The sequence below is a fragment of the Eulemur rufifrons genome, chromosome 2, assembly GCF_041146395.1.
Source record: "Eulemur rufifrons isolate Redbay chromosome 2, OSU_ERuf_1, whole genome shotgun sequence".
Classification (NCBI taxonomy): domain Eukaryota; kingdom Metazoa; phylum Chordata; class Mammalia; order Primates; family Lemuridae; genus Eulemur; species Eulemur rufifrons.
The window spans coordinates 17,141,626-17,279,332 of NC_090984.1; the positions used below are offsets into that span (position 1 = coordinate 17,141,626).

At 58.1% G+C, this 137,707-nt stretch overlaps 5 protein-coding genes across 16 annotated transcripts in view; all 5 read left to right on the plus strand.

The window, feature by feature from the left end:
• Positions 1-8,957: 8,957 nt before the first annotated feature.
• GNA11 (G protein subunit alpha 11) lies at positions 8,958-31,113 on the plus strand. The gene is made up of 7 exons (XM_069497643.1): positions 8,958-9,114; positions 22,610-22,794; positions 25,343-25,497; positions 26,701-26,829; positions 28,795-28,924; positions 29,297-29,450; positions 30,246-31,113. Exons 1-7 carry the CDS (start codon positions 8,979-8,981, stop codon positions 30,434-30,436), a joined length of 1,080 nt encoding a protein of 359 aa, XP_069353744.1. The 5' UTR covers positions 8,958-8,978; the 3' UTR covers positions 30,437-31,113.
• Positions 31,114-38,782: 7,669 nt separating this feature from the next.
• GNA15 (G protein subunit alpha 15) lies at positions 38,783-59,766 on the plus strand. Its single transcript, XM_069480721.1, has 7 exons — positions 38,783-38,927; positions 46,305-46,489; positions 49,721-49,875; positions 50,324-50,452; positions 53,513-53,642; positions 55,750-55,903; positions 58,880-59,766. The coding sequence occupies exons 1-7, from the start codon at positions 38,783-38,785 to the stop codon at positions 59,104-59,106; spliced, it is 1,125 nt and encodes a 374-aa protein (XP_069336822.1). The 3' UTR covers positions 59,107-59,766.
• A 6,416-nt stretch (positions 59,767-66,182) lies between these two features.
• Positions 66,183-67,359, plus strand: S1PR4 (sphingosine-1-phosphate receptor 4). Its single transcript, XM_069497651.1, has one exon. It carries the CDS (start codon positions 66,207-66,209, stop codon positions 67,356-67,358), a length of 1,152 nt encoding a protein of 383 aa, XP_069353752.1. The 5' UTR covers positions 66,183-66,206; the 3' UTR covers position 67,359.
• A 4,492-nt stretch (positions 67,360-71,851) lies between these two features.
• Positions 71,852-88,477, plus strand: NCLN (nicalin). Of its 2 annotated transcripts, none has more exons than XM_069480644.1 (15): positions 71,852-72,129; positions 76,303-76,493; positions 76,977-77,121; positions 78,726-78,820; positions 80,019-80,099; positions 81,816-81,919; positions 83,070-83,158; positions 83,268-83,407; positions 83,552-83,730; positions 84,921-85,008; positions 85,092-85,130; positions 85,201-85,364; positions 86,472-86,525; positions 86,644-86,722; positions 86,830-88,477. In XM_069480644.1, the coding sequence occupies exons 1-15, from the start codon at positions 71,946-71,948 to the stop codon at positions 86,887-86,889; spliced, it is 1,692 nt and encodes a 563-aa protein (XP_069336745.1). In that variant the 5' UTR covers positions 71,852-71,945; the 3' UTR covers positions 86,890-88,477. The 2 variants fall into 2 exon arrangements, with proteins under 2 accessions (XP_069336745.1, XP_069336755.1); XM_069480654.1 differs by having other exon boundaries at positions 85,204-85,364.
• Positions 88,478-96,615: 8,138 nt separating this feature from the next.
• CELF5 (CUGBP Elav-like family member 5) overlaps positions 96,616-137,707 on the plus strand; it is a 41,383-nt gene continuing 291 nt past the window's right edge. The window contains exons 1-13 of one of the 11 annotated variants that reach the window (XM_069497654.1): positions 96,730-96,874; positions 111,636-111,718; positions 124,156-124,210; positions 124,334-124,343; positions 125,902-126,044; positions 127,493-127,572; positions 129,368-129,514; positions 130,058-130,199; positions 130,283-130,429; positions 131,845-131,907; positions 132,352-132,357; positions 132,671-132,754; positions 135,397-135,480. In XM_069497654.1, the coding sequence (XP_069353755.1) occupies positions 96,730-96,874; positions 111,636-111,718; positions 124,156-124,210; positions 124,334-124,343; positions 125,902-126,044; positions 127,493-127,572; positions 129,368-129,514; positions 130,058-130,199; positions 130,283-130,429; positions 131,845-131,907; positions 132,352-132,357; positions 132,671-132,754; positions 135,397-135,480 (1,189 nt within the window). Of the gene's footprint in view, positions 96,875-111,635; positions 111,719-124,155; positions 124,211-124,333; positions 124,344-125,901; positions 126,045-127,492; positions 127,573-129,367; positions 129,515-130,057; positions 130,200-130,282; positions 130,430-131,844; positions 131,908-132,351; positions 132,358-132,670; positions 132,755-135,396; positions 135,541-137,707 lie in introns of all 11 variants that reach the window. The other 10 variants (XM_069497668.1, XM_069497655.1, XM_069497653.1 and 7 more) reach the window with 10 other exon arrangements.

Sequence of the window (137,707 nt, forward strand, 5' to 3'; positions counted from 1 at the left end):
TGCCCCTCTGCACCTCAAAGAATCAAAGACTCCTACCTGCTCCTCCAGCTGTCCCCAGAACTGCGTTGACGGCGTCATGGTGGGGAGGAAGCCTGACATGTAGATGGTGCGAGATCGCCAGCTGCTCCGCTCTCGTGGGCACGGGGTCCGGCTCCCCTGGGCCACCCACCCACCATTACCTTCCCTTCCCGCCTGGCCAGCGACCTCGCAACGTTGATTGCTGGTTGCAGATAAAACCGCAAACCGAAAGGCTGGGCAGCCACACCTTTCAGACGCCACTGGTGCCAGCAGGCTGGCTGCGGTGGGACGGTGGGCTGGTTCCCCTCCTTGGGTCCTCAGTTTCCCTCTCTGTAGAACGGGGCAGGGCTGGAGGAGCATTTCCTAAAGAACCAGAGAGTGAGGCGGGACGGACGCACCGTTGATTCTGGTTGGTCACTGGAGTTTATTCTATGAAGTCGCTGCAAACCCTGAGTTAGCGAATACTGAACTGTCACTCCTCGGGAGACACAGGTCAGGTTCCTGTGAGCCTCTGGTCACATTGTCATCAACTCATCAATACATAATGTTGTTTTCTGTGTGTCTCTGTTTAAAGACACCTGTTTCTGTTTTTATTTGTATTTTTATTTTTAGAGATGGGGGCCTCACTCTGTTACCCAGGCTGCAGTGCAGTGGTGTGTGTGATCTCACTGCAGGGACAGCTGGGATCTGGACCCAGGAATTAATTGTGGGTGCAGCCTCTGCCATTAACAGGACAGCCACTTTCTCCTCCACCCCGGCCAGCCCAAGAAGCTGCCACCAGAGGGCGCCTGTGAGCACCTGAGTCAGGGCCTGGCCCTCCTCTGGCCACAGCCCTCCATGGCTCCCACCTCCCTCGGGGTCAAAGCCCAAGTCCTCCCTGCAGCCCACCAGGCCCTGCACGACCTGCCCGGCCCCTCCCTGCCCTCCCCTCCTCCCTCTCTCCCCTCCTCACTCTGCTCCAGCCACACGGGCCTCCTCACTGTGCCTCCAACACGCCTGGCACGGTCCTGCCCCAGGGCCTTTGCACGGGTTATGTCTTCTGCCTGGAACTCTCTTCTTGTTGCGGTACCAGTGCCTCGCTCACCTTCTGAGAGAGGCCTTCCTTAATCTCGGAATTTAAAATCTCACTCTCTCCAGTGTTTGATAACACAATACTTAACAATAATTTATTGTATATTTCCAAAGATTTGAAATGTTCCCAACACAAGGAAATGATAAATGTTCGAGGTGATGGACACCCCAAATACCCTGATTTGATCATTACACGTTATATACATGTATCAAAATGTCACCTGTACCCCATAAATACGTACAATTATTATGTATCAATAAAAAAATGAAGAGATACAATTCCACTCCCGAAGCCCCTACCTAGCTTTCCTTCTCTTCCACGTGCGTCCCTATCTAACACCCAATGTGTTTTAATTATTTCTGTTTATTCATCATGTGTCTACCCTGACGTAGAATGTCAGCTCCTTAAGGGCAGGGATTTATTTTTTGGTTTTTATCGATGTATAACGGTCGTACATATTTTCTGGGTCTGTACGATGTTTTGCTACCCATACCTGGTGTGTAGTGATCCAATCAGGGTGATTGGAGTAACCATTCCTTCGAATGTTAATCTTTTCTTGGTGCTGGGAACATTACAATTCTTCTAGCTATTTAGAGATACACAATCAAATGTTATTAGCTGTAACTTCCTTAGTGTCCTAGCAAATACTAGCACTTAGCCCTTATATCGGCCTTTCTGTTCCCCTTAACCAACTTCTCCTCGTCCTCTCCCCGCTGCCCAGCCTGTGGCAGCCACCAGTCCAGTCCCTGCCTGCGCGAGATCCGCTCTTGCCGCTCCCACACGTGCGTGAGAACATACGACATTGGCCTTTCTGTGACCAGCTTATTTCACTTCCCATACTGTGCCGCAGTTCCATGCGTGTCGCCGCAAATGGCAGGGTTTCATTCTTCTTTATGGCTCAATAGCACTGCGTTGTGTACACACCGCATTTTCTTTATCCGTTCATGCGCTGACGGACATTTAGGGTGATTCCAAACCTTGGCTCTTGTGGCTCGTGCTGCGATAAACATGGGGGTGGCGATGTCTTATCTCTATCCTGACTTCCTTTCTGTTGAATGTATATCTAGTAGTAGGCTTGCTGGATCATATGGTAGTTCTATTAATACTTGCAGAGTTTTTTCTTTTTCGAGACAAGGTCTCGCCCTGTCACCTAGGCTGGAGTCCAGTGGCATCATCATAGCTCACTGCAGCCGCGAACTCCTGGGCTCTAGTGATCCTCCTGCCTCAGCCTCCCGAGTAGCTGGGACTACAGGTGCCCACTACCATGCCTGGCTAATTATTATTTATTTATTTGTTTAGAGATGGGGTCTTGCTATATTGCCCAGGCTGGTCTCAAACTACTGGGCTCAAGTCAACCTCCCACCTTGGCCTCCCAGAATGCTGGGATGACAGGTGTGAGCCACTGTGTCCGGCTGCCTCTGACTTTCTTTGCAGATCCAAGAAGGGGCAGGCGCTGACAGCCGTTTTCCACCCTGAGGCCTGGAGGGGGCTGGACGTGGGCATGGGGGAAGGAGCCTGCCCCGACTCCGGAGCTGGCCTTCTGGCCCCGGGCGTCCTTGCAACCTGCCTGCCCCAGCCTGGGCCCAGTCACCTTTGGTCTCGCTCTCAGCTCTGTGCCAGGAAGTGGGCTTGTTCCTCGGCCCCTGGACCCATAAAACTCAGCTCCTCAAGGTTCAGGAGGCCAAGGCCTCGAGGGAGGGAGGAGGGGGTGGGGCCGCTAGTGCCATCAAGGCGCGGGCAGCAAGGACTTTGTCATTCTGGGCCTGTGGGTGGGGAGGCCCGAGTCAGCGTTCAGCTCAGGGCTGGGCCCCAGGGCCAGTTCACCAAGTCTCTGTTGGCCTCAGTTTCCCCCCTGGAGGCTTTCCAGGTCCCCACCCTCCTCCTGGCACACAGCAGGCACAGCGTGAATGGATGAGGAGAACGACAGGACACCCCCTGTTGTTTCTGCTCCCCACAATGCCCAGGGCAGACCCGCAGCTGGGAGGGGTGTCACCGGTACTTTGGATAAATACTGGGGGAATGAATGAATGAATGAATGTACCCGTTCGCCCCTCTCCCCACACCTGCCGTCTCAACCCATCTGCACCTGTTTCTGCGTCCTTTGCAGACAGGAATCATTCATTCAGCACTTACTATGTAGCCCTACAAGTACCAACCCCGTCAACTTTTTTTTGACAGCTTAAGGCATGACACGCATGCAATGAACGATGCGTGTTCATTGTCACAGGTGTACACCTGTGCAGCCACCGAGATGGTGAACAAATGTCGGCATCACCCCCAGAACTTTCCCTCTCTGTCCCGACCCACCCTCATCCCCGGTCACCCACCCATGTACTTCCAATCACTATAGGTCTCTATACTTGGCATTTTCCAGAAAAAAAAAAAAAATCATTCATGTTATTGTGTATATGCATAGTTTGTTCCTTTTTTTTTTTTTTTTGAGACAGCGTCTTACTCTGTCACCCAGGCTGAAGAGCAGTGGCATCATCACAGCTCACTGCAACCTCCAACTCCTGGGCTCAAGTGATCCTCCTGCCTCAGCCTCCCGAGTCTCTGGGACTATAAGTGAGCACTACCATGCCCAGTTAAATTTTTTGTTTTTGGTATTTTTTGTAGAGATGGGATCTTGCTCTGTTGCCCAGGCTGGTCTCAAACTCCTGGCCTCAAGCAATCCTCCTGCCTCAGTCTACCAAATCGCTGGGATTACAGGTGTGAGCCACCACACCTGGTTAATTTCTTTTAGTCCTTTTTCTTAGCTGAATAATACTCCATGGATTGGATGGACCACCATTTGTTTATCCACTCACCTGGTGCTCGATAAATAACCAGCCATGAACGAACAGATCCCACTGATGGACATGTGGGCTGTTTCCAGTTTGGGGACGTTATGAATGAAGCTACTATGAACACTTACGTCCAGGTCTTTGTGTGGACAAGTGCTGTCTTCTCTCTTGGGTCCATGCCTTTGTTACCAATTTCCGCAGAACAAATCAGCGCAAACCTAGCGCCTTAACATGGTCAACATTCACGATCTCATGCAGTTTCTGGGGTTCAGGAACCTGGGCTAACGTAACTGGGTAGTTCTGACTCAGGGTTTCTCGTGAGGCTGCAGTTCGCTGGGGCTGTCTCATGCGAAGGCTCGACTGGAGCTGAACTCACGTGGCTGCTGTCGGGAGACGCTGGTTCCACACCACACAGCGTCACCAGCAGGACGGGGTAGACTTCCTTACAGAGTGGCTGGGCTCCAAGAACCAGAGAGAGGGAACCCCAGATGGAAGCCACGGTGACTTTGCGACCCGATCTCTGAAATGCTATCCCCTCGTATCTGCCACATTCTGTGATATTTGTTAGCGAGCCACTAACTTCAGCTCACATGCCACGAGGGGTGGATTGATCACCCAAGCCCACGAACGTGAGGAAGCGGGGCTGGGCTCGCTGTGTGCTGTCCTAGAGGCTTCTACCCCCGTCCCCTAGTATTTAAATATTTCAGCAAACATTACGCTTTTGCTACATGCTTCCTAGGAGGCTTCTCCTTTGCTATTTATTAATACAACAGCTCTCTGAGAAAGAACTAATGTTGTGCCCACTTTACAGGTAGGAAAACAGGCCCAGAGACGTCACGTCACCTGCCCACGGTGCACGCCAGCAGTCAACAACCCAAAGCGAGATTGGAACCTGAGTTTTCAGTCCCGAGTGCGGGGGAGGCTGCCAGGGAAAAGGAACAGTTGCAAAGGAGGAGAGGGAAGTGCAATTATTATTATTTTTTTCTCCAGACAAAGAGGAGAAGTACCCACGAGTGCCGGGGTTCCTTCACTGAGGTCGCAAACATTTATTGAGCACTTACTGTATACCAGGTACTGTTCTAGGCCCCAGGGACATGGTGGAAAACAAGATGGGACTGAGTTTCTCCCATGCACGAGGGGGTCGAGGATGTCACCCATAAATACCCAATCTAGTGCTCGGCTCATAGGTAACCCTCAATAAATGGAGCCATCCCATTTCAAATTGTGACGATGTCTCTGAAGGAAAAGAACAGAGCATTGTGACAAAGGCTACTGAGGAGTCTTTTAGCTTTGGGGGGCAGGAAGGATGAGGCCTGGAGAAGAGGGTGGCCCAGAAAGTGGGGGTGAGGTGGGCTTGTGGGGAAGCATTCCGGAGCGAGGCCACGTGGCTGCAGAGGGTCTGAGACGGGACCTTTTGCAGGTGCGATCGGGGCTCAGGTTTTGCCGTGTTGAGTGTGAAACTCCATGAGCCCCCTGCATGGAGAGGTCCAAGGGCAGGTGGACCCCGGGTCTGAAGCTCCGGGGAGGCCCCAGCCGGAGACAGGACTGTGGGTGTCATGGGTCGTAGACGGGTTTGAAGCCCTGGGAATGAATGCACCTTCCCAGGAGGTGTGCAGGTGGAACGGAGGGGGGGGGGGCGCGGCCAGGACCGGTGCTGGACTCGGGGGACCCAGTGGTGATCCTGACACCTGCTGTCCCTGCCCTCCCGGGACCCCTAGTCTGGTGGGATGACACAGAGAGTGAACAGGTGACGGATGAGCCATCACACCTGTTTCTGCTAAGCAGCGGTGGCGACAGGAAAGAAGGCCGTTAAAGATGTCAAGCAAATAATAACCAATTTATGCCTGCATACATTCGTTCGTTCAGTGCTTATTGAGCGCCTCCTGAATGTCAGGCTGGGTTCTAGATATTGTGGTGACCAAGACAAGGACACCCTATATCATGACAGGAGAGGTAGCCAGTGAGGAAAGAGACAGATGAAGATCATTTTGGACCAGACAGGGCTGCGAGGAGACACAGCAGCGTGTGGCAGCGGAGAGGCCTTGGGGTCTGGGTGCCGTTACTTAGGGCTGGTCGGGGAAGAGCCCCTGGAGGAGGGGGCATGTTGAGCCGAGACCTGAGGGATAAGGTTTCTGGTCACAGTTTCACTCCTGATGTTGGAAGCCCCGGAAGATGCGAGTTTCCAGGAGCTCATCTCCCCACACTCCCAGTCAACTCGTAAACGGAGACTTTGACCTTCCTTCACCCTCTTATCTCAAGACAGGGGAGCACAGCCCACGGAGGGGCAGCTCTGAAGCGGGGTGAAGGGCACCCGGAGTTTGGAATCTGGGTGGGGCCCGGTGGAGGGAGGAAGGTCAGGCCAGCTCAGGGCTGGGAGGGCTGCTGTGGTCAGGGAGGTCGTGTGCAAGGTGCCTCGGCTTCCTCCTCTGCAAAATGGGTGTCCAGCCCCAAGAACACTCCAGGCTCTTCTATTCTTCTTACATCATTCGAAAGACACCGACTGAGTCTGTACGGGGTGTTTGGGGCATATTCTAGCTCTCTCTCTGTAAGGGGCCAGACGGAAGATATTTTAGGGCAGTTGCAACTACTCAGCCCTGGTTGTGCATTAGGCATTTTAATAATATACAGACGGACTAATATGCAGATGAATGGGCGTGGCTACGTTCTCATAAAACCTTATTCATGGACATTGAAATTTGAGTTTCATATAATTTTCATGAGTCCAAGATGATTACTTTTTTTGAATTTTTTTTTTTTTTTATAAACCGGTTTTATTTTTTTATTTTTTTATTTTTTTGAGACAGAGTCTCACTCTGTTGCCCGGGCTAGAGTGAGTGCCGTGGCGTCAGCCTAGCTCACAGCAACCTCAGACTCCTGAGCTCAAGTGATCCTCCTGTCTCAGCCTCCCGAGTAGCTGGGACTACAGGCATGCACCACCATGCCCGGCTAATTTTTTCTATATATATTTTTAGCTGTCCATATAATTTCTTTCTATTTTTAGTAGAGATGGGGTCTCGCTCTTGCTCAGGCTGGTCTCGAACTCCTGAGCTCAAACGATCCGCCCACCTCGGCCTCCCAGAGTGCTAGGATTACAGGCGTGAGCCACCGCGCCCGGCCTAAACCGGTTTTAAAAATGTAAAAACCATTCTGAGCTCGTGGACCGTCTGTCTGTATGAAAGACACGAGCGGGGCCAGACTTGCCCCAGGGTGGTGGGTCAAATCTGCCAATCCCTGTTCTAGGTGAGCCATGCAGGCCTGGTTCCTGCCCTCAGGCAGCTCACGGTTAATTGGGGAAACTGAGTCTACAGACAGATGCCCGGAAAAATATATAATTTCAAGTTGTGCCTCAAGGGACGGCACCTGGTTTGGTCTGAGGCATCAGGAAAGGTGTCTCCAAGGAAGTGACATTTGAAGTGAGATGGAAAGAGGTGTACAGAGGTGAGGCAATGAGAACAGAGAGGCAAAAGGGTTTTAGGTGCGGCCCATCATGGGATGGGAACACACTTATGTTTTTACAAATCTTGGTGGCAGCTTCCATTTCACCTGCAAAAGAAGGATAACTATATCAGCAGGGTAGGGCCTTCAAAGGGGCTTACAGTAGTGCCTGGTCTACATTAGGTGCTCTATTAATGCTTGCTCCCATCCTGGAATACAGCAGGCACTCCATTAATGTCTGTTGTGTACCTGGTTTACACCAGGCACTCTGTTAATGCTTGCGTCCTGTATGGTATACAGCAGGTACTGCACTAATGCCTGGCCCATGCCTGGCATATAGCAGGCATTGCATTGATGCCTGGTCAGTGCCTGGTATATAGCAAGAACTCCATTAGTGCTTTTGCTATATTTGATATACAGCAGGCACTGTATTAATACTCATGCCCCAGGCTGGGTACAGTGGCTCACGCCTGTAATCCCAGCAGTTGTGAGGCAGGAAGATGGCTTGAGGCCAGGAGTTCAAGACCAGCCTGGGCAATATGGTGAGACCCTGTTTCTACAAAAAGTAATTTAAAAATATTAGTCGGGCACGGTGGTGCGTGCCTGTAGTTCCAGCTACTTGGGAGGCTGAGGCAGGAGGATGGCTTGAGCCCAGGAGTTCGAGGCTGCAGTGAGCTGTGATGATGCCCCGGCACTCCAGCCTGGGCGACAGAGTGAGACCTTGTGTCTAAAAACTTGTGCCGTGTAGGATATATGACAGGTGCTGCATTAATGCCTGGTCCATGCCTGTATGTAGCAGCACTGCATTAATACTTGCCCTGTCTGGTATATAGCAGGCGCTCCATTAATGGCTGGTCCATGTCTGGCATAGAGTAGGAGCTGCATTAATGGTTGTTTCATGCCTGGTATACAGCAGGAGCTCCGTTAATGCTTTCGCTATGTCTGGTATACAGCGGGCGCTGCATTAACGGCTGATATACAGTAGGCGGCCCATTAACGCTACTTAACATATGAGGGAAGGTTCGTTTGCAGTCAAGCGGCGGCTCCCCACGGGTTAGGAGACGGTGAGGATCGGCGCGCGCCTCTCCCTCCCTGGCCTGCCCGAGCGGGGCCGAGCGGGGCCGAACGGGGCCGAGGCGAGACCAGCGCAGCCGAGGCAGGCCGGCCAAGTCCGCCACATTCCCACAATCCCGGGCGGCCCCGCCCGGCTCCCGGCTGCGCGTCCCCCCTTCCCACGTCGGCGCAACCAAACCCGCGGGCGCCCCCGCCCCGCCCCACCCCGCCCCACCCCGCCCCTCCCGCGCGCACCGAAGCCCCGCCCAGGCCTCTAGTCCCGCCCCCAATGTGGGCGCGCGGGTCCATCGGCCCTTCCCATTGGCCGCGCCGCCTGCCCGTCGCGGGCCGTGCTGCCAGCCAGGCTAGGTTGTGCGGCGGTGTCGCTTGGTCGCGGCGGCTGCGGTTGGCGGCGGCGGCTGCGCGGGCTGAGGGCGGCGGGCGGGGGTCCGCGGCTGGCGCGGCGCGAGCGGGGACAGGCGGCTCGCGGGCGGCGGCGAGGGGGCGCCGGCCCGGGCGAGGGCCGAGGGCCGAGGCAGGCGGCGGCCGAGGCGGTCCGGCCGGGCCGGGGCGGGGGGCGGCGGCGGGGGCGGCCGGCGGCTGCCGCGGCCGGGACGATGACTCTGGAGTCCATGATGGCGTGTTGCCTGAGCGACGAGGTGAAGGAATCCAAGCGCATCAACGCCGAGATCGAGAAACAGCTGCGGCGGGACAAGCGCGACGCGCGGCGCGAGCTCAAGCTGCTGCTGCTCGGTGAGTGCGGCCGCCGGGCCTGGCGCGCGTCCCTCCGGGCCCGGGTCCTGCGGGGTCAGCCCTGCCTGTCCTGCGGGGTCCTGCTAGGTCAGCCCCTGCCTGCGCTGCAGGGTCCTGCAGGGTCAGCCCTCTTGTGCTGCGGGGTCCTGCGGGGGCAGCCCTGCCTGTGCTGCGGGGTCCTTTGGGGTCAGCCCCTGTGTGTGCTGCGGGGTCCTGCGGGGTCAGCCCCTGCCTGTGCTGCGGGGTCCTGCGGTGTCAGCCTTGTCTGTGTTGCCGGATCCTGCGGGGTCTGCCTCTTCCTGTGTGGCGGGGTCTTGCGGGGTCCACCCCCGCCTGTGCTGCGGGGTTCTGCGGGGCCCTGCAGGGTCAGCCCTGCCTGTGCTGCCCGGTCTTGCGGGGCCCTGCGGGGTCAGCCCATGCCTGTGCTGCTGGGTCCTGCGGGGTCAGCCCCTGCCTGTGCTGTCCATGTCGGGCCCAAGGGTCCCTCTGTGGTCAGCCTCTGTCTCTACTGTCCAGGTCAGGCCTCTGGGACCCTCCAGGGTCAGCCCCTGCCTGTGCTGTCCATGTTGGCCTCCGGGGTCAGCCCCTTTGGGGTCAGCCCCTGCCTCTACTGACCAGATTGAGCTTCCAGATCCCTCTGGGGTCAGCCCCTGATTTCCGCTGTCTATGTTGGGCCCCCAGGACCCTTCAGGATCTGCCCTGTGCCCCTGCTCAAGGGACGGCCCCTTCACGCACAGGGGCAGGCTCTCTGACCTTACCCCACCAGGTGTCCCCCTCACCCTAGTGTCTCTTCAGAGTCAGACCTTTGCGCTGTAATCCATAAGACCCACTCACCCCTCACCTCCCAGGGTCCTGCCCTGACTCTTTCTGCCCGGTGGAGCCTTGTTCCCTCCATGCAGAGCCTGTTTCCCTCCAAAGATTCCTCTGTCCCCCCCCACCATTCCCTTCAGGGCCGTCCCCACGTCTCCCCTCCCTCTCCAGTGGAACACACCCTGTGGGAGGGACAGTCTTTCCTCCCTTGGGGTTTCTGTTTAGCCGGAGGCCCACGCGGGGTTGACGCCTGAGGGAGCCTTTGCAAGTTGTCAGCACTGGCCGAGTCCTCAGCCTTTCCCCAGGCTGCTTTCCTTAGCTCCTCAGTGGGAGCCGGGGTCCGGCCCTCCTTGGGAGCAGCCCCCATGTCCTGGCTCCTCTTGCCCGGCCCGGAGCAAGTTCACATGTGAGCCTCCGTCTTCCCAAGGCACACCTGTTGCAAGGAGCTGGGCGGCAGAGTGTTGTTACCCTAAATAAGGGCCCTGCAGTGGTTTACAAAACAGAAGCCCTTGCACTGCCCCTCCCCTCCCCTCCTGAGCTCCTGGACTGGCTCCTGGCCTGCGGACAAGGTGGAAAATGAGGGGCTGTTCCAGAAGGGGTGCACCTGAGGAGGATCTGGTGTCAGTTCGCCTTTGGGAGGTGGCAGGTCATGGCGGGGAGCATGTTGCCTCTCCGCTTGTGACCCTCCCGGAGCCCTCCACGCCCCGGGTCAGAGAGGCGCCCGGGATGAAATGCCTTCCTGTCTTACTTCCAAACTTGTGTTCTGATTTACCCAAAGGCTCGAAAACAGGCCATCTTTCCAGGAGAGACAAGTAGGCAGAGTGGTAACCTCAAAGTTCGGGGAGATTTGGTGGTGGGGCCCGAGTGGTGGTACTTTGGAGGACAAGGTGGCCCTGGATGGCTTTTGCAGAGGGTGGTAGACTTTATTTTGGAGTGGTGTCATAAGGATATTACCAGATAGCTTTGCCCTGTGGCTCTGTGACCTCCAGACCCCCCTGCCACCTTCCCTGAGGCAACCCAGGCTTCTGTGCCTGCACTTTGGACTTGAGGGTGACACAGGTTTCAAAGACACGGATGGGCTCCTGCATCTGCTGCCATGGCTTGGAGCAGGTCTGAAAGTGACGTGGCCCATCCCATAAGCCTTTGTCTGGTGCCCACCTGTGGCCAGGTGGTGTTGGCTGCAGCAGTAATTGTGTCTGCAGTCCCACCCCTCCCCCACAGTGTGACCCTAGAAGTCACCCTCCACCCTATAAAATGGGGGTCGTGCACCTGTCTATGGAAGTTGTTGTGACGTTCAAGGCATGGCAGGGCAGGTCCAAGGTGAAGGCTTATAAGACCCAAGGAGAACAGGTTTAAATGCAACACAGAGGACCAGGGACCTGCCTTGGGATTGGAAGGGCTTCACAGAGGAGGTGACTGTGGTCTGAACCCTGAGGCATTGGGAGCCAGGGAACCCTGTGGGAGCGCGATGCAACAGACCCTCAGAAAACTTCCCATCTAAGCAAACTTGCATCCCAGGTGGAGGACTGCTTGCGGGGAGGTCCAGGGCTGGGGTGCCAGGGCGCAGGGGAGGGGACCTCTGCCCAGCTCCCACTTGCTGGTAGGACTCATTCCGTTTGCCCAGTAAGCCAGCCTGAGCGTGCGACTGTCCGTGTTTTGCAGGGAGCAGATTGAGAGTGGGACTGAGATTCTGGCCAGGGAGGCTGCAGCTGGGCTGCAGCAGGTGGTTAACGTGCCTGCCTTGGATGATGTACTTGGGTACCTCTGAGTGGAGGCCACCACGTCCGTCCCCTGTGCAGCAGGGCCAGGCGAGCTGGAGTTCGCTTTTCTCCGGAGTTCCTTCCTCCCCTGCCCCTTAGCAGTGGGGGCTCCAACCCGCTGGCCCCGCCACGGCTCCCATGCAGAGTTGTGAAGGTGGGGCCTGCTGTCACCCCGCTGGGCATCTGGGGCATGGGATTGTCTCGTTTCTGTGGGTGTTTCTGGCATCTTCCCTCTAGTCTCGGGAATCAGGTGGGGCATGTTCTGGGAAAATGTCTCGTCCACTCGGTGGTGTCTATGCTGTCTCCCTTGGGCTGCACGTGACCTCTGAGGTTGGTCAGCCTGGAGGGGACTTTTAATGCCTCCTATGAGGGGTGCGGGGAGTGGCCCCGAGGAAGTCCTAGAGCTGCACTCGGTGCCCTGGCTCCTGTGCTACCTCTGCCACTCTGTGTGAAAGTTTGCTTTCGTCCTCTGGGGTGGGGCCATCCTGGGCACTGCAGGGTGCTGAGCAGTGTCCCTGCCTCGACCCACCCCATGCAGGGAGAGCCCCTCCAGTGTGACAACCACAGATGTCCCCAGATATCACCCAGTGTCCCCTGCAGGCAAATTGCCCCCTGCAAGAATCCTTGCCACATGGCCGTATGTGACGCAGTATGCTCACACAGCAAAGCTGGTGGGCAGGCAGTGGAATTATTTTGCCAGAAATTTACTTGAGTGCTCATAGAGTGAATATTTTTGTTTGGACGGTCACGGCTGTGCCTCTGAGAATTCAATGCTCAGTGTACATGTGAACGTGTGCACATATATTCGGTTTTAGTCGCTGATACTCTAGGCTTGTCCTTATTGGCATTTGTGTCGATGATAGTGACAGCTGTCGATAGGACCCGGAGTGACGAGCACGTACTGTGTGTTTAGCGCACTGGCGGTTCCAGCCTCCTTGCAGGGCATGTCGCTGCCACCTTCTTGGGGTCCTTCCTGGGCATTGCGAGCTCTCCCGGGAGGACCCTGTGGGGCTGCAGTCCCAGCTAGGAGTTCCTGGAGCCGGTTTCCCGCAAGCCCGATGGGCCCTGCCTTCCCAGTGCAGCCCATGGCCGTGGTGTCTCTGTCTCGGCAGGAATCCACCAGGGAGGCCCCTCAGCCGCTCCTCACGGCAGGGTTAGAGCGGGGAGGTGGAGGGCTTCCGTGGGAATGCCTGTTGCCGGAGCCTGGGCTTGCTAGCAGGGCCCAGCCGGAGTGGCTCTGGGCTTTCTAAATAAAGCAGGCTGGTTGGTTCCGGAGGCTTCCTGTCCGGCCTGCACCAGCCTCACAGAGCAGTGACAGGCTGGGATCTGGCGTGGGGTGTGGCGGCCCCACGGGAAGGGCTGGGCGTGCCTCCCAGCGTCGGGCGGCGCGGAGCGTGGCCTCTGGCGCCTGGCAGGGTGGCTGTGCTGTGTCCCAGAAGACTGTGGGAGCAGGAAGCGTCCTTGGATGGCCTCGTCCAACCTTGATTCCCTGGGCTGGAGTCCGGGCTGGGGAGACACAGAGGCTCAGCCCAGGACATGTTCTTACCTCCTTAATGTTTACACTTAATTAATTGTTATTGATGCATTTTGCCGAAGGGTCTGCTTTCTCAGGGCGCAGCCCCGGAAGTGCTGCAGACATCTGTTGGCAGGCGTGCAGAATTGCTGTTGGGCCTCCTGCACCCTCAGTTTCCCCGTCTGCCCAGGAGGGTGCAGGGCCACACCTCCCCTGCGCCACGCGGCCTGCAGGGCCCGGCACCTGAACTGATTCCCTGGGAAAAAGACAGTTTGTGCCGTGACGAGTCGCGTCAAGTGCAATTGGGTTTCCCTTCCCGCCACGGCCGCGTCTCCATGGGCTCTGAGGTCCTCGGGGACTTGTCCTCCCCGTGCCTCCTGCTGGCCCTGCTGGCACTGCGGTGAGGGGGGAAGGGCTTCCCCGCCAACATGTAACCACAGAAGGTTTCACTTTCTGATTTTTGCGGTGGAGCCCTTCTCCTTCTGGGATGAGGACACTCAGCAGGACGTCCAGGCCCATGCCAAGAAGTCTGGACAGATCTTGGTGAGGTGGGAGGTGGCTTTCAGGCCTGCTTGTCGCTTCCCTGCAGCCAAGTGGGTCCCCTGCAGGGCAGTTGTTTCCCAACCGTGTACCAGGGCAGTGAGCCCTGGTGGCCTGCCGGCCAGGGCGACAGACAGCACAGGCGTGTCTGGGGCAGACACTGGACTGCTCACAGACCGGAGACGGGGGGAGGGTGTTTGTGCAGCCGCCACCAAACACGTGTGGTTCCTGCCCCAGCCCTGCCTTTGCCCCAGGAGCCTCCTGCCAGCCGCTGGGTCTGTCCTGCGTCGGGCACCTGGCGGCTCGCTGGGCTGTCTGGAACTGGCCGCCTGGATGCAGACCTGGGCTGGTCACCTGGGCCTGGCCACACCCCCCACCAGGGTGTCTCCTGCAGTCCCCTACTGCCGTCTGCCCCTGGGCCAGAAGACTCCCATCACTGGCTTCTCTGATGCTGGTGACCTCTGGTCCAGCAACACCCATGGCCGCCAGGTGCCCAAGCGCAGTGGACAGAACGTCCCCAGGGCCTGGGAACGTTGTGGTGTCAGGGTCAGGTGTGTGGGCTGGGGAGACAGGTTCAGAACCCACCACTGCCACTTGTAGCTGTGGGACTTCAGGTCCGTGCTTTAGTGTCCTCAGGGGGCAGTGGGGTCGAGGACCCAGCCATGGCCCACGTCCAGCCCCACGTGGCACCTGGTGCTCCTTGAGAACCTGTTCCCCGCAGAGTCCCTCCCTGGGGTCTGGGGTCAGCTCACTGGGCACCTTGAGCGGGTTTCCCAGGCTCTGTGCCCCAGATGTTTGGGGAGGGGTGTCCCGGGCACTGCAGGTGCTGAGCAGGATCCCTGCCTCCCCCTGCCCATGCCAGGAGCAGCCCCCAGTGTAGCGACCACAAACGTCCTCAGACATCACCCGGTGTCTGCTGGAGACAGAGCCGCTCCAGTTGAGGACCGCTGACCCATGTCTCTCATGAGCCCCCTACCTGTCTTGTGGCTATTGGTCAGCTCTGTGTCCTCTGTCCCCTGCCCCACTGCATGTGGCCCCGAGCCCTGCAGGCCTCAGAGGTGCTTGTTGAGTGACTGTCATTGGCTGCTTGAAGTAAGGCCACCCAGGACAGTGAGGGGAGTAACCTGGCACTCCTGACGCCCCACAAGCTTGCTGGTGAGCACGAGGGCTCACTGCTCAGCGGGGGGGGGAGGGGAGGAGCTCTATTTCCATGGGCAGGTGGGGCCCCTGGGACAATGGCTCGCTCCTTCCAGGTCCCTCCTGCAACCTGGGGTGCTCCGTGCCAGCCAGCGTGGGCGTGGGGGGCGGGGCGTGCTCTGGAGCGAGAACTTGGGCGGGTTGTTGTGTCTCTCCAAGCCTCAGTTTCCTCATCTGTCGAATGGGAGAGACTCCCCCTCCCCCCCATAGGACCGTGGGCAGAGCAGATGAGAGGCGCGTGCTCCGTGCAGGGTGGGCGCTCGCAAGCAGAGGAAGCTGCTTTGTCCTCCCGCCGCTGCTCTTCCTGCGGGCTCCCTCGCGCACCTTCTCCCTGAATGGCTGCCGGAACAACCCTGGGGGGCGCCCCCTCGGTGGCATCTACCCAGGGACCCTGGGCTCAGAAGGCGCCGGGCTGGTTCCGGAGGCAGGTGTCTGCCTGCGGTAGCTCCAGGGCTGGTGCCCCACACACCGTCCGCCTCCCACCTGCGGTTTCTCTTCTGTCCTGTGAAAATGGCTGTGACTTTGTAGGACTCTGGCAAGGGTCACTGGGGTGTGATGGAGGTGGAAGCACTTTGTCATTGCTGCTAGCGGTGTCCACACTGGCAGGCGGTGGTGTCCTCAGCCCCTGATTGGGATTTCCCCTGATTGGGACTTCCTCGTCCTGTGGGGTCTCGGGGGCGGCCTTCAGGCTGGCTGTTCTGTCCCTTTCCTGACCCCTAGGCCTGGTGTGGCCCTCGTGCCGTGGTGCTGGGTGAACACTGGGGGGGGGTGGACCCCAGCAAACAGCCCTTCCTCCCTCTGCACTGGTTGGCTCCACCCCGGGCCTGTTGGCCAGCAGAGCCCTCGTTGCAGGCCCCCCGTTTGAAGGAGAGGCGGGTCCGGCATGCGCCCTGGCTGGCCCTCCCCCACTGGCCATCTCATCCAGCCTCATGGGTGACAGTTATTGAGCTGGCAGGTAGGTCTGTCACTGTCCCTCAGGTGGACGCCCATGCGCCCATGGCTGGGTTAGACTGTGGGGTCTGGCTAGCTCTCAGGGGGCTTCGCTTCAGAGAGGGCTGTGGCAAGACCCCAGCATGTGGGGACGAGGGCTTGAAAAACATGAATGACACCAACCTAATCTGGTGGGGACAGCCACTGCCACCTTGGGTCAGTCTACACAGAGACCTCAGATGTGACAAGGCAGCGTGGCCCTGTGGCTGCTGAGAGGCAGTTAGTGTCTGTACCTTCGAGGCACCTGGGGAGGGGTCCCCCCCTCCCCCCAACCCTGCAGCAGACTTTGCCACCGGCACAGAGATAAGATTACGGTGCCGAGTCCAGAGGCCATCTTACCTCTGTCCCTGGCTGTCACAGCCCCTGTGGGGCAGTGAGTCTCGGGCCTCCTTCTTGTACCTTAGCAGTTCAGGCACCCATGGGTGCACTTCGGGGCTGACGCTGGCTGAGAAGCGCGTCTTCCTGCTGCCTGCGTGGGGGAGCAGGGCAGACGGGCGTCTTGGGCTGGCGGGAACAGCCAGTGAAGCCAGGAGACCCAAGTCTGTTCAGGCCCAGCAGTTAGCCGCTGTGTGACCTCATGAAGGTTGCTTGACCTTTCTGTGCCTCAGTTTCCCTAGGAGTCAAGCAGGCACTGTAGTGTTTACCTCCCGGAGCTGGCAAGAGGCTGTCTGTGAAGCTGGCCCCAGGCCTGGGCCTCACCCTCTGTCCTCAGTGGCAGGAGGTTCGCCCCCTCCCCTTCCCCCGCCTGCCTCGGGTCTTGCACCTGTTGGCACAGCTCGAGGTCAGCATGCTGTCTCCAGGCTGTGCTTCCAGGAGCTGAGATCACATGCACACGTGCACGCGTGCAGCCTGCACCAACCTGCCTTCTCACTGTCGCTGAGGAGCGGTTAGCAGAGTCCTGTGGGTGGGGCGAGCGGCCCTGGCTGTGCTCCCGGCTTGTGCTCCCGCCTGGGCCTCCCCATGGGCCTGGCCAGTTCCTGACCCACATCCCCCAGTCTCGGGCACTGCAGCCGGGACACAGCCTGGAGCCCTGGGCTTCTGGGCCCTGACTCACGTTCTGGTCCTAGATCTTGTCCCCACTCTGCTCCCAAGGCCATTGGTACCTCGAGTCTCTGAGCAGTGTCAGATGAGCCCTGCTTGTCCCTGCTCCAGACCTTGTCCCTTTCCTTCCCTTTTCCTCTCCTACATTTCGGGGACATTTGCCAGGAGCTGGGCACGGACGGATTCCTCCCAGGTGGCCTTCGTAGATCTTGGCCACTGGTTGAGACGGGGACAGTGGTTTTCTCATTCTCAACAGGCTTTCATTTCCCTTCCCTGGGAGTTAGTCCGTCTGCAGGAGCACCAGTCAGACTCAACCCTCCTGGCGTGTGCGCCCTACAGGTGCCAGCCCACCTGTCCCGTGCCCCCCTGGACCTGCCAGGCCATGAGGTGGGCACAGTGGTCTCGGGGGGCCAGGCACCTTGCTTGCGGTTGTGTGGGGACCTCCCTGAGACCCAAGCTGCCCAGGGGTGGGAGCCGTGGGCCCTGTTCTCAGAGGAGCCAGGGCTGGTGACAGAAGGCAAGTGGGCCTGGTGGACACAGGGAACGCAGGGCTCCAGAGGGAGCCGGCATCCGGTCCATTCAGAAAATGTTTTTGCGGCGTCTTCTGTGTGCCAAGCCTGGGTAGGGGCTGGGGACGTGGCGTGCGGGGCAGTCAGAGTCCCGCACTCAGGGAGCCACACGGCAGCGCGCAGATGTGCAGGGAGCGCCACACCCCGCAGCGGAGACAGCGCAGTGTCGTCCTGGAGAAGAGACCGCACCGTGGGAGTGCCGGGCACTTCCTGACACCAGGCATCTGGGCTTTGCAGCCGGAGTTCCCGCGGCTGGGGAGGGAGGCCGGTGGGGGTGGTTTCTATTTAATGTGGAGCTGAGCGAGGCACATAGCCGCGGGCGCCCACGACCACGGCTCCCGGAGAGTCTGAGCTCATCACGCTCCCGGCCGCAGCGGGAGGCAGGACACCTGCGGAAGTGGACTGCGTGTCCCCCGCTGGACCCGGAGCTGGGCGAGGTTCCCGGGGAGGGCTGGGGCAGGCTCCACACTGCCTCCTCGCCTGCGCAGGTGCGTGCGGCCGCCACCACGGGTGAGGCAGGGTGGCTACGCCACGCCCAGCCTGTCCCTGACCCCGGCCACCACCAGTAAGCCCTCCATCTCCAAAACGTTGTCAGCTTGGGCCGCAGCGACAGCAGCACAGCTGGTGGCTTGTGAGCAGTGCTGGAGGCCGGAAGTCCTGACCAGGCGCTGCAGGCTCCGAGGGCCGCTTCCTGGTTCTTTGACAGCGCTGCTCGAGGTTCCTCGTGTGGGACAGGGGGCAGGGAGCCCTTCGCGAGGGCTCTGGCCTGACCTTAGCACCTCCCCAGGGACTCCCCTCCTGAGGCCACTGCCTTGGGGTTGAGGGTTTCAGCATGAGAATTTGGGGGGACAGCAGTCATTCAGGAGTGTTCACAGTGGAGCCACCAGGGATGGAGCCCTTTCGTTTTCCCGGTCAGGACGGCCCCTGCAGATTGATCGTGGTGGTGCACGAGTCAGCGCCCCCCGTCTGCACTGCTGGGCAGGTTCCCTGGTAACTCCGTGGCCGTCTGTGTGGCTGTCCGGCTGTGGGATGGCCTCCGGCTGCTTCTGCTTTTGCCTGTTGTGAACAACGCTGCTGTGCTCTCCACGTTCAGGTGTGGGGGGACGCGGGTGTTTGAGGAATTTGTGGGTCCAGGGTGGCCTGGGCCCTGGGGTGTGCTGGGCAGGGGTGGGGCAGGATGCTGTGGACAGTCCGGAGCGAGGCCACATCTCGAGTGTGTCGCATGTTGCTTTGAGGGCTGGGCAGCCGGTGAGGATTTGGGAGGTGAGGGGTCTTATGGGGGGGTTGGCTGAGGCCAGGTCAGGCGGAGACATGGAGGACTGAGGCCTGAACTCTGGCTGTGCTGGGGGCGGGAGCGAGGCCTCCGCTGACCAGGATCCCAGGCCATCAGGCTCCAGGGTGGGACATGAGGTCCTGGGCAGGACCCAGGCACCTGGAGACCTGAGGTGTGGTGTGTGGGGACTGCCGCGTCCTAGCCCCACGGCACCGTGTGGCAGGATGTGGCAGCAGCTGAGCTGGCTCCCGGAGACGGGGTGACTTGGAAGGAAGGCTGGGCCAACGCACCTGAAAAGACACACCTGGGTCCCGGTGCTGGGCTCGGGTGCCACCCAGAGCCTCACGGTGGCCGGAAGCCCAGGGCCAGCTGGGCTTGGCTCTGCTTCCAGTGGCCAGGGGTTCTTGCTGGCCTCCTGTCTCCCACCACAGCCTCTCCTGGCCTTGGTGGGTAATGCTCCTTGCTTAGTCACCCAGGGTACACGGGACACAGGTGGCTTCCACACAGCTGGGGTGTTGTACATGGATTAACGTGCAGCTGCCCGGCTGTGCACGGCTGGATGTGTTCATGTGGGCATGTGTGTGCACGCATGTCCATAGGTGCTTGCATATATGTACATGTGTGCAAAGTGCATATCTGTGCCAAGTGTGCACATGTATGCTTGCATGCATGCACATGTGTATGCATGTGTGCGTGTGTGAATGCGTGTGTGTGCGTGAGTGCATGGGGGCCTTGCTGAGTCAGGGCTGTGGTTTTCATTTTTGCCTTCATTAGAAAAACCCAAAGCAGCAGGACCAGGCCAGGTCTGTTCTCGTCTGGGTAGTGATCTGTGGCTTTTAGATTCCTTCACGGCTGTCTTGGTCTTCCTAGCATCCTGTGAGGCTGCGAGCCTTGCTTCTCTGTTTTATAACTTAGGCGTTTGCAGCCAGCCCAAGGGACCTCGTGCTTTGGGTGCAGAGTTACCAAGGGGTGGCGCCCTCCGGCCGGAGCATGGGCCCGTCTGCTTCCTGCCGACCTGCTGGTCCCGCACCTGTTTGCTGTTTCCAGGTGGGCCGCCCTTCCACACAGACCGGCGGGCAGCCATCTCTTGTAACAGCATTTTGTTAAAAATAATGTCTTACCCAGGGGTGATTCTGCCACTGCAGGGGACACTGGGCGACATCTGGGGACATTTATGGTTGTCACAACTGGGGATGCTCCTGGCATGGAGTGGGTGGAGGCAGGGACGCTGCTAAGCGCCCTTCAGGGCCCAGGGTTCCTGATCCAGCCGCACTGTCAGTGGCGCTGAGGACCCCTGGTTTAGAGTCGCGTTTCCTCCCTGCCGCCGCCTGTCTCTGCAGAGCACGGTGAGGGGAGAGGGTACGTGGGTCACTTGGGAGACGGCGGCGTCGCAGGTGCACCACTTGCCCGCCCTGCGCCGGAATCGGTGGGCTTGGCCCCTTGTAGAGTCTGTGGCGAGGTGAGTTGAGGAAGGACAGGTGGGGGGAGGGGCCGATTACTACCTGATGGCAGAATGGAAGTCAGATTGTGTTTATTCCATGAAGGATTTGAGGTGGGTGAAGAAAGTTCTGGGAAGAGGCAGCTCTGCCAGGGCTCCCAATGTGTGGTGTGTGTGGTGTTCAGTGACACAGGCGTCCCCTGAGAGAGCTCACGGGTCAGCCACTGGGCGCCGTCAAGTGCCTCCTGAAGGCAGGACCGTGTGTGGCTGCCGTGGGGCGCACAGGACCATTCTCCGCTCCAGGCTGCCGGGGCCCTGCGCCAGGCACCTGTGCCAAGGCTTCTGCAGGCAGCACGGGGGAAAGTACGGGAAGGAGGGCTGTGTGCTGGCTGAGGGGATTTCTGGAGCAGAGGCCTGAGGGGAACTGAGCTGGAGTCGGCCACGCGGGCACCTTCGCGTGGCTGTGATTGGGACAGCATCACGCACACAGGGCGCAGGGCAGCAAGTGGTGACGGGGAGCCTGGAGAAGTGGTCTGGGGGCACGGCTTGGGGCTTGAGTTTGCAGACAACGGGGGCCTGACAGGTGGGGAGTTGAGGCAGCTTTTCTTAGAAGTCAGATGTTATCTATTGCTGTGTAATGAGGTCACCCCAGAACGTAGCAAGTTGAAATAATAGTCACTTATTATTTCGTGTAGTTTCTTTTCTTTTTTTTTTTTTGTTGAGACAGAGTCTCACTTTGTTGCCCAGGCTAGAGTGAGTGCCGTGGCGTCAGCTTAGCTCACAGCAACCTCAGACTCCTCGGCTTAAGCGATCCTACTGCCTCAGCCTCCCGAGTAGCTGGGACTACAGGCATGCGCCACTATGCCCGGCTAATTTTTTTTTTTCTATATAGATTTTTAGTTGTCCATATAATGTCTTTCTATTTTTAGTAGAGACGGGGTCTCGCTCTTGCTCAGGCTGGTCTCGAACTCCTGACCTCGAGCGATCCACCCGCCTCGGCCTCCCAGAGTGCTAGGATTACAGGCGTGAGCCACCACACCCGGCCTATTTCGTGTAGTTTCTGACGGTCAGGGGTCTGGGAGCACTTTGCTAGGTGGTCCTGGATTTGGGTCTCAGAGATTGTAGTGAAGGCAGGGTGTGGTGGCGCACACATGCAGTCCCAGCTACTCGGGGGGCTGGGGCAAGAGGATCGCTGGAGCCCAGGAGTCGGGGGCTACAGTGGGCTATGATGACAACTCTGCACTCCAGCCTGGGCAACAGAGCAAGACTCTGCCTCAAAAAAATTAAAAATAAAAAGAAATTAAGAAAGAAGAAATGGTGGTCAAGATACCTACAAGGGCTGCCTCATCTGAAGGCTTGGGTGGCGCTGGAGGAGCCGCTTCCTGAGTGGGTGCTTGTGTGGCTGCTGGTGGGAGCCTCAGTCCCCTCCCACGCAGGCCTCTCCACGCAGCTGCTCGAGCTTCCTTCCAACATGGCGGCCAGCTAGCTCAGCGCGAGGGATCCCAGAGAGCCAGGAGGAAGCTGCAGCGCCTTTATGACCTAGTCTTGGAGGTGACACAGTGTCGCTGCTGTCATATTCTCTTCATTGGAAGCAGGTCACTCAGTCCAGCCCAGGCTCAAGGGGAGAGGATTAGGAAGGGAGGAGCATCAGAGACTTGGGGACATGTTTGGGATATGTTGGTGGTTTCTCCAGCCTGACTTGCTCACCCTTCTGTTCTTCTGAGGCAGCAAGAGCCTCCATCTCTGAGAGAGGTGGTGGCATTAGCAAGGTGACAACGGACACAAGGAAAGCCCCGTGAGGTGGCCGTGTCACCCTTTCACTTGTACAGGAAGAAATGGAGATGGGGGGGGGTTCAGGGACGTGCTCCGGGCCACCCGTGGCGTGTGTGGTGGTCCTGGGTGACCCCAGGCCACAGCAGCAGGATAGAGAGGGGAGAGCCGCGTGGTGCCAGTGCCAGGGGCTGGCGTGGCTGTGGGCCACAGGGCAGGGCTCGGGAGCGGGAGGGTGGGGACCTGGTGCATTCGTCCTAGGAGGTCGCATTGAGCGCCCACTGTCTCCTCAGGCCCTGGCCCTCCTGGGGTGCTTGTCAAAGTGTGTGGTGTTGGGCGGGGCTGCATGTTCCGAGCAGGGGTACCGCCTGGGCTCTGATGTCGATACCAAACTCTCAGGCTCCAGGAAAACTTCTCGTGGGGACCAACGGGGCTCGGGTGGAAAGGGCCCCGCGGGGCTGAGGTCCGTGTTGGGAGAGCGTGTGCGGGACAGGGATGGCAGCAGGCCCCTTGGGCGGTGTGGCGGGGCTCGGGGCCCTGCGGAGGGTTCCGAGGCTCCCGGCTGCGTCCTCACTGCGCCCCCCCCGCCCCCAGGCACGGGTGAGAGCGGCAAGAGCACGTTCATCAAGCAGATGCGCATCATCCACGGAGCCGGCTACTCGGAGGAGGACAAGCGGGGCTTCACCAAGCTGGTCTACCAGAACATCTTCACCGCCATGCAGGCCATGATCCGCGCCATGGAGACGCTGAAGATCCTGTACAAGTACGAGCAGAACAAGGTGAGCCTGCGTCCTCTCCCATCGTGGGCATGCAGGTAGCCGCCTCCTCCTCCAGTGCCGGGTGGCGTCTGTGATGGGTGCTCTGAGTGGGGTCCCACGGCTTCCCTCCCCCAGCTGTGGGCGCCCCTGTGTTGCAGTGGGGGAAACTGAGGCCCACCCTCGGGAGTGAGCTCCCGTGTCCCCTCCGCAGCCCACCAGGCACTGTGTACCCCGCATCGGCCCTCACGGTGACCGTGGATTGGTGCTTCCCCTCCTGTGTTTCTAATGACACCATACCGAGGTATCATTCATTCCACGCAGTTCACCCTTTTACAGTGAGTGATTCAGCAGGTTTTGATGTACTCACGGTTGCGCAGCCATCACCACTAATTCTAGGCATTCCATTACCCCGAAAAGAAGCCCCGTCCCCATCAGCAGTCACTCCCCATCCCCTCCCCCAGCCCCTGATGACCACGTCCCGTCTCTGTGGGTCTGCCTATTCTGGACACTTCACATAAATGGAGTCTCACACTGTGTGTCCTTCTGTGTCTGGCGTCTCTCGCTGTGCATGATGTCCTCAAGGTCCATCCACGCTGTAGCCCGTGTCAGAGCCTCGTTCCGTTTGTGGCTTAGTGATGTCCCACGCGTGGAAAGTCCTGGTTGTGTGTGTCCGCTCTCCTGCTGGTGGACGCTGGGGTTGATTCCACTTTTGGCTGCTGGGAGCAGAGCTGCAGTGACTGTGGCACACACGTGTCCGTGTGGACGTGTGTCCGTTTTCCTCGGGTGCACCTGGGAGTGGGGTTGCTGGGGTCTGCCCTTCTGAGATATGCCAGGCTGTCACCCAGCAGCTGCCCTGGGCACAGCCTGCCAGCTGTGCCCCGCCAGCACCTGCTGGTGGCCTCCCTCGGTCCTTGCAGCTGAGGGACTGTGCACTTAGCTTTAGTAGATCTGTTTTCAGGGACCTATAACTCTCAACCCTGGAGATTTGGCCTGGGCTCCCACTTGGCATGGAACTCTGTAGTTATCCAAATATGGTTCGAATTAATCCATTTACTTTAGGGCTCGAGGTCAATCAGCCGGATTCTGACACGTCTCTGGTTTGGGCCTCCTGCCCTCACCCCAGCCCTGATCCTCAGCCCCCCCAGGCCTGGCGTTGAGCTGGGGGCCTGGCCGTGCTGGGTGCGAGGCAGCGTGCACGGGCCGTGTGGTCTCCTGCCCGCTGGGCCCTGGCTTGCTGCCCGCTCTGTTCTCTGTGACCTCTCTGGGAGTCCGGGTTCCTGTTTGGCCCCAGATGTCATCAGGGTCTGAAACCGGGGCCTGTGAACCTCAGTGCAGTTTTGCTGGCACGTGCCCGCTTGTTGGCACGTCGTCCGTGGCTAGTTGTGCTGCAAGGGTACAGCTGTGTGGTCGAGACAGTCCCTGTGGCCCGCAGAGCTGATCTGGAAGTATCCAGTCCGTGGGATTTTCTGGGAATGGCATTTTGTGTCCGAGTCCCCCAGGTGCCTGTTCCTGCCCAGATTGGAGGCCAGGGGCGTCGGGGTGGGAGCGGTGCTCAGAAGGGGATGATTGAGGTCTCCGTGGCCGGGGAGGCCAGGGGAGCCAGGCCAGGACTCCCTTGTCCCCTCCCCGATCCCCAGCCAAGCTGCGGCCGGCTGTGTCAGCCTGAGCGCCTTGAGGACGGGCACGCGGTGCAGCGGAGGAGGAACCAGCCGTCTCCCCAGTGTCTACCCCTGAGTAGTGTGTGTGCCTGTCTGCATGTCGTCCTTCTTCCTTTGTGACAGGGCAGATGGCGGCTGGGCCTCAGTATCCCTGCCTCGACTGCAAACCTGGGCTCTGATGCCCCCACTGCCCGGGGCCGTGTGAGGGTCCAGCCACTTCGCATGCGGGGTGTCGTGTATGTTGGGCACTGCTGTTTCGGGGCTGCTCACATCCTTAGTCCCGAGTGCGGCACCTGCCCCTAATGGCATTTAATACGTACTCGTTGGACAGAAGAGTGAAGCCACCTTGGGCAGGAAACCAGCCCTGGAGTCGCACGGTCTGGCCGTCGGTTGCCGGCTGGGCCACCAGGTAGCAGCGCTGCGGCGCGGACTCAGCTGCCTGCCTCCCACTGTCTGTGCCCGCGGCAGGTTCACCCCACACCTGGCGCTGCCACCCTCTGTTCTGCTGTCGGGGTTGGGGCCGAGGTCCCCTCTGCTGGGTCATCCTTCGTTTGGTCTCTGAGGAGCACACTTGTTCATGCCTGTGGCGGTTTCCAATCGCCTTGTCCCCCTGGCCCCACATTCGGGAAGTAGAAGGAGAAGCTGTCCTCACGGAGCTGCTTCACTGTGGATTTTGCTTTGGGGACCTTGTCGGGAGGAACTGTCCCTAGCAGTCGGCCTTGGCCTTTCTGACACACCTTCCCTCCCAGCGGGAGCCAGTGACTGCAACCGTGCAGTCGGCACAAAGGCCACTCGGGCTGAGACCTGGCCGCGGGCCTGGCATGTGTTTCCCATGGCCCTGGGCGCGTGGGGAGCAGCCCCGCCTGGCCAGACCCCCAGCGAGCTCTCGGCCCCTCCTCCCGCCCTCGCAGGCCAACGCGCTCCTGATCCGGGAGGTGGACGTGGAGAAGGTGACGACGTTTGAGCATCAGTACGTCAACGCCATCAAGACCCTGTGGAATGACCCCGGCATCCAGGAGTGCTACGACCGGAGGCGGGAGTACCAGCTCTCGGACTCCGCCAAGTAGTGAGTACTGCCCTCCTGCCTGTGGGGGACGCCCCAGCCGTCTTGCTGGACAGAGCAGGTGCCCGTGACAGGACATTCCAGCCTCTGTGCACCTGGCCCTGCCACCCCTCCCGGGGTCCTGAGCTCCCAGGCACCCCTGGTGTCGGAAGCCAGCATGTGGCTGGGGGGCGGCCAGACCCGTGGTCCTCTAGGAGGGCTGGTGGGATGAGGGGTGGACACAGCCCAGCCTGTCTCAGTCCTGCCCGCTGCATGTCCCCCAGGGCAACGTCACCACCAGTGAGCAGGGTTCTCTTGACATCCTGGCCTGGGATAAGGGGGTGACGTGTGCTTTAGTGGGTGACTGGGGCCGCGACTGCATGCTGAGGTCCAGTGGCAAGGCTGTCCCCTGCTGCCCATTTTCCCTGTGTTTCCTCCTCTGGGAGCTTGTGGCAGAGCCCGGGGGGGCCCGAGGAGACAGGATGACTGAGTGTCCTGTGGGGTCCTGGATGGGCCCCGGGGCAGGATAGGGCATGAAGGGAAACCGAGGAAGCCCGATTGAAGTGTGGGCCTCGGTTAACACATTGTGTAGATGCTGCTTCATTGATTGTGCACATACCACGCCCGTGTGCCATGCGAGCAGCGGGAACCCCGTGCCTGTGAGGACTGAGTATTTGTAACTTTCTGTAAATGTAAAACTACTCTTGGCCGGGCACAGTGGCCCACGCCTGTAATCCCAGCACCCTGGGAGGCCGAGGCGGGAGGATCGCTTCAGGCCAGAAGTTGGAGGCTGCAGTGAGCTTGATGACATCACTGCACTCCAGCCTGGGTGACAGAGCAGGACTCTGTCTCAGGGGGAAAAAAAAACTGTTCTAAAATAATATTAATAAGTTTATATAAAAGAAAGTCACCCCTCCAACCCACCCAGGCCTGTCTGTGGAAACCCCCCGAGCTGGGGACTGTCCGCCTTTGGGCAGCCCTAGTACAAGCTCCCAGAAACCAGCTGGCATCTGCGGCCCGGCAGCTTTTCTTGTTCTGGGTCGTTTCTGTTCCCCAAGACCCTGGGAACGAACCTGCTCCCTCTGGCCCGGGACAGGGGTTGGCAGCCCCCATCCCGACCCCGGGCCCACGCTTGCTCCGAGCACCCCCGGCTGCTTCAGACCCCCGTGCCTGGGTCCCTGCCCTCCCCGGCAGGCCGGCCTGACAGCCCTGCCCGCTGTGTCGTAGCTACCTGACGGACGTGGACCGCATTGCCACCTCGGGCTACCTGCCCAGCCAGCAGGACGTGCTGCGGGTGCGCGTGCCCACCACGGGCATCATCGAGTACCCTTTCGACCTGGAGAACATCATCTTCAGGTGCGTCCCCCGAACCCGGCTCCTGGGGCGGGCGGGGGTGGTGGCAGAAGGCTCACTGGTGTTCAGGGAGTGTGTGACCCAGGAGAGGAGATAAAATTCATCAGTAAGTGACTGTCATCCGGGCACATGCAGGAAAGGAGCAGTAGGGACTTGGGGGCCTGGCCACGGGCCCTCCCGGGAGGAGCCGTCCCTGAGGACACAGCCCCACCCGCGTGTTCTCCCCCCAACGTGAAGTCTCCAGCTGCGGGGTCACGGCTCGTCCAGAGCTGCTGAATGCCAGGGCCAAGTGCACGCGTGGCCTGGGGCTGCCGTGACAAAGCAGCACAGACTGGGTGACATAAACGATGGCACTTAGTATCCCAGTTCCGGAGGCTGGGAGTCTGAGGTCAAGCAGTGCGTAGGGCTGGGCCCTGCTGAGACTGTGAGGGAGGGTCTGTCCCAGGCCCCTCCCAGCTTCTGGTGGCGGCCAGAAGGAACATCTTAGTGTTCCTCGGCCTGTGGAAGCGTCACCCCGGCCTCTGCCTGCGTCTTCACGGGGGTTCTTCCGTGTGCCTGTCTGCTGTCTGTGTCCAGACCAGGACAGCAGTCGTGTCGGATTTGGGGCCGACCCTAGTCCAGCTCACGGCTCAGGGTGCCCCTCACCCTGCCTCAGCCTGGGCCTTCTGTGTCCTCTGTCAGGAATATCCCGTCCCCTCCCTGAGCCAGGCCGGTGTGTCACTTCCTTCCCAACGTCTTTCCCGGCCCCGAGTGCTGGGTGCAGGGCTGTATCGTGGGCCCCACGCCACTACCACTGTCGTCGCCCTAGGACTGAGCTCGTGGCCCAGGGCCCCAGCTGGAGGCATCAATGGGGACACGATTGCCCCAGTGCACGAGAGGAGGAGCCTGGCCCCTCGGGCGGAGACGAGGCGCTGGGGGCCTGGGTCTCAGCCCCGTGCTGGCTGTGGCGTGCTGGGGAGGCCTCGTGGTTCAAGAAGGCTGTGGCCCCTGGGCCATCGGCACTGATGGTCCCTCCCGACTGGCTGCGGCTGCTGCTGTGGCCTGGCATCTGGGCACCGGCCTTGGCTGGTCACTGCCGGGTCTCTTAGAGTCACCCGGCACGTCTACCATCCACCTGTGCTTGCCGGACTCTGCTCTGCAGACCCCGGCCGGGCAGATCCCACCACGCGCTGTGGCCCGGGCAGCCCTGCTGCTCTGCGCATGGGGCACCGTGGGTTTCTGTCCCGGCCCGGGGCCTGAGGGGCGCTCTCCCTCTCTGCCCTTGTGTTCTTTCAAGAAGAACGCAGAGTCTTCCCTCTTTGTAGAAAACTTGGGAGATTCACAGGTAGAAAGAAGAGAATCTCCCACTGTGAGCCTGTCTTCCCCATGCACCACCTCGGAGCTCATAAGCTTTTGCTCGCCCTGCGTTTCCGCACCTGAGATGATTCCTTGCCGTGTGGGACGGGAAATGCTGCGACCTCCTCTTCCCGCTGGGTGTACGGGTGACGGGTTGGCCCTCTGCAGCCGCCGGCCCTTCACAGCCGCGGCCCGTGGGTCCTGCGATCCATCCGTGGCTCTGAACAGAGCGACTCTGCGGTGCCCAGTTTTCCTCTAGTCCATGGTGCTGCGGCGAACAGCTGTGCCCGTCACCCTGTGGAGGGAGAGGTCTTCTGCCCTCAGGGGATGTCAGGCTCAGGATGGGGGTCCCAGGTGGCCTCCCAGGTCCTTGCTTCATGTCACCACCCAGAATCCACTGGGATTCTGTCCCTATACACCTGCCACTAACACCTGCTCCCTGGGGTCCGTGGTCTCAGGATTCCGTGGAGGGGCTGGAGAGGCAGGGAGGCCATGCCCCCCGCTCACGGAGGGAATTCTTGCCTGGCTCCCACTGACATCCAGCCGTCTCCGGCGGGAAGGGCTCGTTGGGTGCCGCCAGGGCTGTGGGCGGGCCGCCGTGGCTGAGTCCTCTGTGGTGCTCTGTCCTTTCAGGATGGTGGACGTTGGAGGACAGAGGTCGGAGCGAAGGAAGTGGATCCACTGCTTTGAGAACGTGACATCCATCATGTTTCTCGTAGCCCTCAGCGAATATGACCAAGTCCTCGTGGAGTCGGACAATGAGGTGGGCGAGCAGGGTGAACTTGGGGAGCCAGCCCTTCCTCTGCAGGGTCCCGCCCCTGCGTCAGGGATGTGCTGAGGCTGGGCCGGGCCCTGGTGGAGAGGTGCAGAGGTGGAGGGTGCAGGGGTGGAGTGTGTGAGTGGAGGGTGCAGGTGAAGGGTACAGGGGTGGCAGGTGCAGGTGCAGGGGTGGAGGGTACAGGGGTGGCAGGTGCAGGTGGAGGGTACAGGTGCAGGGGTGGAGGGTACAGGGGTGGCAGGTGCAGGTGGAGGGTGCAGGTGCAGGGGTGGAGGGGTGCCGGATAGAGGGCAGAAGGGTGCAGGGGTGCAGTGTCTGCGCCCGTGGACACCCTTTGAGGCTGCTGTCCTTCCACAGAACCGCATGGAGGAGAGCAAGGCGCTGTTCCGGACCATCATCACCTACCCCTGGTTCCAGAACTCCTCCGTCATCCTCTTCCTCAACAAGAAGGACCTGCTGGAGGACAAGATCCTCCACTCGCACCTGGTGGACTACTTCCCCGAGTTCGACGGTGCGGGGCGCTCCACGCGGGGTCAGGGGGCTCCCACGGGAGGGGCACACTGCCTCGCCCAGCTCCCGCCGGGCACCTGGAACCGGGCACTTCGACTTGTCCTCCCGTGATTCCCCTGCCCCCTGGGGTTGTGCTGGGACTGGGGTCTCCACACACTGGCCCCTCTGTGGGTCTGGGGACTTGGCCTGGGGAGGGTGTCACCTGGCCCTTACCGGTGTGGGTGTATTAGTGGTGTCGCCACTGAGGGCTGCTGTTGTGTCCACGTCTGGCCCCGGGCCCAGCGCTCCTCTGAGCCTGATCCTTCGAGTCTGACAGTGTCACCTTTGGGGGTGCCCTTGTTGGGAGCCTGTGTCCAGGCGCGTTATCGGGTCAGGCGGATGGCAGGTGGGGAGCAGCCCCCGCACTGGGGCCTGTCATCCGTGATCTCCGCAGCTCTGCCTGCAGCCTGAGCGCTGGAGAGGCTGGGCGGGCCCTGGGCGGCTGTTAGGGGAGGGGCGTGAGGGGACGGGGAAGGAGGTGGAAGCCCCAGCGACACCGCAGGGTGGGCAAGGCTGGGGGGCCGGGCTGGCGCGGGGGCGGGGTGGAGGCCAGGCGGGGACTGTAGTCAGATGGCCACGACAGGAGACCACAGCTCACCAGGACAGGGCGTCCTCGTGGCCAGTGCCCCGTTTTCAGAGCTGGGCCCACTGGCCAGTGGGCCCCCAGTAGGCGCCGGGCCGGGCCGGGTGGGGTGGGCCGAGGGCCGCGCTCACGCCTCGCTCACGCCTCGCTCAGCACAGCCCTCCCTGCCCGCAGGGCCCCAGCGGGACGCACAGGCCGCCCGGGAGTTCATCCTGAAGATGTTCGTGGACCTGAACCCCGACAGCGACAAGATCATCTACTCCCACTTCACCTGCGCCACCGACACGGAGAACATCCGCTTTGTGTTCGCGGCCGTGAAGGACACCATCCTGCAGCTGAACTTGAAGGAGTACAACCTGGTCTGACCCTGGGCGTGTGAGGCGACCCCTCTGCCGGCAGCCGCCCCTCCTGCGCGCCGCCCGCCCCGAGCCGGGCTCTGTCCACAGGAGGGGTGTTTTTTTTTTGTTTTTTTGTTTTTTTTTTTTTCATATTTTTAACAACTGGTTTTTATTTCACAGTATCAGGGGACGTACGTCTTTCTTTCTACACACCTCGCGCACCTTCGCACCTTTCCTCGGCGGCAAAGGCACCTTTTTCTGGCCATGATTCGTGGCTCGCTTTTTTCTAAAAAAAAGAAAATGAAAAAAAAGCCGAAACGGATGAAACATGTGTGCCCCGTGCTCCCTCGACTCCAGACCTCACCTGGCCTCACAGGTCACGCCCGCCCCGCTGCCCCGAGGCCCCATGGTGGCACCAGGCCACCCCGTGTTCACCCTCGGACACCGGGGTGTGTGTTCTGTCCCCCCCTTCTTTTCTCATTAGTCACGAGAGGCGTGGCGGGGACGCGGGGACTGACTTCCTGTCCTTGTTTTAAGTTATTGCTGTCCCGAGCGTCCCGCACCCTCACGACTGTACCCTGCTGTTGCTCACTGGACTCCAAGAAGAGGGGGTGGGGGGCTCCCCGGTTGCCCACCCTGGGAAGTGCCTAACCTTTTTTTTTTTCTTTTTTTCTTTTTTTTTCTTTTTTTTTTTTTTTTTTTTGAGGAAACATAGAGCATGCCTGGCTCCTCGGTCGAGTTGTCACGGGGCCAGGAGGGGTCCCCGTGCTGCAGCCGTGGGGTTTGGGGTCCTCCAGGCTGCCTTTCCAGGGCCAAAGTCCGGCCAGCTCGGGGCTCTCCTGGGGCCCTTGAGGGCCATGTGGCCACCTCCCTGGCTGGAGAGGGCCCCGTGGGAGCCCACACGGTCCCGTGTGGTCTGGGAGAAAGGCCACTGGGTGGGGGGCACCGCTGTTTGTTTTGTTCCATTTTGTGTCGTATGCAGTTTGGAAACCGTGAGGGTGGGGTGGGGACTTTTACAGAATATTCTCAGGTCTGTCCCCGAGAGGCAGGGAGGAGCGGACGCCAGCGGTTCCGTGCGTGGCCTCGTACCAAGCACTTGCTCCCGCTCCCGAGCCGCGTCCCCGGGAGGCGGGAAGCCAGCACTCGCACTTTGGCCTGTGGCTCGTGGAAGGCGGCGGCTGGCCCCCGGGCCCGGGTGGCTTCCAGGCCGGGCTGGCCACGGCCGCGCACTGAGCCACGCTCCCTGGTTCTCCCCGCGTGACTCTGGAGGCAGGGAATGGGGGGCTGTTTGCGGGGGAGAGGTGGCTTTTTCATCTGTTGTACACTGAACACTACAGCGTTTCCGTTTTGTTCTGTGGGTTTGGGGTTTTTTGCACAATCGTACCGGGAACAGATCGCCAGCGATGCCTTTGCCCCAACTGCGACGTTGGGACCCTGTGCGGCGGCTGCTGCTTTGGGCCGTTGACGCATTACAGAAACAACTCAAAAGTCGGCTGAGCCCAGCAAGCAGTTCTGGGCGCCCCTGTGTGCTTAGCCGCTCCCCGGGGGGCGTCGGCTGCAGTTGGGGCGGGGACAGGTGGGTGTGGGGCAGCCGCATTCCTGGTGGTCCGCCCTGCTGGGGCAGAGGGCGCCGCGGGGACCCCCAGCTTCCTCACGCCAGCTTCCCTCCTGTCCCTCCCCGAAGCCTCCTTTTTGTGCCACTTGCGTTTGTGCTGTAACCGCCCACAGCGGGGGCTGGGGCGGGCGGCCGTGCCCGGGGGTGGCCGCCGCGTCCATTGCTGGCAGTGGACCCGCCCCAGGGAGCTTGGGGTCCTCACAGAGTGGGCGTCTCGGCATCTCTGAAGGGTCCAGGTCACCAAACGGGACCTGGACTAGGCCTGAGGGCGGAGTCGCTCAGCACGCAGGCCTCGGGCAGCCCGAGCCGTCAGTGTTCGCCCTTCCGGAGAGGGGCCATGTGCCAAGGTCTCCAGAGCCCAGAGTGCCTGATCCCAGTGCAGAGGGAGGTGCCATGGCCTCGGGGCGGGGCTCGTGCCCCGGGAGAGTCCCGGACAGTCATTCCTGTGCCCGTGCCACCCTTGCCCACGTCCCGGCGGCCGGGGCCGGGGCAGCTGCCCCGTGTGGGTGTCTGCTCCTCCAAGACCGTCCCCTCTGTAAACGCTTTCTCGGGGTGCCAACCTCCTCCTCTGACTGTCACGTCCAGGTGGCAGCAGTCCCCAGCCACAGCGAGGCCTGCGCCCTGGGCACTCCCAGAGAGGTGTCCTAGTGCCAGTGTTCCCCAGAGGTGGCAACAGCCCGTGGGGCCAGCCTGGTGGACGTGACCCAGTGATACTTGTATATTACACAGTCCTGATTTCAGACAATTTAAACCTTAACCTATTTAAAAGAGAATATTCTATAAAAAGCTGTTTTTAGACCTTTGTCATTTGAAATGCATGTGTCGTGCTGGGGTGGGAGGGAGGGCGGGGCGTGCGGACCAGTTCTGCGCCGGCCTCCCCGGGCCCGCGGGCCTGACCCCGTCATCCAGAGATGCCTGACGGAAATCGCCTTTTCATATCTCTCCTGAAATGAATTCTGTTTTAAATTGGAATAAATTTTGTTCCTAAACGCTGCGGCCCCTTCCGGTTTGTTTCCTACTGCCAGTAGCGGGGGCTGGGTGAGGTGGGAGCCCTGGGGGTCCCGAGAGCATCACCTGCTGCCCCCCGTGGCTGCCTGGGCGCCCTCCACAAGGTGGCGCCGCGCCCTGGAGACCTGCTCAGGAGTCATCCTACGTGGGCCCCAACTGCAGGTTCATTTGGCTCACACCTGGCCAGAGAGTCTGCCTGAGATGTGCCACCTTGCTGGGGGCAGGGGTAGGGTGGGCGATGGTGGCCATGGTTGCTAGGCTGTTCAGGAAAGGGCTCTGAGAAGGTGGCATACGAGTAGGATCCCCGGAGATGTGAAGAAAGAGCCACACTGTTAACCAGGGAAGGTGTTCCAGGGGACGAGCACAGCCGTGCAAAGGCCCTGGGGCGGGATGCAGCCTGGCGTGTGGGAGGCACAGCGAGGAGGCCCATGTGGCTGTAGGGGAGGGGTGGGAGGGGATGGGGCAGGTCATGCCTGCCCTGGTGGGCTGCAGGGAGGACTTGGGCTTTGACCCTGAGGAAGGTGGGAGCCGTGGAAGGCTGTGGGGGCAGAGGAGGGACAGGCCCTGGCTCAGGTGCTCACAGGAGAGGAGCACAGGTGGGCGTGTCAGACTGTTGGGTGCTGAGGGCAGTGGGGCCCACGTGCGTGTTGCAGGCGGGCGTTGTGCCTCCAGCGTCCAGCAGGTGTCGCCCGAGGCGGCCCCTCTGCTGTCCTTCCTGCCCTGGCGCCCTGCTTGCTGGAAGTCACATCCACCCCAGGAGGGGGTTCCTCTCATGATCCCCGTTCTAAAAGGGAAACTGAGGCACAGAGGGTGAGCCCCTCAGCCAAGGCAGCCTGGCTCTGGCGGCAGCCCTGCCCTGGCCAGCGCCCACTGGACAACCCGTAGCGGGGAGCAAAGTGACGACCCAGGGACCTTGTTAAAAAATCCCGAGGAATTTCAAGACAGCAACAGCAGAGCGTGAAACCCACTGAGCTTGGGTCGAAGGCCCGGGGGGCTGGCCCAGTCCGGCCTTCCCCTTTCTCTGGGCTCCCCAAGTGCTCCAGCAGCGGTTTTCCAGGGGCGGACGCGTGCCTGAGATGGTGGTGACTCAGCCACAGGCCTCGTCGGGATCCAAACCCTCTCGACTTCCAGCCGGCGCCTCCCTCTCTCCCCGCACCCTGGGCCGGCTGTTTGCGGGGACACAGCGCAGAAGGAGACCAGCCCCTGGCCCGTGGGGATGCCTGGTGGGGGGAAGGTCAGGGCTGAAACCCCCAAGCCAAGATCAGGGGTGTGCATGGTGCTGGGGACGCCCCCAAACAGGCGTCCACCACTTCCGGTCCTTCAGCAGTGCTGTCCCGTCACGGGGGGTCCTAGATACGATTCAGCCCAGTCCCCCGGCTCAGCTGGGATCCCTGGAAGCAGGACTGGGGGCAGGAAATTGCATGATGGCAGGTCTTGAGGGTCCCTCTGCCAGGGGCTGCGGATGCCAGAGGGCAGGAGGCTGCAGTCGAGGCCCCTGCGGACCCCACGGGGACCCCACTGGCCCTCCCCAGCTGGCTCGGGACAGACAAGGCGGGAAGAGCAAGGGGGTCCTCACCATGTGCTGGTGCAGTCACCACAGTGCCACGTGACCGTCCCAGACCCAGGTGTGCTCTCGGCTGTGACGGGCACCTGTGTGTCACCAAGGCGGGAAGCCCATGAGGAGAAGCTGCCCCTGGGGCCCGTCTGGAACGAATTCTGCTGCAAAAGGAAAAACGTAACACTTTCTAAATGGTAAAATTAAACAGATCACAATATTTACCATTTTAACCATTTTTAAGTGCACAGTTCAGTGGCCTTAAGTACACTCACAGTGCTGTGCAACCGTCACCACCCTCCACTTCCAGAACTTTCTCATCTCCCCAACTGAAGCTCTGTCTCCGTGAAACACTCACTCCCCGCCCCCTCCCCAGCCCCGGCACCCACCGTCCTGCTGCCTGTCTCTGTGGCTCTGGCGACTCTAGGGACCTCCTGTGAGTGGAATCACACAGGATGTGTCCCTCTGTGCCTGGCGTCTCTCACTGAGCACGATGTCCTCAGGGTCCCTCCACGCTGTGGCCTGTGTCAGAGCCTCGTCCCGTCTCGTGGCTGCGTGATACTCCAGCGTGTGGATGGACCACGTCGTGTGTGTCCATCTGTCCGTCCATGGACACTTGAATTGCGTCCGTGTTTTAGTATCGCAGATGCTGCTGCCGTGCTGGGTGCACAGCATCTGCCTGCGTGCCTGCTCTCAACTGTTTGGGAGACGAAAACAGACAAGCCAGTGAAAGAAATGACAGAGTATTTCAATAGACATTCCACCCAAGAAGATAGAATGTTGGCAAACAAACGTGAAAAGACATTGGACCTCCTGAGTCATCAGGGAAATGCAATTTAAATCCATTTATGAGATACCATTATATATGGCTAAAAAAAATACCGACAATACCAAGTGTTGACAAGAAAGGAGAGCAACTGGAACAATGGCTCCTGTCTGTAATCTCAGTTACTTGGGAGGCTGAGGCAGGAGGATCTCTTGACCCCAGGAGTTTATGTCTAGCCTGGGCAACATAGCAAGATCTCACCTCTTAAAAATAAAAATGAAAATAAAAAAAAAGATAAAAACCATAGCAACAATGAGCCAATCTACGGTTAGGAGGGAGTTTTTCAGGTGATCGAACTACATTTTGTATCCTGTGCAGAGTGGTAACTTACACGCATTCACGACCATGCACCAAAGAAAGGGAATACGTCGCTACATAAATTAAGAAAATGAAAAACAAAATAAATCTGATGGCCGGGCGAGGTGGCTCACGCCTGTAATCCTAGCACTCTGGGAGGCCGAGGCGGGTGGATCTTTTGAGCTCAGGAGTTCGAGACCAGCCTGAGCAAGAGCGAGACCCCGTCTCTACTAAAAATAGAAAGAAATTATCTGTTTATTTTAAAATAAAAAAAAATAAAATAAATCTGATGACCAAAAAATGCACCCCCCGAACACAGAAATTAATACCGTAAGTCAGGAAAATAGTTATTGCTGAGGGGAAGGAGAAGGTTTCCACTGGGAAGGATCTTGGGGAGTTTCTAAAGGGCAGACGATGTCTTTAGTCCTCATGTGGGTGGATCCTGGCGTCACATTTTTTAGGTTATAATTTGTGTTTTATGCGTTTTCTTCCTAATAATTTATACACACACACGCTCACCCTGGTATTCCCAAATTATTTTAATAACTAATAACACAGGACACGTGTTCTGGATGGTGCCAGGCACGTGGAAAGGAAGTAGTTCTGCGGTTTGGGGAACTAAAGGAAGCCGTGTTTAGAAGCTGGGGAAGTGAGCAGAGGCTGGGCTCCCAGCCGGGTGGATCCGGGGAGCCGGGCCGTTTATTCTGAGGCCAGCGGGAGCCATGGGAGGTGTTAAAGTAGGGCCCTGCCACCCTGGCGCAGGCTGGAACTTGCTGGGGGTGCTGGGGTCCTGTCTGGAAGTGGACAGCAGCAGGGAGACGCCAGGAGGGGTGGCCCTCTGCTCTTGCCCCGGGAGTCCCGTGACTCAGCCTGGACTCCCAGTTTTGCTGGTTATTTCTGGTCTACGTGGCGACCTATTTCTGCGTTCCTGGCCCAGAGAGGGAGCGCCCCTCCTCACAGCCATCCGGTTGCGGGCAGGGTAGCACTCACTGGCCCCAGGGACCGGGCCCTCTATCACATTTCCCATCTGCCATTCGTTATAAATCAACAGCAAAGAAAACCGCATGTTCGCGCTGGGCTGGCCCGGGGGGCCCGCCGTCAACGGCCGCCACCAAGCACGGGTGTGGGGGAGGAGGGGAGACTGTCGTCGCCCATGGGCTGTGTGACCCCGGGCACCTCACTCACCCTCTCTGAGCTGTGCTACTGACCCATCTGTGAGAGGACCAAAGGCTATCGGGGTGGGGGAGGGAGTTGATCCAGAACTTTCTAGAATTTTCTAGAGCCTCTCAAGGCTCTGCACCCAAACATAGAGACAAACTCCCCTTTAGCTGTGTCTAGAAAGCAGCCATATTCCCCACCCCCCAGCTCACATGCAGGGCCCTGAGACCCTCGCACAGAATTTATCACCATCCAACAGGTTCACACATATATAAATGTTTAATCTTCATGATATATTTTATTTAAGCTAATGTGTCCAGATTACATCATCTCAACTTGGAATCAGATTTACTTTATTTTATATTATTATATTAATTTTTTTTTTTTTTTTTTTTTTTGAGACAGCTTCTCGCTCTGTCACCCAGGCTGGAGTGCAGTGGCATCATCACAGCTCACTGCAGCCTCCAACTCCTGGGCTCAAGTGATCCTCTTGCCTCAGCCTCCCAAAGCTCTGGGACTACAGGTGTGAGCCACCGCGCCCGGCATCAGATTCTTTTTTAAAAAATTTATTTTCTTGGCCGGGCGCAGTGGCTCATGCCTGTAATCCCAGCACTCTGGGAGGCCGAGGCGGGTGGATCGCTCAAGGTCAGGAGCTCGAGACCAGCCTGAGCAAGAGTGAGACCCCCGTCTCTACTAAAAAAAAATAGAAAGAAATTATCTGGCCAACTAAAATATATGTAGAAAAAATTAGCCGGGCATGGTGGCGCATGCCTGTAGTCTCAGCTATTCGGGAGGCTGAGGCAGTAGGATCGCTTAAGCCCAGGAGTTTGAGGTTGCTGTGAGCTAGGCTGACGCCATGGCACTCACTCTAGCCCAGGCAACAAAGCGAGACTCTGCCTCAAAAAAAAAAAAAGAAAAGTTAGCCGGGCATGGTGGTGCATGCCTGTAGTCCCAGCTACTCAGGAGGCTGAGGCAGGAGGATCGCTTGAGCCCAGGAGTTTGAGGTTGCTGTGGGCGAGGCTGACGCCACGGCACTCTAGCCCGGGCAACAGAGCGAGACTCTGTCTGAAAAAAAAAAAAAAATTATTGTCTTATCTGTTTCTCCAACTGGAGGGTTAGGCGGGGAGGTCAGGGATTTGTGTCCTTTGAGCCCCGTGCTTGGCACACAGTAGGTGCTCCATAAATGCTTGCAGAATGAAGGGCTGGCCCCTTCCCCAAAAGTGCCTGCTGCGGCATCTAAACTTGGGGGCCCCACTGGTGAGAGATGGTCCCCAGCTCTGTCTCCGCCCAGCCCCAGGCAAGTTGCTCTGTCCTCTGTGCCTAAGTTTCCTGATCTGTCAACCGGCAATGACAATAGTAAGTACAGGGTGAGGCGACACGCAGACAGACGCACTCAAAACGGTACGTGCCACCCGGCCTTGGCTCTGGCAGTAGCATGGAGATGCCAGTTCCTAATTGGCCCAGAGGCGGGGGGCAGCTGGGGGCTGGCCCAGGAGGCCAGGCGGAGAGGCCACCCCTTCTCCAGAATGAGGAAGGAGGCCCCGCCAGCCACCAGCACGCAGGACCAGTGTGTGGTGGGGTTTTCCCGCCGCCGCCCCGCCCTGCCCGGGCCCCCACCTCGCCTCCCCTGCGCCCTTGGCCGTGAACCTGTCAGGCCGGGTCTGGGCAGGCCGGGAGACAGGCGGAGCCCTGGGCCTCCCCACCTCCTGCCTCCTTGCGCCCCCGCCCTGTTCCCAGCACTCAGCCCTCTCCGCCCCGCCGAGCCAGGCTCCCAGGGTTTCGCAGGTACGGAAGTCCCAGGGGAGTGACCCCCCAGGAAGAAGGCGGCCCCCCCACCTTGCATGCCCCGGGGGTGGCCTGGGCAGTGGGGGGCCGGGGGCGATGCCGCCTGGTGTCCTCTGAGGCCCCCACACCATGGCCCGCTCGCTGACCTGGCGCTGCTGCCCCTGGTGCCTGTCGGAGGACGAGAAGGCTGCGGCCCGAGTGGACCAGGAGATAAACAGAATCCTTCTGGAACAGAAGAGGCAAGACCGGGGCGAGCTGAAGCTGCTGCTGCTGGGTGAGTCCAGGGCCGGTGGGCAAGGAGGAGGAGGAGGAGGAGGAGGAGGAGGAGAGGGAGGAAGTGGTGGAGAACCAGGCTGGGTCGGGTGTCCTCGCCACTCTGGGGACAGGGAGATCCCGGCAGCCCATTTTCTGGGTGAGCAGAATGAGGCTGCGAGAGGCCAAGTTCCTGGTCCCAGCCCTGAGCCAGGGTGGCTCGGCCAGACCTGCCCTACCTGCCTGTGTCATGGGACCGGAATGATGAGCTCAGGTGCAGCCGCCCAGGCCACCCGTCAGCCCGCAGGAGAGAGGCCGGTTCCAGTGCTCTCCCGTCCCTGCAGGGCCCGGGGCTCCCCCTCTGGTCTCTGTCTCCGTGGCACTGCTGGGGAGGCCTTGTCCAGGGTCTGTTTGGGGGCTGGGATTGGTTGATTGATTGGTTCATTCATTCATTCATTCGAGGTGTATTGAGTACATTGAGAGGGGGGCGGAGGCAGAGGCTCGGGTGGGAGGAGAGAGGCTCTGGCGTTGCTATCGGTGAGGATTTTAAGGCTCTGAGATTCTCAACTCTGAAACCTCAGGGTCTGGTGGCTCCTGTGTCTTGGTTTCCCAGCCACTGTCCCCTGATTGTGGTTCTGGCTGCCTAAGCCCAGGGACGCTGGCCTTGGGGGTCTCCTGGGATCCCTGAGCCCTGTGCTGGGGGCTAATGGTCCCAGATCTTCTGCCCTCGCGTGTGCCTGCCCCGTGAGGTCACCCTGTGGTGGTCCTTGTCATTCTGTCCTTGCTTTGCATTTCCCTTTTGCCTTTTTTTATTTTTATTTTTTGAGACAGGGTCTCACTCTGTCGCCCAGGCTGGAGTGCAGTGGCGTCATCATAGCTCACTGCAGCCTCCAACTCCTGGGTTCAAGCGATCCTCCTGCCTCAGCCTCCCGAGTAGCTGGGGACTATAGGTGCAGCCACCACACCTGGCTAGTTTTTCTTACTTTTTGCAAAGATGGGATCTTGCTATGTTGCCCAGGCTGGTCTCAAACTCCTGGCCTCCCAAAGTGCTTGGATTACAGGCGTGAGCCACCGTACCTGGCCCCTTTTTCCTTAAATATTTGGTAGCATCACCAGTAAAACCATCTGAGCTTGGAGGGTTTCTAGTTAAGAACTTAATGTCTTGAATAGATATCTCTATTCGATGTCTTTAATAGATTGGCTGCTATTATATTAATGTATGATATATTAATATGCCTTATTCATTATTTTCAATACATAGGGCAATTTATGCTGTCTACTTCTTCTTGAGTGAGCTTCAGTCCATTGTGTCTTTCAAATAATTTTGTCCATTTAGTCTTAGTTGTCAAAATTATTGGCATAAAATTGTTTGCAATGTCCCCGTGTTGCTGACTGTAGGATCCGTAGTGATGGCCCCTCTTTCATTCTCGATAATCTGTCATTTGTGTCTTTTCTCCTTTTTTCTTGATCCACCTGGCTAGGGGGTTGTCAGTTTTGGTGATCTTTCCTTGCACAACTCAGGTTCATTTGTCCCCACCCCAGGGCCTTTGCACTTGCCGTTCTCCCTGTCAAGAGCTCTCAGCATCACCCCAGCCTTTGTAGGGCTGGCCCTTCCGTACCATAGAGGTCTCAGCCCAAGTGTCACCTCAGAGAGAAGTTTTCTCCAGCTACCCTAGCTATGAAGACAGCTCTGTCATTCCCCGTCAGCCTCCTCTGATTTTTCTCTGTAGCCACCACTAGTGGATGTCCTTACCCACTCCTTGTCCCCAGCATCGGGGACAGGTGTACAATGAGCCTGACACACGGTGGATGTCCCATCGATGCTTTAGGGATGAGGGAGTGAATGAGTCCTGTTTCAGAGCAGATGTTCCCCGGATGTTGTGCCATATCTTCCTGCACCCGGGAACGCCCTTCACCCACACCCCGCTGAGCCCTGCTCAGCTAGCCCCACATCGGGACGCCCCTTCTACCGATGTGGGGTGGGGGAGACAGTCTATGTCCCCAAGTGCTGACGGTGGCACCTTGCGCTGTGGTTTAGGCCACCCTGTCCTAGCCCTGAGGGCTGCCTCTAAGCCTCCCTCTCTTCTTGGAAACAGGAATCGAATCCAAAAGTTCTTCCTTTCCTGGAGACGGCTGGTCCTTCTGAGGAACGGGACGGGGGGAGGGGTGGGTCTGTCCCTGACAGGAAGTAAACACCATGAGACAGAACAAAGGCACTACAAGAGGCAGCTGTGTCCTTAGCACTCTGAGACAGTCCTCCCAGGACCCCAGACGGGGAAACTGAGGCCGAGAGAGGGACAGCAACTTGCCCAAGGCCACACAGCTAGGATGGAACCTAGAATTCTGGTTCCACAGTCTGTGGCTCCTGACTGCCCTGGGCGTCTGCCCCGGGGGGAGAAAAGCCACAAGATCCCAGTAACAGGTGGGGAAACTGAGGCTCAGGGAGGCAGCAGAATTTGTCCGGCCAGAGCAAGACTTGGATGCTGAGCCTCTCGCCACCTGCTACAGCTGCCCGGGCCTGGCCCCGTCTCCCCGGGAGCCCCGTTTCCTGGGGAGGGTGGATCCCCTGCAGATGGCACGGCTCGGGCTGCCGTGTGGTGGCCAGGGCTTGGCACGGCTCACCCGGGGCCTGCCTGGCATCTGCCCAGTTCCACTTCCTCCTCCATGCTTGGGAGGGAGGAAGCTGCCACTTCCTGTCTGGGCTGTGCCGCCTTTGGGGGGGGTCCTACAGCAGCCCGCTGCCCCCGCTTCTGCCGGGAGCTGTGCGTGGCGGGGCGGGGGCCCTGGAGAGGCCCCAGAATTCCTCGTGACTCCAGGATGGCATCGGGCTGCAGAGAGGGGGCTTCCGGGGGAGTTTTTCAGACTTTTGAGTTATGACCCATTCATGAGTCACAACATCCATGTGGGTGGCAACCAGGACTATTTTTTTTTTTTTTTTGCTTTAATGAAACAGAAGAGAAGAGGGTAGAAATATCTGGGCATCACAGCAAAATAAAGTGAACTGTCACCTGGGGAGACTTCAGTTTGTTCTCTGCACTTCTGGGGGGACTTGGGACCTGAGAGTTGGAAGGCAACGGGGAGGGAGACATCGCTGGCCAGCCATCTCCACGCCGCCTCCCGCAGCACCCAAAGGAGCCATCTCGCTTCCCGGTGTCTGCGGGAATGTCACATGAACTGACACTTGGATGAGGGTTAAGTGGCTCAAATGGCTGCACCCCATTTTGTTGGGGAAGGACTCGTAGGGACCTGAGTTGACTCTCTTGGTCTTCCAATTGCTGGGGGACCCTAGGCAAGTTGCTTAACCTCTCTGATCCCCTGTGTCTCCTCTACCAATGGGAAGCAACAGGAATCTATGAGGATGGACTGAGGATACAGAGTCCCTCGGCTCAGGGCCTGGGAAATGGTGGAAGTTAGATGGTACTCACTGTGCTTATTATTAGTAGTAGTAGCAGTAGTATTCAGGCAGGGGAACTTCCAGGTTTAATAATTTAAAAGCCCATAGATTAGGAGGCTGAGCCAGGAGGATTGCTTGAGCCCAGGAGTTCCATAGCAGCCTGGGCAACATAGTGAGACCCCATCTAAAAAAAAAAAATTTTTTTTTTTTTGAGACAGAGTCTTGCTCTGTTGCCCAGGCTAGAGCGCCGAGGTATCAGCCTAGCTCACAGCAACCTCAAACTCCTGGGCTCAAGCAATCCTCCTGCCTCAGCCTCCCAAGTAGCTGGGACTACAGGCATGTGTCACCATGCCCAGCTAATTTATATATATATATTTTTTAGTTGTCCAGCTAATTTCTTTCTATTTTTAGTAGAGTCAGGGTCTCACTCTTGCTCAGGCTGGTCTCGAACTCCTGAGCTCAAACGATCCTCCCACCTCAGCCTCCCAGAGTGCTAGGATTACAGGCGTGAGCCACCGTGCCCAGCCTACAAAAAAAATTTTTTTAAAGTTAGCTGGGCGTGGTGGTCTGAGGCAGGAGGATCACTTGAGTCCGGGAGTTGGGGCTGCAGTGAGCTATGATGACGCCACTGCACTCCAGCCTGGGTGACAGAGCGAGACCCTGTCTCAAAACAACACAATAAAAATAAGATAAAAGCCCCATAGATTCTGGACTCAGAAAGAGCTGAGTTTGAATCCCAGCTCAGCCACTCAGCAGTGTCATGATCCAAAGCTATTCCCTCCCCCAAGCTGAGACTCAGTTTCCCCATATGAGAATGGGGCAGAGAGTCATCCCCCCAGTGTGGGGCTCCCTGGAGTCCAGCTCTGAGCAGCCCCTGAGCGCTCGGTCAAGTGTGAGTGAGCTCACGGCCTCTTCTTCCATCCCCAAATCGCCAAAGCTCTGAAATGTGGAAAGATCCCCCCGTTTCTGCACGGGAGCTCCCCGGGAATTTGCAGGAGGATGTTTGCTTATCTCACGGACTGTCCACATTCCTGAGTACTAGTGAGTTTGTCTGTCCCCATCCTCAAATGCCATAAATTCCAGAATCCGAGACAATACGACGGCCCTGTGTCGGAGAGTCTCAGATAGTGGACTGTAAGGTGTTTTTGTTTTGTTTTAAGGAAACTTCTTGTTTTGGAATAATTTCATTTTTAAAAAAAAATTTTTTAATTGTTTTTAGAGATGAGGTCTTGCTCTGATGCCCAGGCTGGAGTGCAGTGGTGCAATCATAGCTCACTGCAGCCTCCAACTCCTGGGCTCAAGCGATCCTCCTGCCTCAGCCTCCCGAGTAGCTGGGACCACAGGTGTGCACCACCACACCTGGCTAATTTTTAAATTCTTTTTGTATAGATGGGAGTCTTGCTCTGTTGCCCAGGCTGGTCTCTAACTCCTGGCCTCAAGCGATCCTCCCTCTTCGGTGCTGGGATGACAGGCGTGAGCCACCACCCCCGGCCTTGGAATAATTTTAGATGTACAGAAAAGTTGCAAAGATAGTGCTGGGTGTCCCCATCCACCCCTCACCGGCTCCCCGTCTCCACAGCATCTCAAATAACCACCGAGCGTTTGTCACAACGGGGCAGTTAACGTGGGGACGTGACTGTCCACGGCCCTTAACTCAATGCCACACTTTATCTGGATTTGATCAGTTTCACCTCTCCGGCCCGATCTCATGTCACATTTAGGGCTTTTGTCTTGTTTTGTCTTTCCTAACTTTTTTTTTGAAATAATTTCAGGCTTATAAAATAGTTGCACCCGGATTCTTTTGCAGATGTTAATATTTTACCAGATTTCTTTTATTCCCTCTCTGTCTGTATGTAGATAGATACACACATATTGATACACTATATATAAGCATGTATGTGTATACTTATCATTTATGTAATACATGATCATCTCTGTAATTTATTTACGATATATTTAATACACACGTATATATTTTTTTCTGAACCCTTTGTGAGTAAGTTGCAGGCCAGATACCTTTTTGCTCCTAAATGTTCAGTGGCTTTGAGTCCCGCCAAAAGCAAGAACGACAGGACCTCGATCAGACACGGCGCCCCCAGCCAGCCTGCAGGCTCGAGTCCCATTTTGCCGGTTTCCCCAAATTCCCCACGATCGTCCTAATTTACAGCAAGAGAAACGTCTTCTTCTTGACCTCCCAGCCCAACAGACTTGACCTTGGCGAGTCTAAGACTCATCCCAGACCTGCCCACTCAGCCCTCGGACGTGCAGAGGGCCCCGGGAGTGACATGGGAAGGCCCCCCCCTCCTGTCCTCCTCCCGCCGGCCACCTGGCCTCCCAGCCTCTCCTCCTGTTTCCTCTTTGTGGGCTCCGGCCAGGGCACCCCTTCCCTTTTTCTGGTGTTCCAGTTCCTTCCGCATGACCCCCACCCCCACCTCATCCCGGGAGGCAGAAGGAGGCCCATATCCCCTTCCCATCCCTGGACAAGCCAGTGTCCCCCGGGAGCCATGCGGGCTGACAGGGTGCTGGAGGAGCCTCCTGGCCCCCCACCTCGCCCCTGGCATATCTTGCCCATTTTACAGATGAGAAAACAAAGGCCCTAGACAGGGAGGGACTGTTGTGGGATCTCAGAGCTCAGACAGCAGGGAGCAGCGCCTGGTCCTGGAGCATCTAGTCGCAGGCTTTTGAGGATTCCGGTATTATGATGGACCTAGGGCCGGCTCCATGGGTGTGCGACCCAGGCCGTCCCACGGGCTCCAGGCTCGGAGGGCCTGAGGTTTCATTTGCGCCCGGCCCCAGAAATTCTGTGGCTGGTTCTGCTAGGGCCTCTGCCCACTGTGTCCAGTCCGTCAGTGACACCACGTCTGTTCTGTCTCCCAAATATGTCAGGTATGTCCACTTCTCTGCAACTCCACTGCGGCCGCCTGGACCAGCTCTGTCCCCTCCTCCTGGTCCCCTCCCCACTCCCTGCTCACCCCCCACAGCCTGTCCTCCCCTAAGCTGACACCAGAGGGTGCCTGTGAGCACCTGAGTCAGGGCCTGTCCCTCCTCTGCCCACAGCCCTCCATGGCTCCTACCCTCCTGGGGGGAGAAAAGTTCCAAGTCCTCCCAGCAGCCCACCAGGCCCTGCACAACCTGCCCCGTCCCCTCCCTGCCCCCCCTCCTCCCCGTCTCCCCACCTCACTCTGCTCCAGCCACACGGGCCTCCTGGCTGTGCCTCCAACACGCCAGGCCCATCCTGCCCCAGGGCCTTTGCACGGGCTGGGCCCTCTCAGCTCTTGCCCTGAGAGAGTGACCTTCCAGCCTTCAGGAGTCACTTCCTCTGAGAGGACTTCCTTGACTGCCCAGCTACTATAGTCGCCTAATTATTCTTTACCCAATTTCTCCATTTTATTTCTTCCATTGAAGTTTCTCTACCTGAAATTATTGTAGCAAACAATTATTGTTGTGGTGAATAATAATATTAATAGCAAAGGACACTTGGGCAGACCATGGCTCTGCCAGGGGCCAGTCTCTGTTGCAACCACCGGCTCTGCCGTCAGAGCACAAAAGCAGCCCTGGACACTGCGTGAACAGATGACCCCGGCCGTGTGCCAATAAAACTTTATCGATGCACACTGAATTTCATATCATTTTCACGTGTCAGGAAGTATTATCTGGACTCCTTCCAATCATTTAAAAATACAAGAACCGTAACCCTAAAAAGTATCAGGAAGGTAAAAACTTGCTGGGCCCTGTGACAGCAGGCGGGGCTGGCTTGAGTTGGCCCTTGGGGTGGAGTTTGAGCCCCCTGCTGTGAGCGCTTTGCAGTGAGTTCATTTGACCTTCACTGGGGTTTAGCAGGCAGGGCCTCCTGTGGTCCGCATTATACAGATGGGGAAACTGAGGCACGAAGTGGCAAAGTCACTGGCCTGGGGTCACAGAGCGAAGCCTAGGAGGCCCGGCACTGGGTTGGGGGTGTCCGAGCCCCTCGGAGGGCTGAGCGATTTGGTGGCCTCGTCTCCCCAGGCCCTGGCGAGAGCGGGAAAAGCACGTTCATCAAGCAGATGCGCATCATCCATGGCGCGGGCTACTCGGAGGAGGACCGCAAGGGCTTCCGGCCCCTCGTCTACCAGAACATCTTCGTGTCCATGCGGGCCATGATCGAGGCCATGGACCGCCTCCAGATCCCCTTCGGCCGGCCAGAGAGCAAGGTGAGCCTCCGGGCCTGCGGTGCAGTGCCCGGGGACCCCAGGGCAGGTCCGTGTCCCCTCAGTTGTCTGGGGAGGGAGCCCCGAGTCTCACCCCACCCTGCCGGGCAGCGCATCACCTTCCTAAAACCAGGAAGCTTCCGACGCGTCACAGCCAGTCCACGGACGTCAGGGCTGGTGGTAGCAGCTGACGCTTTCCAGACAGCACCTGGCATGTGCGGTGGGCTCGGCGCATCTCAGCGAGTGGTAGGATTATTTCATCTGCACGCTACCCCTTTCCAGTTCGTGCCATCGCCCCATTTATAGAGGAGAAAACAGAGGCTCAGAGAGGTGGCACGATTTGCTCAAGACACACAAGCCACAAATAGAAGTGCAAAGGCAAGTCCTCAGTATCCGACCCACCATGCTATACTGACTTTTTGAAAAAGATAACATTTAAAAAAAATTGAGATGTAACGCACACATGCAGGACAAGTCACAATGGACAAGCCCGGTGAATTGTCACAAGGCAAATGCACGCCCGTAGCCACCACCAGGGGCAAGAAGCAGAACGTGTCCTCAGAGGCCCCTTCCCTGAATTACTACCCGGCCACACACAAGGGTAACCACTATATATCCACATAGATCGGTTGCCTGGTTTTGAACTTCTGATAAATAGAATCCTACGGAATGTTCTCCTATGTCTGGCTTCTGGTGCTCAACACTGTGTTCGTCCATTTGTCTGTTGGTCTATTTATCTACCCTTGAGTGAATGTCACTTCACGTGACAATGGTAGGTTCTGAGTATAGTCTTGAAATTCACTAGTGTAAATACCCCCACTTTGTTCTCCAGGGTTGGCTGGGTGACTCTGGGTCCTTTGCCCTTCTGTATACATTTTAGTAATAACCTGTCACTTTTCTTTGTCTCACACATACTCACACACACCTTTCTGGGATTTTGGTTAGGACTGCATTGAATCTATAGATCAATTTGGGGAGAACTGACAGCTTAAAAATACTGAATCTTCCAATCCATGAACATGGTATATCTCTCCACATATTTAGGTCTTTAAATTTTTCTCTTAGCAGTGTTTTGTAGTCTTCAGTGTTGAGGTCTTTCACATCTATTGTTAGATTTATTCCTGGGTATTTGATATTTGTTTGATGCTATGGGTAAATGGTATTTATTTATTTTTTTTAATTTTCCACTAGTTAGCAGCTAGTACGTAGACACACAACTTATTGGCCTTGCATTCAGGGGCCTTGCTAAGTTCACTCATTTATTCTAATAGTCTACCTCTGCACTATTTTAGGTTTTCTGCATATACAGTCATGTCATTTGGGTATAATGGCAGTGTCATTGATTCCTTTCCAAACGTTATACCTTTCATTTCTTTTTCTTGCCTTATTGCACAGGCTAGGACCTCAGCACGGTGTTGATTAGAAGTAGTGGGAGTGACATCCTCATCTCACTCTCAGTCTCAGAATGAAAGTCTCTTGCCTTTTTAGAGCATCAAAGGACCCACACTCACTTCATTAAAATCACATGAAGATCTATTCGGGGTCTACATTGCATATAATTTTTATTGTGAATTTTTAAGAGGATGCTTCCTCTAATTTTTTAAAATGATTATTGCTTTTGATTGTCTATATTTTTTCAAAGCTTCGGAGGCAGTGTATTTCCAGGCTATTTATCAGTTTGCTAAGGCTTCCGTAATGCAGTACTGCGGCCTGGTGGCTCAGACGACAGAAATGTATTTTCTCAGAGTTCCGGGGTTGGAAGTCTGAGATCAAGGGGTCAGCAGGGCTGGTTTCTTCGAGGCCTCTCTCCTTGTCCAGTGGATGGCGTCTTCTCCCTGTGTCTTCAGGTGGTCGTCCCTCTGTGTGTGTGTGTCCTAATCTCCTCTTCTTATCAAGATGCCATTCAGATTGGATTAAAGCCCACCCTAATGACCTCGTTTTAATTTAATTCCTCTTTAAAGACTATCTCTAAATACAGTCACATTCGGAGGTGCTGGAGGTCGGGACTTCAGTGTGTGAATTCGGAGGGGATGGGGACACAGTTCAGCCCGTAACAGGCTGCCGACATTTTTATAGGTCCTTGGTCCTGCAGAGAGGTTATTCGGGGCGTTAGCCAGTCCCACCCACAGTCACCTGTTGGTCATACCCGGTACCGTTATCAGAGGAACGCGATGCCCTGTGCAGGATGCGGGCACTGCAAAGAGGCAGACGGGGGTGTGACAGCCTCAACTTCCTTTCTTCTTGGCCCCATTTGGGCCACTCTGGGCCTAGCCCCCCAGGCTGGTGCAGAAGGCCTGAGCCCTCGGAGGCTGCGGGGAAGAAAGTGCTGGGGCCACACTCTCCTGGGCCACCCCCGCCCCGCCCACCCCAACCATGGGCCTCCACAGTGGTGGCCTTCTGTGCCTGCCTGGCCCGATGCAGCGGGATGGCCGAGTTGGCCCCTAATGAGTCTTTGGTCGTGGGATCCCAGATTCTACCCAGGACCCCATACTCCTTTGGCACGTCCCCATCCAAAACCCATCCAGAGAATGGGGTTTGGGGCCAATGCTTCAGAAATGCACATATAACAGCCGCCCACCCAAACACACACGTGCACATGCACACATGCACACGCACACGCACACACATGCACACGCGTGCACACACAGGTGCGCACAAACCCACACACATGCACACCCACATACAAAAACACACAACACACGTACAGAGAGGCACGCGCGCGCACACACACACACACACACACACACACGGAATCCATCGCAGAGGTCTGGACAACGCCTGTGCCTGGGTAGATCAGAGGCTGCTCTGGGGGACGAAGGGGCCCCCCCGGGGGACTCGCACAGGGCAAGTTGCTTCATTGCCTCGGTTGCCTAATCTGTAAAAGGGGGGACGACCTTAGAGACGCACCTCCCGGGAGCCAGTGTGTGCGGAGCCAGCAGGGGCTGGGCGCTGGGGAGCTCTGGGTCCCTCTTGGTGCCGTTTTCATCCCAGCCCTGGCTGGGGCGAGCACATGTGCCACGGCCGCTCTCTTGTGCTGGGATCTGCGCCTCCCCTCTGGACATCAGTGCGGGACCGGATGGGGACAAATTGGAGATGTGTGGGGCGGCCAGGTCAGGAACAGAGGCAGGAGGGAGAGAATGTGTCTCGGGGGGGGACGAGGGGGCCGTGGAGGTGTCCGGGGAGGGCGGCCCTGCCCCGACAGGCTGGCCTGACGTCCTGTCCGTCCCTCCCCAGCACCACGCCAGCCTGGTCATGAGTCAGGACCCCTATAAGGTGACCACGTTCGAGAAGCGCTACGCGGTGGCCATGCAGTGGCTGTGGAGGGACGCCGGCATCCGGGCCTGCTACGAGCGCCGGCGCGAGTTCCACCTGCTGGACTCGGCAGTGTAGTGAGTCGCGTGGGCAGGGCCGGGCGTGGGGGCCAGGCTGAGCAGCCGCAGGACGGTCCCCGCTGTGGAGTGCTGTCCTTCCTGGGGGGACCCTGTTCCTGATGTCACGCCAGGGTGATTTGACAGCTGGGAGGCTGTTCCCAGGCTGTCACAGTTCCTGGGGAAGTTTCCCCTGGCTGACAAATCTCCAAGGTGACACCATTTCCCAGCAAGGCTGTTCGTGACGTCACACTTTCCTTGGGGTCCTGCTGCTCTGAGTGCAGCCGCTTCCGCTTGGCTCTCTGCCACCTCAGGGGGGAGCTCCGGGGCCCCCTGCAAACCCCAGAGACCTGGCCCCTCCCAGGGAGCTCTCCCGCCCCAGCAGGGTCCTCCCGCCCCAGCTGGGCCCTGCGTAGGTGTCTGCAAAGCAAGGGGTACAAGGCCGGGCTCAGGACTTCTCGCCCCACAGCTACCTGTCCCACCTGGAGCGCATCACGGAGGAGGGCTACGTCCCCACGGCGCAGGACGTGCTGCGCAGCCGCATGCCCACCACTGGCATCAATGAGTACTGCTTCTCTGTGCAGAAAACCAATCTCCGGTGAGTGAGTGCTCAGCCAGCCCTGGGCATGGGGGGCGAGGGGGGGGTGCCCACGGTGTGGGGGCTGTGGCAGGAGCGGTGGGGAAGGCTTCCTGTAGGAGGGGCAGAGGAGTAGGAGTTTCTTAGTCAGGACTGGGAACTGGAGGAGCCCAGAGTGAGACACTGCAGCTCCAGGAGGGGAGATCTTCCTGGAGGAGGGGGCATGGGTGTTGGGGTGTTGAAGGATGAATAGGAGTTCACTAGTCCCAATCCTTGAGGGACTGCTGGGGAGGAGGAAATAGAGATTGTGTGGTCAGGGCTAGGCTAGAGGGATGGATTTGGGGTAGGGGGAGCGCAGAGGGTCATTCCTGTAGTGGTTAATTTCAGGGTGGAAGGTGCCGGATGTAGGAAACTCAGGAAGAAGCAGGAGCCATGGGCCAGGCAGGAAGGGCTGGTAAGGGCCAGGATGGTGGGGCTGCAAGTGAGGGACAGTGCAAGAATTGTGTCTGGTGTGGACTGGGGGTGACGGGGTGAGACGGGGTGAGTGTGGGGTCAGAACAGAAAGTCTGAAAGGACTCCCGAGTCCCTCGTCGAGGTGATGGGGGCAGACGTTGGAACCAGTGGGCTGGGGGCGGTGAGACGATGAGGTGCTTCGGGGCAGGCTGAGTCTGAGGGCCGGGGGCAATTGGGGGGGGCGGTTGGCCAGATGCACACAGGCCCGAGTGGAAGACAGAGGTGTGGGCGGCCAGTGCAGCAAGGGGTCATCCGACACAGCGGTGGCTAGTGTCAAAGGTCAAAAAGAGGTCAAGAAGACTACAGTAAGAGAAAGGACACGGGTTGGCAGTTACGGGGTCGTCGGTGACCTTAGCAAGCTCCCTTCCCATGGGCTGGTGGCAGGGAGCTGAGGTGGGGTGCAAGGAGGTGCCCAGAGACAGGGACTGTGTTCAGCCCACCCCTGCCGGGTCCCTCCTTTCCCTGGGTCCCCCAAATGTACTGCTCTGGCCTCCACAATAGCCCTAACCAGGAAAGTTCAGAGTTGGTCTGTTCACCACGGGTCTCCTCCTCCAGGCAGAGATGCCACGAGGTTGGGGGCTCACTTCGATTCTCCTGCTTTGGTAGGGTCAGCCGGAGGTCAGAGGGGAAGCTGGCAAATGGGGTGGGTGGGTAGAGAGATGAGAGGGGAGGGCTGGTGGCTGGATGAGTGGGCGGGTGGCTGGCTGGCTGGGTGGGTGGATTAGTGAGTGGATGGGTGAATAAATAGATGGATGGGTGTGTGGGTGGATAGATAGGTGGATGGGTGGGTGGATGGATGGGTGGATAGATGGGTGGGTGAGTGGATGGATGGATGGGTGGATGGGTGGATGGGTGGATGGATGGGTGGGTGGGTGGGTGGATGGATAGGTGGATGGGTGGGTGAGTGGATGGGTGGATGGGTGGATGGGTGGATGGATAGGTGGATGGGTGGGTGAGTGGATGGGTGGATGGGTGGATGGGTGGATGGGTGGGTGAGTGGATGGATGGATGGGTGGATGGGTGGATGGATGGATGGGTGGATGGGTGGGTGAGTGGATGGATGGATGGGTGGATGAGTGGATGGATAGGTGGATGGGTGGGTGAGTGGATGGATGGATGGGTGGATGGGTGGATGGGTGGGTGAGTGGATGGGTGGATGGGTGGATGGGTGGGTGAGTGGATGGATGGATGGGTGGATGGGTGGGTGAGTGGATGGGTGGGTGGGTGGATGGGTGGATGGGTGGATGGATGGATGGGTGGGTGAGTGGATGGATGGATGGGTGGATGGGTGGATGGATGGATGGGTGGGTAGATGGGTAGATGTACGGATGGGTGGGTGGATGGGTAAACGTTGAGGAGTGAAGGCTGAGGCTGGGGCAGTGCCCGGGAAGGCTGTGCCGAGGAGGTGAATGTTCTCAGGCCAAGAAGAGAGGCCAGCGAATGGAATGAGTGCTCAGGGCACACTGAGACGCCAAGATGGGAGGTGACGCCTGAGGGTCCTCGGCTGTCTCAGTCTGCAGAGCCCCTCTGTCATGTTCTGGGTGTGCGGGTTTCACGGACTCTGAGGACACAAGAGAGGGATTGGCCTCAGGGACCGGGAGACACAGGCACCACCCACAGCCTGACTGCTGAGTCACTGTCCTCGGTTTCCCCTCTCGTACCATGGGGCAAGTCCCTTCTTGCTTGCGGCTTCTGGCCCGGGCCTGTCCAAAGCCTCTGCTCTGGCATTTCCTGAGTAACGGTTGCGTCCCCAGGGAAGTGACGCACACTGTTATCGGTGACCCACATTTCTCAGAAGAGAGAACAGGAAGGCAGGGCCGTGCTCAGGTTTTTGTTGTGGTGTGTGGGGCGGAGGCTGGTGCTCTGGGCTGCGGACGGAGGGGACAGCGTTTGCCCTGGGAGCAGCCTCACTCCGCTCTGTGCGGCCACTGGACACCCCACGGCCGGCCAGAACACCATAGCCCCATTTGACCGATTTCTGGCTACATTTGGCAGTTTCCCCTGGGTCCCCCAGCCTAAGCCAGGGCACACCCCAGATCTCTCTGACCTGCTACTCTCTCCCTCGGGTGTAGACAGCAGGGAGCCTGGAGGAGGAGAAGCCTGGGAAAGCCCCGGCTCCTCCCTGCCTCTCAGTCTCCTCGTCCATAAAATGGGTGTAAGATTCATCCTGACTTTCAGGGGTGACATTATAACCTACAAAAGGCATTGGCCCAGGGGTTGGCAGTGGTGTGATCATAGCTCACTGCAGCCTCCAACTCCTGGGCTCAAGTGATCCTCCTGCCTCAGCTTCCTAAGTAGCTGGGACTACAGGCATGCGCCACGCCCGGCTAATTTTTCTATTTTTTGTAGAGATAGGGTCTTCCTATGCTGCCCAGTCTGGTCTCAAACTCCTGGGCTCAAGTGATCCTCCCGCCTCAGCTCCCAAAGCACTGGGATCACAGGCGTGAGCCACCGCACCCTGCTGCTGTTACTGTTACTGATATTGGCATATCCCCGAGGTGACCAGGGTCTGGGGTGCCACGTGGCAGGGTCCTGAGCTCTGAATGGGGGCCTCCTGATTCCCGGCAGGATCGTGGACGTTGGGGGCCAGAAGTCAGAGCGCAAGAAGTGGATCCACTGCTTCGAGAATGTGATCGCCCTCATCTACCTGGCCTCGCTGAGCGAGTACGACCAGTGTCTGGAGGAGAACAACCAGGAGGTGAGAGGCCACTGTCTCGTCACCTCCCTCGCCCTGTCGGCTCCTCATCGGAGCAGGACGCTGTCGCAGAAGGCGGGGTGTCTTCGTTCTCCAGCAGAACTGAGTGTGCCTGGTGTGGCTTTGAGCTTGACCCAAACTGTTGTTACACCCCCAGAGGCGGACCCGCAGCGACACACACACACACACACACACACACACACACACGGAAATTCCTGTCCACACCAGGGAATACGCGGGCTGTTGTCCCACCCATTCGTAGGCACATCCGCGGGTGAGTGGCACCTACGTTCTCAGTCACACAAGCACACACGTGCATGAGGGGACACTGCGGCCCCGGGACACGGCCACCTGCACCCACACAAGCACAGCCGTCTCAGGGAAAAAGAAAATGGGTCTCCCCGGGCTGCCACGGCTTTTGTGATCGTGAACTTTTCTCCCAATTCTCTTATTTAACACCCAGGCACAGAGGTCGGGCACAGTGTCACCTGCGAGGCGTGGATTTTGTGGGTTCAAGTTCCGCACGAGACGCTTTTGAGCTCTGAGAGTCAGATGTTATAATTTTGACTTTCAGATTGAATCAGACAGAACGAATTTCAAGTCACTCTGACATAGCTTGTCCTTGAATCCGGCCACGCGAGATGAACTCGTTTCCTGGGGCTGTCGTACTAAATCTGCGCGGACCCGGTGGCTTAAACGACACATATTTATCCTCTCACACTTGCAGAGGCCGAAGTCCAAGGTCAAGGGGTGGGCAGGGCTGGGTCCCCCTGCGGCCGTGAGGGAGGGTCTGTCCCAGGCCTCCCCCAGCTCCTGGTGGTGGCCACATCCTTGGCGTCCCCTGGCATGTAGACGCATCACCCCGATCTCTGCCCCCATGTTCCTGGCGCTCTGCCTGTGTGCACGTCTGTGTCCAGATTCCCCGTTTGTAAGGCCCCCAGTCATGGGACCAGGGCCCCCCTACTCCAGTACAACCTCCTCTTAACTAATTCCATCCGCAATGACCTAAATTCCAAAGAAGGCGCCATTCCAAGGTCCCGGGGGCTGGGTCTTGAACACATGGATTTTGAGAGGACACAATTCAGCCTATAACACAGGACATTCAATACCTCACTGTATTTACATGTGACTAAACTACACACAGTTAGGAAAAGATTCTAGACATCCGGGTGCCCCCACTGACACAGACACGGGACTTCATGCCCTCGGACCCGCCTGCCTGGCCACGCACAGGCAAAGACGCGAACAGGTGTGCGCTGCATCTGGACATGCAGTGATGTGACGCTCTCAGGGCAAACATTCAACCCCCGCCGTGGTCCCCAGCCACGGCCCGGGTCGGCCACCCCGTGCTCAGCAAGGCGGCCGTGCAGACGCGGCAGGCTGCGCAGGCTGAGGCCGGGCGCCCTGGGAGTGGCTGCTGTCTCAAACGACCACAAACGCAGGTCGTTCAAACCACAGAAACTGATTCTCTCCCAGTCCTGAGGCCAGAAGTCTGAGTTCAAGGTGTGGGCAGGGCTGTGCTCCCTCTAGAGCCTTTTCTGGTCTGGCAGCCCCTGGCGTCCCTTGGCTTGCCACCGCATCACTGCAATCCCTGCCTCTGCCTTCATGGGGCCATTTTCCCTGTGTGTCTGGGTCCAAATTTCTCTCTTTTTTTGTTTTTTTAAATTTTCTAAGTAGACATAGGGGTCTTGCTGCGTTGCCCAGGCTGGTCTCAAACTCCTGGGCTCAAGCAATCCTCCCTCCTTGGCCTCCCAAAGTGCCGAGATTACAGGCATGAACCATCACGCCCACTCTAAATTTCCCTCTTCTCACAAGGACATCGGTCATTGGATTTAGGGCCTGCCCTGCTCTAGAATGGCCTCATCTTAACTAATTATATCTTCAAGGACTCGTTCTCCAAATAAGGTCACACTCTGAAGTTCCAGGTGGACATGAGTTTTGGGAGGACACTCTTCCCACCAGCGCATGCACAAAACCATGCCGGGCACACCCAGGCAGCTGGTCACACTGAAGTGTGGGCACACCCCGTCAGACCCAAGCCCACACAGGGGAGGATCTCCGGTCCGAGCCGGCCGATCAGAGCACTGACCCACTTCTTCCCCGGACGCAGAACCGAATGCAGGAGAGCCTGGCCTTGTTTGGCACCATCCTGGAGCTTCCCTGGTTCAAGAGCACATCCGTCATCCTCTTCCTCAACAAAACAGACATCCTAGAAGAGAAAATCCCCACCTCCCACCTGGCTACCTACTTCCCGAGTTTCCAAGGTGAGTGCTTCTAGAACTTTCTATACCCATTGCCTCCCAAAGCAGCTTCCAAGAGAGATGCAGACCAGGCCCTACCTCCAAGTGGAGTCACTGGAAGTTTCAAATAGGGTCAGAACTGTACACACCTTAAACATTTCATTTCGCACTTGTTGGCCAACCTTTGGGATTTGGGCCAAGATCTTTGGACTGTGGGTTTGCCCTGGAGACCTGTCCTCAGGCATGTCGGGAAGGTGTTATCTACCATTTCCAGCACCTGCCTAGGTTTTGAAAACTTTTCTTTTTCTAATCTTTCATAGTCATCTCAGCTATACCCAATTAGACAGCAATTTTTGTTTTTGAATCCATGACCGAGCTTTTGGCAATCTTTCTGAAGCACATGGCTTTGTTTTCATAGATAACAACAGGCCTCTTTCATGCAGCCCTTGCAGCTAAGAGGTTTGTGTCATGTTTCATTCAGCTGCGTATTGATCAAGACACGTACAACTGTCACAAAAAGGTCTGGGAACAAACCTTTAGCACATCCAGAGGGATCAAGGGCCAGGCCAACTAGAGCCAACGTAAAAGTTGGGTGGCTTAAAACAACAGAAATGGATTCCCTCCAAGTTCAGGAGGCCAGAAGTTCAAAATCAAGGTGTTGGTGGAGTCAGTTCTTTCTGGAGGCTCAGAGGGAAAATCCACTCCACACCTGTCTCCCAGCTTCTGGTGGTGGCCAACTACACGTGGCGTTTCCTGGCTTGTAGGCACATCAGTCCAACCTCTGCTTCATGGTCACATATCCGTCTTACTGCTGTGTCCTCTCTTCTCCTTATAAAGCCACCAGTCATTGGATTTAGGGCCCATACTCCAGTATAACCTCATTTTAACTTTACTAATTACATCTGCAAAGATTCTATTTCCAAATAAGGTCACAGTTTGAGGTTCCAGGTAGACATGAATTTTGGAGGTGTACTATTCACCCCAATACACAAGCAATCATAGTAGATGAAGCCCTTGGCCAGGCGCGGTGGCTCACACCTGTAATCCTAGCACTCTGGGAGGCCGAGGTGGTTGGATTGTTTGAGCTCAGGAGTTCGAGACCAGTCTGAGCAAGAGCGAGACCCCATCTCTACTAAAACTAGAGAGAAATTATATGGACAACTAAAAACATATATAGAAAAAAATTAGCTGGGCATAGTGGTGCATGCCTGTATTCCCAGCTACTCGGGAGGCTGAGGCAGGAGGATCGCTTGAGCCCAGGAGTTTGAGGTTGCTGTGAGTTAGGCTGATGCCATGGCACTCTAGCCTGGGCAACAGATTGAGACTCTGTCTCAAAAAAAAAAAAAAAAAAAAAGATGAAGCCCTTAATACATGCTTGCCACTGGGTTAATGGTCAGTAAACATAAGCTTTGGTGAAGTCACCAGGGTTTGACCCCTGGCCTTGTCACATCTTGGAGCCCATAAAACCAATTTTAGCCAATTTTATCCACAAGACTCAGGGTCTGAGAGACAGATGTCAAGTTCTTCCAGGATGGTGGTCTGGGACTGCCCCCCTTCCCAGATGCGCAATCCTGGGAATCAGCCCATGGCTTAGAGAATTTGGGAACAGGAAAGGTGGATAGTTTTTTTTTTGTTTTGTTTTTTTGAGGCAAGGTCTTGCTCTGTCTCCCAAGCCAGAATGCAGTGACATGATGTTAGCTCACTGCAGCCTCAAACTTCTGGGCTTAAGCGATCCTACCGGCTCTGTCTCCTGAGTAGCTGGGATTACAGGTGCTCACCACCACACCCAGCTGATTTTTAAATTTTCTGTAGAGAAGGGCTCTTACTATGTTGCTCAGGCTGGTCTCAAACTCCTGGCCTCAAGTGATCCTGCCACGTCAGCCTCCCAAGGTGCTGGGATTACAGGTGTAGGCCACTACACCTGACCAAGGTGGATAGTTTTGAGGGGATTTTTTTCCAGTCAGGTCAAAGAGAACCCCATGACTCATCTTTGTCTCCCTGTGGCCGGAGCACCCTTTGCCAACTGCTAGCTCTTGGCCCTTCCCTCCTCTGTACTAAATAATATTCGTGACAATAATAATAAACCAATAACAATAGCTAACACGTCTACCACACTGGTGGGAGCACTCTACATGGCTTGTTCAATCCTCCTTTAAAAACCCGATGCAGTAGGACTTATTCTTCTAAGCATTACAGAGATGGGGAAACTGAGGCACAGAGTGGTGCAGTCACTTGCCAACAGTCACACAGCCAGTGAGTGGCAGAGGCTCGATTTGAACCCAGACTGTCTGGACCCAGAGCCAGAACATCAGCCTTAAGGGCTGTGCTACTCAATTTGTTAACCGCCGAGTCCTTAACATAATATGAAACCCTACAAACAACTCTGTGAGGTCTGGGACTGTTCTGATCCCCGTTTTAAGAATGAGGAAACTGAGGCCTACAGAGGTTACAGGGATTAATATATTAGATAACTCAACTCCTGAGTAGCCAGAGACAAGCCGAGGGTTCTAGAAGCTCTTAATTCATGTTGTGCTTTCAGTACATATGTACTGAGCTCCCTGACATGCCTCATCAGTGCAGCCACCCAAGCTGACTGTGGGGACTCCCGTCCTCTTCCTCGGCCTGTTTCCCCATCTACCCAGTCCCAGGAGGTCTGTTTCTGCAGCTGCAGGCTCCCAACCAACCCCCAGCTCCAAGCCAAGCAGACAGAGGGTCTCTCTTTAAGACAGTTCTGCCCCAAATCCCAGAGCTGAGTCTCATTGGTCTGTTTCAGGTCACATGACTCTTCTGAGCTCCTCCTTGATGCTCCCATTGGCTGGGCCCGAGTCATGTGACCAGCCATGAAAACAAAACATGGCCTCAACCTACAGGAAAGATGGCGGGAGTGGTGGTCCCTGGGGCCTTTCCCGGTCTGGTTATGGGGAAGGGGGTATGCAAAGCCCCCCTAGGACCCAAGACAGAGGGTCTTGACCCGACTCCCCTCCCAACTCCTTTCCCCAGGCCCCAAGCAGGACGCAGAGGCAGCCAAGAGGTTCATCCTGGAGATGTACACCAGGATGTACTCCGGCTGCGCCGACGGCCCCGAGGGCAGCAAGAAGGGCCCGCGCTCCCGTCGCCTCTTCAGCCACTACACGTGCGCCACGGACACGCAGAACATCCGCAAGGTCTTCAAGGACGTGCGGGACTCGGTGCTCGCCCGCTACCTGGACGAGATCAACCTGCTGTGACCCAGGCCCCACCTGGGGCAGGCGGCACCTGCGGGCAGGTGGGCGGCAGGGGTGGCGGTAGCGAACCCCAAGGGCCGCCCGCCGCCGCCCCCTCTCTTCCCCGCCTCTCGCCAGTACAGCTCCCCACCCCATGCCGGTTCTCCTTCCCTTGCTTGACTCAGTTTACCTCCTTTGAAAGGGAGGGAGCAAAACGGCCATTTGGGATGCCAGGGTGGAGGAAAAGGGGAAGGAATGAAGGGATCGAGGACTTGGGTGGGTGGGTGTCTTTAAGGAGCCCCACCCCCGGGTATATCACCTGCTGGGCAGGGGTCCGGGACCCCTGTGGGTGATGCACACGCGGGGATTGGAGTGAGCCTCGGGCGCCTTCAGAGTGGACTCTGGCGCCCCCTGGTGGACAGCAGGAGGCTCTCCCTCCCGGAGGCGGGGCCCCGAGACCCCCACTATCCCCAGGACCCGGCTAGGGCCGGGACTCCACTTTGCCAGCGGGAAGAGTCCCGAGGCTCAAGGTGTGTCGCGCCCGCGTTTACAGACGAGGGAAACCGAGGCCCACAGGCATCCTTCTCCTTCCCAGACTGGGTGCTGGGCAGGCTGCATCTTAAATGCATGCAAAACGTTGTATTTATTCCCTCACCCTCAGCGGGGCCCCTTGCGGGGTGGACATTAAAGACATGACATCCTGGAGGCCTGTGATTTCTTAGGGGCTGTGTCGCCAGCGTCATCCTTCTACGCCCTAGGGACCAGCGGTTGTAGGGAGGGGTGGGTAGCAACATGGGGTAGGAAGGAAAAAAAAAGTTCTTGTTGTCCGCCCACCTGTGCTTGGCACCGTACCCAGAAGTATGGGGGGCTGTGCTATCTGTGAGCTCGGAGATGGAGTTTGACCTCTCCCCCTGGCTAGGGGGCACTTCTGAGCAGATCACTGGGTTGCTCCTCACCCAAAATTCCAGCTGTGGCCCCCACCCGGCTCTAATGAAGTCTCTCACCATCCTCAGGGCAGCCCCATGCGGTGCAAGCCGTTTCACCCCCATTTTACAGATGAGGAAACTGAGGCACAGAGAAATAGAATGACTTGACTAAGGTCACACACCTGGGAGGTAGCAGAGCCAAGAGCCTATTCATTTGCTTTTACTTAAAAAAAAAATAAGTAAATAAATCAGGTGCGCCTACAGTCCCAGTTGCTTGGGAGGCTGAGGCGGGAAGATGGCTTGAGCCCAGGAGTTCCAGGCCAGCCTGGACAACATAGCGAGACCCTGTAAAAACTTTTACTTTTTTAGAGCAGCTTTAAGTTTACAGAAAAATTGTGAAAATATTCCAGAGAGTTCCCATATACCCCACACCCAGTTTCCCCCATGAATAACATCTTAGGGTGGCACATCTGTTTACAATCAGTGAGCCAATATTGATATTTTATTGTTAACTATTCTTCATTCAAATTTCCTTAGTTTTTCCCTACTGCCCTTTTTCTGCCCCAGGACCCTACCCAGGCACCCTAGTCATATTGGATTAGGGTCCACCCTAATGGCCTCATCTGAACTTGATCACATCTGCAAAGACTCTATTTCCAGATAAGGCCCCATTCACAGGTACCAGGGTTTTACCTCGAAAATATCTTTTGTGGGGCGGGCAGCACATTTCAACCCATAACAGGTGTTTTGTAGAAAGGCCCCTCAATTGGGTTTGGTCTGATTAGAGTGGGTGACAGGTCTGGGGGAGGAAGAGGTCAGAGGTGAGGGCTCTCTTGTCACACCCTACCGAGGGTTAGTGCTGGCAACGTGACGTGTCACTGCCGGCGTGAACCTTGATCACCTGGCGCAGGGAACACAGGTAGTCATCCAGCACTTCTCAAAACCTTTTTATCATGGAAAGTTTCAAACCTAAGAAAGCTGGAAGACTAGTCAGACCTGCATTAAGACTTTCATGGGCTTCCTCTTCCATAAAAAAAATTAAAAATTAGTTTTTACAACTGTGTTACGACTGGATTTTATGAATGAAATCCATACCTAGCAGGGTGTGGTGGCTCACGCCTGTAATCCCAGCACTTTGGGAGGCCCAGGCAGGAGGATGGCTTGAGCCCAGGTGTTGAAGACCAGCCCGAGCACCATAGCAAGATACCATCTCTACAAAACTAAATTTTTTAAAAACAAAAATTTCAAAACAAAATATACAATTCAGTGGCTTTTAGTAGTATTCAAAGAGTTGTGCAACCATCACCACAATCAATTTTAGAACATTTTTGTCACTCCCAAAAGAAACCACAACCCCACAAGCAGTCCCTCCCCACCCCCTCCCCAGCCCTTGCCAACCACCAATCCACGTCCCATCTCTGTGGCTCTGCCTGTTCTGGACATTTCCTATAAATGGAGTCTCACACTGTGTGTCCTTCTGTGTCTGGCGTCTCTCACTGAGCACAATGTCCTCAAGGTCTGTCCACGCTGTGGCCTGTGTCAGAGCCTCGTCCCTCTTCATGGCTGAGTGATACTCCAGCGTGTGCATGGACCATGTTGTGTTGATCCATTTTCTGTCAGCGGACAGTGAGTGGTTACCACTAATGGGCCACTGTGAATGGTGCTGCCGTGAACATGGGTGTGCAAGTTTCTGAGTGGACATGTTTTCATTCCTCTTGAGTGTGTGCCCAGGAGTGGAATTGCTGGGTCACGTGGTAAGATCTCTTTCACTGTGACCCAGGTTTGGCCAGAAGCAGCTCCTTCAAGCTGGCTCCTGTGTCCTTTGACAGGTCCCCATCCTGTGAGCACTTCTCGACTCTCGGGAATGCCGAGATGTTCTGGGGATCATCTATGTTCTTCCTGCTCCACTGCTGGAATCACCATTTCTTCTGGGAGCCCTGGGTCCTTATTTTTAGTGGATTGAATGAGGACATAGATTTTTGTTTAAATCTCGAGTTCCCGCTGATACTTGCAATCTTTTTTTTTTTTTTGAGACAGAGTCTCACTCTGTTGCCTGGGCTACAGTGAGCGCCATTGCGTCAGCCCAGCTTGCAGCAGCCTCAAACTCCTGGGCTCAAGCGATCCTCCTGCCTCAGCCTCCCGAGTAGCTGGGACTACAGGCATGCACCACCATGCCCGGCTCATTTTTTCTGTATATATTTTTAGTTGTCCAGCTAATTTCTTTCTATTTTTAGTAGAGACGGGGTCTTGCTCTTGCTCAGGCTGGTCTCGAACTACTGAGCTCGAGCGATCCTCCCGCCTCGGCCTCCCAGAGTGCTGGGATTCCAGGCATGAGCCACCGTGCCCGGCCCGATACTTGCAATCTTGTCCCCCCCCCCACAGGGCTCTTTCTTGCCCTCTCCCATTTCATAGTTGCTCTTTTCTCTCTCCCACGGAAGACCCTACTTCCTACACAGACCTCTATATTTGCCACTTTGCGGAGTCCCGCCATACAAATGATAATTTCAAAATTGCTACCCTCGTACAACTCCCAGGGACGAATCTGCTGCACAAAGCCCAACATTTCTTTGCAGTTCTTTTTGTCTTCACAGTGAGTCATGTGTTCGAAAGTTCCACGGGCTGGTTCCTTTCCATCTCTGTGTGGTCACGTTTCTCATTTGAAATACAGTTGGGTTTGTTTCCCAGTGATATTCCATCCGAAAGCTTTTTTCTCCATCCTCGATGGTTCCATTTTATTTTTGAATATAGAAAGCACTAACGGGGCTTAAAAACTACACAAAGAGGAATATTCAGATCAGATCATTCCCTCCCGTTTTCCATACCCTCTAGGGAACCAATTTCAGTAGTTCCTGGCTTAGTTTTCCTGTGTTTGTTTGCAAAAACAAGCATTCTTTATTTCCAAAAAGGTAGTGTACTACATATACTCTTGTGTACTTTGCTGGGTTATATTCCCACGTAATAACATGTCCCGGAAGCCACTCCATAGCATTCACGGAGAGCCTCACTGTTCTTTTGCACGGCTGCGTAGTATTCCTCTCTGGGCTGCAGCAGAACGTAGACATTTGGGTGGCTTCTAATGTTTTGCATTTACAAACAGCACTTCAAGGCATAAATAACCCTGTGCACATGGCCTTGGTATTGTTAGAGCCCTGTGTTCAGGGCGGATTTCTAGAAGGGGGATTGTTCTTCTGCAGTGTGGGCATAATTGTGAGATTAAATAAGGTATAATGCACATACCACCTTTCCCCTAGGAGATGGGTGACTAATTCATTGGGGAAGGTCATTGTTGGACAGCTTCACCTCAAGTTAGGCTAAACTCAGGATTTGGGCTCCACCAGGGTCAGGGCATAGTTTGGGGTCAGAGCTGAGCCTGGGATCAGGGCTCAGTCTAGGATGGGGGCTCAGCCTGGATCAGGGCTCAGTCCAGAATCAGGCATAGTTACCAGGTTGGCACTTGGATTGGATGGGGCTCAGCCTGGATCAGGAATCAGTCTAAGATTTGGGTTTAGCCAGGGTCAGGGCATAGTTTTGGGTCAGAGCTGGGCCTGGGATCAGGGCTCAGTCTAGGATGGAGGCTGAGCCAGGGTTGCAGCATCTCTTCATGTAGGTGCCTGAGCCAGGTGGTCCTCGTGTGGCCACGACTAAGGCTCGGTTGCCTGCTTGGCAGGGTGGGTCGCGGCAGGACCTCTCTGCTTGTCCCCTCCTGGTCCCACACCCCAGCTGCCTGGTCCCGCTCCCCACAACCTCCTCACCCCACACCCCTCTTCAGAGCCCTTTCGCTTGGTCACCTCCAGTGACATGACGCAGCTGCCTCCCCAGCCAGCGCCTTGTGCCCAGCTTCTTTGCAGCTGCCCGGCCCCAGAGCAGAACAGGAAACAAGGGGGTTGACAGGGGCCTCAGCTGCTGGCTGCCTTCAGCCCCAGGCTCCTGCCCACCCTGCCCTGCATGGGGTACCCAGCTTCTAGGGGAAATACTATAGCCGTGTGGGACACCTGTGTCCCTCATGGGGTACCTGTGTCTTCATGGGATCCCTGTGTCCCTCATGGGATCCCTGTGTCCCTCATGGGGTACCTGTGTCCCTCATGGGGTACCTGTGTCTTCATGGCATCCCTGTGTCCCTCATGGGGTACCTGTGTCCCTCATGGGATCCCTGTGTCCCTCATGGCATCCCTGTGTCCCTCATGGGGTACCTGTGTCCCTTATGGGGTACCTGTGTCTTCATGGCATCCCTGTGTCCCTCATGGCATCCCTGTGTCCCTCATGGGGTACCTGTGTCTTCATGGGATCCCTGTGTCCCTCATGGGGTACCTGTGTCTTCATGGCATCCCTGTGTCCCTCATGGCATCCCTGTGTCCCTCATGGGGTACCTGTGTCTTCATGGCATCCCTGTGTCCCTCATGGCATCCCTGTGTCCCTCATGGGGTACCTGTGTCTTCATGGGATCCCTGTGTCCCTCATGGGGTACCTGTGTCTTCATGGCATCCCTGTGTCCCTCATGGCATCCCTGTGTCCCTCATGGGGTACCTGTGTCCCTTATGGGGTACCTGTGTCTTCATGGCATCCCTGTGTCTTCATGGCATCCCTGTGTCCCTCATGGGATCCCTGTGTCCCTCATGGCATCCCTGTGTCCCTCATGGGGTACCTGTGTCCCTTATGGGGTACCTGTGTCTTCATGGCATCCCTGTGTCTTCATGGCATCCCTGTGTCCCTCATGGGATCCCTGTGTCCCTCATGGCATCCCTGTGTCCCTCACGGGGTACCTGTGTCTTCATGGGATCCCTGTGTCCTTCATGGGATCCCTGTGTCCCTCATGGGGTACGTGTGTCCTTATGGGGTACCTGTGTCCCTCATGGGATCCCTGTGTCCCTCATGGCATCCCTGTGTCCCTCACGGGGTACCTGTGTCTTCATGGGATCCCTGTGTCCTTCATGGCATCCCTGTGTCCCTCATGGGGTACCTGTGTCTCTGTGGGATGGATACCTGTGCCCTCACGGCACACCTGTGACCCTTCCAGCACACCTGGCTGGCGGAATCGGTGTGGTCAGTCCTTCCCCAAGACCATGGGCATCACTGTCGGGAAGGCCAATGACCGCATGGGCCCGGGGTGGGGGAGGGGCAAGGCCGGTGGGCCTGGCTGGCCCCTCCCTGCTGCTCAGTGGGCCCAGGGGTGGCTGCGGTGGGAGGAGGGGCCCCTCAGAGACACACTCCTGGGCCACACTCACAGCTCTGGGCCGTGAAATAGTCTCCAAACCACCTCACACCCCAGAGCCTTCTGGTGGGGAAGGGTGGGGGTCCCAGGCGCTGGGGAGTGGGGGGCAGGGATGCCGTGGTGTCACCCACGGGTGATGTTCAGGGCCCAGGAGCCTGACCCCGGGACAGGGTGTGTCCCCCACCAAGACACCAGGACAGGGTGTGTCTCCCCCGCTCAGACCACAGCCATCTCAGGTTGAGTCACCCTGAGCCAGTGTCCCCAGGGTGGTGGGGGTGGGGCGAGCCCCCATTTCTCCCCAGAGAGTGAGGGGCCGCCCTGGGGGTCCAGCAGCTCTGCTCCTGGGAGAGGCAACAGCAGAGCCCAGGAAGGGAGTCCTGGCCCGAGACCCCCACGAGCCCCATCTGGGTGTCCTCCCGTGTGCAGGGCTCTGCCTTAACGGTTTCGCAGTGAGGTGCGGCCACCTCTCCAGGCCTCAGTTTCCCCTTCTGTAGAGGAGCATCTTGCAAGTCAGGCCCGGCCCTGTCGAGGGTGTGCGAGCACTTGAGAAACATTTATGGAGCACCTACTGTGTGCCAGGCACGCTTGGAGCAGCTGGGGAGGCCGCGGTGGAACAGACCCGTCCTGGAGGGGGAAGCTCGAGGGGGCAGGGGCATCGCCAGCCACGTCGGGGTGGCGGGGACAAGTGGGGGCCGTGTCCCCTCAGCGACTGACTGCTCTGGGGCTCCCTCCCCGCTCTGGCTTTCGAGGATCAAGGCCCCGGAAGGGGCAGCAGGGCAGGGGCAGGGGTGGGGGCTGGCAGCAGGGCGGCGCTCCCCAGGGGGCCGGTGGCAGCAGCCGTTGGGATGCCCCTCCCCGCCCTGGGCCTGGCCCCCACCCCGGGGGGTACCTTGAGCATAACAGGAAATTTCAAATAACAGGAAACCGAGGCCAGGCGAGGCAGGCAGCTCCACCCCGCCCGAGGCCTCAGTCTGCCCCTCGGGGAGGCCATGAACGCCACGGGGTCCCCAGTGGCCCCCGAGTCCTGTCAGCACCTGGCGGCCGGTGGCCACAGCCGGCTCATCGTCCTGCACTACAACCACTCGGGCCGGCTGGCGGGGCGCGGGGGCCCCGAGGAGGGCGGCCTGGGGGCCCTGCGCGGGCTGTCGGTGGCCGCCAGCTGCCTGGTGGTGGTGGAGAACCTGCTGGTGCTGGCGGCCATCGTGACCCACATGCGGTCGCGGCGCTGGGTCTACTACTGCCTGGTGAACATCACGCTCAGCGACCTGCTCACGGGCGCGGCCTACCTGGCCAACGTGCTGCTGTCGGGGAGCCGCACCTTCCGCCTGGCGCCCGCGCAGTGGTTCCTGCGGGAGGGCCTGCTCTTCACGGCGCTGGCCGCCTCCACCTTCAGCCTGCTGTTCACCGCCGGGGAGCGCTTCGCCACCATGGTGCGGCCGGTGGCCGAGAGCCGGGCCACCAAGACGGGCCGCGTGTACGGCTTCATCGGCCTGTGCTGGCTGCTGGCCGCGCTGCTGGGGCTGCTGCCGCTGCTGGGCTGGAACTGCGTGTGCGCCTTCGAGCGCTGCTCCAGCCTGCTGCCGCTCTACTCCAAGCGCTACATCCTCTTCTGCCTGGTGGTCTTCGCCTGCGTGCTGGCCGCCATCACCGGCCTGTACGGGGCCATCTTCCGCGTCGTGCAGGCCAACGGGCAGAAGGCCCCGCGCCCGGCCGCCCGCCGCAAGGCCCGCCGGCTGCTCGAGACGGTGCTGCTCATCCTGGCGGCCTTCGTGGTGTGCTGGGGGCCGCTCTTCGGCCTGCTGCTGGCCGACGTCTTCGGCTCCAACGTCTGGGCCCAGGAGTACCTGCGCGGCATGGACTGGATCCTGGCGCTGGCCGTGCTCAACTCCGCCGTCAACCCCGTCATCTACTCCTTCCGCAGCCGCGAGGTGTGTCGCGCCGTGCTCGGCTTCCTCTGCTGCGGGTGTCTCCGGCTGGGCCTGCGGGGCCCCGGGGACTGCCTGGCCAAGGCCACCGAGGCGCACTCGGGAACCTCCACCACCGACAGCTCGCTGCGGCCGCGGGACAGCTTCCGGGGCCGGTCGCTCAGCTTTCGGATGCGGGAGCCGCTGTCCAGCATCTCCAGCGTGCGGAGCCTCTGAGGACGCCGGGGGGTGGGCCCTGGGGTGCAGGGAGCGGGAGCAGAGGACGGCGTGGGCCCCGCGATCCTCCCCCTGCCGCAGCTGCCTGGGCCTGCTGACGCCAGGCGGGTTTCCCCTGGTCACCTTGGATAAGGAGGCCGCCACAGTGGGGGCCGGCGGGTTCACCGTGCCCGGGCTCCTGTGTGATTCCGGAGCAGTCCCAGGCCCTCTCTGGGCCTCGGTGGGGCAGACAGTGGGGTGGATGCCCTGGCAACATTGAAGCTCAATGATGGTGCGAGAAGTCGCAGCCTCTCTCTTGTCCCCGAGTCCTCGGGGGCCTGGCTCGGGGGCGAGGCCGGCAGCGTGCAAGTGTAGGTGTGTCTGTGCGCCAGGGCCGTGGCCATGAGCGAGGAGTGTGTGTGCGGACGGTGAGCAAGCGCGTCTGTGCATTGCAAGGAAGGGGGTGGGGCAGCCGATGGCAGTTGGCACCGGCCTCTTCTCGCTCACTTCCCCTTTGGGAAGGCAGGGCCCTGCCCCAGCTCCGACCTCTGCATCTGTCAGACCCTGTCTGGGGACCGGCAGAGGCGCGGTGGCCTCGCCCTCCTGGCCTAGGGGAGTGTCCGGCAGCTTCCCTGCAGCACTCACTGCCTCGCCCTTCCACATCTGTGAAATGGGCTAATCCGGCTCCTACGCACAAGGTTGCCGGGTCATGCTCGGCGCCGGCCACGGAACCTGATGCCCAGGTGTCCAACAGAACGTCTGGCGATGGTGGAAACGTTCTACGGCTGCACCACGTAGCACGGGAGATGCCAGCCCCACAGGGGTCCGGAGCGACCGAGAACTGAACTCCTAATTGTAGGTTCTATTTAATATGAATTTGTTTACATTTAAGTAGCCCACGGCTCAGTGTTGGTGCTGGTGCCAGTAGGAAGCCCTCTCCCTCCTTCCGGGGCCATGCCAGCCCCTCATCCCCTGCCTCTGTCCTGCCACGTGCCTGGGGGACAGGGGCCTGGGATCCACCCCGCCTGCCACATGGGCACGGGACATCTCTGCTTGAAGCCACTATTTCTCCGCCGCATGATGGTGGGGGGTGCGGTGAGTGGCGAGTATTTATCACACTGTACGATATCTTAGCCACTAGCCACGCAGGGCTGTTTAAAATTCATGAACAGTAAATGAAATTTTAAAATTCAGTTTGTCCGTGTTTTGGTTTGCTAGGGCGCCGAGACAGAGTCCCATGGACTTGGACAACAGGGGGTTACTCATCCTTGGTGTCCTTGGTGCACAGAAGCGTCACCCCGATCTCTGCCCCTGTCCTCAGGTGGCGCTCTCCCTATGTGTGTGTCTGTGCCCACATTCCCCCCATACGTGTAAGGACCCCAGTCATGGGATCAGGGCCCCCCTACTCCAGTATGATGATTCATCTTAACTGTTTCCATCTGCAATGACCCTATTTCCAAATAACCGTCCCAGTCTGAAGTCCTGGGGTGAGGACATGAACATATGGGTTTGAGAGGGGACAGGTTACCCCCTAACCTCGGTTACAAGAGCCACATTTCATGGAGTCGGCAGTGGCTCCCAGCTCCTGCTTTGGACGACGACATAGATGCCACTGTTTCCATCATCGCGGACGGTTCTCTTGGCTGGGACTGGCTCAGTCCCCAGTACTTGTCTGTGTGCACAAGAACTGTACGGTTCTTATGTCTTCTCCATTCCTGTTCTGTGCATCTGCGGCGGCAGCGGGCAGGGTGCGGTCTCGGTGGCATTTCTTGTGAGTGGAGGCTGTGCCAGCCCAAAGCTCTCCGCCCGCCTTCTGGGCCGATATGAGCCGACCCCCTCACCCCGTCTGCCCTGCGAGGTGTCATCATGTGGTTTGCTTTGGCTGAGCTGAACTACTTACAACTCCCTCCCGTCTGGGGATCTTCCCACTGGCCTTTGTTGCCCCCACCAGAGTGGCCTGGTTGGCACGCGTCTTCCCTCATTCTCCACTTGACGGCTGCCTGCTCATTCTGTGTGCTTTAGCGTTGGTGTCACCTCCTCCAGGAAGTCTTCCCTGATTTCTCTTCCTCCCTAGGTCTCCTCCAGAGTCCCACAGTGCCTTTGTGTCCCCCTCTTACAGTTCTGCCTCTGCTGAGTGTGGCTTTCCCTCATTCTTCACTCAACTGCCGCCTGCTCATCCTTTGGGTCTCAGCTATGGTGCCACCTCCTCCAGGAAGTCTCCCCTGATTGCCTCTTCTCCCAAGGCCGCCTCTGGGCTCCCACAGTTGCCTGCGCCTCCTTCATCCCAGTTCTGATCACCCCTGGTCATGGATCCATCTCCTCCTCTGGACTTGGAGCTCTGTGATGGTGGATATTGTATTGTGGCTTTGTCTGGGTAGTGGCTGTGTCCCCAGCACAGTGACCCAGAGCTCTGGGAGAACTGGGCACAGCTGCATTTGAGGCTTCAGAAACCTCTTTCCACTCCTCCTTCTCCACCCCAGCCAGCTCTCCTCCCTGGCAGTGGTGAAACAGTCTCCAGGAATCCTGACTGCTACTTATTGGATAGCCCAGGGGTCAACGGCGACACCCTCACTGGTGTCTGTAACCCACTAGAGCTCCCCAGCTCCCGCGTGCCCAGCTCTCTTGTCTGCAGAATGAGGATATCGACAGCTTCTGTTCTCCGTGATGTTGCAAGGAGTCCATAAGGTGAGGAATGTATACACCCTTGAACTATCATGCGTGCATTTTTAAGTGAACAAAAACTGCAAAGCCTTATGTCTCACTCAGTGCTAGGTGCTGTTCTAATCCCATTTGCATTAACCCATTTAATCCTCACAACAACTCTAGGAGACAGCTACCACCATTAATTCTGTTTTACAGATGGGAACACTGAGACCCAGAGAAGTTAGGTAACTTACCCAAGGTCACACAGCTAGGAAGTGGCAGAGCTGGGATTCAAACCCACGCAGGTAGCTTTTCTTTTCTTTTGTTTTCTTTTTTTTTTTTTTTTTTGAGTCAGGGTTTCCCTGTGGATCCCAGGCTGGTCTCAAACCCCTGGGCTCTAGCGACCCTCCTTCCTCAGCCTCCCAAGTTCAGGAGTATGCCACTGCACCCGGCTTAGATAAGCAGCTTCTTGTTCCCTGATACTTCCTTTCTGATGAATGAATGAATGAACAAATGAATGAATGTCAGTTCCTTCCCTCCTTGGAATACTCAGTCATGCAGAGAGGTGCCGGAGGCACTTTCCAGCAGGAACAGCAAATGCAAAGGCCCTGAGGCTGCGTGAGCTTGGTGCATTCTCATACTGCCAATGCTTATTGAGCACTTACTGTGTGCCTAGCTCTGAATCCGTTCATGTGGATTGACGTAACGAATCCTTACACACCGCTGGTGGGGCAGGGTGTTTCATTATGTATCTTCACAGTTGACAGCTGAGGAACCGGAGGCCCAGAGAGGTGAAGTGACTTTCCCTAAGTCACACAGCTGGGAAATGGAGGACTCAAGCCCATTCTCTTAATTGGCACAAATGCCAGGGCTCACTCGGGACAGAAAGGAGGCCCTGAGTCCTCAGACAACCGTCTGGAGCTGGGGATCTTCACTCCCCAGGGGCCGGACCATTGTCTTCCCATCTGTGCGAGGAGCTGTGAGTTGCTGATGCTCCTGGTGTACCTCCGCCCTGACACCTGCACCCTGAGGGCTGCTACGTGGGGAAATACAATATGGAATGCCCAGAAATTAAATTCCAATTTCCGAGGAACATCGAATACTTTTTTTTAGCATACGTATGCCCCAAATGTGATCAAGGATAAATATAACCGAGGATGCCACCCACCCTGTGTGCAGCCCAGGCTGCGACTACAAGTACCATAACGCACCGTGTCACAGCCTAGCACGACTTTTTATTCATTTTTCATTCATTCATCCCAAAACTGCATAGCCCACCTACAGTGTGCCAGGGCTTGTGCTCGGTGTCGGGGATACATCGATGCACACAGCAGGCAGAAGTCTTCGCCCTCGTGTTACTTAACATCTGCCTCCTTGGGAGTTTTAAGTGATTTTTTTAGTTTTTTCCTCCGAAACTTCTCTCAGGAAGACTACAGCTCCCATGATCCTTTGTATTTGTTCGAGGGGAATACAATTCCCAGGAGACCTAGCGCGCCAGAAGCCACTTCCTATTTCCTTCAGCTCCAACTTCCTTCCAGGTCGCAAGGTTACGTCCTGCTCCCCGCCTTTCATTCTCTTCTCCCCACGCAACCCACACCAAAGACTCAATATGAGAAAATTCTACTGCAGAATAGTTTTTTAAAGCCTCTGTGTTTTGTGACTTGTAGTTTATGTGAAACTTTCGCAGTGTTAGCCAGACAGCCCTTTGCGGGCGGGCCTACAACTCCCCGGGGGCTCCGCGCGCGTGCGCCGAGCGGACTGCAACTCCCATGAGGCAGCGCGGCCGGAGTGGGCTGTCCGTGGCGGTGCCCGCAGGACCCCGGGGCGGGCGCGGGCTGCCCGGCGCGGCGCCCGAAGGACCCCGGCGGCTACCCATGCCGAGGTGAGTCCGCTGGAGCCGCCGCCGCTGCTGCCGCCGCCGTCCGGTTCCCGCTGCCGCCCCGCGCGGCCCCGCCGCCGGCCAGGATGCTGGAGGAAGCGGGCGAGGTGCTGGAGAACATGCTGAAGGCGTCGTGCCTGCCACTCGGCTTCATCGTCTTCCTGCCCGCCGTGCTGCTGCTGGTGGCGCCGCCGCTGCCCGCGGCCGACGCGGCGCACGAGTTCACGGTGTACCGCATGCAGCAGTACGACCTGCAGGGCCAGCCCTACGGTGCGTGCGCCGCCGCGGCCCGGGCCCGGCCCCCGGCCCCCGACCCCCCGACCCCCCGACCCCGGGCTCCCGGCCCCATTCCCCAGGCCCCTCGACCCGCTGTTCCTCGCCCCGGCCCTCGCTCGGGTGTCCTGGACCCCGGCTCTCCCTGCCCGGGGCCCGATGAGTCCCCCGCGCTCGCCTCCGCAGCCCCGGCCCCTGCCACGGAACTCAAGCGCCCCCTGCTCCGGGACCCCCGGGATCCCGCTCTGCTATTCGTAGCCGAGCCAAAGTCGCGCCGCCTCTCTTCGTGTCTCCTTCCTGGGCCCCCTGGGCACTTGCGTCCAACCGGGCCAGTGCCCACTTGCCCTGACTGCCCTCCCCTCACCTCCAGCGCCCAGGACCCCGCCCGGTGCCTAGAGCTCCAACCTTCGGCTTAACCGCATTTGGAGTTAAACGTCCCTGCGCTGGTGTCTGCCACGCTGAGCTACCGACGCTGGGGTCTGGCCAGCCCCACCCCCTCCCGCGGACACTGGGTACCCCGCGCTCTGAGTCCGGTGCCCACACCCGGCCCCTCCGAGCTCGCTCTCTCTGACCACTGCCTCCCAATCAACGCTCCATCTCTTCCTAGGTTCTAGGCTCTCCCTGGTCCCAGCGTGTGAGCCACTTTTTCAGAATCCTGTAGTCGCCTCCCACCTCCCCAGTTCCATCCCCTGGCCTTGGGACTTTTCGGGGAGGGGGGTGCACTCTTGCCCTCCTTGGATGCGTCTCCACCCCCTCCACCTCAGCACCCCCGAGCACATATCATTCTATAGTACGTGCCCTTGTCTCTTCCTGATTTTAGCTGCACCTGCTGTTCCAGAACCTTCTGGTCCTGAGTTTTTTTTCCTTCCAGCCTGGCCCCTCAGGTCCCTGAAGGTCAAGCCTGAGCTCCCCATGAAGGAGCCCCTCTCCACACGTCCCCCAGGCCCCCTCAGTTCTGAGCCCCGGTTCTCTTGGACTAGCTCCTCTTGAAACAGCTCAGGCACAGCCCGAGTCCCTGGGACCCCCAGCCTCTGTCAGCCCCTTGGAGAGCCTGTCTCTGGGGATGTACCCAGACTTCCCCTTGGATCCCATTTCACCCCAAAGTTATGTTGTTTTCATTTAAAGCAGAGGTTGTCAACTCAGGGGACATCTGGTGATGTCTGGGGATGTTTGTGGTTGTCTTGACTGGGGGGAGCTCCTGGCATGGGGTGGGTGGGGGCAGGGACGCTGCCCAGCACCCTGCAGTGCCCAGGACGCCCCTCCCCAGAGAACAATCCAGCCCCAGTGTCCACAGTGTTGGGGGTGGAGGGTAGAGACCCTGGGTCAGAGTGGTGCTCTAACCCTAGGGCCCCTGGCTCTGGAGGGCGGGAGTGGGGGACCAGGAGCCCCTAATGCCATTTGGTGCTGGGGGAAGGGTCTTGACCAGCACTGGTCCATAGCACTCTTTGCCACGCAGACGTGTTTTCTGTCTTCCCCCTCTGACAGGGGAGCCACCAGCCACAGGGGGCTGCTGAGCCTGTGGGACGTGGCCTGTGCCACCGAGGAACATAATTCCTAGTGCCATTTAGTGGTGATAATTTCAAACAGCCACATAGCGGGCAGCTCGATTCCCGGGCTTTCATGGGTTTTCCAGAGGAGCCTGCAGCCTAGCAGGCCCAGCCCCTGGGATTTGAAACAACCCGTTTCTCCAGATCTGTCCGAGTCCTGTTGGTTCCAGCCCCCTGGGGTCACACTCCAGGCTCCCACGTGGCAGCTGGAATGGGTCCCTTCTCTCCCTAGAACCCCCCAGGGAAATGCCGGCAGACCGTGTTGAGCAAACAGCCTTGCTGACTTTCAGAGCTGCCTTGGTTTCCTCGTGGGACTTGTTTCTTCTCTCTTAGCCTCTGCGTTCAACCCCGTCACCTCCGGCCCTTTTCTCTTCCCTCCCTTCTGAGTCCTTTGCCCTGATCCTGGCGTCCCTTCCGCCCTCCTCCCTGGCCCCCAGCGTGCGTCACTCTCACTGAGAAACCCAGAGCCAGCTGCCCTGCACGGGGACTGGTGTGTCCCTGTGTCTGGCCTTCACCCGGCGGTCTGGGAGGACTGTGGGCTCCAGGGAGAGCACAGGGGCCCTCGCCGTTTCTCCTCTGCAGCCGTGAGGCGGAGGTCCAGCTCGCGGTGGTGTGTGGCTGCCCGGCTGGGCCTGCGTCTCCACACTGTGTCCCTGTCGCTGTTCTCCGGCAGCAGCCAAAGACATGGTGGCGTGGGTGGGCTCCCTGCCGAGGATGGGTCCTTGGGAAAGCCCAGGTATGCTGCCTTTGAGGACCGGCCTGCTAAGTCACTCTCGTCACGCTTGCGCAATCTCCCCGTGTCTTCAGCACCCTCTCCGCAGGGCGCCGCAACCGTGACTCGCTGGGGACACCTTTCCCAACTTCCCCTTTGCTCCTGTTGAGAAACTCGGGCCTGAGAGGTGCTCTGTGTTCAGGCAGGTGCCGGGCCTGGTGGGGCCTGGCTCCTCCCAGCAGGTGGACTCTGGCCCTCCTCCGGGAAGTGTGTTCTTGGGCGGGAAGTGTGTTCTTGGGCGTAGCTGGTGTCGCTGGTGTCGGTGTGGTGTCGGGTGGAAATTGTCACACTGCCTGGCTTTCCTGCTGTGTTTAGTGCCTCACTTGTATCCCATCCCAGGGACCCCATGGGGTGGGGACGTTCACACCCCCAAGGGCCCGGCTCTCCAGAGCTCCTTAATCTGACAGCCGTCTGCCTGTTGTAAATAAAGTTTTATTGGCACACGGTGGCAAGGTCGCACTGTGTTGCTGTCCGTCTCTGGCTGCTCTCACACTGAGACAGCAGAGCTGAGTGATCGTGACAGGGCCCGTGAGGCCGGCAAGGTGATGGAAAAGTCTGTCCACCTCTGTCCAGGCCTGGTCCTGCAACGGGGGCCGGCGCCTCCTGCCCCATACCCAGCACCCGCCTCTGTGGGGCCCGCGTGCGCAGCCTTCCTGACGCAGGGCCGAGGGCCGTGTCCACGCTGGCTCACGGACGCCCGCCCTGGCCCTTGCTCTTGGGGGAGACTGGAGCCGCCAAAGGCAGTCGAGCCACCGAAAGCCCCTGTGCCTGGGCCCCGGCGGGTGAGCCAGGGCATGGGGGCAGAGTGACACGGGGCTCGGATGGGGCTGGTCTCCATCCTAGAGGGCGTCCTGGGGGACCTGTGTCCACTTGCTGCTTCCCTCTGTGACCTCACCTCCCCGCTGAGAGCGAGTCCTGAACTCCGGCGAGCGGACACCCAGCCTCTGGCCCAGGGTGCAGTAGGCACCTATGGGTGGCCCCCACCTCCCCACCCCCAGAAGCGGTGACATTTGAGCCACCCCTGGGAGACCAAAGGGACAGGTGGGGCACAGGGGAGGGGCGTCCCCAGCATTCCGAGCCCCAAGGACTTCCTCAAGCTCTCTGCTGCCATCTGCCTGGCAGGCCCCCTGTGGGCAAGTGAGGTCAGACGGGAAGGGGAGCAGAGGCCCGGAGACCCCCACCCAGCGTCCCCACTAGGACGGGTGTCCCTTCCGTCCCTCCCCCCGTGCCCTTCCGGAACCACCACTCCAGCCCGTCAGATGGTCCTTTGGAGCCCGCCCTGTCCTATCTGCCACCTTCCCAGGCAACCCGTTCCTGGAAAGCAGAGACAGGGCCTGGCAGGTGTCCCCGAGTGCGTCACCTGGTCACCTGCGCTGGAGTTCCTCCAGCCCCCACCTTTGGGACAGGACAGGCGGGTCCCCGGGGACCCAGGGCCATGTCTGCATTGTCACTTTTGAGCGCTTCCTGTGTGGAGCTCACCAGAGGCCCCAGGGCCGCGCACCAGGGTTTGCTCGCTGGTTTTCACACGTCAGGTGGGTCTGAGCAGTGTATTATGTGCAGTAGACCCGTTGCTTGCTGTTGACATTTGGGCAATTTGATGTGACAGTCGGAGTTCCCAGCTTTCTGGGCGGCCACCCGCATCCCGGGCCATACCGAGAGCGCTAGCGGCTCCTTTTGCGGAGCTCTGTGCCCTCGGGGCCTTTCTGAGGCCTCTCGTGGTGGGTGGGGCTGGAGGCGGCTCGGCTGGGACCCCAGCTGTGTGTGCAGGTTTCTAAGATGGTCGGGCACGGAAGGGGGCTGCGCAGGTCCTGGCCTGGTGCCCGCTGAGAGACAAACCCCCTTCTCCCACAGGCACGCGGAATGCGGTGCTCAACACAGAGGCGCGCACCATGGACGCGGATGTGCTGAGCCGCCGCTGCGTCCTCATGCGGCTGCTGGACTTCTCCTACGAGCAGTACCAAAAGGCGCTGCGGCAGTCGGCAGGCGCCGTGGTCATCATCCTGCCGCGGGCCGTGGCGGCCGTGCCCCAGGACGTCGTCCGGGTGAGTGCCGGGCCCTCCCTGCCCACGTGCTCAGGGTTGGATTTGGAGTCAGCTGTTTGACTTTGGGCAGGTCGCCTCACCTCTCTGGGCCCTTTAGAAAGTGAGATGTTGTTCCTCTCCATTGACAGTCCTGCCCTGGGGGCAGATTCGTCTCCAGAGAACACCGGGCACCGTCTGGAGAAATTTGAGGAGGGGGAGCTCCTGGCATGGGTAGGTGGGGGCAGGGACGGCCCCACCGCAGAGAATAACCCAGCCCAGTGTCCACAGTGCCCGGGGAGATCCTGCCTCGAAAGAACAGGATCTGGTAGGATCCCACAAGAGCCCCGAGTGGAGGTGCTTTTGCAGATGAGAAGGAGTTGGGGAGGGGGCAGCTCACGCCACTGACTGAGCCACCTGCCTTCCCTCTAGGGCCAGCCACTGGCCCCGCCGATCTGCTTTCCCTGCCCAGGCTAGCAGCCCCCTAAACGTGTGTCTCCCCCACAGCAATTCATGGAGATCGAGCCTGAGATGTTGGCCATGGAGACCGTCGTCCCCGTGTACTTTGCCGTGGAGGACGAGGCCCTGCTCTCCATCTACGAGCAGACCCAGGCCGCCTCTGCCTCCCAGGGCTCCGCCTCTGCCGCCGAAGGTGGGCTCTCGGCCGCAGGGAGGGGGCCGAGGGTGTGGGGGGGGCCTCCCTGTCCCAGGGTTGTGGTCACCCTGTGCCGTCTCCACACGCAGAGCCAGTGTGTGGTGTCCTGTTGTGTAGTTAACGGTGGAGATTACTGGGCCCCGCCGTGGACTTGCGTCACTACCACCTGGGGCCGGGACCCAGGACCCTGTACTTTGCAGCCCTCTGTCCCCCACCAGGCCACTGGTTCCTGTGCACACGGAGGTTTGGGACCACTTGCTTAGAGGGAGGCATTTCCCACCCCAGCTGCTCACGGCTCGTGGGAAACAGCGGCGGGAGTTCGGTTCTCTGCCTGCCGAGTAAATCCTCAGTGTCACCTGGCTTTAGAACGTCAGCTGGACCAGCAACATTCTTCTCAGGGAAGAGGGACAAACATTTTTCTGCACCAGTGACCAGGGGACCTGGCGAGGAGCTCTGCGGTGTGACCTGTCGAGGGGGAGGCGGGGGCGGGTGTGCTGTTTCGAGGGAGCAGAGGGGCCTGCCCGCGCCGTGTCCACCTACGGACACAGCAGGCGTGAGGAGGAAGCAGATACCCAGGGTCAGCGAGGACGGGCCGGGGCAGGGGGTTTGTCCCACGGATAAACCCGCACGGCTCCTCAGGGAAGCGGTTTGGCAATATGTGTTGGAGCTGTAAGAAAAAGTTCCTTCCTCATGGCCAAATTATTGGCCATCTCTAGATCAGGAACTTTGGCCCAGGGGCCGCCTGTTATTATAAATAAAGTTTTGTTGGCACAGGGCCATGTCCATTCATTTGTGCATGGTCTGTGGGGCTTTTCCTGCCACAGTAGCAAAGTTACGTCCCTGAGCCTGTGACAGACCATCTGTCCCGCAAAACTGAAAGTATTAACTCTCCGGCCCTTTCCAGAAAAAGCTGCCAACCCCCGGTCTCATAGTCTTGACAGTGGCATTTTACGTGGCAATAGAAGAGCGAATTCTTGGAAAGCCCCAGATACCAGTTAGAGCAGCAGGAGGGAGGCATCTCGGCCATGGTGGAGTGTCACGCGGCGTTGGAAATGCTGAGGGGGAGTGCAGTGGCGTGGGGAAGGGCTCCTCTTACACCACTTAGAGGAAAAAACGAACTGTGAAGTCACACGTTACTGGTCATGATTGCTTTTGACTTTTTTGTTTTGAAATACATTAAGATCCACAAAACTTGTATTAAGAGAGTTCCCGGGGGACAGGCTTCCCCCAGCGACAGTGTCTTCTGTGCCTACGGTGGATCACTGTGTTTTTAAAATGCTTAAGGAACAGAAGCGCAGGTTGGACGAGGCTGAACTCTCTGGCGTTTGAGGGTGGCCTCTGCCGTACGTGAAAAGTGGGGGGCTCCTATTTAGTGCCCAAGAGTAAAAGGAGAAACGTCACAGCAGAACGTTCGGGGTGGACATGTGGCTCATGTTCGGTGAAGGCTGCCTTGGAACGCGCATGGGCGTTGGTGGCACCCATGCTCGTGTGGCCCAGTCCCGCACCCGCCACCTCGCCCTGCCCAGGCCCCGCGTCCTGGGTGCTGGGGGCGGGGGTCTGGCTCTGGCGCCCGGCTCGACTGACCCCGCCCTCCTCCCCAGTGCTGCTGCACACGGCCACCGCCAACGGCTTCCAGATGGTCACCAGCGGGGTCCAGAGCAAGGCCGTGAGCGACTGGCTGATCACCAGCGTGGAGGTGAGTGCCCCTGCCACTCCCCGCCACCCCCTGCCGCTCCCCGCCACCCCCTGCTGACCCCAGCCCAGCCAGGCCGCCTCCCTCTCGCCCGGGCACCTGGCTGCACACCGCCGGTCCCGCTAGACGGAGCCTCTGCGAGGGCACCGGATCAGCACCCGCCTTGCGGGAAACCTGCCCGGACTCCTCACAGTGGCCCGGCCCACTGTCCCCCTATTTCCCCGCTGTCAGGAGCTCAGGCCGGGTGTGCGAGTGGCCGGTTGAAGCCACTCGCCGCAGGTGAGGGCTTGAGCCTGCCAGGCTCACTGCGGGCTGTGAGCAGGAGCCCTGCCCCGGAGAGCCGGCTCCCCGAGCTGACTCCCCCAGAGTGGCCTACCTGTCGGGGGCTCTCACCTGTCGGGGCTCCAATGTGGGGGTCGTCCCCCCGTGGCGAGGACAGAAGGTTCCTGCAGTTTTGTGGTCCCAGGGCTGGGGTGAGGGCTCAGTAGCTCGGAGCGTAACCGGGTGGGTGGGAGCGTCAGGGTGGGGATGTGTCTTCAGGGCCCTTCGTCCCCCAGGAGAAGGCCTTGGCAGGGGCGCCGGGAGAGGACCCCGGCCTCAGATAAAGAGGTGGAGGAGGAAGGACCCCGGCTAGGTAGGGCTGAGACCTTGACCCTGGCTCCCCCAGAGGCTGCAGCGGGTTCCACGGGGGGCCGGCGTGGGCAGGCAGCTCCCCCAGGGCCTGCCAGGTGCCACTTTTGTAGCTGCCCGGGGTTGGGCCTGAGAAATCCCACACAGGTCTTCAACCAGGAGCCACTGTGCTCACCTGGCACCTGGGCTCCTGTGGGTCCCCGTCCTCAGGGACTCACACTGGGTTGTGCCAGGCCACTCGGCCACCCCGCAGGCAGGGGAGTTGCCTGATGTCTTTGCACCCCAGGACCCGGCACACACCTGAGGTCATGCGTCACCACCGCGTCTGTGGGCGCTGGTCCTGGATCCCTTCCTGTTCTGGCACCATTCTCTTAAAGTTATCAGCCTCGTGGACCGGAGTAGGGGTGGGGTCCCCCTCTCGGGGCTCTGCCTCACCCCCGGATCAGAGGCAGATGCGTTGTGGGTATTGGTGCTGAGGAAGATGCTAGAACTAGGGTCAAACAGGCCCCATGCTGTGGTCACGCCCTGCCCCGGGGGCAGCCTAGGCCACCCACAGGCTGTCTCTCCACAGGGCCGGCTGACAGGGCTGGGCGGAGAGGACCTTCCCACCATCGTCATCGTCGCCCACTACGACGCTTTCGGAGTAGCCCCGGTACGTACAGTACATGAGTCCCCCGAGCCCACCCCTCGGGGACTGGACTCAGCTCAGCCCAGTCCAGGGGCAGCACGTCCGTCAGGGGACGGCGGGCGGGGTCCGAGCAGTTCACCCACCCTGATGTCCATGTGCATTCGAGCCCCGGCAGGACCCCGCAGCGCCGTCATTGTGTCTCTGAGCTCGCGGGTCTCTCAGGTCCCAGGGCACGTAGGTGGCTGCGCCAGGAATTGAGACCAGGTCCCCAACACCCCCCCCCCCCCCCCCCCCCCCGGCTCAGCACATGGTTTCATGACAGCAAAGGGACCAGGCAGAGTCAGCAAAGGGAAAAGGTGTGGGGTGGGGCGGGGAGACCAGGCCCAGCTTCCAGAACCCTCTCCCCAGGGAGTCACGCAGGATGCGCTCGACCCCAGCAGCGAATGACGGCACCTGTGGGGTGTCGTCCCCAGGGAAGCTTGCAAGGACCCGGCGCCCAGGTGTCCGTGCGGACTGGTCACGCACCTGTCCCCACCCCTGCCGCCTGGCCCGTGCCGGGATGCCAGGAGTCCAGACTCAGAGGCCGGCAGGGCGGGTGCGGACCGCGGTGTTTACAGGGGCAGTTTAGGCCCAGCCGCCCGCGAAGCCGGCGAGGTGGGGCCGTCCAGGTTCCCAGATACCCGAGAGCAGCCTCGCCGGCACCTTCCCCTGCGCTGCGGCTCTGTCCTGCTCTGTGCCAGGCACGGCGGGGTCGGGGCTGCACCAGAATGAGAATCACTGGCTGCTACCGCCATGGGGACGTCCTGCTGTGAACAAAGTGGCCGGAACACCAGGGCGCTGGGCGCTGGGCGCTGGGCGGCGGGTGGGGCTGCCACTTGGCCGAGCCGCTGACTGCGCCGTGGCCGCCCCAGGGGGCTGAGGCCCCATCCCTGAGAACGCTGAGTCCCGCTGGGCCCGTTCGGGGTAGAACCGGGCTCAGTCTCTGCCTTCCTGAAAAGGAGCCGTTTTGATATTTTTGTCCCCATCATCTCTCATGTCAAGTTTTTTTAGATTTATTATTTGAGATATTCACCTAACGTAAAATTCAGTGTTTTTAGTCCATCCCCAGAGTAGTGCAGCTGTCGCTGCTGTCTGTTCCAGAGCTTCACCCCAAGATGAGGCGGCCCCGTTAGCCTCACCCCAGCCCCTCCCCAGCGAATCCACTCCCGTCTCTGGCTTTGCTTGACGTCCCCGTAGACAGTGCCGGTGCCGTGTGGCCTTCTGGGTCTGGCTGAAGTGGGACCTTGTCCCCGAGCTTCAGTGCCACCGCCGGACCCCTGTACGCACTGTGACCTGGGACAGTCCCCAGCCATCGCAGCAGCTGAGATTTTTTCTCTCCCTAAGAATCAGCTGTGCCCCTTTGAGAAAGTTGCTTTAGAACAAGAACAAGACAAGTTCGGGCAGGGGAGGCCGGGGTCAGACTGTGCCCGCCCCCCGCAGTGGAGGCGCAAGGGTGGGAGAGCTGGCCCCGAGGGAGGGGACACCGTGCAAGGCTGGGGCTGGGCGAACACGGCGCCTGGTGAACAAATCCACCAGCTGGGCCCTTGGCTCTGGCCCCGGTGCGGCTTGTCACTGGCTCAGGGGAGCACTATGGGGATCGAGAGGCCTGGGCTCTGCTGGGCCCTGCAGACGGGGGACACTGTCAGCCGGTTCTGAGCAGAGTGAGGGGCAGCCAGGGTGACCGTGGTCTCTGCCCTGCAGTGGCTGTCGCTGGGCGCGGACTCCAACGGGAGCGGTATCTCCGTGCTGCTGGAGCTGGCGCGCCTCTTCTCCAGGCTCTACACCTACAAGCGCACCCACGCGGCGTGAGTGCCGGCGGGCGGGGGATTCTGACCCCGGGGGTGGGCGTCCGGTCTGTCCAGGGCTCCCGGGTGCCGGGCAGCCGCCGCGCCCTCCCAGCTCCACCTCCTGGGAGCCCCACTGCGAGTCCCGGGACCCCGCTGGGAGGGTTTTCAGCCACGAGAACAGAGACAGGGTCTCCCCCAGGCACTGCAACCCTGGGGCTGGATCGTTCTCTGGGGTGGGGCGTCCTGGGCACTGTAGGTGCTGAGCGGTGTCCCTGCCCCTACCCAGGAGCACCCATCCATCCAGGCGGCCAAAAATGTCTCCCATGGGTGAGGCCCCCAGGATTCAGGGATTCCACTGACGCCCAAGAGACTCTGTGTCCCACGGTCCCCTGCCCTGCTGAGGTCCTAGGAGGCTGCAGACGTTTAAATCCACACCTGAGTGGGGAGGGACAGAGGAGGGGAGTCCCAGGGGCAGGGAGTCCCCTGGTCTGTGCCGTCTGCCCCACCAGGGTTTACTTGGTGTCCACTGTGAGCAGGGCTTAGACTCAGTTTGTTTCTAAATAATGTATCGTTCCCCTCCCTCGGCTGGTGGGACCCTCGTCCCTAGAGGCTGTGGATGAGAAAGCACCTATTTTACCACTTGTTAAGAACGGACTTGGTCCCCTGCCCCACCTTCATCTCCTCTGAACTTGGGCGTGACTACCGGTACTGGGCAGTCACTTTGTGACCGTGAGGAGGATGCCAAGAAAAATCCCAGCCGGGGTGGCCCTGACTTCTCTGGGCTCTGAGCTGAGGCCGGTGCCGCCCTGTCTCTGAGGGGCAGGTGTCCATCTGTGTTCATGCCTGGTTCACCCAGGGCTGATCCTGTCCCCAAGGGATGCTGAGTGACGTCTGGAGGCACTTTCGTTTGTTCTTTCTAGGGGAGCTCCTGGCATGGGCTGGGTGGAGGCAGGGACGCTGCTCAGCACCTGCAGTGCCCAGGACGGCCCCACAAAGAAAGATCCTGCCCAGTGTCCGCAGTGCCTGGCGGGGAGCCCCTGCCCCAGGGGTGGTCATGATCTCATACTTCCGCGGAGACCTTATCCCCGCCCCTCCTTGGGCCCACGACCTGGCCCGTCCCCACCCAGGGTGCTCGCCTGTCACAGCCAACCCGGTCCTCCCCTGCCAGGTACAACCTCCTGTTCTTTGCCTCTGGAGGGGGCAAGTTCAACTACCAGGGGACCAAACGCTGGCTGGAAGACAACCTGGACCACACAGGTGCGAGGTCGCCCGGGTCGGGGTGTGGGGGTCGGGGGCGGCACAGAGGGCCGGGGCCTCCCTGGTCCCCCGGCCCCCTCCCCAGCGCTCAGTGTCTGGCTCCCTGCAGACTCCAGCCTGCTCCAGGACAATGTGGCCTTCGTCCTGTGCCTGGACACGGTGGGCCGCGGGAACAGCCTGCACCTGCACGTGTCGAAGCCGCCGCGCGAGGGCACCCTGCAGCACGCCTTCCTGCGGGAGCTGGAGACGGTGGGTGCCGGGCGGGCAGGCTCCTCCTCACTGCCCACACCGGGGGGGCATGTGGGCAGTGGGCCCGTGGGCCCGGGCGGGGCCGGCTCCGCAGGAACTTGGGGAGCTCAGCTGGGACCCGCCCCTGACGCGCTGGGGCCACAGGTGGCCGCGCACCAGTTCCCCGAGGTGCGCTTCTCCATGGTGCACAAGAAGATCAACCTGGCGGAGGATGTGCTGGCCTGGGAGCACGAGCGCTTCGCCATCCGCCGGCTGCCGGCCTTCACCCTGTCCCACCTGCAGAGCCACCGCGACGGCCAGCGCAGCAGCATCATGGACGTGCGGTGAGACCGGCGCTGCCTTCCAGAACTGCCCTCCCGGGTGTCGGGGGTGGGGGGAGCAGTAGGTCATGACTCCAGGGGGCCACAGGGAAGGGAACAGACCCCCGAGGGCAGCAGGGGAGGGGCCAGTGCGTGGCTGTGGCGGGAAGCAGGGCCGCGCAGTTTTCAACCCTTGCTTGGGACAGAGAAGACGAAGTGTGTGGCCTGGGTCACAGCCCCCACGTGGGACGCCCAGGTCCCGTCACCTGTTGAATTAGGAGCAGGAAGCTCTTGCCACCCTCCTGCTGTGCCTGCACCATGCATGGTGTGCCAGGCGAGCCCCATCGGGGCAGGGACGGTGCCGTCCAGCCTGCGGGAGGCCCAGGGAGGTGCCCCTTGTGACCAGCTGGGGCCCTCGCCGAGGGGTGTCTTTCGGAACAGAGCCCCACAGCCCGGGGGCTGGGGCAGCAGGAATCTCTTCCCCATGTCCTGGAGGCCGGAATCTGGGGTCAGGTTGAGGGCAGGGCCGGCTCCCTCCAGCGGCTCGTGGGGAGGCTCGTGGGGAGGCTCCTTCCTGCCTCTTCCAGCCCCTGGGGGCTCCAGGCGTCCTTGGCTTGTGGCCGCATTGCTCCAGCCTCTGCCTCCGTCTCCACGTGGCCTCTTCCCCCGTGTCTCTGTGTCCGAGTTTCCCTCTTGTGAGGACACCAGCCATTGGATCGGCCCCCAACTCCTGCACAATCCCATTTCAACTAATTATGTCTGAAAAGACACTATTTCCAGAGAAGCCCCTGTTGGGAGATTCTCGGTTAATGTGAATCTGGGGGGCCACCATTCACCCCACTATCCCACGATGAGTTTGCCCCCGACAGCCCTGGGAGGCGGGTGCCGGTCACCCCCAGTTCCAGATGAGAAAACAGGTCCAGGTGGCGCAGTCACGTGGGAAGGCCAGGGTGGGAGCGCGCGGCTCGCACTGGGCTGGCTTCCGCGAGCTCGGTGGCTGGCCCAGCGGGGGCCGGGACATCCCTGTTAGGAGGGGCGGCGAGGACCCCCCTTTTAAAGAGGACTCGGGTGTGGAGAGGGCCCGCCCCTGCCCAGGAAGGCCGTCGCTGTTCTCATTTTTACCGTCTTCAGAGATTTTCATTTTCATTCTTCGCTTTTTGATGATTGTAAATGATTCCAATTCCAAGATGTTCTTTTTATCTTAAACCTCGAAGGTCCCGGGTGGATTCTAAAACCCTGACCCGCAACACGAGGATCATCGCGGAGGCCCTGACGCGTGTCATCTACAACCTGACGGAGAAGGTGAGCCCTCTGCCGCCAAGCGCCAGTCCTGCCCGCCGGGCGCCCCGGACTCAGGGCACGTCCCCTCCTCTCTCCCTCTGCAGGGGACCCCCCCGGACATGCCGGTGTTCACGGAGCAGATGGTAAGGGGCGCGAGGGGCCTGGGCGGGCGGGGGGGGGCCGGGCCTGTGACCGAGGCCGCCGTCCCTGCAGCAGATCCAGCAGGAGCAGCTGGACTCCGTCATGGACTGGCTGACCAACCAGCCCCGGGCGGCCCAGCTGGTGGACAAGGACAGCACGTTCCTGAGCACGCTGGAGCACTACCTGAGCCGCTACCTGAAGGACGTGCGGCAGCACCACGTGAAGGCGGACAAGCGGTGAGCGTGGCGGGCGGGGCCGCCCCGTCAGTGTGGGGCTCACGCACGGCTGGGCTCCCGGGCCGGGGGCATCGCCTCCACTGGGACCGCGACTTCCAGAATCTTCTGCTCACCCCCCGCCCTGCCCCAGAGAGTGCCAGAGGGAGCAAGTGAAAGTACAGGATGAAAGCCGGCAACCCCAGCTGCTCAGGAGGCTGAGGCAGGAGGATCGCCTGAGCCCAGGAGTGGGAGGCTGCAGTGAGCTGTGATGATGCCACTGCACTCCAGCCTGGGGACAGAGCAGGGCTTTGTCTCTAAAAAAATAAATACATAATGAAAATAATAAAAAAAAAAAATAGGAAGAAAAAGAGAACCGTGAGTGGAAAGTACAGGGCTCTCAGTTAGTCAGGTCTCGGGAGGAGCGGTCGGTATGTCCGGGCAGTGCTTGGACACGCTCCTCCTCGGGCGTGTGGTCTCCTGCTGTGCACACGCAGTGGATGTTCCGTGTGCTGTGTGGCGGCCCCAGACCCCCCCACGTTCTGCGGTTCTTTCACACTCTGGGCCTTTGGGTGACTCTGACCCCATAGTCCCCTGAATGTGGCTCAGTGCGGCCCCCTGGGTTTTGCCTTTTTTGTGTTGGAGGCCCTGAGCTCCTCCCCAGTTGGGCCAAGCGCACACCTCAAGGCCTCATGGTAGGAGACATGCCTGAGGTGCCCAGTGCCTGTGCGGGCTCCACACCTACTGTGGGTATGCACAGCTGTCCCGGGAGACAGGAGAAGAAACCGAGGCTCAGAGTGGACCACATCTGTGGAGCCAGGGTGTCTCAGTCCCAGGCTGTGGTTACCGTTGCTCTCTGGACATGCTTCCCAGACCTGTGAAATTCGTTCAGCCACCCTATTTTATTGTGAAAGAGTATATTTTAACACCCAGAAAAAGAGTGGGGAGGATGTGACCTAAGAGTAATTGCTGTCCTTCCCCACAAGGGACAGTTGGCAGCGGGGCTGGCGGGAGCTCCGGGTGGCCCCGGGGCTGCTGGCCTGTTCGTCACGGTTTCTGAGAAGGGGCTGTGAGGATGTGCCCGAGCCAGGGTGGCTCAGGCGAGTCCCTGAGGACATGCTCTCTCCCCAGGGACCCGGAGTTCGTCTTCTACGACCAGCTGAAGCAGGTGATGAATGCGTACAGGTGAGTGAGCCCCTCACCCTGGCTCCAGCGCAGGGGACACCGGCCCACAGGTGTCCAGGGGCAGCGAGGCAGCACCTGGGCCCTGCCGGCCGGCCACGAGGTCCCCATCTTCCCCCAGGGTCAAGCCGGCCATCTTTGACCTGCTCCTGGCCGTGTGCATTGGCGCCTACCTCGGGATGGCCTACACGGCCGTGCAGGTGAGTGGCAGCCCAGCCCCATTCCCAGCCTAGACGCAGGTGTCGCCGCTGCCCGCCCTCGGCTGGGCTCAGTCCTGCCGCACCCTCACCCCGCCCCACCCCTGCAGCACTTCAGCCTCCTCTACAAGACAGTTCAGAGGCTGCTCGTGAAGGCCAAGACACAGTGACGCCCCCGCAGCCCCCGCCTGTCTGCCTGCGCCCTCCTCGCCACTCCCTGCCCGCCGGCCACGCACGAGTGAGTGGACACTCTCCGCTGCCTCCGCCGCCCCGGCGGGACAGGGGCCCACGTCCCCCTCGCCGGCGAAACACAATTACAGAGGTCCTCCGCGTTGCTCTGTAGGACTGGGGGGTCTTTCTTTTTGTTTTGTCTTTGAACTTCCTTGGAGGAGAACTTGCTCAATGTCCCGGGGCCAGGCCACGGACTTGGGGACCAGCCGCGGAGGAGCCCCCAGCCCCGGAGCCGGGCTTCGCTCCGTGTGAGCAAACGTGCACCACTGCAGAGGACACGCCGGACACGCCCCGCCCGCCCACAGCCTCCGCTGTCCCTCCTGCCACGGCAACGACATGGGGGTGGCCCCGGACCTGCCCTCCCTGGCTCTGCACGCGCGCCGGTGACCCGGTGGCTTGGACGCAGCTGTTTGTCTCTCGGCCCTCTGGTCCGAGGGGCGGCACCAGCCTCTGGGTTCCCGGATTCCGGCCGCGCTCCCCGCACCCCGGCCTCCCGCTTCTCCAGCCACGACCTCGGGGTCTGACCACAGGCGAGTGTGGTGGTGACGGTTGTGGAGCCTGTCCCTGCCTGCCGGCCGCATGCCTGTCCTGTGAGGCGCCCGTGGCTGCACCCAGGCTGTGTCCTCCGCACCCCGTGTGGGGCTCCCAGCTGCCTGCCCTGTTCCCGGCGTGTCCTGGGCCCTCCACGCTTGCCCGTGACCACCGGCCAGCCGGCCTGCCCTGGGGATGGGGCACTGGGAGTGCCGGGGACTCAGGCGGCCCCCCGGGGAGAGAGGCGGCTCCTGCCCCCTCCCCGGACTGGCTCCCTGCCTTGGGCCTGGGTCTCCTGTCCCTGGAGAGGAGGATGCGTTCTAGGGGAGCTGGCGCCTCCGTGAGATCCTTGTGGCCCCCTGGGAGCCGTTGACTGAGCCCTTAACCCTTCAAACCAGGCACCAGGGCGGGCGTGAGCCCCTCCAGGGGGTCGGGGAGGGAGGCCGGAACTGACCTCAGGGAGACCAAGGTGTGTCTGTTCTTTAGCAATATAATCTGTGATGTGTTTGCCAAGGAGGCTCCGGGGGCTGCAGAGGAGCGGAGGGGTCCCGCGGGGGTCCCGCCGGCTGCCCGCTGAGTGTTTGAGCCTAGGGGCCCGGGCCGGCCCATCAGAGCCGGGGAGTCTGCCGGGTGGGGCCTGGGGCTCTGTGGCTTCGGCCACCAGTTCCTTGGCCCAGCACCGTAGGGGACCTGTGGCTCGAAGGGGCGAAAGGACGGCCCTCCACCCCGTCCACCGTGCCAGGCGCCCGCCTCCCCCAGAAACTGCTCACTGGGCCCCGTCAGCCCCGCTCACCGCTGGCACGTGCGCCCTGCGCCAGACACTGATTCAGGCCGCCGCCTCCATGTCACCGGGGACGGACGGGATGCACTCGAGTGCCACCGGGGGGCCTCTGTCTGGGTGTCACTGAGCCGCCCGGGCAGGTGATCGGGCCATCCGAGCTCAGGCTGTTGTGGGACGGCAGCCAGCCAGTGAGAAAATAAAGCCATATTGAATGATCGTCACTACGGCCCTGGCTGGGCCCTAGGACTCGGTCGTGCTGACTGGAGTGGGGTGGCGGGGAGGGGCCTGAGCCGCGAAGTGGGGTAACAGGTGCGCTCACTTCCTGGGGCCGCCACGGGACGAAGCCCCACGAACCAGGCAGGTTCAAACAACAAAGACCCTCGAGTGGTCCTGGGTGTCGTCAGGCCCTCAGCCCCTCCGGAGGCTCCTTCCTGCCTCTTCCACCTTCTGACTGTGCCTGTGTTGCTCCAGTCTCTGCCCCCGTCTCCACCGGGCTGCCCTGTCTCGAGAATCGGGGCCCACCCCGCAGCCTGGCCTTGCTAATGACCTCTGCCAAAGAAGGCTGCATCCTGGAGTTGTGTTGGATGTGAGTTTGGGGGATGCTGTCAACCCAGGATGGGAGGTCACCAGGCTGTGAAGGCTGCCCCCCTCCCCAGCCCCCATCGAGGCTCCAGGGAGGGTCCCGGCGGGGCATAGTCCCCGGTGCATTTGGGTCTCCCAGGGTCCATGGAGCAGATGGGGATCCGGAGCTTGTCCCCCACCAGGTTCTGCCTGGTACTTGAGGCCCCACCCAGCCTGCCCAGTTCTCTGACTCATTCAACAAATGCCAGTTGCGTTGCTGCTGAGATGCTGGGGATTTGGCACAGAAGAATCCCTGCCTTCGCAGACCTTGTGTTCTAGGGGGCAGGGGACAGCGAAGGAAAGCAGGGAGGGTGCAGGAGGCCTGGGGGAGCAGACGGGAGGACTGTGGGCAGAAGAGACAGTCTTTGATCTGAGACCTGAGTGATGAGCCAGCCCGGGAGAAACCCGGAGGGTGTTTCAGGTGGGGAAATAGCCTGTGCAAAGGCCCTGGGGCAGGACCACCTCTGGCGTGTTGGAGGCACAGGGAGGAGGCCGATGTGGCTGGAGCAGAGTGAGGACCGGGGAGAGAGGGCAGAGGGGAGGGAGAAGTGGGGACAGGGCAGGTCGTGCAGGGCCTGGTGGTCTGCAGGGAGGACTTGGATTTTACCCTGAGGGAGCCGGGAGCTGTGGAGGGCTGTGGGCAGAGGAGGGACAGGCCCTGACTCAGGTGCTCACAGGCGCCCTCTGGTTGCTGCTCTGGGGACAGATGGGTGAGGGTGGGGGCCAGGGACCCAGGTGGAGGGGGCTGGGCTGGACCAGGTGGAGGCAGAGGAGTCTGGGTTGTCCTGTCCTATGTGTTCCAAAGATGCTTCTGGAAACTGGTGTGTGGGGCCAGACCCTTGAAGCTTTCTGAGTGACTCACATGTACCCTGGGTCAAAGCTGCCTGTTCTCAAACTGGGTCCTCCTGGAATTGGAGGCAGGTCTTGGACCCAACACTCCGTCTACCCAAAACATGCAGTGGGAGCGGATTATTCAGTGCGGAGGGGACAGGTGGACCCAGAACCTCCGTGGAGCCAAGTTAAGGGCCTTCGTGGCCCAGGGGGGTGGGGGCTGTGCCTCCCTGGGCCAGATCGTCCCAACTTGGAGGGCTCTGGGATTCCAGGGCCTTGACCTTCTTGAGGCCCCACAGGATCAGCAGGAGCCCGGCGAGGCTGAGAGGGAGCAGTGGTGGCCTTTTCCTCTCCCCTCGGATGGAAGGCGGCCTTGGCCCCAGCGTGGACTCGGGCAAAACTCACGTTGCAGGGAAGAGCCTGCCCGGCATCTCCCTGCACTGGCTCGCAGGCATTTCTCTGTTACACGCCGCGTTCCTCGATCATAACCGAGCAAAGGGATGTCACCAACCAGCCCAGCCGGTGGAGATAACCTCCGCCAACGCGCGCTGGTATTTTTTCATCCTGTCTTCCCAGCGTGTCTGGGTATACGTGTGTGTGTCCGCGAAAGCTTGCTTTGGAAATAGGATGGCAGGATTCATTCCACTATATATAAAAATGTGAAAAGTATTTTTATGCATAAGCAGCACTTTCTAGGCATAACTGGTGCATATTTATTCATTTATTTATCTATTTACTTTAGGGACAGGGACTTGCTCTGTGGCCCAGGCTGGACTGCAGTGAACTCTGACCCCCAGGCTGTGTCCGGCGCCACTGCCTGTTTTTGTAAATAAATTTTATTGGCACGTGGCTGTGCCGTTCCTTTACCTGTCGTCTCTGAGGGCTTTCCCACCGCGGTGGCGGAGCCCTGAGCCGTTGGAAGCAACAGAGACCACGGAGCCCGCAAAACCTAAAATACGGAGCATCTGTGTAAACGTGACGTGGCCCATCCACACGGTGGAACATCACTCAGCCTTCAAAAGGAAGGAAATTCCAACACAGGCCACGGCGTGGAGGGACCTTGAGGACATCGTGCTCAGTGAGAGACGCCAGACACAGAAGGACACATCCTGTGTGATTCCGCTCACAGGAGGTCCCCAGAGTTATCAGAGCCACAGAGACAGGAAGTAGGATGGTGGGTGCCAGGGGCTGGGGAGGGGGCGGGGAGTGAGTGTTCCATGGGGACAGAGAGTCAGTTTGGGAAGATGAGAAAGTTCTGGAAGTGGAGGGTGGTGATGGTTGCATAGCAACGTGAATGTGCTTAATGCCGCTGAGCTGTGCACTTAGAAATGGTTAAAATGGTAAATTTTGTTATGGGCATTTGATCACAATTACAAAAGAAAAAAAACAGTACCAGTTCCCAGGGATCTGGCAAAATACAGAAAGGTGAGAAATGTAAGACACTGTGTCCTGGGACCTCTGCGTGCCTGGACTTGCCCCTCTGAGGAGCGGGACAACAGCAGTCCCTGCCGTGCGCGCGGCTGGCACAACGCCCGGCACATGCCGAACGATCCGTCAGTGTCACCATTAACCAGGCAGGCACGGGGCCCAGGGTGTGCTCGGGGTTCCCGGCGGGGCACAGGCGGTGTGACGCCCGCAGCGTGGGTGTGAGCCCGGCAGCCGGGGGGACCAGTCGGCTCTGAGAACCTCAGGATGGCGCCGGGCTCCCAAGGGAAAAGAACCAGCCGTGTTGGCGGCGGTGCCTACGTCCTCCATCTGACAGCCGCGACTGCTGAATCGGCCCTGTTTCCTTTCCTGTTTTGAAGTTTTAGACTTTTTCTTGATTCCAGAGCGATTCACGGTCAACGTGGGAAGAGGAGAAAAATGCAAAAGAAGACAGAAAAATCCACAGAGAAGGGAAGAGGGAAAAAAAAAAAAAGGCTCTCAAATCACTTTGAACCGTTGAGGTCCGTGCACTCGGTCACGAGGTATCTGCTGAGCCGCTCGGGGCACTGTCCCTGGGCGGGGCAGGTGGCCGTCCCTGCAGACAGGGTCATCCTCAGCAGAGGGGAGGGTGCGGAGAGCAGAGCAGTGACAGTGGGCACACAGGCTGGAGCTGCAGGGAGGACTTCCAGGAGGAGGTGACACCTCAGCTGGTCATGAGTAGCTACTGAGGTAGCAGTGCCCAGCAGGGGGATGGGGTGTCCCTGAGATGGGCATGCGGGGAGCGCCCCGCCAAGGGCATGGACTCTAGGGGACAGGCATTCTAGGACAGCGGTTCTCAACCAGGGGTGATCTGTTTCCCAGGGGACATTTGGCGATGGCTGGAGATGTTTCTGATGTGCTCCAGACATGCGGTGGGTGGAGGCAGGGACGCTGCTCAGCGCCGGCAGTGCCCAGGACAGCCCCGCCCCAGAGAATGATCTGGACCCACTTGTCAACAGTGCCGAGGGGGAGAAACCGTGGTCTGGATCCAGCCAATCTCATGGCAGAGTGAGGAGTGAGCAAGTGCAAAGGCCCTGGGGCGGGTGTATGAAGAAACATACGTCCCCAGTCTCTGCTTCCCCAACAGCAGCCCACAGCACGGGCCTCCTGCTGTCACACCAGTGGTGACCACACTTCCTCCGGCTGAAAATAAGTCACAGAACCGCCCCTGTGGTCTCCAAACCCTCCCAGGTGCACGGCCACCCCGTGCCCTGCCCTATCGAGGAGTAAATGCCAGGGATGGGTGTCCTTTGGGAGCAAAGTGCTGGATTTAAGCACCCAGAGAATAGACCCAAGCTCGACCAGGCTCTTGTTAGGGGGTGGAAGAAAAAGGAGGAAGGAGCTGGGAAAAAAAAAAAGGCATGTTTGCCTCACGGGAGGGCTGGCAGCTTTCTCTCTTGATTCTTGTTAACGCCTCTCCCCGCACGCTGGCGGCCCACAGGGCTCCTCGCATCCTGTGTGGGTCTCCATGGAGACGGAGCCTGACTCCGGCCTGGCGCCACCAGCCCGGGGAGGCCTTGAGCGCTGGGCCCAGCCATGGCACCTGGGACTGCACGGGGACATCGTGGGAGGACCCCTGACCTCTCACCCACCCTGATGTTCTGTCCCCATCGGGGGTGGCCAGGAGGCCGCCGTACACATGATGATAAACGGCCATTTACTGAGCACCAAGGATGTCTCAGACACGATGCCAAGCCCACGTTTGAGCTCTTTGAATCCACACCCGGGACTGTCGCCCTGTTCTTTCTCTTTTTATCCCACTTGGCAAATAAGGAAACTGAGGCTTAGCTGCCTGAAGAGGCGTGAGCAGGGATGGTGGGAGACACGTGGTTCAAATCCCAGCACTCTTGCTGTGTGACCATGCGTGAATGACTTAACCTCTCTGGGCCTCAGTCCTCCCCCCACAATAAAACAGGTGGACATTTCCTATAAATGGGGTCACACACTGTATGTCCTGTGTCTGGCATCTCTCACTGAGCACCATGTCCTCAAGGTCCCTCCACGCTGCAGCCTGTGTCAGAGCCTCGTCCCTTTTCCTGTAGTCTCTCCATATGGTGGGATGTTATTTATCTTGACGACTGAACTTTTTGGTTCCTTCCCTGTGAATTTCACATCCAAGGCAAGTGTCTAATCTGCATCACTCACGTCCCGGCCCTGACGGTTGCATTAATATTTCATGCATGTGGCTTAGTGCAGGGCGGGGTGTGGAGCTCCTCCCTGCAGCCATCCCTTCCGGCCCAGCAGGGACACCGTCCCCGGCCGCCCGCGGCCGTAGTCACTCATGTCCTTCTTGTTCCTCCATTTCTCCCACTGTTCCCTGCCCCAGGGCCTTTGCACTTGATGTGCCAGTCCCATCCTAACTGGAAAGTCATCCCCTCTGTTCAGCCTTCCCTGAATTTGCCTTCTAAAGCCTCTACTAGTTCCTTTGCTGCACTTGCACTAACATTAACCCTCACCCTAACCCTAAAAGTCTAAAAAGCTTTTGTTCATGTATTTGAACCCACCTCAGAGGTCTGTTGTGTGGATTGAACGAGCTACCACGTGCCGAGCACTTAGCGCAGAACCTGGCATGTGGGAAGAGCTATGCGGTTTGTCAATTTCAAGTCTCTATGGACCACATTAAAATAAAATACAATTTACAATGGGCGGGAATGCTGTGGAGAAAAAAAGGTAGGCTGAGAAAGGAGAAAATGGTGGCTGAGTGATTTTAGATAAGGTGGGAAGAGGAAGTGATGTGGGATTGATGTGAGCCATGTCCTGTCTGGGGAAAGGCTTTCCAGGCAGGGGGCACAGCCCGTGCAAAGGTCCTGGGGCAGGACGGTGCCTGGTGTGTCGGAGGCACAGTGAGGAGGCCCGTGTGGCTGGAGCAGAGTGAGGAGGGGGAGAGAGGGAGGAGGGGAGAGCAGGGAGGAGACAGGGAAGGTCGTGCAGGGCCTGGTGGGCCTTGGGAAGGACTTGAGCTTAAATTCTGGAACATCTGTGGGGAGTTTCAAGCAGAGCTGACCATGCACCCGTAAAGCACTTGGCCCAAGTGTATCAATATATTTCGAAATATTTTGAAGAGGATGCTCACAGAGCAAGTGTAATTTTAAAAAGTATAACTTCTGGTTGATATAAATACAATTGCTGTTTTTTCCTTTAAAAATTTTTTTCATTTTCTTTTTTTTTTCTTCAGTGGCTGCACATGACAAAGAATATTGGTATTTTTATTAAATAAGTTATAAACAGCTGGGCTCAGCGGCTCACGCCTGTAATCCCAGCACTCTGGGAGGCTGAGGTGGGAGGATCGCTTGAAGCCAGGAGTTCCAGGCCAGCCTGGACAATAGTGAGACCTCACCTCTACAAAAAATAAGAAAAAAGGCCGGGAGCGGTGGCTCACGCCTGTAATCCTAACACTCTGGGAGGCTGAGGCGGGTGGATCGCTCGAGGTCAGGAGTTTGAGACCAGCCTGAGCAAGAGCGAGACCCCGTCTCCACTAAAAATAGAAAGAAATTATCTGCCCAGCTAAAAATATATATAGAAAAAATTAGCCAGGCATGGTGGCACATGCCTGTAGTCCCAGCTACTCGGGAGGCTGAGGCAGTAGGATTGCTTGAGCCCAGGAGTTTGAGGTTGCTGTGAGCTAGGCTGACGCCATGGCACTCACTCTAGCCCGGGCAACAGACCAAGACTCTGTCTCAAAAAAAAAAAAAAGGAAAAGAAAAAAGAAAAAATTGGCTGGGCATCGTGGTGTGCACCTGTCGTCCCAGCTACTCGGGAGGCTGAGGCAGGAGCATCGCTTGAGCCCAGGAGTTGGAGGCTGCAGTGGGCTGTGATGATGCCACTGCATTCCAGCCTGGGTGACAGAGCAAGACCCTGTCTCAAGAAAAAAATCAACAAGTTATAAACTTAAACGTGCTCATCACAGTGCCCGGCACACAGCATTATCCAAGCATTCTTCCCCTTACCGATCTCAGCCCTGTTGTCGAGGAGGTGCGTGTTTACACAGCCGGCAACACTTAAATAAGCCCCTTGGAGAACTGTGAGCTACTTCTAGTATTTTTCCTGTTGTAATTAGTGGGATCCGGTGCTGCTGCTTGTCGCCGATTTTGTTATTATTATTGATGAGTTACCTACTTAGAGCGCCAGGGACACTGCCTGTAGGTGCGCACCCCGCAGAACTGGGAGGCTGAGGCGAGAGGATCGCTTGAGCCCAGGAGTTGGAGGCTGCAGTGAGCTGTGACCGCGGCCTCATTTTGGTATTTCTGCTGTGGTTCTGGGAGCCCGTGTTCCTTCTTGTTGCTGATGTTATTATTATCGATGAGTTACCTACTTACAGCACAAGGACACCTTTTATAGGTGCCCACCCCATGAAACCGGGAGCTCCTTCTGACACCTCTCCCGACCTTGTGGGAGCTGTGTTCCTTCCTGTTGCTGATATTATTATTATTACTATTACCATTCTTGATGAGTCACCTACGCGCCAAGGACACCTTCTATAGGTTTGCACCCCATGGGACAGGGCGCTCCTAGCACATCCCCCGGCGTTGTGGGAGCTGCGTTCTTTGTCACTACTTATCATCATCATTTTTTATTTTTTATTTTTTTATTTTTTGAGACAGAGTCTTGCTTTGTTGCCCGGGCTAGAGTGCCGCGGCGTCAGCCTAGCTCACAGCAACCTCAAACTCCTGGGCTCAAGCGATCCTCCTGCCTCAGCCTCCCGAGTAGCTGGGACTACAGGCATGCGCCACCATGCCCGGCTAATTTTTTCTCTATATATTTTAGTTGGCCAGATAATTTCTTTCTATTTTTAGTAGAGACGGTGTCTCGCTCTTGCTCAGGCTGGTCTCGAACTCCTGACCTTGAGCGATCCACCCGCCTCGGCCTCCCAGAGTGCTGGGATTACAGGCGTGAGCCACCGCGTCCGGCCCTTATCATCACTATTGATGGGTCCCCGCTTGGAGCGCCGGGATTCCCCCTTAGCACAACTCCGCGGACTGTCCCCACTCCTCGGGGCGTTGCAGGGCTAGAGCCTGTTTCCCAGCGCTTGACAGGTGCGGCAGCCACCAGGGGGCGCCAGCAGGAGAGGAGGAGGAGGAGGAGGAGGAGGAGGAGGAGGAGGAGGGGAGAGGGAGGGAGAGGAGGAGGAGTGGGCGGAGGGAGAGGAAGAGGGAGGCGCGGGAGGGGGAGGAGGGAGGGGAGGAGGGAGAGGAGAAGGAGTGGGCGGAGGAAGAGGGAGGCACGGGAGGAGGGGGAGGAGGGAGGGGAGGAGGAGGAGGTGCAGGAGAAGGAGGGAGGAGGGAGAGGAGCAGGAGGAGGCGGGAAGAGGGAGGCACGGGAGGAGGAGGGAGGAGGCGGAGTGGAGGAGGTGCGGGAGGAGGCGACGGGAGGAGGAGGGAGGAGGAGGGAGGGAGGGGAGGGAGGAGGAGGAGGCGCGGCCGCGAGCGCCTGGCGCGCCATGGCCCGGCTGACGGAGGGCGAGGCGCGCAGGCGGCAGCCCCAGCTCCTGCAGCCGCGGCCCTCGCCCGTGGGCGGCAGCGCGCCCGAGGGCCCCGGCGGGCGGCCCGACGGCATGAAGGACCTGGACGCCATCAAGCTGTTCGTGGGCCAGATCCCGCGCAACCTGGATGAGAAGGACCTCAAGCCGCTGTTCGAGCAGTTCGGCCGCATCTACGAGCTCACGGTGCTCAAGGACCCCTACACGGGCATGCACAAAGGTGGGCGCCCCCCCCACGGGCATGCTTAAAGGTGGGCACCCTCCCAATAGGGGCATGCACAAAGGTGGGCGCCCCCCACGGGCATGCACAAAGGTGGGCGCGCCCCCTCCCCACCTCCCGTCCCTGCGCTTCGCCCTCCGCCCCCCCACGTCCTGCCCCTCCCGCTCCGGGGGCGCCGTGACAGCTCCGAGCCTCCCCCCCCTGCTGCCTCCCCTCCGCGCCTCTCCTCTCCCTTTCTCTCCTCTCCCGTCTCCCTCGACCTCCCTGTTCTCCCCGCCACCTGCATCCTGCCCCTCTCTCCCCCCTCCCTCTCCCTCCTTCCCCCCCGGACCCCCACCCCGTCCTCCCTCACCCACTCTCTCCTGCCCCTGTGCCGCCGGGGCAGCCTCCTGGACCACCACCACCCCTCCCGGCACCCCTCCCCATTCATTCGGCCTCCCCCCACCCCCACCCCTGGCGAGGCCCGTCGGGGAAGTTTGCACCTCTGGACTCCATTGCTTTGGCCATTTGCACAAAGCCAGGTCAGCGGGGGCAGGGCCGGCCCGGCTGCCGGGGACACAGGGGACACAGATGCCCAGGACCCCAAGCTAATCGGTAACTACAAAGAAAGAGAGGGTGGGGGGCGCCAGCAATGGAGCCTGCTCTGGGGTGGGGGCTGGGGGTGGTTGAAATGTCCCCCCTCTCCCCGACTGCCCACCCCCTGGCCCTGCTCTGCTGGGGTCTGCACCCCCCCAACCCCTCCGTTCCTCTTCCCTGCCTGCTCCCTGCGTCCACCTTTGGCTGAAGTTGACAGTGGCGGAGGCTGCTAGCCCGGCATGGGGGTCTGGAGCCTGAGACAATGAGATTGGACCGTCCATCCGGGCAGAGCCCAAATCCCGGGCTGGGCAGGGTGGAGGAGGGAGGCGTGGGCGACCTCAGAGCCCAGCGGGAGAGGCCTGCCCGCCTGCCCGCCTGCCTGCCTCCCACCTGAGCGGCCCTCTGATGGCATCCCGGCAGGGAGGGGTGCCCAGCGGTCGTGTGTGTGTCCCGGCCCTTGGCTCAGATTGTGGGCCCAGCGCCTGATTTGGGCGGCTTTGACAGGCTTCCTGTCAGGTGTTGGGAACTCGGGGTGGGGACTTCAAAGGCTTTGTGCTGGACACCCCTGGGCCCCCATCCTCTTGCAAGACCCCAGAGAGGCCCTGGGGAAGGACCAGGGCCTGTGACCTATTTGGGGCCCACCGCGGTTGGTTGCGTGCATGGTAAGCATGAATACGTGTTTACTGAATGAATGAATGACAGGGCCAGGAAGGCCACAGGGAGGGTCCGGTGGGATGGAGCCCAGGCCTGTCACTTCAGCAGCCAGCCCCTCCAGCTGGTACCTTGAGGGGGAGGGAAGAACCCCTCTCTCCATCCCCTACCTCTTTTCAAAACCAACCATCACTCCCCCCCCAAAAAAAATTGGGCCTGAAAAATCTGACTCCTCCGTGTGGCCTGGGGGAGAGGGCCTGGGCAGAGGGGGCTCGCACGCAGCTGTGGGTCGCGCTCTGGGGTCTGTGGACGGCTGGAGGGCTTTCCCCACCGCCCTGCAGCCCTGGTATGTCTGAAGCGCCCATTTCTAGAAAGATTCAGGGGGAATCCGACAGCCCACGTGGCCCGGCACGCTGCATTGACAGGCCCTTGGCGAGCGGGTCAGAGAGGCAGCTGGGGTGCAGGCGGCCCCTCCCCCCGCTCACTGTTAAATCTCCTGTGGAAATCCCTGGCCAGGGAGAGGTGAGGGGTGAGGGCTGGCGCTGAGTGTTTCCCCGGACCTGAGCCTCAGTTTCCCTACTGTCCACGGAGCAGGGCCGGTGTCTGTGGAGTTGTTGGTCTCTGCTCGGAGAGTTGGGATTCTGAGGCACCGTGGGGTCTTCTCCATGGGCGATCTTTCCTTGGAGGGTGAGAATTATAAACATGGCGTCCCTGACAGCAGGCCACCACCCTCCACTTTTGAGGGGGCCTGGGTCTGTCTGTGTCCCCGAGACGCAGGGGCTGGGGGTAGCAAGGGAGGGGCTTCATGTCCTCTCGGGGCAGGGGACCCCTGCCCACTCGCACGGGCCTGGCTGGACTTTACCTGGCCTTCCCCTAAGGCTGCTTGGCAGGTGGGCGTGGAGGGGTGACCAGGAGGTGGGGGCGTCTCGAGGGCCAGTGTCTGTGACCCAGGCCTGTGACTGGGGCTCAGCTGTGTGGCTTCTGGCTAGTGGCTGCCCGTCTCTGGGCCTCAGCCAAAGGGAGGTAGAAGAATGAATGAGGAAATTAGGGTTCCAGGGAGGGGAGCCAGTCCAGGCACCTCCTGCCAACACGTGTCTTACTTGGCTTGGTTTCCGGGGAGCCGGCATGTTACGTGGAACCTGCAGCCCGTGGCGCCGGCCAAGGGCAGCGGGCCATGGGGCGCAGACCCCAGAAATCCCCCTAAAGGCAGCACGTGCCCCCATAGCCTCTGGGTTCCCCGGATGCTGGGGGTGTCCCATGAGGCTGGGCAAGAACCAGAGTGAAAACATTCCTTGAAGGTCTGCTGGCTCCAGGGACCCGGCACAGAGAGGCCACCCTGCGTCATCATTCACTCACGGGGTCGTCTCCCTCCCCGCCCCCCCATGGAAGGGATCGCTGCTGAGGTGTCAGAGCTCATTTCAGGGAAACTGAGGCCCAGAGAGGCACATATGAGGTGCCAGGACTGGCCAGAATGAGGCCCCCATCACCCACCTGTCCCCTCCCAGGCCAGGGGAAGCAGAAGTGTCTGTGTCTGTGTGACAAAGTGGTGACAGGTTCCGCCAAGCCGAGAGTGAGGCCCCTGCAAAGATGGTGTTAGCAGGGGAGGGGGCCGTGACAGCCCCTGACAGCCACAGCCAAGGGTGGCATAGGGTCAGTGCGATTCCTAGGGGCCGCGCTGAGGCCACCAGAGACCAGGAGGTCTGTCCCCAGCAATGGGGCGGGCATGGGACCGTTCTCCAAAAAAGGGCAGGCCCACCGCCCATCGGCCCTGGGCTTTTTTGTTTTTAAGAGAGAGACAGAGACAAAGGGATGCAGAGACAGGGAGGGGGGGTTGAAGAGAGATGGACAAGGGGTGGGACAGGGAAGCCACAGGCCCGCTCCCCTCCCCACAGTCCCCAGATCTGTGCCTCCTCCAGAGCGAGGGGGGCTCCCCAGGAAGGACCCCCACCCCAGGCCAGGGCTCAGGCCAGGAACTGGACGCTGGGGTTGGGGCTCCCACCGCCCCCACTGCAGTGCCCTGCCCCGAGACCCTCCCTCCACCCGAGGGGGCCTCGAGGTGCCCTGAGAGCCGGTGTCCCTCTCTCCCTCACTGGGACCGCGTGTTGATGCCCACCCTGCCCGGGATACGCGGTGGTGCAAGTCCAGGCCCCGCCACCGGCCCCCCATTTATGGCAATCGCATATGCATTTGCATGTTAATGACAATATTTGTCTTAAAGCGAGGTTGCACCCGGGACGGTGCAGGTTGGGGGGGCCATGGCGGGGGCCGGGTGGGGGCCCGCGGTTTCCATGGGAGCACCAGCTGCTGTCGCGGCTCCCGGGAGGAGGGGGAGGGAAGGCTGTGGCAGGCTGAGCTCTGAGGCGTGACATTCCGAGTGTGACGCCAGCCCCAGGGAGACAGCGGCAGTGGCGGGCGAGGCCTGGCATAGGGGGACTGAGGAGCAGTTGGCTCTCCTGGTGGTGGCTGTGGGGACAGCAGCAGGGGGCTGGGGCTGAGTCACCAAAGACCAGCTGGCTTAAGTGTGCACGGAAGCGACCCTCACCTGGGGCGCTGTGGCTTCCAGCTAGGCATGCCCCTCTCTGGGCCTCAGTTTCCCCAGCTGCCCATTCTTTATTTAACAGATTTTCATGCGGCCCCTGAGGCTGCACACCTGTGACTGTGACATCGTTTCTGCCCCCTCCTGTCCGTCCATCTGCCATTCAGGCAGAGAACATTTATTGAACGCCTACTGTATTCCAGCATTTGTGCAGAGCCGTCATGAGCAGGGATCCCTTATGGAATTCACAAGGGAGTGGGCTAGACATTAATCCCTCCATCCATGTGACAAGCCATTATTGAGCACTTGCTGTGTACCAGGCCCTGCTCTAGACCCTGGGACACAGAGTTGGGCAAAGCAGATCAAATCCGTTCCTCGCCCTGTACCTAGACGGCTCCTCCCCCCAGGGTTTTAGCGTGGAGGAGGGAGATGGCTGAGGAAACAGGTGTGAAGGCGTCGAGCTCAGGAATGTGATGGTGGAAACATGCACACGGGCAGTGACAACCCAGAGGAGGTCCTGCTCTTGCAGGAGTGGAGGCAGGGGGGCTTCCAGGAGGAGGCACTCCGGGTGGCAGAGCGGTTGAGAGCTTGCCATTGAGATGAATGTGGTTTCTCTGCGTCTTACCAGCTGTGTGGCCTCGGGCAGGTATCTTAACCTCTCTGAGCTTCAGTGGGGCCTCCTGTTTCAGAGGAAACGGAGCAGGGGAGAACTGAAATGGCAGTGGCGCTCTTGACATGGGGCCGAGCACACAGTATGTGCCTGGTTGGAGGGTGCTGGGCATGTTACGTGAGTGCACTGAGACCTGAAGGGTGCGAAGGTAGGGAAAGGTGTTCCTGACAGAGGGAACCATATATGCAAAGGCTCAGAGGAGCATGAACTCTGGGCAGTCGTAGGTGAGGGGAGGATGGAGTTTTTGCCCTCGTGGGGAAGGAGTAAGTGGTCTTTCGAGCCCCAGGGTCCCCTTCTTCCACGGGCTGTCCATTGGGGCTGGACTCAGGATGTTGTCCCTGAAACAAACCTATTTCAAGCCTATGTGAGGCCTCATATTGGCAAATGAGGCCTTGGCCACTGCAAACACCCAGTAGGACTATGTTCATTCATTCATTCAGCTAACACTCCCTGAAAGCCCTGTGGGCCCTTGCCTTGTACTGGGCAAGAGAGAGCTAAAGCTGTAGCCAGACATCAACAGCTATGGTCACAGTGGTCAGGGCTGGGTCAGATGGAGGGATGCAGGGTTGAGGGAACTGGATAAGGAAGTGGGGGCTCTGCCTGGGGAATCCAACTGTATGGAGGAGGGGCATTAGAAATGAGGCTTTGAAGGATCAATAGGAGCTTTCCAGGCAGAGAAAGAATCTCATTTGTGCCTTCACAGAAACACTTATTGTGTTCCAGGCCCTGTGATGGGCATGGAACATGGCAGTGAACGAGATAAGATGGATGTCTCTGCCTCCCTGGATATGCACAGGGGGAGTGGATTTGCAGAGGCCTGGAGGTGTGAAGGTGAATTTATGAATCTGGGGTAGAGGAGGAATTCAGGAAGACATGGGAGGTGAGGCTGCAGAGTCAGCATGGGCTGGACCCTGAAGAGCCTCTGATGCTGGACTTAAAGGTGACCAGGGCCAGAGGGAGCGGCTGGTAGGTTTGAAAGATGTTGACCTAGCAAAAGTCCACGTGGTCTGGGGTTATGGTCGTCATCACGGACATGTAAGCTCTTTGAGGGCAGAGGCTGTGTCCTGTTCACCATGTTGAAGTGGAGCGTGTGGATGTACAAGGGCACGAGGGAGTGGGAGGCGGGAGGATGGGGGAGGGGGAATGGCTGACAGGTGGGTAGGTGGATGGATATGTGAACCAATGGATGCAGACGTGGATGGATGGGTGGGTGGATAGCAATGACTCAGTGGATGTATGAGTGGTTTTGATGGATGAAAAAGTGGGTAGGTGGATGGAAGGCTTGAATGGATTAGTGGATGGGTGGGTAGGTGAATGGATGGATGGATGAATAGATGGGTGAGTGGGTAGGTGGATGGAAGGATGGGTGGATGGGTGGATGAATAGATGGGTGGGTGGGTGGATGGATGGATGGGTGGGTGGATCAGTAGGTGTATAGATGGATAGATGGATAGAGAAATAGATGAGTAGATGGAGAAATGGATGGATGAATGAATGATGGGTGGGTGGAATATCCATTAATGGATGGGTGGATGGATCAGTAGGTGGATGGATGGGCAGATGGGAGGATGGCTGGATGGGTGGGAGGATGGATGGATGGGTGGGGGTGTGGACAGATGGGAGGATGGATGGATGGGTGGGTAGGTGGACAGATGGGAGGATGGATGGGTGGGTGGGTGGACAGATGGGAGGATGGATGAGTGGGTGGGTGGATGAATAGATGGGTAGATGGGTGGGTGGATGGATGATGGATGGAGAAATAGATGAGTAGATGGAGAAATGGATGAATGGATGGATGACGGGTGGATGGAATATTAATGGATGGCTGGATGGGTGGATGGGAGGATGGATGGTTGGATGGACAGATGGGAGGATAGATGGGTGGGTGGGTGGATGAATAGATGGGTAGATGGGTGGGTGGGTGGGTGAATGGGTGGAGAAATAGATGAGTAGATGGAGACATGGATGAATGGTTGGTTGATGGGTGGATGGAATATTAATGGATGTCTGGATGGAATATTAATGGATGTCTGGATGGGTGGATGGGAGGATGGATGGGTGGGTGGATGGGAGGGTGGACAGATGGGAGGATGGATGGATGGGTGGGGGGGACAGATGGAAGGATGGATGGGTGGGTGGGTGGATGAATAGATGATGGGTAGGTAGGTGGGTGGATGGATGGAGAAATAGATGCGTAGATGGAACAATGGATGAATGGATGGTTGACGGGTAGATGGAATATTAATGGATGTCTGGATGGTTGGATGGGAGGATGGCTGGCTGGGTGGATGGGTGGATGGACAAGTGGGCAGGTGGATTGGTAGGTGGACAAATGGATACATGGATGGATGGATGAATGGATGAATAAATGTCTAAATAATGGATGGATGGCAGGGATGGAATAGGTGGAAGGGACAGATGGGTAAGTGAATGTTTGGGTGGAAGGGTGGATAAAGTGAATGGATAATGGGTGGATGGGTGGATGGGCAGGTGTGTGGACAGGTGGGTAAGTGCATGGGAGGAGGAATCGCTGGTGTCATGATGGGGACTAAAGCCATGGGATTAGTCAAGATGCCTGCAGACGAGAGATCAGGGGTCCAGAATGAGCCCTCAAAAGCCCCCACATGTCAGGCTTGGTGAAGGCAGGGAGGTCAGAGGTCACCTGGGAGGCAGAATGCCTGATGCAGGGTGCAGGGGTGGGAGGCCAGGAACGCAGCCCCTGCCCTCTTGATCAGGAACCCATGCATTCATGCAGGCAGGGACAGTAAACAGGGAGAGAAAGCCTGTCTGTCTTGCTGTCCCCAGTTATGGAGGGAGACAACTTTGGGCTGAGACGATGAAGGAGGAGAGGTGGATGGTAGAGAAGGGAGGCTTTTGTGTATTTCTCAGTGCATGATACCGTGAGTCCCATTTTGTGGATGAGAAAGTGAGGGCTCAGAGAGGTTAAGCGACTGGCCCAAGATCACACAGCAGGCAGACACTGGGCTGGCTGCGATCCTCATCTTTCACCACGAGGTGACAGAGCTGAGGTGAAAGACCAAGGGTATGGGACCCTGGCACGCAGGGGGTTCGGGATCAAAGGGGTTTGAGATGGGACTGGCACGCTGGCTGGGAAGAGAAGGAGAAAAACAGCAGTGTCTTTCTTTTCTCTGTCTCTCCTGCACACAGCTGGTGCATAATAGGTGCTCAGGAAATAGTGAATAACTGCATGCAAGGTGTGGCAGGCAGAGCAGGGGTTAGAATGGATTGAATGCGGTCGCTGCTTTGGAGGAAGTAGTTTGGATCTGAGCAGGTCAGTTTAGACAAAAAATAACTCAATTCATTCAGCAAGTATTTATTGGGCACCTTCTGTGTGTCTGGTATTGTGCAGGCCACAGGGACCCAGCCCTAAACAAAACCTGTACAAACCTCTGTCCTCGTGGCGCCTGGCATGTGGGTGGCACAGTGAGGAGACCCGTGTGGCTGGAGCAGAGGGAGGAGGGGAGGGAAGGGAGGGGACGGGCAGGTTGTAGAGGGCCCTGAGGTTGCAGGGAGGACTTGCAATGGGCTTTGACCCTGAGGGAGGTGGGAGCCATGGAGGGCTGTGGGCAGAGAAGGGCTAGGCCCTGACACAGGTGCTCATAGGTGCTCCTGGTGGCAACTTTGGGGAAGACAGACCATGGGGGACCAGGGCGGAGGGGACTGGGCTGGTGCTGGCCAGTGCGGACGCTGTGAGAAGTGACCATGTGTTATAGAACTGGGAAATCACAGCCCAGGTGGGAGACCCACAGGCACGGGGACAGCCCCTGGGGGTGCCTGAGCCCTCACTGATTGGGGGTGGGGAGGATTCCTAGGGGAGGGGGCTCGTCAACTGGGACTTGAAGGTCGAGGAGGCAAAGACGGGGATGAGGTTGTGCGGGTCAGTGAGAGACTAAGCCTTGGGTGTGGCCGGGGTCAGGGCATAGCCAGGGACGTGCCACCGTCTGTCCGGGGTCAGTCCTGGACCTGCCAAGTTCCCAGGGAAGGGACGAAAGTCGCAGACTCATGCGTGAAGTTGAGGACTATGAATCATAAGGAGGAAAAACTAGTTTTTGTTTTCTTTTCATTTTTAAACAATTTTGTGGTTTATGATTATGCTTTTTAGACCATTCGATCAGCATACCAAGCCTTGGTGGTTTAAGGAGTCCGCCCCAATGCTCTGGAATTTTCTGAAACTTGGAAGCACTTTATCCACCCAACCCCCAAGTTTGGGTTCAAAACTAGAGGTTGTTTCTGGTTCGCTGTGTGGCCCCAGGAAAGCTGCTTAAGCTCTCTGGGCTTGGTTCGCTCCTCTGGAATATGGGGACAAAAATAGCCGATGGGTAGAGTGATGATTTGGGCAGGGTAGAGGCCTGTGCACACGGTTGGTGCTCCCTTGCTGGGCTGTTTGGGGGAGTTTTCACCAGTTCCGGGAGGTACTGTCTGTAACATTCCCTAAACCCTCAGATCCAGCAGGGCCCAAAAGGGGCTCCGCATCTTTCTTCCAAAATGCTTCCCCGGAATTCACCCCAAACTATTTAACATTTTAGGACAGAGGTGGAGCATGTCTAGAAGCCAAGTGTTTGGTTTGTAGATATATTGAATTATTATGGGGTTACTTCATGATACAGGTGCCCCCCAAACATGGGGCTGTGACTCCCAGAGGAGCCAGGCAAGCAGGGCAAACCACAGAGAGCTTTCAATGGTGGGGAGAAGGTGCCCACCTTACAGATGAAGAGACTGAGGTTCACAGTGGCCCAGATCACACACAGGACCACTGGCTCCCCATCTGGGTTCGTGTCCTAGGGCCATCTAGGGCTGACCACAAAACTAGGAGGGTTGAAGCAGCTGACATTTCTTCTCTCATGGTCCTGGAGGCCAAAAGTCTGAGGTCCTGTGATGCGGCATCGTGGGCAGGGCCACGCTCCCTCTGGGAGCTCCAGGGGAGGGTCCTTCCTACCTCCTCCAGGGGTCCTTGGCTTGTGGCCATGTCGCTCCAGTCTCTGCCTCGGTCTCCACACAGCCGTCTCCCCTGCACCTGTCTTCTGTCTCTTATGAGGACACTTGTCATTGGATTTGTGGCCCACCTTAATCGAGGAGGATCTCATCTCAAGATCCTTAAATAAATCTGCAAAGACCCTTTTTTTCAAATAAGGCCACAGTCCAGGTTCCAGGATGGACATATCTTTTTGTGGGGGGGGGCATCATTCAGACCCCACCATCCGAGCCAGTCCTAGGCATCCTTCTCCCCCATCCCCGCCGCCCTTCACCCCTGTCCCCTCCAGTGGCGTCTCCCACCTCTCGCCGCACACTTCAGGCAGAGCCACCTGCTGCCCTCTGAACTTTCCCCAACCCCGCCGCCCTCCCTGGCCCCAGGCTGGCCATACAAGGGGCTCTGTCAGGCTCCGCCTTGTCTCTGTGTCACCAAGCAGGGTGTTGTCCCCGGGCTGAGCAGGGACCCGTTGCTGCAGAGAGACCACAGAGAAAGAGTCACTTCCCCAGAAAAAGCATCCTCGGGGATGGAGAAAGGGGTGTCCTTGCGGGGTGGGGTCACTCAGGGCTGAGCCCAAGTCCTCTCTCTGCCACTTCCTTTATTTTTTTAATGTTGTTTTTCTCCTTGTATTGCCGTAAGTATACGGAGCTTGTTTATGGCAAAGTCTTGTTTTGTCAATGGCCGGTGCCTCAGTTTCCCCATCTGTAAAATGAGGATGAGACTAGAAATAAGGATGCCATTCTCTTGGGCTAATCTGAGGACTCAAAGGATTCATGTGGGCAAAGTGTCCTGTGATATGCCTGGTGCTCAATCCGCATCAACTATTATCATTGTTATTACAACATTATGAGTCATGAAGCTCAGATCTTGGGGCAGAGGGCGGGGGATCTCAACGTGAGGAGGGACCCTCAGGATTCCCCAGTGGTGAGGTTTCCTCTCTGGGGAGGCTTTTCTTGCTTACCTCCAGGGACGGGGAACTCCCTCCCTCCCAAGAGAGCTATGATGAGGCAGATCTAGTTATTAGGAAATTTTAATCCATTGAGCGTATCTCTCGATCCCCAAGGATGCTGTGCCTCTCAGTCCCTGATAATGCCCTTGGGTCTGGAGAGTGGAGTGCTGGTTAGTATCAAAAACCAATGAACTTCATTAACATCGCTGAGAGTCTGTGCTGAGTGGGAACTGTATAAGTTTGCTAGGGTTGCTGTGACAACGTGCCACAAGCTGGGTGTCTTAGACAACAGAAATTTATCCTCTCACAGTTCTGGAGGCCAGAAGTTCAAGAGGAAGGTGTGGGCAGGGCTGGTTCCTTCTAAGGCTGTGAAGGAGAATCTGTCCCAGGCCTTTCCCGGCTCCTGGTGGTGGCTGCATCCTTGGTGTTCCTTGGCGTGTAGACACATCACCCCGATCTCTGCCTCCTCCATCACGTGGCGTTCTCCCCGCATGTGTCTTGGCGTCTGGATCAGGGCCCATCCTAATGACCTCATCTCAACTAACTCCATCTGCAACGACCCTGTTTCCAAACAAGGTCCAACTCTGAGGTCCTGGAGATTAGGACAGCAACTTGTCATTTGCGGTGGGGCACATTCGACCCATGAGAGGATCTATAAATCAAGCCTCTAATTGTCCAGAAATGGGTAAACATCACACATTTTCACCAGCTGGAAAAGACAAGCTAAGAGGCCAAGAAGAGATTGGGCCGGGAGACGAGGAAAGCCATGAGAAAGCATTCAGCACCAGGGACAGCGGCTCGCGGGTTTTTGTGCGCCTGCCTGTGTTGTCTGTCTGGGGCTGCCGGCCTTAAAGGCTGCTCAGGGGACTCACCCTTATCCTCCCTGCGCCACCACCCTTCGAGTCCTGCAGACGCCACAGGCAAAAAAAAAGGAAAAAAAAATCCTAGGAAGGACACTTTTAAATTGTTTTTTTGAGACAGGGTCTTGCTCTGTCACCCAGGCTGGAGTGCAGTGGTGTCAGCCTAGCTCACTGCAGCCTCCAACTCCTGGGCTCAAGTGATCCTCCTGCCTCAGCTTCCCAAAGTGCTGGGATTACAGGGGCAGCCACCACACCTGGCTAATTTTTCTCTTTTTTGGTAGACACAGGGTCTTGCTCTTGCTCAGGCTGGAGGGACATTTTTTTTTGCCATTATTTTACAACTGCCTGAAGCCCAATTTCTTGCTGATAATGCTTGACTTTTCTCAGGCCTTAATGCTAGTTGTCTTAGTGTGATTATTATTTTTTTGGAAGATCTTGGGGAATAAAATTCTGAAAATAGAAACATCAAGAAGTGAATACAGACAAGCCAAGGAATGGTAGAAGATGCTTGAGTCACATAAAACAACAAAAGATTAGCACACAGACTCGATATAAAGAGCCCCTACAAAGCGACGAGGTGCCCAACTTCATTAACAACTATAGGAATGTACATGAAAACCTCAGTGACATACAATGACACGCCCATTAAATGACTAACATTCAAAAGGTTGGCAAAACCAAGGGTTAGTGAAGATGCAGCACTAATAAAACTAGACATTGGTACAACCCACTTTGGAAAACTATTTGAAAGAATCAATAAAAGTTAAGCCTATGCCCACGTTATAACCAGCAATTCCATTCCTGGGTGTGCCTTTGTGCATGAAAATATATAGACAAGAATGTTCCATAGCGGTCTATTCATAATAGCCCCAAACAGCAAACAACCCAAATGCCAGGAGAGTGGATAAACAATTCATAGTATATCCATAGGATAAAATACTGCAAAACAACAAGAAGGAATTAACCCCTGCTACACACAACCACGTGTTGTTGCGTGTACATGGAGTGAAAGAAGTCACACACAAAGGTGTACATATGCTATGATTCCATTTATGTAGGTTCAAAACCAGAAAGCACTCAATGACGTTGTTCAGTGATGCACGCAGGGCAAGAAGCCACAATGAAATCTTGTCACAAGAGCCAGGGTAGAGGCTGTGATGGGGTGGGGGCACCCAGGCTTCTGGTGGCTTCATGGTGGCTGCCACATTCTATTTCTTGAGCTGGGAGATGGTTATAAGGGTATAATTATTTGTTACATTGTACACTTACGTGTTTGCACTTTTCAGAGTGATGTGATTGTAATATATCTCAATGACAATTTTTATTGTGTTAAAATACACATAACATAAAATGTACAATCTTAACCATTTTTATGTGCACAGCTCAGTGGCATTAAGCACATTCACGTGGTTGTGCAACCATCACACCCTTCCGTCTCCAGAACTTTCTCATCTTCCCAAACTGAAACTCTGTCCCCATAAAACACTCGCTCCCCACCCCCTCCCCAGCCCCTGGCACCCACCGTCCTACTTCCTGTCTCTGTGGATCTGATGCCTCTAGGGACCTCCTGTGAGTGGAATCACACAGGATTTGTGTTTTTCACTGATTTCGCCAAGAATAATGTTCTCAAGGCTCATCCACGTTGAAGCAGGTGTCAGAATTCCCTTCCATTTTCAGAATGGATAACATCCCACTGTGTGGATGGATCGCGTTGTGTTTGTCACCCATCCGTGGACACTTGGGTGGCTTCTGCCTTTTGGCTATTGTGAACAGTGCTGCTGTCAACACTGTTAGACAACTATCTGTTTTCCTTTCTGCTTTCAGTTCTTTTGAATGTATACCCGAAGTGCAATTGCTGGGTCATGTGGTAATTCTATGTTTAGTTTTTGAGGAACTGTCAAATTGTTTCCCACGGCAGCCATACCATTTTCCATTCCCACCACAAATGTTTTTTAAAATGCTACAAATCTTGGTGATTCTAGCAGGGACACTTAAAAATAAAATACAGTAAAATGCTAGAAACCCGTTTAAGGTCTGCCTGGTCCCCTCCCCGCCATTCCCCCCCCAGGGGTCGAGGGGACTTGCAGACCCGGGATGGGGACCCCTCCCCACCACTCGGCCCAGCTGGTGGGAGCCCGCAGCTGGGCGCTGGCAGCTCAGCAGGAGGCCGCTTTAATCAGCTCCTGCTCAGGGGGTCCCTGGGTGGGGGCAGGCAGAGAGATAGAGAACCAGAGGGTCCCAGGGCATCAGAGCAGCCAGCAATGGTCTCATTTCACAGGCAGCAAAACAGGTGCACAGAGGTCAGAGGGCAGGGCCTTGCGCTGGGGCCCAGATTCCTGTGTCCATCCCAGGACACCTGGACTCCCTGCCTGCAACCACCTCTTCCCTAGCCAAGGATGTCGTCCAATCACAGCCTCGCTCTGGACCACTCCAGGGCTGGCCCCACCCCTCGCCTCTCCTGGTTGGCCCTGCCGTCTGCGGCCGCACCACCCCCTCAGGCCCCGCCCCTCGCCTCTCCTGATTGGCCCTGCCCTCTGCGGCCGCACCACACCCCCTCAAGCCCCGCCCCCGCCCCGTGGTAGGTCCACCCTGCGGCTCTCGTGCGTGGACCATCCTCTCTGATGGGGGAAACTGAGGCCCAGAGAGAGGCGGCGCCTAATTCAAGGCCACAGTGCAGGTCAGCGGCAGAGTCTGCTGCACCCTAGTCCAGTGCTGGGGTCTCCCGTCTCCTTGGGACTACGGGTGCCCCACCCCGCCATGACCCCCCTGGGGAGCAGCTCCGCTCACGCCCCCAAGCCCCCTGACCCCACCTCGCCCAGCGGGCTCAGAATCTCAGAGCACCAGCCACTGACGTCATCAACAGCCCGGCCTCCTCTGTCCCCCTCCCTGTCTCACGCTTTGGGGAGCATAGGTGTGTGTGGTGGGGGTGGTGGTTGCTGAGCCACTGTCACTGTCCCCTCCAAAACAGGTGGCTCCAGCGTCCTCTTCTCTTTTTATTTTTAAAAATGACAGTATAATGCACACAACATAAAATTGACCATTTTAACCATTTTTAAGTGCGCCATTCAGTGGCATTGAGCACATGTACAGTGTTGTGCAGCCGTCACCACCCTCCGTCTCCAGAACTTTCTCATCTTCCCAACTGACGCTCTGTCCCCATGAAACACTCACTCCCCACCCCCTCCCCAGCCCCGGCACCCACCATCCTACTTCCTGTCTCTGTGGATCTGACGCCTCTAGGGACCTTCTGTGAGTGGAATCACACAGGATTTGTCCTTCTGTGTCTGGCGTCTCTCACTGAGCACCATGTCCTCAGGGTCCATCCATGCTGTAGCCTGTGTCAGAGCCTCCTGTTTTAAGAGTGAATAATATTCCATTGTGTGGATGGAGCACGTCGTGTTTATCCATCGATGGACACTTGCGTTGGTTCCACCTTTTGGCTGTCATGCTGCTGTGAACACGCGGCTGCTATGAACAGGGGTGTGCAAGCGTGCTGGTTTCTTAACACCCCGGTTTCTCTCCCCTCTAGGCTGTGCCTTCCTCACCTACTGTGCCAGGGATTCCGCCATCAAAGCTCAGACTGCCCTGCACGAGCAGAAGACCTTGCCCGGGGTGAGTCCTGCATGGTGTCTAGAGAGGAGGAGATGGAGGGGCTGCTCTTGGCCTAGGATGGGGGCTGAGGCCCTTCCTGGGATCAGCTGTGAGTTCTACAGGCAGAGGGATAGAAACCATCACCAGAGTGAGCGTTTATTGAGTGCCTACTGTGTGTGTAGTTCACGGCAGTGTGTGGTTGTGCAGATTGCATACTGCACAAAGGTGCCTGACTCACAGCGTGGCTGTCCTTGGGCTGAGACCTGAAGGATGAGGAGGCACTAGAAGGCAAAGAGAACAGCCTGTGCAAAGGCCCTGGGCAGGACTGTGCCTGGCATGTTGAAGGTACAGCAAGGAAGCCAGAGTGGCTGGAGCAGAGTGAGGAGAGGGAAAGAGGGAGGAGGGGAGAGAAGGGAGGGGAAGGGGCAGGGCCTGGCGGGATAGTGATCAGATCTTTGTGCTGTTGGCCAATTCTGCTAAGCGTAGTGGACCATATTTTTGCGTGGCTGGAAGCTTGGACCCTCTGTCCAGAAAAATCCATATGTACCTGGAGATTTATCAACACTTCTAGGAGTCCCTCCCAGCTAAGTACCTCTTCCCCATTCGTTCCCTCATCCCATTTCCCTGATGGGGTCACTGAGACCCAAAGCCAGTTTCCCTTCCACTGCCTGAGGCCTTGGGGGTTTGGGAACCAGTTCCCTCCATGGTGGGTGCAGAGCTGGGTTCCGGGCTCCACTGGAGCCAGAAGGGAAGATGGAAGAGGGTGGAAGAACCGGAAGCTGCGAAGCCTCTCTCCTCACACACCAGTTCTTCTTGCCATGCTGGTCTCCTGGGTCTGAGGCCGCCTTGGGATGAGATGATGTCATACTTACCAGCAGCTCCTTCTTGCTGTCAGTCGTGAGGGTCCTCTGCTCTTCTTTCCTTGCCTACTCTCCTTGGGTCAGCCCATAAATCCAATGCTTCCATCTGTCCATGCATCCATCCTTCCATCCATGACCCATCTGCCCATGCACCCACCTGCCCACCTACCCACCCGTCTATCACTCATCTTCCTGTCTATCACCCATCCATTCATCCATCTACTCATCCACCCACCCACCCAGACACCTATCCATCCCTCTCCACCCACCCAACCAACCACCCATCTACCCACCCATCCTTCTATCCATTCGCACAGCCATCTGTCCATCCTCCATCCATCACCTACTTATCCAGCCACCCATCACCCATCTGTCCATCCATCCATCCATTTCCCTTGGATCTTCTGCCAGCACCTGAAAAATCCAACAGATGGCTGGATTTTTATGGTCACCTGTTGTTTCCCTGGCACTGTGCTAAACTTCCCTCACCAGCTCTGTGTCTGGTCACCTCCTGAGTGACTCTGCAGCTGTGCCCCAGGTCCCCCAGACCCAGCAGGGCTCAGACCAACTGTGGCATCCCCTTTGAACCAGTTTCTCCTCCTCAGTTCCTGGGCATCAGACTCTCCTGCCCCCTCCCCTTCACCGCTGTAGCCTGTGGTCCCCACGTCCTTCTCCCCAGAGCCTCTCCCCACCGCTGTGACCCCTGAGCTCATGTCTCAGCTCCACCCCTCCAGGTTGCATGCCTTCGGACAAGTGCCTTTCCCTCCAGTCTGCTTTCCTTATCTCCAAAATGGGCATCACCATCTCCATCTGAAGGGGCTGCAAAGAAAGAATTCAAGACGTGAGAGTGCAAAGCAGATGCTATTTTTGGAGATGTTAAATCCTTGTATTTTGGCCTCTGGCCATCCCTAGTTCTTAGAAATCCCTCACTCCCCCGACACCGAGAACCCAGCCGGGACACTGACCCCTAAGGTCATGCGCAAGGCCTCATGGGAAACGGCTTTTCCCGCCCCAGGAATTCCTACCCCGCCTCCAAGGCCACACCCCGATGCCCCACCCATGATCCCTCAGGGCTGGGGCTGTCCGTGTCTGGCTCTGTCTCCCCCAGATTGGGAGCCCCTCGAGGACAGACCTTGGACTGGGTCCTCCGCACCTATTAGTTCCTTCAACATTTATTGAGCACCTGATTTAGGCAGGAAGGGGGACACGGTACAAACAAAAAAATAAGTAAACAGATGAGAACTTCCAACAGTGAGGACGACGTTGAGAGAAGATAATAGGGGTGATTTTCAGAGCAGTGACTCGGGGTGGGGGTGGCCAGGGAAGGCCTCTCTGAGGAGGTGATGAAGCAGGGAGGCAGGGAGCCCTGCGCTACCCGTGGGAAGGGCACTCCTGGCAGAGGGAACAGCCTGTGCAAAGGCCCCGAGGCCAGACCACATCACAAACTGGGGGTCTTAAAGTGACAGAAAGGCGTTCTCTCACAGTTCTGGAATCCAGAAGTCCAAAATCAAGGTGTCAGCAGAGCCACACTCCCTGCTGATGTGGTGTGACGTGGCCTTCCTCTCTGTGAATATGTCTCTCAAATTTCCCTCCGATTTTCTCTTACAAGGACACCTGTCATTGGATCTAGGGCTCACCCCACGTCTCAAGATCCTTCACTTAATTACAGCCACAAAGACCCCTTTTCCAAATGAGGTCACAATCACAGGGTCCCAGGGTTAGAACTTGGACTAATCTTCTTTGGGGGGTGGCGGGTGGCCATCATTCAGCTCACTCCAGGGGGCGACCACAGAATGAATGACCAGATATAAGGGGACAGCATCGAGAGGGAGAAGCAGGTAGCCCACGTGGACGATTTAGCAGGGGGCAAATGGGATGGCTCCTTGGAGGAGGGGGCATTGGGGCTGAGTCTTGAGAGACGGGAGCATTTCTGACAGATGCAGGCAGAGATGGGGGTGGTGCGGGGACGGGTTGTACCAAGACGGGTGGCAGGAACACGCCCAGCACGCTACCGAATGTGGGAGCGCACAAGAGCCTCTGTTGACTAATGAAGCGTTTAGCTTAGGTTAGGAGTGGTGTTCAATGAGGGGCGATTCCACCCCCCACCAAGGGACACCGGACAAAGTCTGGGGACATCTGTGGTTGTCACACTGGGGGCTGCTCCTGCATGAGGTGGGTGGAGGCAGGGACACTGCCCAGCACCTGCAGTGCCCAGGACGGTCCCACCCCAGACAATGATCCAGCCCCACTGTCCACAGTGCGGAGGGGGAGAGACCCTGCCTAGGAGAATAAAGAGCAGGTGAATGTTCTAGAACAGTGTTATATCTAATAGAAATATAATGAGAGCTACATATATAATTTATTTTTTTTTTAGAGTATTTTCTTTTTTTTTTTTTTTTTTTTTTGAGACAGAGTCTCACTCTGTTGCCCAGGCTAGAGTGAGTGCCGTGGCGTCAGCCTAGCTCACAGCAACCTCAAACTCCTGAGCTCAAGCGATCCTCCTGTCTCAGCCTCCCAAGTAGCTGGGACTACAGGCATGCACCACCATGCCCGGCTAATTTTTTCTATATATATTTTTAGCTGTCCATATAATTTCTTTCTATTTTTAGTAGAGATGGGGTCTCGCTCTTGCTCAGGCTGGTCTCGAACTCCTGAGCTCAAACGATCCGCCCACCTCGGCCTCCCAGAGTGCTAGGATTATAGGCGTGAGCCACCGCGCCCGGCCTACATATATAATTTAAATGTTTCCAGGAGCAACATTTAAAAGATAAAAAGAATCATAATAATATATTTCATTTAACCCAATATCTCTGAAATCCTGTTGTGTCAGTGTGCAGTCAATACAAAAATCTACTAAAAATAGAAAAATTAGCTGGGCATGGTGGCACACGCCTGTAGTCCCAGCTACTCGGGAGCCTGAAGTGGGAGGATCACTTGAACCGAGGAGTCTGAGGTTGCTGTGAGCTGTGATCACACCACTGTACTCTAGCTAGGGCAACAGAGGAAGACCTTGTCTCAAAAAAAAAAAAAAAATCAGGTATCCGTGTTTAGATTTAAATTTATATATATGGCCAGGTGCAGTGGCTCACGGCTGTAATCCCAGCACTTTGGGAGGCCAAGGTGGGAGGATTGCTTGAGTCCAGGAATTTGAATCCAGCCTGGACAACATAGCGAGACCTCATCTGTATAAAAAATTAAAAAAATTAGCTGGGCGTGGTGGTGTGCACCTGTAGTCCGGCTACTCAGGAAGCTGAGGCGGGCGGATTACTTGAGTCCAAGAGTTTGAATCCAACTTGGGCAACATAGTGCCCCTTAAAAAAAAAAACTGCTAGCACTCTGGGAGGCCAAGGCGGGTGGATCGTTCAAGGTCAGGAGTTCGAGACCAGCCTGAGCAAGAGCGAGACTTCGTCTCTACTAAAAATAGAAAGAAATTATCTGGCCAACTAAAATATATATAGAAAAAATTAGCCGGGCATGGTGGCACATGCCTGTAGTCCCAGCTACTCGGGAGGCTGAGGCAGGAGGATCGCTTGAGCCCAGGAGTTTGAGGTTGCTGTGAGCTAGGCTGACGCCACGGCACTCACTCTAGCCCAGGCAACAAAGCGAGACTCTGTCTCAAAAGAAAAAAAAAAAAAACCCTAAATAAAAAGTTATATTTATATTAATTATAATGAAGCAAAGTTTAAAATTCCGTTCTTTGATTGCACAAGCCACATTTCAAGTGCTCAGTAGCCACCTGTGGCTGGTGGCTTCTGTATTGGACAGTATTGTTCCAAAATGTTCTAGACCTAGGGTCAGTAAACTTTTTCCATAAATGGTCAGAGGGTAAATATTTTTTGGCTTTGTGGGCCATATGACCTCTGTGGCAGCTACTGAAAATATAATAGCAGCCATAGACACAAGTAAATGAATGGACATGGTTGTGTGCCAATAAAACTTTATTAACAAACACAGGAAGTGGGCCAAAACGGGATCATGGGCGGTAGTTTGCTGAGCCCTGTTCTAGACCGGCACTGTCAATACAACATTCTGCAATGATAGAAATGTTCTCTGTGCTATATGGTATGGGGACCACTCGTGCCATGTGGCTGTTGAACCTTTGAGTTGGGACAAGTGTGACTCAGGAACTGAATATTTAATGTTACTTAATTTTAATAAATTTAAACTTAAACCACCATACGTAGCTAATAGTTTCAGTTTTGGACAACACAGATCTAGAATGTTCTAGACCAGAAGGCCAGCCACTGTGTTACAACATCACAGATCTAGAATGTTCTAGACGGGAGGAGCAGCTACCATATTGGACAGCACAGATCTAGAATATTCTAGACCAGGGGTCAGCTGCTGTGTTAGCAGAGATCTAGAATGGTCTAGACTGGGGACCAGCTACCATATTGGACAGCACAGATCTAGAATATTCTAGACCAGGGGTCAGCTGCTGTGTTAAACAGCATAGGTTTAGAATGTTCTAAACTGGGGGCCAGCTACCATATTGGACAGGATAGATCTAGGGTCTAGAATCCAGAATAAGGGAAAGGCAAGATTAATCCAATCAACGTCCACCTATTTATCTATGTATCTATATCTATGCTATATCATGTATTATATATCATTACGTGCAAGACCCTGCAGTACCACAAAAATGAGAGGTACAGGGATCTCTCAGAGAAAGTGGGCATGTACATGTAGTGTCATAATATCTCCAGATTTCGGGGTTCAAGGTCTCTCTTCGATGCCAGCTCGTGGGTGGGGGTGGGGTCTCCAGCAATGTCCCACTCTCTCTGGGCTCAGTTTCCCCAGCCTTCCGCAGGGGCCTGGGGTGTGCATGTTCCCTGTCTCCTGCACTGCCTCACTGCCTAGTCAGCCTGGGAGCCTGGGGCTGCTGCTAGCTCCGTTGGACTGTGGCTCAGAGAGGGGAAGGGGCTTGTCCAAGGTCACCCAGCAAGGAGATGGCCACAGCTCAGATCCACCCGACTCCATGGGCCTTTTACCTCTGGCTTTTCTGGGTCAGTTTCTTGCAAGTTGAACTCCACTCTCCCGGAGGCAGGGGCACATGTTGGACAAATAAGAAGGAGGCAGCTCACAGCTGCCCCTGAGATGAGATCAGCCGGCCCCATCCGAGCCCAAGTGTTCCACATCCCCCACCCCCAGGCCTGAGCTGCATTCTTTGAGAGTGGAGCCTGGCTTTTGCAAAAATAGTTCTTAAAAATTTAAGGCCAGGCTCGATGGCTCATGCCTGTGATCCCAGCACTTTGAGAGGCCGAGGCAGCAGGATTGCTTGAGGACAGGAGTCTAAGACCAGCCTGGGCAACATAGCAAGATCCTGTCTCTACAAAAAAATAAAAAGAAATTAGTAGGGTGTGGTGGCACACTTAGTAGTCTCAGCTACTCGGGAGGCTGAGGCAGGAGGCTCGCTTGAGCCCAGGAGTTGGAGGCTGCAGTGAGCCGTGATCACACCACTGCACTCCAGCCTGGCCAACAGAGCAAGATCCTGTCTCTTAAAAAAAAAAATTTAAAATGCTATGCACTTACAGAAGAGTATACATAACACAAATAATCACAAAACAAACACCTCCGTTACCACGATGCAGCCGGTGCCCTGCAAACCACCCCATCCCTGCTCCTAAGTCGGAGTCCCTTTCTTTCTGTGGAAGGAGCCACTCTCCTGACTTTTGTGGTAACAAATCCTTGCTTTTAAATATATCCCTAAAATATCAGGTGGCTTTTGCCTGTGTTCCTGTGGACCTAATGTGAATGGGGTAACAGTCTAGGTCATCTTCTCTGTGCGCCTTCTTGCCCCGTGGAGCATGAGGAGGAGACCCACCCACGTGGTGGCGTGGATCTGTGACTTTCGCCACAGATCTGTGACTACTTTTCATTACTGTGTAGTATTCCACGGCGTGAAGACGTCATTTATTTATGCATGCTCCTGTCGACGGAGAAATTTGGTGCGACAAATAGAAACCCTTGAGGGTTTTTTTGGTTTTTTTTTTTTTTTGGCAAATACGGGTCACATTTTTCTTGAGCCTATGCCCAGCATGTCAGATCACAGATCTTAGTGGAGGGATTGACTTTGGAGGTGAGCCACCCGTCCTCCCTCGGGAACACCTGCAGACGTGTAGTCAGCTTTTGGAACCAGAGCGGGAGGCTCGTGAGGGGTGGATGGGGACACTGGGGCGTCTGAGCACGCTCGCCTGAGCCTCCCCTGAAGGCTTCTCCGCTGGGAGCTGGAGCACGAGGTGCGCCCCGTGCCGGAAAAGCCCACCCAGCCGGCTCACGTGCCCGCACACGCCTGCACACGCACAGCCCGTGTGTCGGGGCACAGCCCGGCGTGCAGGACACCAAGGCAGCAGCCACCGTCTCTCCTTCACCCTGCCTCCCTCTGCAAATAACAAAAACCCAACCATGTGTGTGTGTGTGTGTTGGAGGGAAATGTCTGTCTATCTCTATATACCAGGAGTGGAGTGACCCAGGTCATTTGCCACCTCTGTGGTCCCCTCCCTCCTCCCGGCACAGCTGAGCTTCCCCCTCCCTCCCCCCCCAGTCAACAGAATGCCCCTTTTCCGGCTCCCTGCGTGGTGTGACAGCAGTGTCCGTGGGGGATGCAGTTTAATCAAATCTCAGCATTCTGGAGCAGCATCCTAGATTGAATAACGGAGTCCCAGAATAGAACCTGGAAGGGACTGCGGGACCCTGGGATCCAGGCTGACTGCCCGGCTGTCACGCCTGGGGATGCCACCTCCTCCCAGCCCTGGAGCCTGGAGACGGGGGCATCCCACCCTGGGTGGTAGGGGGCAGCGCGTCCAGCTCCCGCTCTTGTCTCTTTCTTAAGTGAGTCTTAGGGACCCACTGGCCCCCTCAGCTGTCCCCTGCTCATCCCATCACCCCGGAAAGGGATGAATTTGTACGGTTGTGAGTCCCCCCGCCACTCAGACGTGGCAGACGCCGTGAGCTGGGTGTCCTCGTGCAACTCCCTTCTGTGCCCGCCTGGCAGGAGCTGCCCCACACGCCCACCTCCTCGCTGCAGGACTCGGCCCTGGGAATGGGCAGGGGGCCTCACAATGCCAAATGCCTGATGATTTGACCTCCCCAAGGCCTCAGTTTCCTCACCCATAAAATGGGACCGTAGAGGAGTCTTGAGGGTTCTGTGAGGTGACACGTGCCAGGTGCTGAACACAGGACCCGAGCTCGACACATCCGCGCTAAACAAATGAATGCACGGCCCCGGGCGAGCTGAGCTGTCTTTCTGGGCCTGTGGCGATATCGGGTAGTAAGACACTGCCTGCCACCAGCTCTTGGGTTACTTCTGGCGCCAGGCACTGTGCCCAACATGCTCCTGGCCAGTAGGGAAAGGGTCTGGGTCTCACTGGTCTGGAAACCGCAGGTCTTGTCTCGTGTCACTTCAGTTGTCACTTGCGGGCCTTGTGCTGGGCTCTCTTGGTGGGGACAAGGGGGTTGCAGAGCCCTGCGTCCCTAGGCCTCTGCTCCTGGGAGCTCACTCACCCAGATAAGTGGCCGCGTGTGTGTCGCGGGGGGGCGGGGGGGGGAGGGCTCGAGATGGAGGTGATGCCTGTGGACAGAGCAACCAAAGCAGATGGATGGTGATGGGAAGGCTTCAGGGAGGAGGTGGCATTCGAGGGGTGAGGATGGGGTGCAGAGGGTGCATTCTAGCCTGGCGAGTTCACAGGCAATGTCTGAGGTGGTATGGCAGGAGGCAGGGGGAGGAATGATGGGCGGAGCAGCACAGGGGCCTCAAATGCTAGGATGGGGAGCTGGCACTCTACCCCAAGCGCAGTAGGGAGCTATAGGTGCATTTAGAGCAGGGGAGGGGCTTGGTCGGGGTATTTGACAGAGGCTGGGCAGGACACAGGAAGGGAGGAAGATGGAGTGGTGGCTGGGGCAGCCCAGAAGGGGTTCCACCTGTTTCCTACCCTTTCACACCTCCTAGAAGCAACCCATTCGGGGCCTCCTCTGGACCCCGAATTGTCCAAAGGCACAACTTTGCAAATCCACGAGAATCCTGGCCTCCCCCTGGAGCCTCAGTTTCCCATTTCTAACACATACAGGTCAGACATAAAGGACTCTGCTTTTCCAATGGTGTGTGGCTTGGCTGGAATCACCCAGCAAGCTGGGGGCAGGGGAGGGACATCTCAGCCACCTAGGGCATGCCCACCCACATCCCAAAGTCCCAAGACTCCCCCCAGTCCACAGGACCCCTCAGCTGGAGGGATGGCTGGGTCCTCAGGGGACTTCTCTCCCTTTTTTCCGGCCTTGGTTTGCTCATTTGTAAAATAGGAGTGAATGTTTCTCCATCTCATAAAGTTGTTTGGACATTAAATGGGTCAGCAGATGTAGGTATTGCTTCACGATGAGAAATTGTTCCCACCCTCCCCAAACTCCTACACCTACTGCAAAACCCACTGCAGATTTTCCATCTTTGGTTGGTGCAGCCCCAGGACAGCCTTTGGCTCTTTGCTGTCCTCTGCTCCAGCCCTGATTGCTCTTTGCACGCCAGTCCCATGAGAGGGTCTGCCTCTGGTTCTGTCTACCCCTCCAGACCAGCGGGGGAAGGGGTTCTCCCTGGGGTAGCACGGGGCACACTGGGAGTGTGTTGATTATTGCAAAGAGGGAGGGAGGGAGCAGGGAGGAGAGGCAGCAATGGGGAGCCAGAGAAGGTGGAGGAGGGAGGAGGGCACTCGGCAGAGACCTCGGTGGGACAGATGGAGAGAGGGAGCGGAAGGAGGTGGGCAGAGCCAGCTGGGCGGGCAGGGGCGACAGGAGGGGTGGGGTGCGGGGAGACCCAGATCCCCGCCTGGCACGCCTCCTCCCGGCTGGCGGGCAGCGCGGGCAGGGCCCGGCGGGCGCGGGGCGCGGGGAGCGCGCGTGCGGCGTGTGCGCGCTGTGCGCCCGGGCGGCCGGGCGGCGGCACGTGGATGCCAGCCTGGCGCGCGTCTCCAGGCCGGCGGGTAAGGCGGGCGCCGGGCCGCGGGGTGGGCACGGCCGGGCCGAGCTCGGCGCGGGAGCGGGGGCCCGGAGAGGAGGGGGCTGCGCGCCCGGCCTCTCTGCGCCGGACCAGACCGGACGCCCCCTCCTCCCGCCGCCCAGCTGACCCCGGAGGGGGAGGGGACCTCGCAGCAGGAGGCGGCTCCGCTCCGCGGCGGGCGGGGGAGGTGGGGAGCCGGCACCCCGAGGCCCCAGGATGGGGTGGGGGGTGGAGGGTTCGGAGATAGGGGGCAGATTCCCTCCCAGCGGCCGCCCCTCCCTCCCTGCCTCCCTCCCTCAGTACAGCCATCGCCAGAAGATTATATTTAAATATCTCTTTTGTGCAAGGCAGGAGCTGGGCTCGCCCCTAAGAGGCGGTTTCCATGGCAACAACAATTGCCAGCTTCCGTGTGGTGAATCAGCGTTGCCATGGCAACCCCATCCTCATCTGCCCAAGGTGCTGGGAGGGGGGAGGAGGTGAGGGCCAGCGGAGGCGGGGTGGGAAGGGTGGGGGGAATAGGACGCTGGAGCTCAGGTGGTCCCCCCCTCTCCCTTAACACCTCCAGTCTGTCCCCAGCCCACAAGCCGGTCCCATCTGGTTGAAACCGTCTCCCCTCGTGCCTCCTCCAGCTCGCAGGGTGTGGTACCCAGGTGGAAGGGCCCGGCTGTGTGTGTGTGTGTGTGTGTGTGTGTTGGGGAGGGGGCGATCCGGCTGACTGGGTGGGGGAAGGGAGGCGTGGGTTCGCCTTTTCCCAGGTGGTCAGGGTCCCTCTGAGGGTGTCGCGGGGTGGCAGGAAGGTTGGGCTGGGAGAATTGGGAACACTGGATCAGGCAGGCAGCGGCCTCTCTCCCGCCTGGGACGCACAGTCAGAAACCGGGAGGGGGTCCGGGGAGGGGGAAGGGCCTCCGTAGGGGGAGGGGTTCGGGGAGGCGGAGGGAAATGAGCACTAAGGAAGGGGGCGCAGAATGAGGGAGGGGTCAGGGAAGAAGTGTGGACGTGGAGCTGGGGTCATGTCACAGGGGAAGGAATTCAGACGGGAGGGGACTTTGGGGTTCAGAGATGGGGAGGGGGCCCTCCTGGGGGGGATGAGGGGGGAGATCACCGAACCTGGAGTTCCAGAAGGCTTCACCTGCCCTGGCCTTACACAAATAACTTCTCTCCCGGCCTTGATTTTGACATCTGTAAAATGGGGTGAAAACCGCGTCTCTCTCTGAAGCTTCTTGGGCGGCTGTGCTGGGATGAGAAAATCTGACATTTATCAAGCGCTGTCTCTGTGCCAAGCCTCCAAAGTCAGAGCTGTAGAAAGGGAACTTCACAGCCCAGAGGGCTCGGTGGGCCTGGGGACCCATTTCGAGATTGTCTGGGCTGGGAAAGGGTCTGAGACCAGCACTGGTTGCAATTCCAGGTGCCTTTGTATGTCGGTGGAAGTTGGCCATTTCCTCCCTTCTAGCTCATACTGTTTATCAGGTTCCTCTGCCCCGTGTGGGGTGATGTTGCAGTCCCCAGTCTGTAGGGAGACAGAGCAAGACATAGACCCTTCCAGCCCTGAGGCAGAGGGAGGAAGGAGCCTTGAGGGGTGGGAAGAGTGCTTTCATGGGGGCTTTTAAGTTGGGTTTTGAAGAATGAGTAGGAGTTCACCAGCAATATCAGTTTGGTAGGAGGATTCTGTCCTAGGACAGTGAGGAAGCAAATGCCTCCCCACCTCTCACATCCCTTAAGCCGGTTCTCAAATATCCAAATTAGCCCATATTCAGGACTGGATATGTTGTGAGGGTGGGGGTAGTGAGGATTTCTTCCATTGAATATCATTTTCAGTGCCTGGGGTTGGGGACAGAAAATTAATCCAGATGGCAGGGTGGTCCACTCAGGTATGACAGTCCCTGCACCTAATACTCTTAGGAACTGGCTAAAAATAGCTACCTTGGTGTATCAGTCAGCTATTGCTGAGTAATAAAGCACCCTGACCAGTTTACTTGTTCATGGTTCTGTGGGTCAATGAGCTGTGCCTGGGTTCAGCTGGGCAGCTCTTCCTCTGGCCTCTCCTGGGGCCATTTGTGCAGCTGCAGTCAGTTGAGACCTGACTGGGCCCCGCTGGGCCAGGACGGCCTCACTCCCAGGTGCTGTCTGTCAGTGGGATCTCTCTCTCTATAAGGTCCTCTCCTTTCCAGAAGTTTGTCCACCTGACAATCTCAAGATTCCGAGAGGTCAAGAATGGAAACCACAAGGTCTCTTGAGGCCTAGGCTTAGAACTCCCACAACTTAACTTCCACCATATTCTCTTGGTCACAGCAAGTCACATAGTCTAGTCCAGATGCCAGGGATGGGGAAGTAGACTCCAGTTCTCCATGGTAGGAACTGCAGTGTCGCATCACATATAGGAATGGGGCCACCTTTGCAAACAATTTATCACATTTGGGGAGGCAAGGAGGCTCCTTCTGGAGGAAAGGATATCATTTGGGGGGTTTTGAAGGCTAAGAGTTTGCCAGACAGTTCCCGCCCTGTAGGTGGGATTGTGATGCCATTTGGTTTGACTGGGGTGGTTAGTGGGGTGGTGGGTGCTGAGGCGGGACACCCCCACTGCCGGCCTTGACTTCCCCTCCCCCCTTTCTCCGCAGATGGCGCGGCCAATCCAGGTGAAGCCTGCGGACAGCGAAAGCCGCGGAGGTAGTTGTCATCTCTCCGTGGCTGCCAGGCTGGGGGTTGGCGGAGGAACGGGGGAAGGAGGGAGATCCCTTCTGCCTCTCCCCTTAAAAGGACAGTGGCCCAGGCCTGTGATCTGCAGCCGGCCCAAAGCGTGCAGCAGTCACGTGCCTGCTCACAGACCTCATGGTGGCAGGAGAGTCGGGGGTCCCTGGTGGGGGTAGGAGCGGGACAGCAAGCTGGGCTGTGTCCACAAGCCCAGCTGCCTTCCCCAGTGTTCGAAACACCCCATTCCTTTCGGGGTGCCATGGGGAGGGTCTTCAGAGGCAGAGAGGATGGGGGCCGCTCTCAGGGGTCTCTCTGTGTGCAAATGTGTTTGTGCATTGCTATGTGCATGTTTGTGAATGTGAGTGTGCTCAGCTTGGCATTCCCGCATGCAGATATGTGCGAGTATGTGCACACGGGCATTCATGTTTCCGTGGCTGGTGCACGCGAGCACACGTGTGCAGTGTGCTGTGGGGGCGCCTTCCGGCCTGTGTGCACGTCTGTGTGCCCAGCCTGCACCTGGATGTGTATGTTCGCGCACGTGTGCTGGACCGTTGGAGGCTGGGCATGTGGGCGGATGTGTGGGCTGGGGTGGCAGGTGTCTGCGTGGGGCTGGACCTCAGTGTGGGGGTGTACCCATCGGGGGGTGATGCTCAGGTGTTCCCAGTGGGATCCAAGGCTGGTCATTCTTGGATATCTTGGACACCTCCTCCCTCTCTCCGCTGGAGGGGAGCAGCCAGTCTTGGCTGAAGGAAGGTGTGGGCAGGGCTGCTAGGACCCCTGCGTATGTGTAGGAGCTCAGTAAAGCCCCTCTGGGCTGGGAGACACTTTCACACTCTCCACCCTGGCTGTGTGGGACAGGCAGGAGAGAGGTGTGGTCTGTGTGTCTCCATCTTTGTCTCTTTATTTCTGTCTCTCTCTCTCCATCTCCCTGGGTATCTCTGTTTCTCTCTCCTTTTTCTCTCTTGTCTCTCTGTGTCTCTCTCTCTCTTATTCTCTCTCTTTTTGTCCCTCCCTGTCCCTCTCTCCCATCCATCTCTCTCTCTCACCCCCATGAGTGACAGCTGCCGGAGAGTGGTTTCCATGGTAACCCGGCTCCCCATTCCTGGGAGATGAAGCTGCCACGTCCCCCATTACCAGGGAGCAGTGCAGTCACCCGAGGGGCAGAGCTGTGGTGCCTCACACGGGAGAGGCTGGCCCAGCCCCGGCCTCAGACCTGGGCAAGTCCCCCGCAGCCCCACCAGGTGGGGGCTCCAGGCTGCCCAGGCACTTGGTCCTACGGGCACAGGTGCCCTCACGCCATTGGACAGATGTTGACTGCCTGGCCGCCCCTGTGCCCCGGCAAGGCGGGACAGGGGCCTCTGCCGCGGGGATGCAGGGACCATCGGTGCACACCCCTGCCTGGCAGAGCCAGAGAGACCCAGGGACCCAGACAGACAGGGACCCAGCCCAGCCAGGCAGTTCCTAACCCTGGGGCTATGTGTGGGCTCTCAGGGTGCACCGGAGGTCACCTGTGCCCGGAGGTGGGAGCAGAGAGCAGGACTCAAGGGAGAGCAGGCGGGAGACGACCGTGCAAGGCACGTGGGAGGGTGCAGAGACCCGGGCAGGGCCAGGGCGTGGCTGGGTCCTCCCGGGTCCAACTGCCTCCACCTCCGTGGGGCTCGGCTGAGGTGGGTGTCCCCGCCCACAGGGGACCGGAAGCTGTTCGTGGGGATGCTGAACAAGCAGCAGTCGGAGGAGGACGTGCTGCGGCTGTTCCAGCCCTTCGGAGTCATCGACGAGTGCACCGTGCTCCGGGGACCTGATGGCAGCAGCAAAGGTGATGGCCGGGGGCGGGGACTGCGGGGGGGCGGGGACTTGGGGAGGGGAGGGGCTGTGGGCGGGGCTACTCTGGGGTGGAGTCTTGGAAAGGGGAGGGGTTGGCTCTGGGGGTGGGGCCTGTGGGGAGGGGTGGGGTCTTTGGGGCGGGGAGGGGTTGGCTCTGGGGCCAGGGCCCATGGAGAAGGGCAGGGCTGATCCAGGGGCCGAGTCTGCGGTTGGGGATGCAGGGAGCGGGGCTCTGCAAAGGGGCGGTGCCTGTGGGTGGGGCTGGACCTATGGGGCAGGGCCAGGCCCATGGGGTGGGGCTATGGGGCGGGGCCAGTTCCCAGGAGGCGGGACTAGCTGGGGGCAGGGCGGAGACTGGTCCCACCTGCTCCTACCTGTGTGCTCTATCTCCGTTGTGCCTACCTGAGTCCCTTGGTCTTTGATTCGTCCACCTGACTGTCCATAGAACTGCTTCCATCTGGGTCTGCCTGAGTCTATCAGTCTCTGACTATCTCTGGGCCGAGTGTCTGCATGACAATGTCTGGGTGACAGTGTCTGGGTCTCCACGTGCCTGGTGTCTGTCTACCTGAGTCCCTACTTGCATTCATCATGTGGGACTGACTCCCTGTTCACCTGTCTCTGCCCTGTCTTACCCTCGTGGAACTCAATGTGTCCGGTGGTCTCTATGTGCCAGGCTCTTCTGTAGCACTCTGTCTGGAGCCACGTCTGGTGGCCTCTGCCTGTTCTGTGGACTTTGCCCACGTGACTGTCTGAATCTGCCTGTCTTTGGTGGGCTCTGGTTGTCGGTCTGCCTGTCGCTGGCTGTGTGGTTGTCTGGCTGGGGCTGCCCTGGCCTGGCGGGTTACGATGTCCACCTGTCTGATGGTGGTCATGTGGGTCTGTCTGTCTGGGTCTGGGTGTGCCTGTACCAGACTGCCCACGGGACGGCGTGTCCCATGATCTCTGTATAAACTCTGCATATCTCACTATGACTATCTGACCTTGTGGGGTGTTGCGGCACGTGGTGGTTTCTGTCCCCCTCACTTGTTCTGATGGGGAGGACTTCCTCCCTGACGACACGGCATCACACCGTGCATCTGGCCGTGTGCTTAACACACTCTCTGATTGGCTGCGAATGGCCATCTGGCCGGCTGGTTGGGTGGCTTTCTGGCTGAATGAATGAATGACTGGTGGGCTGGCCGTGTGAATTACCAGCTGTTTGTCTAACTCCATGGCTGGCTATCTGTGTGACTGTCCGCCTGTCTGACCCTTGGTCTGTCTGGGTGTCAACCCGCTGTCTGTCTGAACAAACGGCCGGCTGTCTTTCTGTTGTCTGACTGACTCTCGGGCTGCAGGTGTCTGACACTGACTGAGCATCCAGGGCGCCCTGTCCCCTCCCCTGTGGCGCCTACCCACCTAGTCCTGTGACCCCTTCACTCCCCGCCTCTTCTCTTGGAGCAGGCTGTGCCTTCGTGAAGTTCTCATCCCACACGGAGGCGCAGGCGGCCATCCATGCGCTGCACGGCAGCCAGACCATGCCGGTGAGTAGGCGCTGCCCTCGGTCACGGTGGAGGGGCCAGGGACGAAACAGGTCCTGTCCTTGCCATCGCCCACGCCCAATAGCCCCCACTCTTTCTCACAGAGGGCACAGGTGGAGAAGGAGGCGCAGCCCCTGACGTGGGCATCCGCGTGCGAGTGTGTGTGGATGTGTGTGGGCAGTGTGTGAGCGTGGGGAGGTACTGCCAGTGTGTGAATGCGTGTGCTGTGCGTGTGCCAGTCGGTGAGTGTTATGGGAGGGGTGTGTGCCTGCGTATATGTACCAGCGCAAGTGTGTGTGTAGGTGAGTGCTCGTGCATATTCATACGTGTGTGTGTGTGTGTGTGTGTGAGTATGCCTGGGCAGCAGCGGGATGTGTGTGTGTGCATCTGTAGCCACGTGCAAGGGCACGTGTGCATGTGTGTTCATGTGTGTGAATATGCATGCAGGCACGTGTGTGTCAGCATGCATGGGTGAGCACGTGTGTACACGTTTGTGAGTGTATGCAGGTCTGTATGGGTAGAGGTGTTGAGCTTGAGTGTGTATGTGTGTACACACGAGGGACTCTGGGAGGTCCAGGCAGGGGAAGTCGAGGCCTGAGCTAGGGCCACGTGGATGGGAGGAGCGTCGGTCCGAAATGAGGCTATGAGGTGAGAGTGGACGGGTCTGCTTGACCCCCTGGCTGGGTGGCGACAGTACGGGACAGGTCTCAGGCATCTGCAGCAGTGAGAGGCTGGGAGGACCATGGCCCTGCCCCTGAGGAAGGAGGCCCCGGGGGCCATCGTCACTGCACACAAATGTCTAAATATGTCACAAGAAGCCAGGGCCTGGGAGAACCACCTCTCTTAGCTGTCCTCTTAGCTGGAGGGGAAGGATTTAGCACCACACAAGGTCAGGCTTGCTCTTGCTCAGAAATGTCCAGGGACGGGGCTGGTAGGCATCGAGGGGAGTGAGTTCTCCATCAAAGGGGGCATGTCAGTGAAGACAGGGAGGCTGCAGGGTGCATTCTGCTGGGGGCTGCTCACTAGGGAGGAGCTGGTGGAAGGGGCAGATGTCTCCCTTCTCTAGCCCCCAAATCAGGGTGTGGGCTGGCCTCGTGGGGCTGCAGGTGACCCCAGGTGTCTGTGACGCCAACAGCATAGCCTGTTGCCGACGGCCGCCCGTGGCTGCCTGTTGGTGCTGATGTCTGTATTTCAGCTCAGCCATGCGGTGCCTGTCCCGCAGTTGTCTTCCAGCTGTTTTCTTCCAGCTGTCGTTAGGTGTGGGGGTGATAGTCACGTGGGTTTCTGTCTGTGCACCAGTAAAGCAGGGCGTCCATTCCCGGCTGGTGGCCGCCTCTGCTCCCCACGGGGTGGGTGAGTTGCAGGTTTGTCCACCTGTGTGGGGCACAAACAGGCACAGCATAGTTGTTCCTCTCCGGTGCCTGGAGCCTCACCTGTTCCCAGGTGTGGCGTGACGGTTAGAGGGTCCTCCATCCATGCCCCCACTGTTCCCTCCAGCGGCTGCATTCTCCACCTGTCTTGTGAGTGTGTGGCTCATGGCTGGGGCCTGCCCCTGTGTGCGCCCCAGACACAGCCCCCTGGCCTTCAGTGCTACACCTGTGACACCGCACCTGCGCAGAAGCTGCCGGGCTGGGATGCCAATCCCCGCGCGGTTCTTGCTGTGGCCCCCAGCTCCTGTGGCTGGGAGCTCGTGGACATGGCTGGCAGACCGGGGGGCCTGAGCTGACATGATTCCTGAGACCCCAGAGTCCGTGCTACCTCCACCCCTTTCCCTCCCCACCCGCGGCTGCCCCTGTAGGGAGCTTCCTCCAGCCTGGTGGTCAAGTTTGCCGACACGGACAAGGAGCGGACGCTCCGGCGCATGCAGCAGATGGTGGGCCAGCTGGGCATCCTGACGCCGTCCCTCACGCTGCCCTTCAGCCCCTACAGTGCCTACGCCCAGGCTGTGAGTGCCCCGCGGGTGGCTTCTGGGGTGGCCCAGTCTCTCCCTCCCCATCTACTTCCTGCTGAGAGCTTCTGCCCTTTGCCCACACTCCTGTCTCTCCCTTGGTCCCCCTGACCTAGGGTCCTCTTCTGGCCTGGCTGAACCCTAAACTCAGACTGAGCCCCTAAGTCCAGGCTGAGCCCTGACCCTGGACTGAACCCTAATATTTATTAAATGAAGACCCAGCCTTGGACTGAGCCCCAGAGCCTGGCTGTGCCCCAAATCTAGAATAGGCCCAATTGTGGCTGAACCTCCAAATCCAGGCTGACCCCAAACCCACACCCAACCTGGCCAAGCTCAACCCTGGCTGAGCCCTCATACCAGACTGAGCCTTGATCCCAGGCTGAGCCTTGATCCCAGGCTGAGCCTAGATCCCAGGCTGACCCCTGATCCCAGCCTGACTTCCCTCCTTAATTCCTGGGGCACAAAGCCTCCCTTCATGAGCCATGATCTCAGGACAAGTGTCACCCTAGCTGTGCCCACTGACTCCCTTTCCACCCCCAGCTCATGCAACAGCAGACAACAGTCCTGTCCACCTCGGGCAGCTACCTGAGCCCTGGCGTGGCCTTCTCACCCTGCCACATCCAACAGATCGGCGCCGTCAGCCTAAATGGGCTGCCTGCCACACCCATCGCTCCTGCCTCTGGTGAGAGTCCGCCAGGGGCCCCCGGATGGGTGGGCAGGGCCGGGCCAGAGCCACGCTGCCTGTGACCCTCTCTCACTCCACAGGGCTGCACTCACCCCCGCTGCTGGGCACTGCCGCCGTGCCTGGCCTCGTGGCTCCCATCACCAATGGCTTTGCAGGGGTCGTGCCCTTCCCTGGCGGACACCCTGCTTTGGAAACCGTATATGCCAACGGCCTTGTGCCCTACCCAGGTAACTCAGGGTGGTCCCCTGGGTCCTAGGAGAGTGGCAGAGGGTAGGGATGGTGTTTCTGGAACATGCATGCAGGACAGAGGGAAACTCGGCTGAGCAGATAGGACCTGTCAGCACAGGAGTGGAGCCTGCAGCAGGGTGGTTGGACACAGAAACTGTGTATCCAGATGTTTCTATGTTCACATTCCAGTTCTGTGCCTCTGGATGGGTTTTTTAAGTCCCCAAGCCTCAGTTTGCTCATCTGGGAAATGGGCAAATAATATCAGTCACCTTGTGAGGTTGAACTGATCATTAAATCAGTATGTACAATGCATAGCTCATCACCTGGTGCAAAGAACGGAAGTATACATCTTAATCATTAATCATTACCATTTGGGAAGCTATCAGTACCTGTATGCATTCATTCAATACATATTACCCACACACTGATTTGGGCTGTAACTGCTCTCACGAAGTGGGGGTCCCTACACCCACGATTTTAGGGCAAACATTTTCCAACACATTACTTATTTATGCAAAATAAGTCATGTGTAGTTACACCACGGAGGAGAATTTGTTTTTAACTTTTTCTTTGAAATGACTGGAAGCTCACAAGGAATTACAAAGTGAGTCCATAACAGTCCCGTGTACCCTTCTCAATTCAGCTTCCCCGGGCTGCCAACAGCTTCCCTGACCCTGGCACGGTGTCCAAACCAGGAAAGCGACATCGGTGCGGTACAGTTAACTCAGTCCAGGCCTTATTTGGATCTCACCATTTTTACATGCACGTGTGTGTGTAGATGTGTTTCTCTGCCATTTTGTCACCGATATAGATTCCTGTGACCACCACAGCCAAGATACAGAGCTGCCGCATCTGCACAAAGTAACCCTTCCTGCCTCCCCTGTACTCATGGCCACCACCACAAATCCCTGTCCTCCACAGCCGAGATCTCTGCGTTCGAGCAGAATTTTGGGGGCTGAATTTTTCCATCAGCTTTGGTGGCCTGGACAACCTCTTCTGTCCCCTTACTTCTTCCTCTAGTGGCAGCTGGAAGGTCACAGCTCGATGGGGGATCCACAGGGTGTCAGATGAGCAAACTGACGTGGTGAGGGAGACAGGGCAGGGGGTAGGGGTGGTGATTCCGGCAGAGGCTGAAGACCTGGTGAACCCAGAGAATGAAGGGAGGAGGGAGGGTTCCCTGGGAGGCGAAGGGGTCAGGACAGGGAGAGGTTTCCTATCTGAGTGTCCCTGTGCCAGTGGCTTCACCTCTCTTCGCCTCAGTTTCCCTGCCTGTAAAATGGGGGCCATTACCTATAAAAAAAGGTTTAGCACAGAGGTGAAGCTGGAGTGGGTGTTTTTGCTCCCCTCCCGGATCGGGGTGCATGGGGGACTTCTGCTGCCCCCGCCCCACTCAGCCCCTCTGTCTGCCCCGCAGCTCAGAGCCCCACCGTGGCTGAGACACTCCATCCTGCCTTCTCCGGAGTCCAGCAGTACACAGGTAGGGAGGTGGCTCCGCCGTCCCTCACTCGTCCCGACCCGCCAGGCCCCGCCCACCGCGCCTTCCTTCCTTGCTGGCCCCGCCCCTCCAGAGCTCAGCCCCGCCCACTGTATCTTCCTTCCTTGTCTGGCCACGCCTCTTACCTCTGGCCCGCCCCTCAGGGCCCCCCGCCCCTTGTGCTGTGTTCAACCCCTGGCCCTGTTCCTAGCTCCGCCCCTGATACCAGCACCGTCCCTAAGGCTGCCCTTGACCCTGACTCCACCCTCTCATGCTCTCTGCTGGGGGCGGTCCCCTTTCCTCACACCTCTGGCCCCGCCCAGCCCCAGCTCTTGGCCTCACCTTCCTCCCTCCATCCTTCAGCATCTGGCCCTACCCCTCACGTCCTGCCTTAACCTGACCACGCCTCTGCCACCGCCCCGCCCCCACCCCGGCCCTCCTTCCTAGGGCCTGGTTGTGGCCCTGCCCCTCCGCTGTGGCTCCGCCCCTCAGCTCATGGTCTCGTCCTGCAGCTCCGCCTCTCAAGCCATGGCCAACCCCCACTCCTAACTTTCACGCAGTTCTGGCCCCTCCCTTCACAGTGGCCCCGCCCACTCCACTCTTCCCTGCGGCCTTGGCCGCGCCCTCTTCTGTGGCCCCGCCCCTCGAGCCTTGGCCCCGCCCCCTCCTCTTCCCTGCGGCCTTGGCCCGCCCCACCCGGCTGCGCCCGCGCCCGCGCCCACCTGGCCTCACGTCGCCTCCGCGCTGTCTCGCTCGGTCTCCGCAGCCATGTACCCCACTGCGGCCATCACGCCCATCGCGCACAGCGTCCCCCAGCCGCCGCCCCTCCTCCAGCAGCAGCAGCGAGAAGGTGAGGCGGCCGCGACCTCCCCTGGGTTCCCCTGCACACGCAGGCCGGGGCTGGCCGGGGCTCTCGACCTTCAGGGCTGAGCGCGCGGCTGGGGAGCTGGTGGGCCTGGGTTCGAGTCCCGGCGCAGCCCCTCCCTCCCGGGTGTTCTCGGGCAGCCCAGTCTCCTCTCTGGGCCTCAGTTTCCTCCATCCAGTGGGAGCCGTCCCCTGCCCGACCCTGTGGGAATAGCGGTGGCCTCCTACAGGCCCCCCAGAGCCGAGTGACTCTCTGGAGTTTTGAGGTTGAGGAATTCCAGGTAAACTGACGCCTCCCCAGTAAGACCAAGGCTGTCGAGGGAGGGGGGAGGGGCTAGATTCTGGAGTCTGAAACCGGATCCAAATGCATCCGGTTCTCACACGACATCATAAGGAAGGCACCTAACTGCCCCTGCCTCAGTTTCCTCATCTGCAACGCAGGCACCCATTTGTGCCAGGAGGTGTCACTGCAAGTGAGCAATGGCTGGTTCCCGAGGTGTAGTAGGTGCTCGGCACCCGGGAGTCCCTTCCTCTCTTTGATCTGTCTAGTGGGGGAGGAGACGGGGGGGCCAGGGACCACCCAGAAAAGTCCCCAGACCATGCCACACCAAGGCACGCTTGGTTTGCGGCCTTGCTGGTGGACTGAGTTCTGTGACGCTCCGCCCTATTTCTCCCTTGCGGATTATTGGGGGGGGGAGTGTGTGGACACTGCCAGGGTGCAGGAGCTGAGTTTGAAAACGAGCCCTGGGCTGAGGGTCCCCGGAGGTGCCACCAGCCACTTTCCTATCAGTGGTTAGCTAGCATGTCCCTTGGAGGCTCTGTGGTTAAAGCCACCACTAGCAGCAACACATGTGTTCAGATAAGATGGGAAATTCTAGCTGCTCCAGATGTGTCAGGCATTTCTCACGACCACCACTGCACCCCATGAACCCCCTTACTGCAGGGTGTCACCAGCAGGGGCTTCAGGGAGGATTCAAGCCGCCTAAAGTCACCGCTTTATTGGATGACCTAGAGGACCAAGGTCCCCTCCTTGTAACCCCTTCTCCAGCTCCACCCTCAATCCGGGCTGAGGGGCTAAAAGCTGGTTCAAGTACAGTCAGAGCTGCTAAAACACTACACGTGTGTTCCCCACAAATCACCGTTGTGTGCAACACCTCGAAATCCAAACTGCAGGCTCATGGGGGAAATAGAGTCAAGGACAGGAACCTAGTGGAAATGGTAGCACAGCTTTATGCACATGACATAGTTAAGAAGTACGTGAATATTACAGTAAAGGCGGTGCTTTATCTTGGAAAAGACATGGACTTGCACGTGGAAATGGCCGCTAAGGGGTTGCCACGTGTGAGCCACTATGCTGTGGTGGCAGGAGTGCATGGTCTGAAATCACATGGGGAGTCGTGACCCCAGCGGGGGAAGGGGACAGCTCGTAACACACTGGGGTAGATGTACCAGGAGGGTGTGTGCATGCAATTTGTGTCTTCCGGCGAGGTTCAGTCAGCGGATGTGATTTTCTGCATGCACTGAGTGTTTGGTGGGCGGGAGTGGGGATGGAAACCGTGCAGAAGCAAATGCGGAGTTTGGGTTCTGCTCAAAATATGTTCAAAATTGGTATAAACTTGCCTTTAAAAAAACAAGCGTTATAGGAGAGCCCCAGCCCTAATTAGGAAGGTAAGGGGAAGGTGCGAGTGCGGAATCGTGGCTTTTGTATTTTTGGGGGTGGGGCATATGCATGGCCAAGGAGAGGGGATTACCCTCATTTGGGGCAGACATGGGACAAAGTCATGTTTAAATTTGGGGGAACTGTTTATGGCTTCGGATAATCAAGGTTTTAAAACTCTATAACTATTTATAGTTTTTGTATTAGCCACGCGCCAGGGATTATTTGGGGGAGGGGACGGTTTAGAAGATTACCTATCCCTTTTTAAAAAAAAATTATTTCTGGTTGGATATTATATCGTTGTTTAATTATCTGTGGTTTTAGGATATCTGGGCTTTGGGATTGGAGAATTATCTTTTAATTTTGCCTGATTTTATTTTTGCATCATCTGAGTTTTGAGAATGATCCAGGATTTGGGGGATTATCCCTATCTGCAATTTGGGACAGGAGAATTATTATTATTTTTTTAAATTTTAGTCTATGGTCATTGGGCTTTTTTAAAATGACGGTTTTATTTTAGAACAGTTTGAAACTTACGGAATGATTGCAGAGATACGACCAAGTTTCTGTGTTCCCCACTCCCCCGACTTTTGTCGGTGATCTGAAGTGTGAGGTTTAGGGGTGGATTTTCCAGGGGGGGCTTGGATTGTCTGGGGCCTGGGATTGGGGATTTAGCTGGGTTGTGGGTGGGCAGATGGGATAATCTGATTTTGGTCAATGATCTGTAGTCTGAGGATTACGAGGGGTTTGTTGCTCCCGAGCGTGGGACTGTACCACACGGTCAAGGGATGGGTGCACCTGCCTCCCCTCCCCCGCCCATGTCCATGCCCCTTCTTTCTGGGTGTCTCGGGGCACCCCTCTCCCCTGACAGCTGGAGAAGACTGATGTGGGCTCCAGACCCGCGCCCCTCCCCCGGGGGGGTCCGCCTCCTCTCCTTGGGGGCTTTATGTCTTTCTCTCCCCCACCTGCAGGTCCCGAAGGCTGTAACCTGTTTATCTACCACCTCCCCCAGGAGTTTGGAGACACGGAGCTGACGCAGATGTTCCTGCCCTTCGGCAATATCATCTCCTCCAAGGTGTTTATGGATCGAGCTACCAACCAGAGCAAGTGTTTCGGTGAGTAGCCACCTGGGCACCCTCCCTGTCCCGGACCCCCTGCCTGCCCTGGGCACCCCTCCCTGCCCCGACAACCCTCCCTGTCCCCTGGCACCCCTCCCTGTCCCACCTCCTGTACCTTGGAACAGGAGATGAAAGGGTTTGGTCAGCCACAGGGCAAAATAATCACAGTCACAAACAGAATGAGCACTTATTAAGCACCTGCTGTGTACCAGGCATTGCAGGGGGTGCACAATACTGAAGGAAGCTGACAAAAATCCTTCAAGGAGCTCACCATCTTTTTTGCTGTCTGGTCGAACATTCTCCGATGATGGAAATGTTCTACCTCTGCGCTGTCTGGTACGAGAGCCACCAGCCCCATGTGACTCTCCTGAGCACTTGAAACGTGGTCTGTGCGACCAAAGAACGGAATTGTACGTTTTTATCTCATGTGAATGAAGTTAGGGTTAGCGTTAGGGTGAGGGCTAAATGTAAACCGCGTGCAGCTGTGGCTAGTGAATTGGAAGGCAAAGATCTGGGCGGACGGGATGGAAGTAAACAAACGTAGGGTGTCGCTCAGGTAGTTTTAAATAATATGGGGAAAAATGAAACTGCTAGGAAAATAAACACTGTTGAGGTTGAGGTGGGGAGGTGACCCATCGTGGTGAGGTGGAGGTGATGTTTGAATAGAGACCTGGATGAGGAGAAGCCAGCCATGGGAAATCTGAGGGAAGGATGTTCCAAACAGAGGGCCCAGCTGTGCAAAGGCCCTGGGGCAGGACCACGCCTGGCGTGTAGGGGGCACAGTGAGGAGGTCTGTGTGGCAGGAGGAGGGGGAGAGAGGGAGGATGGGGCAGGGTAGGTTGTGCAGGGCCTGGCGAGCCATGAGGAAGGCTTCCTTGTCCCCAGAGACACAGGAAATTAAGGTTCAGAGGGGATGCAACTTGTTCAAAGTCACACAGCGGGAAAGAGGGAAAAGCTGGATTAGAGCCAGTCTGTTTGACCCCCAGACAGGACTCTTAACTGCGCACTATCCTATTTGAAGGGTCAGCCCTTGAGTATTTATTAAGTGCCTCCTGTATGTATTCAGTATTTCACCATAAAAGGAGACAATTGTCCCCATTTACTGAGGGAGGAAAAAGGGGAAAACAATGGTCTGGGGACATGCTTGAAGTCACACAGCAAGTGAGGGACCCCCCCCCACCAAGCCCAGGCCCAGTCCTCTGTTCCCAGTTTCAGGAAGAAGGAGGAGATTTGTGGAGGAAAGAACCCCCCCCCCCCCGCTTCCTTTCAACAGTGTGATTTCGACGGGGTCGGATGCTTTCTCTGAGCTCCTCACCTATGTAATGGCTGGGGGGATGAAGGCTGGGTGCGGTGGCTCACGCCTGTAATCCCAGCACTTTGGGAGGCCGAGGTGGGAGGATCACTTGAGGCCAGGAGTCGGAGGCTGCAGTGAGCTACGATGATGCCACTGCACTCTACCCAGGGCAACAGAGAGAGAAACCCCATCTCAAAAGAAAAAAATAAATAAGTATGAAAACATCAAACCCTTGCTCCCAGCTCCAGATCTGCCCATGGCTCCCTCGGGCCCCGGCGGGGGCAGCAGCACCAACTTCCCACTGTCTGTCTGCCCCAGCTCCCATCGGAGCCTGTCGCAAAGTCCCGATCCTGCCTCTCAGAGCTTGCCCCAGCTGCCCCCTCCCCCTTGAGGGCCCTCGAGCTCCTGGCACCTCCAGGTCCCCCAGGAAGCCAGTGGTGACCACAAGGTTGGGGGAGGAGGCAGGGCTGGGGCACCTGGAGGGGCAGAAGGGAGGAATTTGGGTGGGTGGGAGCTTAAGGATCTTCAGGAAGGAGGGCCGGGGTGTTTCTGATGGCCTCAGGACAGGGGCTGGTGCAGAGAGACTAGACAGAAATGAAAAAGAACACAGAGAAAGAGAGAGAAGAGACTCGAAGATAGGCAGACACACACAAAGAGGGAAAAAGAAACAGAGAGACAAGGACACACCTAGTGTCAGATGGAGAGACGAGATTCCTGGTGGACAGAGGTCTCAGAGGAGGCAGAATGTTGGGGTGCAGGGCTTGGAGGGAGGCAGGCATGCTAGAGGAGGAAGGGATGGGAAGTCTCAGTAGAGCTGACCCCAAGGTAAGGAGTGAGCACCCCGTCCCCAGAGGTATACAAGTCCAGAGG

What these genes read in the sequence shown, in the direction of transcription:
- S1PR4 (XM_069497651.1), top strand. Translation starts at nt 66,207, where the DNA reads ATGAACGCCACGGGGTCCCCAGTGGCCCCCGAGTCCTGTCAGCACCTG.
- GNA15 (XM_069480721.1), top strand. Translation starts at nt 38,783, where the DNA reads ATGGCCCGCTCGCTGACCTGGCGCTGCTGCCCCTGGTGCCTGTCGGAG. An exon ending in GTGCAGAAAACCAATCTCCG is followed by an intron (nt 50,453 to 53,512) that starts GTGAGTGAGTGC and finishes GATTCCCGGCAG; the next exon opens with GATCGTGGACGTTGGGGGCC. An exon ending in TGGAGGAGAACAACCAGGAG is followed by an intron (nt 53,643 to 55,749) that starts GTGAGAGGCCAC and finishes CCCCGGACGCAG; the next exon opens with AACCGAATGCAGGAGAGCCT.
- NCLN (XM_069480644.1), top strand. Translation starts at nt 71,946, where the DNA reads ATGCTGGAGGAAGCGGGCGAGGTGCTGGAGAACATGCTGAAGGCGTCG. An exon ending in TCTACAACCTGACGGAGAAG is followed by an intron (nt 85,009 to 85,091) that starts GTGAGCCCTCTG and finishes CTCCCTCTGCAG; the next exon opens with GGGACCCCCCCGGACATGCC. An exon ending in TGGCCTACACGGCCGTGCAG is followed by an intron (nt 86,723 to 86,829) that starts GTGAGTGGCAGC and finishes CCACCCCTGCAG; the next exon opens with CACTTCAGCCTCCTCTACAA.
- GNA11 (XM_069497643.1), top strand. Translation starts at nt 8,979, where the DNA reads ATGACTCTGGAGTCCATGATGGCGTGTTGCCTGAGCGACGAGGTGAAG. An exon ending in GCTCAAGCTGCTGCTGCTCG is followed by an intron (nt 9,115 to 22,609) that starts GTGAGTGCGGCC and finishes CCCCGCCCCCAG; the next exon opens with GCACGGGTGAGAGCGGCAAG. An exon ending in CTCTCGGACTCCGCCAAGTA is followed by an intron (nt 25,498 to 26,700) that starts GTGAGTACTGCC and finishes GCTGTGTCGTAG; the next exon opens with CTACCTGACGGACGTGGACC.